Source organism: Somniosus microcephalus, chromosome 10, assembly GCF_052327205.1.
Source record: "Somniosus microcephalus isolate GS21.2 chromosome 10, FLI_Smic_1.0, whole genome shotgun sequence".
In the NCBI taxonomy this organism is placed as follows: Eukaryota; Metazoa; Chordata; class Chondrichthyes; order Squaliformes; family Somniosidae; genus Somniosus; species Somniosus microcephalus.
In genome coordinates, this window is record NC_140996.1 from 139,040,833 (window position 1) to 139,185,011 (window position 144,179).

At 48.0% G+C, this 144,179-nt stretch overlaps 1 pseudogene; it reads right to left on the reverse strand.

Annotated features, from left to right (window-relative positions):
• Positions 1-20,613: 20,613 nt before the first annotated feature.
• Positions 20,614-98,812, reverse strand: LOC147111722 (uncharacterized; annotated as a pseudogene).
• Between the last annotated feature and the right edge of the window lie 45,367 nt (positions 98,813-144,179).

Below are 144,179 nucleotides of genomic sequence, written 5' to 3' on the forward strand. Positions count from 1 at the left end.
TTTATAAGGAAACCCACTCATTGCGATAACAATATTTGAGCCAATTCTCGCAAAGGAGGGTTACCGCAGAAAATTTGCATTAAATTAGGGCACAAATGAAATCTATATCATGTAGGAGGTTAATGCCAAAACCCAGACTTAGGGGTCAATTTTAACTGAGCCGTGAGGTGGGCCTTGAAGCATGCAGCCCCCGGGGGGGGGGTTAAAATTGCTAAAACTGGCGGGCGGGACCCCCCCTGCCTGGTTCCCGACCCCGAGCCATTTTAACCCAGGCGTGTCTGATGGTCCCAAATCAGTCCCGCCTCCAACAGGCAGGACTGGTCTTTAAGGCCCTTAATCAGCAATAATTGGCCCTTATAATGCCATTTTAACAGGCCCTTGCATTTTTAACCCTTTTCCCACGTAAAACACGCCTGGTGGGGATCACGCCTGTGAAACCTGGCGTGAGCACTATTGGTTTGCTGACTATCAGCTGCAGGTCAACCAGTAAAGAGGAGATTTGATCAGTCATCATTTGCAGGTGGCAGGACTTTGTTGTTTCAGGTCTGGGGCAACTTTTACCAGGCTTAACCACACCTGTGGAAGGTTGGAGCCTCACACACATCTCCAGCGTGAACTCCTGGGAAACCCCTCTCACCACCCTCACTCAGCGCTTCCTCAGTGGAGGCATATGCCAGAAGCATGGGAGCCATTTTTCTCCTTCCCTTCTTGGCATTAGAAGAGCTCGAGCACCAGGCACGGCAGCAGCAGAACCAGGAACAACAGCAGCACCAGCAACAGCAGCAGGATCGACAGGCTGCTGCTCACCCACCTGAGGCAGCACAGGCCAGAAGGGGCCAGCGCATGGAAGCCTGTCGGCGCAGGAGATACCCCCAAACAGGGTCTACAGACACAGGGTCAGCTACCTCAACAGGACTGAGCAGCAGTGCCAAAGGCGGCTCTGACTTTCGCGACAGGTAGTGACTGACATCTGCGCAGTGATACAGCAAGACCTGCTGCCCAGAGGAGCGGGTGGACACCCCTTACCAGTGGCCATTAAAGTCACCACTGCACTCAACTTTTTTGCCTCAGGCTCATTCCAGGGATCAGCAGCAGACATCAGCGGCATGTCCCAGTCGGCCGCACACACTTGCATCACGCAGGTAACCGATGCCCTCTTTGCCCTCGTGCACAATCACATCCATTTCACCAGGGATTGCGCAAATGCGACGGTGCGAGCAGTTGGATTAGCTCATCTGGCAGACTTTCCAAGGGTGCAGGGCATCATTGACTGCACACATGTGGCCCTTAGGGCACCCCATCGCAATCCAGGTATTTTTGTCAACCGCAAGGGCTTCCACTCCCTTAACGTTCAGCTGGTGTGTGACCACAAGGAGATTTTGCATGTTTGTGCCAAGTACCCTGGCAGTTGCCATGACTCCTTCATACTGCGCCAGTCTAGTATGCCTCCGCTATTCAGGCCGCCAGACCAACTTCATGGATGGCTACTTGGAGACAAGGGCTATCCCCTGAGGACTTGGCTAATGACACCGTTGAGGAGGCCAGCCAACAAAGCTGAGGAGCGCTACAACTCCAGCCACATTTCCATCAGATCCATAATCGAGCAAACCATCGGCTTGCTGAAGATACGCTTCAGATGCCTGGATAGATCAGGTGGAGCCCTACATTACTCAGCAGCCAGGGTATCCAAAATCATCGAGGTTTGCTGTGCACTCCACAACATGGCACAGCGTCGTGGCTTGCAGATTCCTGAGGACCAAGTGGCTCCTCACATACCCTCCTCAGATGATGATGATGATGATGATGAGGAGGAGGAGGAGGAGGATGAGGAGGAGGAGGAGGAGGGCGAAAACGAGCATCCTGCAGAGGCCCATCAACCAGCGGCAGCATTACGCTGGCCGCGATGCAAGGAACGCACTCATCCTGGCCAGATTTGCTTAGCCTAGTAAATCAAACTCTTTTGCCTCGCAGCTTCTTACCTGAGCATCAAAATGGCCAAACCCTGCGGATTCCTAGCTATTTGACCAGCATCCTGACAACTGCAAGTAATCCTAAACCCTCAATGTGAAAGCCCCATTTGCGAAATGACACACGCCAGAACTGCAACAGTTGCCATCAGAATTTGTATGCACAAGAACCAACTGATGGTATTTTTACAATATGCACAACGAGCCAGTAATTCCGGTCCCAACGCGTGAGTACGGACGGGGTACTCATGCGTGGGCCCGTTGGAAGTGCCGGATTTCAGCATGCACAGCTCATGCGCTGAAAACCGGCATTTCCTGTCCTCTTAACCAAGGGGTTAAGAGGCGGAACGCATGCGACGTTTCAGGCAGCGCATGCCCACTGAAATTCGCCATTTCCATGAATGGATTTAGTGAGGGTAAGTCCCAAGATTTTACACATGAAAAAAGGATGAGTAAAGCCACCGAGAAGCTCCGGAGGAAGAACTATTTCATCAGTGGAGCTTCTGAACGGCGCATTTTTGTTTGGGAAACGGAGGGAAGTTATTTTAAGAAAGGCTGAGGTAAGTTTTAAACTTTATTTTTTTATTTTAAACGGGTTTTCAGTACTGTAGGTAGAAGGAGCAATTGTGGCTGTGTGCAAGGCCTAATTGAATTTGTTGAGTTTATTAATTGTGAAAATGACTGTTTAAAAAAGAATAAAATGGTTACAAAATGAACTTGTCATCAGTAATATATCTTATTTTTAGTAAGTATGTATGCATGATTGTATGTATGTCTGTATATATTCCTTGAAGGATGTGCATTTATGTATGTATTCCTTTCAGTACGTGGATGAATGTATTTATGTAATGATGACTTTCTGCAAATGTAAGTTATTGGAAAAGGATCTCGGCCTGTGATATTCATCAGGCGGGTAGGATGTGTTCGCAAGCCGTTAAAGCATGCTTCCTGGCATAGGCCGAGTTGATGTTATAGGCACTCAGTTTATTGAAATAACTGTAACAATTATTTCCATTTACTCCGTACAGGTACGTCTGTGTAAAGAGGAGTCCTGTGAGCGAGAAACATGCCCTCTTATAGAAATGTTGCCGTGATGCTCTGTGTGGATTTGCTTCAAAGAAATCGGAACGCCAGGGAGCAACGTAGAAGATTGAGGAACCATAACCGTCTCGTGATCAGGAGGAACAACTACCCACCCCACAGAGTTTACAGGGAGAGGCGATCATTTGAAATGCTGTCCGAGAAGTTGTGTGTCAGGAGGCTGCGCTTCAGTAAAGAGGCAATTGGCCGACTTTGTGACATGCTGAAGGTGGACCTGGAACCACGCTCGAAGACCCGCACTGCCTTGTCAGTGAACATGAAGGTAACCACAGCATTGAACTCCTTTGCAAGTGGATCATTTCAAGCAGGCACCGGTGACATAAGCAACATCTCCAAGAATGCTGCGAGGGTCTGCATTCACCAGGTCACAGAAGCCATTTGCCGTAGGATTTCAGATTTTATTAAGTATGACTTGTCCACTCGACATCAAAAGGAGATGGCCTTAGCATTTCATCGCATTGCTGGATTCCCCAAAGTGATTGGGGCCATCGATGGAACCCATATTGCATTGAAGGCACCAATGGATGCACCTGTGACATATATAAACAGGAAGGGGTATCATTCATTGAATGTAATGATATTATGTGATGCGCACCTCAGGATCCTAAACGTGAATGCAGGGCACCGGGGAAGTAATCATGATTCCTTCATCCTCCGTAACTCTAAATTGTATGATTCTCTCAGCAAATTGCCTACAGGATCCGCATGGATATTGGGCGACAAGGGCTACCCGCTAAGACCATGGCTGATGACCCCCTACCGCAATACCAATAATCAGTCTCAGGAGAGATACAACCATGCACACGTGTCTACACGTCAAGTGGTGGAGAGGACAATAGGACTTCTGAAATCACGCTTCCGGTGCCTGGATAGGTCAGGGGGGACCTTGCAGTACTCACACCAGAAAGTGGCAAGGATTGTGCTGGCCTGTTGTGCTTTGCACAACCTTGCCCTGCAGGAAGGACTGACCCTTAACACTGAAGAACAGCTGCCTGTTGAAATGGAGGATGAAGGCGATGGCAATGTGCATGTTGCCAGGCCTCATGGGGAGCAGCCAACTGCCGCAGAAAATCAGGCTGCTCGGGAACTGCTGGTAGCCAACACCTTCACGCGGTAGTTACGCCCTGTACCTACCCCTCCCCCCGCAAGGCAAAGACAGAAGCAGACACATATTAAAGTGAAAAAGTGACCTTTTATTGCATCATCAAAAACTTTTCAGCTTCAGTTTCAATGTATAAAGTGAATAACTTGTAAATTTTAAGTAGCGCTTCACTACTTTTAAAACATTTGTGAACAGGAACAGTGCAGAAAAAATATTGGAAACAGTTCGTATTTACTTGTCTTTCTTTCTTCGTGCAAGTACGTTAACAGTTTTGAAATCACTTTTTAAACAGGTTTAAGTCATTTGTTCTGTAAACAGGTTTAAGTCATTTGTTCTGGTTTCTTAGTGAAATTACAAAATTGAAGATGGTAACTACCTATTTTAACGTTTTCAAACATGTGCAAAATGGAAAATGTAAGAAAAAAAACTGTAAACATTTTACAGTAATTATTTTTACTTTCTTACTGCAATACAGACATTCAAGGTGGAAACTAGCTATTTTCTACTTTTGTAGCAGTTGTCAAAATTTTTGAAATAAAATAAATGTTGAAATTGTTTTAACATTGATTACTGGGTGTACTGCTGAAACGAAACGGTTACATATCCTTTCATTCAGAAATAAACATTTGAATTTAAATATGTAAGAAAACATTTAACATTTCAATAAAATGAAAAATATAACAATATAACGATTTGGCCACTGGCCTCTGTGAGTTAGGGTTGAGGGAGGCGGAGTGAGCTGAAGGTGACACCCTAACGGTTCCTGCGCCTTTTCAATCCCCGTGACTGGAGCCCTCCGGAGCTACTTGTGGAGTGTATGTACTTTGAAGAAGGAACTATATTCTGCAGCCCCTGTATACTGCAGTACCAGTAGTGACCACCCCTGTATATAAGCCTGTGAAGTAACTTTGTATAGTAGTTCCAGTTTTGTCTCCATTTAGTAAACACCTGTTATAACCAACTCCTGCAGTCCGTGTCTCAATTACACACGGACGTAACACTGGCGACGAACAGATCCAAACTTACCTATAGTTCTGCACCACCTCATGGGGATCCATCCCTGAAGCGAAGTTGTTAGAGGTCGAGGCCAGAAGGAAGAAAAAAAAACAAACAAACAGAAGAAACGGGCGTCGACCGTGGGCAACCGACTCTGATTCATCGAATTCGAAGATTTGCAGGAGAGGCTGTCGAGAGTGGGGCTTGGTTATCCTGTCTATGGTGTTCCAGCTATTCGGGCTGGTGGCAGGTAGTACACTGATCCTTCCTGGGCTGCGGCGGGTTAGAGCTCGATCGGGTGGTTTTTCAATGGGGCCGGGCAGCGTTGCCGGGAAGAGGAGAGAGAGAGAGAGAGAAGGTGGAGCACACAGGGCACGGCTGGTGCTACGAAGCCGGGCAGCGTACAGACCCGAGAAGAGGGAGGAAAGTGTCCCATAGGGTTTGCTCTGACGACGGGAACAGTAATTAAAATAAAAGAAATTAGAAGCGCAGAAAGCCGCGAGGAGCTGCAGTTTGCCACAGGGAGAGCGGCGTTAGCAGTGGCGCGGGGGGGAAGTGCGCGAAGATCATAGGGTGTCGCATCAAGGCATAAAAATGCCAGCAACAGCGCTAGCAGCAGCGGAGAAGACAGAAAGCGTGGGAGGCGCCATCTTAATCCAGCGGGGAAGAAGGCAAAGCGCGGGAGGCGCCATTTTGTTCAATCGGGGAAGAAGGCAAAGCGCGGGAGCCGCTATCTTAGATCTCCAAGATGCCGAAGACTGGCAATATCACTGCCTACGATAATGCAATAGAAGACTGGACCACGTATGTGGAAAGAGTCGAAGTATATTGCAAGCCAAATGAAGTAGCCGATGAGAAAAAGGCATCGGTACTACTAAACTTAATGGGCGCAAGAAAGTACGGCCTATTGCGGAACCTGATCACTCCAGCCAAACCGATGGCGAAGAGTTTTAACAAAATTGTTGATATCCTACAGGAACACCTAAATCCTACACCGCTGCTGATAGCAGAAAGATTTAAATTCCACAAGAGGAATCAGCATAAAGATGAGAGCAATGCTGATTACCTTACGGAACTACGCAAGCTATCAAAGCACTGCCAGTTCGGAGCAGGACTGGCAGATACCCTACGGGACAAATTTGTCTGTGGACTCCTGAGTGAAGGAACCCAGAAGAGGTTACTCTCAGAGAAAGAGCTGATGCTTGATAAGGCTTTCAGCGTGGCAGTATCGTACAAAGCAGCAGCAAGGGGAGCTGCGGAAATACAGCAAAAACCACAGGAATACGGCACCCATGAAATGACACGGGGATTTGAAAAATGTTATCGCTGCAGCAGAACAACCCATGACCAGAAGGACTGCTGGTCCAAGGACAAAATATGCAGGCAATGCGGAAAGATGGGACACATTGCACGAGTTTGCAGGTCCGGGAAGAAGACTAACGACAACAAAAAGGCTACTAAGGAACAGTACAGGAAAGTACAAAAGATGACGGACAGTAGTTCCGAAGACCAGAAGAGCGATAGTGAATCCGGGAACAAGAGACAAAGCTGTCTCAAACTTCACAACGTAATCGCAAAAGAGGATCTCCGAACCATTTGGGTCACCCTCACGATAGCAGGGTCCCAAGTCAAAATGGAATTGGATACAGGATCAGCCCTGACCGTCATGAATCGACGAGACTACGAGCGGCTATTCTCACACATACCCTTGAAAGACACATCCATTGTCTTGAAGACGTATACGGGGCAGAAAGTATACCCCAGAGGGAAAATAAGGGTGCCTGTCGAATACAATGGCAAGGAAATACAGAAATTGTATCTGTACATACTGCAAGATGGTGCACCACCGTTATTGGGACGTGAATGGATCAGGAAGATAAGTTTAGACTGGCACTCCATTCAGGCACTGACTGTGGCTGGTAAAAAGGATGACGACGTCACACCTGGCCGATTGTCAAAAATCTTAGCTAACGCTAAAGAGGTATTTCAACAAGAACTGGGAACTCTTAAAGGCGTAACCGCCTCGATAAAAATAGAAGAGAATGCAATTCCCAAGTTTTTCAAAGCAAGACCGGTACTGTATGCAATTCGCCCAGCCGTCGAGGCAGAGCTGGAGAATCTGGAGAATGCAGGCGTGTTATCTAAGGTAGACTGGAGCGAGTGGGTGACACCCATCATTCCTGTCATGAAAAAACGTTAAACAATAAGTCTGAGGAGCCAAGGAAGGTTCGCATCTGTGGGGACTTCAAGGTGACGGTGAACCCAGTCCTTCACACAGTACAGTATCCTCTCCCGAGGATAGAAGATATTTTCGCCTCACTATCTGGAGGGAAGCGTTTTACAAAAATTGACCTAGCACAAGCATATTTGCAGATGGAGGTTGAAGAATCCTCTAGGAAGTATCTCACGATAAACACTCACAAATGTCTTTACCAGTATAATCGACTGGTATTCGGAGTAGCATCAGCTCTGGCGATATGGCAAAGAGCGATGGAACAAGTCCTGCAAGGGATTCGAGGGACTCAGTGTTACTTGGACGACATCCTAGTGACAGGTGAAAATGACAGTGAACACCATGCCAACCTAGAGCAGGTGCTCACTAGACTAAGAGAACATGGGCTACGAGCCAATCGCCCCAAGTGCGAGTTTTTTAAGAAACAGATATCGTATTGTGGCCACGTGATTGATGAAGGGGGGTTACATAAGTCCCCTGACAAAATTGAAGCGGTAGTTAAGGCTCCAGCGCCTGAAAATGTATCGCAACTGAGGTCATTCCTCGGATTGGTGAATTACTACCATAAGTTTTTGCCGAATTTGTCCACAATTCTGCACCCACTGAACGCCCTACTACAAACTGGAGTAGCATGGAAATGGAGCGATGAATGTAAGCGGGCCTTTCAGAAGTGTAAAGACCTAATCACTTCAAGAGAAGTATTGGCTCACTACAACCCATCACTACCGATAAGACTGGCGTGTGATGCGTCTCCCTACGGCATTGGAGCGGTACTGTCACATAAATTCCTTGATGGTTCAGAGAGGCCGATAGCTTTAGCGTCACGCTCGTTAACTTCAGCCGAGCGTAACTACGCCCAGATTGACAGAGAGGCCCTCAGCCTGGTGTGGGGGGTGAAGAAGTTAAATCACTACCTGCACGGTCAGAAATTTACTCTACTAACTGATCATCAACCTCTTGTCTCCATTTTCAACCCTCAGAAGGGCGTCCCGATAATGACAGCACAAAGGCTACAGAGGTGGCCCCTTTTCCTAGGGGCACACCAATATGACATCGAGTACAAAGGAACTAAACAGCATGGGAATGCTGATGGATTGTCGCGCCTACCGCTGCCGACGGTGGAAGAAGCACCTGCAGTGGATCCTGTGGAGATATTCCACTTGACCATAGTCGAATGTCTACCTGTGACGAATGCAAACATAGAAAAGGAAACACGAAATGACCCGACACTCTCCAGGGTCTATGATTTAACGGTGAAGGGATGGCCAGCACATGGCGAACCACTGTTGCCAGCATTCTCGCCGAGAAGAGAACAGCTGTCAGTGTGCCGAGGAACCTTGATGTGTGGATCCAGAGTAGTAATTCCACCCAAATTGAAGGATAGAGTGCTCAATGAGCTTCATGAGGGTCATCTGGGAGGGGAAAAAAGGAAGAACTTATCCAGAGCGTTTGTGTGGTGGCCGGGAATCGATAATTGCGATGGATGCACATTCAAAGTGGCCAGAGGTAATAAAAATGTCCTCAACCACCACAGAAAAAACTATCACAGTTTTACGAACCATATTTGCCAGAAATGGGCTGCCTGAACAGATTTGCTCCGACAATGGACCACAGTTTGTGTCTGAAGAGTTCCGGAGGTTCTTAAAGAACGATGGTGTTAAGCATTACACATCCGCCCCATATCATTCAGCCACCAATGGATTGGCTGAGAGGTTCGTTCAAACATTCAAGAAGGCTATCAAGGCAATGTGTAATGAAGACATACCCCTACAACATAAGGTGGATAACTCTTGTTTGCCTACCGGAATGCGACACATGCGGTTACCAACCAAACTCCAGCCATGATGTTCTTCAATCGAAGACTAAGATGCCGCTTGGATTTGGTTAAGCCAAACATCAAAAGAGATGTGGAGAACAGGCAGTTTCAGAATATGAATGAAAGGCCGACCAGGAGTTTTAAGATTGGTCAACCAGTTTTGGCCCGGGACTACCACACAGAGAAATGGCAGCCAGGAACGATCTGCACACGGCAAGGACCTCTAATGTATACCGTGGACGTTGGAGAGAGCATTGTAAGACGCCATGCTGACCAGATTCTAGAGTCACTGGAAAACGTCAAATCCACACCACGATCCGATACACCTGGTGATGAAACCGAAGTACCAATTGCATCTACCTCAGAATCGGTGATATTGGAAGCAGACGAACCAAACAACGACGTTGATCCCGAATCAACTTTGCCAGAAGAACCGGATACCCTAAAGAGGCGTTATCCAGACAGAATCAGGAAGCCTCCTCAAAGACTGAATTTATAATTGATTAACTTCAGCTAATGTATATAACAACTGTAATTGTAAATATGTTATTTAATTATTAATCGAATGTTATGTACTGTTTAGTTAAAAGGGGAGGAATTGTAGTGTATGTACTTTGAAGAAGGAACTATATTCTGCAGCCCCTGTATACTGCAGTACCAGTAGTGACCACCCCTGTATATAAGCCTGTGTAGTAACTTTGTATAGTAGTTCCAGTTTTGTCTCCATTCAGTAAAGACCTGTTGTAACCAACTCCTGCAGTCCGTGTCTCAATTACACACGGATGTAACAACTTGCAAGGCCCTTGTGAGACTTTTCCTGCTCTTCAGCAGCTGCCTCATGAAAGGGTTGTTGCTGATGCAAGTCTACGTTTCCCTGCATCATGACCGGCGCAGCTGTGGCTCCTGGGACCAAAGTGGCTCTGCACTGTGACCTGGGAAGGGCCCTTCTGCTGGAGTCAGCGTAATGGCAGTAGTTACAGGTTCATGCGAATGAACTAGTGCAACCAAAATCTCATTAAGCGCCGCCAACTGCAATGTCACCTGATTAAGCGAATTCTCATTAAGCGCCGCCAACTGCAATGTCACCTGATTAAGCGAATTCTCATTAAGCACCACCAACTGCGATGATATCTGATTTCGTGTAATGCCAAGATTATCGATTCCCTGCCTGGTAGGGTCTCTAGAGTCTACATCCTTCTCAGTAAGAGAGCTCAGCAATTGACTGAAACCTGCAATATGTAGCTCCTCATCTTGTAGGTGCTGTTGTACTGAATATCTTTCTGCTCCTCCCACCTGCACTGAGGTGTCAATATGGTGTCTGTCTGTAGAGCTACAGTCAGCAGTGACGCACAGAGCCACAGGGGCCAGGAGATGGTGAGATAGTGGCCAGCGACACAGGGTCCATACACTCCTGCTGCACTTGCTGACATAGGACAGGTTGCTCCTGTTCCTCAACCACCTCAGTAACTGCTGCCACTGCATCAGAAACACCTTCCCCAATGCCCTCTGCGGCCGCTGACTCCACGCACTGCTCATCCTGTGTGTGAGAGGTACTCTGTCCAGCTGTGGGAAGGAAGCAGAAAACATTTGCAAAGGTAAAGCACGATGTGCCACATCACAGATATTCAGCACACGCCTAACCTTCTTTAACATATAGCTGGCCAGGCCAACTCACGTTGAGGGTCAGCAATGTCTGTTTGAGATTCTTCCGCGGGGCGATTGCTAGCAAATCCGTACATCTGCTGGACCCGTTCCTCATGTTCGGTCAAAACCTTCAGCATGGCAACACCACCGCCTGTGCGTGTGAGTTCACTGGCATTGTGAGCACTTTTACTCTGAAATTACAGCAGAAAAAAGTGAATCACACAGCTGCATTTCTGACATGGACAGCGAAGGCTTTGAAGACTGGGTTGGGTGGTTCTTTACATCTTTGATTGAAGTTTTACAGTTCCAAGCACTGGAATCAAGATAAGAGAACAGTAGGTAACCCTGAGCTGGCCCCAAAGCCATAAAGTTTTATTGCTACTTCAGGTGACTTTACCAAGAAGTAACTTGACTGAAGTAAATGCATTGAAAGCCTTTTGAAATCTGGTTAACTTAAATTCTAAGCAATGTTACAGTACACTTTAGTAATAACTGTACAAACCCTGACAGATTGCAACAAGTCACTGAATTTCTTGCGACATTGTTCCGCTGTACGTGGAATGGTGGAGGTCGTGCTGACAGCTTGTGCAACTTCCGACCATGCTGCCATCTGACCTTTTTGCGGTGCCCTCGACTGCTCATTCCCCATGATGCGCAGGCGCTTCGCCTCCACCTCGTTGAGGAGATTGCTGAGGTTATCCTCAGTGAAGTTCTGAGTTCTTTTAATCACGTGAAATGTGCTCATTCCAGCCATTTCACTTTGCTAATTAACTGAAAAGAATGAAAAGAATGTTTTCAAGGCTTTAAAAACTGCTTAAATAGCTTCAATTCTCTTTAAAACTATCTAAGAGTCATCAAAATCATTTAAACATTCATAAAAATACAGATAACCAACTTGCACTGCTGCTCTGTAAGTACGAGTCCTCTCCAGCTGCTTGGAAAGATTGGGGGCGTGTCCTATGGAAATTAGACCTTAAGGGGCGTGTCTCAGTTGCACTCCGTGCTCGAGGCTTCGTGCTGGCTGCACTCCTGGGCGGCGTGACGTCAGACGCTGCCCGGGAGCCAGCATCTGAGAAAAGGAAATCCACGCATCCCGGGAGCTGAAAGGCAGGCGCGCCGGGTAAGTGCATATCGGGGACTTGCACGCGCGGCAAGCCCCCGATCCTAATTTCTGGCCCAACATTTCACCCAAGTGACTACCTTTGTGACTACTTGTGCTTTATTTTCCTCTTACGCGTGCTCCTATATAGTGGTTCCCCTGTGGCTTCAGCAGATGTGGAGGCCCCTTGCTAAATTTCCTGCTGCTCCTGTCTCAACACCTTTGGCGGGCGTCCTCTGGGGTGGCGAGCCTGTGAGGGCTCATCAGCAGTCTGCTGATCCTGTGGCTGTGCAGGGGTTGAGACTTGGGTGTGGACTCCGGCGGGGCTCTGACCGAGGGCTCTGCAGTGGCATGGAAGTGTGAGCGCTTGGAGATGAATCCCCACTTCCTTGAGGCCTGCCACCAACCTCCCTCTCATGGGTCAGCTCCCCCTCTGCGCCTGCAAGTGGCTGGAGAGCACCTTGCTGCACATTAGGGGGGCCATGGGGACCTGTATCTGCAATGGCAGTGCTACTCAGAAGGACTTCCATGAAGGTCTGCTTTCTCTGTTCAATAGATGCCCATTGCTCCTCAAGAGATGTCATTCTATTCTGAACACTCACCGTGTTTTCCATACCCTGGCGACTAACCTCCTCCATGGCCGTAGCCCTCCTCTCCTCTACCGTAGCCAGCCTTACCATGGAGGCAGCAATCATTTCCATGTAGGTAGCCATCCTTTCCATGTTGATGTGTTCATGCGCCACTGACTCCACAAAGGCTCTGCTCATGTTCGCTATGGACTCCTCCATTCACTCCACACTCGCAGCGACCTTGGAGACAAAACCTGCCAGAGATGCCAAGGTTACATGCACATTGCATTTGGCAGATGATCATAAGTCCATATGATGTAGCTTCAGAATCATTATCAGCGACTCATGCAATGTCAATGAGATGGAAATCTATTCTGTCACCAGCTTGCGGGGATGCACCTGTCTGTCCTTTCCCAACTTCTGCATCTGTATCTGCCCTGACAATCTCCAGGACGGCTTCCGCCCAGGGGGTGAGCTGGGCTAATGAGGGTGGCCCTCCTCCTGTCCTGGCTCGCTCTCTCCTGTTGTGAGCTCTCTTCTCCTGCAATGAGGGAGACAAGTAGAGGTTGAGTGAGAATGAAGGAGTGAGTGTAGAGATTGCATAGCATAGATACTTAGATAGAGACAAAGATGGAGTGAGGTTGCAAGACCAAGGGCCCTCCCTGTGTGTTGTCAGTTGTGTTCAAAGCATCAGAGTGAGAGGAAGTGCATGGTCGAATAGTTAGGTGAATGTGAGCATAGAGAGAGAGGGAATGGCTAAGGGTGCATGGATGTGAGTGTCAAGTGGGATGTGGAGGAAGAGATTGCTAAAGCTGAGTGCTGGTGAGGAAAGGCAATGGGGATCAGATTGGGGATGATGGAAACTTCATACTTACTTTTCCAGTGCGATGAAGGTCATGGAATCTTTTCCTGCATTGCATCCAGGTGCGCCGTGTGAGCCCCAAGGAGTTGACTTCCCCAGCCACCTGTAGCCACACAGCCTTGGTCTGACTGGAAGGCCACTTCCTCCCTGATGAAGGGAACAGGACCTCCCTGTGGGCCCAAGCCCCATCCAACAATCCCTGCAGTGATGCCTCATCAAATTTAGGCACGGCTCTTGCCCTCCCGCTGGCCATTGTTCCTGCAGGCTCCTGTGATAAGGGGAAAGCTTGGAAGCCTGCAGAGGAAGTAAGGCTTGCTGTGGACCTTAAATGCAGCAGCGATGATGATGTCATCGGAGGGGACTTGCAGTCATGAAAAACCCATTTGCAAAGGCTTCCCACACATTGGAAATCAATTGGCCAATTGAGTTAAAATTGTATCAATCTCACACATCCATTTAGATTTGTGTGGGAATCACGAAATTCGGGGAACCCGACAATTGCCCGCACCTGAGTTAAAATCGACCCCTTAATGTTTAATGCACATTTTAAGATAAGCTTAAAGAAAAAAATATTTCAAACATCTAAGTATGGAGGGAAAGTTGAAGTCTGGATAACATGTAAATGTAAAGTAACAGATGCTTACAGGATAAAAAGGAGCATCATTGGTCAGTAGGGAAATGAAAAGAGATTCTTTGGGAAGATTCACAGTAACCAAAATACTATGGATGAAGTTGGGATAGATTCTCAACTCAATGCTCAAATGAAAAACTGGTGTTTTGAAAGCAATGAAAGTTCAGCAGTTTCTGTAATGGACAGCTGCTCCACAATGCTAGGTTCTGATGAAAAGTAATTGACCAGAAACATTAACTCTGTTTCTCTCGCTGCAGATACTGTCTGACCTGCTGAATGCTTGCCAGCGTTTTTGGTTATGTGTGCCAGTTTTACACCTGGGCAGCAAGTTGAAAATCTTCCCCGTAGAGTCCATTAAGAGCATCAGAGATCCAATAGAGGCTGACAGTATGGAAGAGCTTTTAAATGATATTTTTTCATGACAATTCTCACTGTAGAGAATATTAGCAGCATTCGTAATCCAGAAACTAACTGGTTGGGGGATGTGTTCAAGTTCATGGGAAAAAATGACCTGCAATGAAATTGTCTTTTGGTAAAGTATGCGGTTGGGTCCAGATGGAATACATTTGAGATTATTTCAGAAAAAAATGGTTAAGAGATGAGTGTTGAGGTAGAGATTCCATAGCTCAAAAGATTAGAAAATGATATGTTCTTTTGGTGCTGATCTTAAATTTATGTCCTGTAGATTCTCAATCATTAACCCGTGAAATTATTTTTCCTGACTTACTTTATCAAAACTTCTCATGAATTTGAACACGTCTATTAGGGCCTAGAAATTGGATAAGACATGAAAACAGGCAAGGGGAATGCGTAGCGTTATGTGCCGGCTCCCGTTCCAAGTGTTGCAGGCAGCAGACAAAGTTTGTGCTGCCTGCTCATTATAATGATTGCAGCACTGCTGATTGGCTTAGCGCTCAACAGAGGGGGCAATATTGGGTGCAGGCTATTGGCCAATAAAGTTTGGCGGAGGCTCTCTGCACTACTTAAAGGGGAGGTGCTTTGTTGCAGAAGCACTTCATTGTCATTCTGAACGGAGCCATGGCTCAACAGCCAAGGGAAAGGGCAAGAAGATTTTCCAATGCAGCACTGGAGGCCTTGACCCTAGGGGTACAAAGATGCCATGAGGTCCTCAACCCGCAGGGGGGACAGGATGGCCTTCAAGGCTGAATACCAGAAGGCTGATGGGAGGAGTTTGCTCAAGCCATCACTGCAAAGAGTGTTGTCCCCAGGACCCAGATCCAGTGCTGCAAAAAGTTCAATGACCTCACATGAGTGGTCAAGGTGAATGAATGCATCTTCAAATGCTATATCCCACCATCTGCACCACAAGCCTCTCACACTGTTCAATGCACCACACCCCCATCAATCACCTACCAACAATCTCTAGCAATCACCACTCATAGCTCACAATCATTGTAATGTAGATACCTTTAAGGAGGGAACTATTTTTTACAGCTCATGTATACTGCAGTACCGGCAGTGACCACACCTGTATATAACACTGAGTAGTAATCTGTACAGTTCAGTTGCAGTTTGAGCCACGTTGAGTAAACACCTGTTGTACCGTTCTCCGCAGTCTGTGGCTTATTGTACACGGACGTAACATTGGCGACGAGGCAGGTTCGAACCTATCTGCAACTCTGCATCACCTCCCAGGGATTCGTTCCTGAAGATCAGTGGATTGCAGGTCAAGGCCAGAGACTCGGGTGTCGACCACGGGCAACCGCCCAGTCATCCAGCAGAGACTCGCGAATTGCGGGGGAGGCTGTCGAGAGCCAGGCTTGGCTTTCCAGTCGAGGTGGTCCAGCGAAACGGGCTGGCAACAGGTAGTGCGCAGACACTTCCCGGACAGCGGCGGGCTAGAGCCCGACCGAGCGGCACAGCAAAGGGCCGAGCAGCGTCGACGGGGGAGAGAGAGAGAGGGCAGAGCGCACAGGGCGCAGCCGGTGTTCAGGGGCTGAGCAGCATCGGAGAGAGGGAGAGAGAGACGCGCAGAAATCCGCGAGGTGCCGCCATTGCCACGAGGACCGCCGAGAGCGGCGTTGGCAGCAGCGCAGGAGAAGCACGCGAAACCTACATGGCGCTGCCATTGCCATGAGAACCGGCAGCAGCGGGGGAGGAAGGACAGCGCGGGGGATGCAATTTTAAGCCATTGGGAGACGCCATTTTAAACCACACCCAATATGCCGAAGAGTGGCAGTATCACCGCATTTGACAATGAAGTCGAAGATTGGACTACATATGTCGAACGAATAGAGGTGTACTGCAAGGCAAATGAGGTGTCAGATGACAAGAAAGCATCGGTATTGTTAAATTTAATGGGTGCAAAGACGTATGGTTTATTACGAAATCTAGTAACCCCAATGAAGCCAATGGAAAAGAGTTTTGAAGACATAGCAATGATACTAAAGGAACATTTAAACCCCACACCGCTGCTGATAGCAGAAAGATTCAAGTTTCACAAATGGAACTAGCATAAGGATGAAAGCAATGCTGATTATTTAACAGAACTGCGCAAACTATCGAAACACTGCCAGTTTGGAGCGGGACTGGCAGATACCTTAAGGGACAAGTTTGTGTGTGGGCTTCAAAGTGAAGGAACCCAGAAATGGCTTTTATCTGAAAAGGACCTTACGCTGGAAAAGGCTTTCAGCATTGCGGTATCATATGAAGCAGCAGCACGGGGCGCTGCAGAGATACAACAGAGACCGCAAGAATAATGCACAAACGAAATGTCATATGGAACAGAGAAGTGCTATCGCTGCGGCAGAACAACACACGACCAGAATGATTGCTGGTTCAAAGACAAAGTGTGCAGACAGTGTGGAAAAGTAGGACACATAGCACGAGTCTGCAGGTCGGGAAAGAAAACCAGCAATAAGAAACCTACCAAAGGAAAGTACAAGAAGGTACATAAGATGACAGAGAATAGTTCAGATGAACAAAAGAGTGATAACGACTCTGAAAGCAGGGAACTGAGTTGTCTGAAACAACATAATGTGATCACAACGGAGGATCACCAAACCATTTGGGTCACTCTCAAGTTAGCAGGAGTCCAGGTAAAGAAGGAATTGGACACAGGATCAGCCCTAACAGTCATAAACCGACGGGACTATGAGCGGCTATTCTCACACATACCCTTGAGAGACACAAAAATTATTTTGAAGACGTACACGGGGCAAAAAGTCTACCCCAAAGGAAAAATAAGGGTGACGGTTATATATAACAGTAAGGAAACACCAAAACTAGATCTGTATGTATTGCAAGATGGAGGACCACCATTACTGGGACGTGAATGGATCCGGAAAATACAATTGGATTGGCATTCCATACAGGCACTGACTGTGGCTGACAAAAAGGATGACGACGTCACACCTGGGCGACTGTCAAAGATCCTAACTGACGCGAAAGAAGTGTTCCAGCAAGGACTCGGAACACTAAAAGGCATGACAGCGATGACTAAAATTGAAGAAAACGCAAGCCCAAAATTTTTTAAGGCCAGACCGGTACCTTATGCGATCCACCCAGCCATCGAAGCAGAGCTGGAGAGTTTGGAACGTTCAGGTATACTGTCCAAGGTAGACTGGAGCGAGTGGGCTACACCCATCGTCCCTGTGATGAAAAAGTCGTTGATCAGCACGCCTGGGGAACCAAGGAAGGTTCGCATCTGTGGGGACTTTAAGGTAACAGTGAACCCGGTCCTTCACACCGTACAATATCCACTTCCGCGGATTGAAGATATTTTCGCCTCGCTATCTGGAGGGAAATGCTTCACTAAGGTTGATCTGGCCCAGGCGTATCTGCAAATGGAGGTAGAAGAAGCATCAAAAAAATACCTCACCATCAACACCCATAAAGGTCTCTACCAATACAACCGGCTGGTATTCGGGGTAGCATCAGCTCCGGCTAGTTGGCAGAGGGCAATGGAACAAGTCCTGCAAGGGATCCCAGGGACCCAGTGTTATTTGGACGACATCCTGGTCACGGGCGAAAATGACAGTGATCACCTTGCCAACCTGGAGCAGGTGCTCACTAGATTGCAGGAATATGGGCTCCGAGCTAACCGCCCCAAATGCGAGTTTTTTAGAAAACAGATCTCGTATTGTGGCCACGTTATCGATAAAGAGGGGTTACATAAGTCCCCAGAAAAGATTGAGGCAGTAGTCAAGGCTCCACCGCCGGAAAAGGTGTCACAACTGAGGTCGATCCTCGGGCTGGTAAACTACTACCATAAGTTCTTGCCAAATTTGTCTACAATACTACACCCACTGAACACCCTACTGCAAACTGGGGTGCCATGGAAGTGGAGTGACGAATGTAGACGCGCTTTCCAGAAGAGCAAAACACTAATCACATCGAAAGAGGTATTGGCTCATTACAACCCGGCATTACCAATTCGGTTGGCATGTGATGCGTTACCCTACGGCATTGGAGCGGTGCTGTCGCACAAATTCTCGGACGGCTCAGAGAGGCCAATAGCCTTTGCGTCACGATCACTAACCTCAGCTGAGCGTAACTATGCCCAGATTGACAGGGAGGCCCTCAGCCTAGTGTGGGGAGTGAAAAAGTTCAATCACTATCTGCACGGGCAGAAATTCACCTTGCTGACTGATCACCAGCCTCTTGTCTCCATTTTTAACCCGAAGAAGGGCGTTCCGGTGATGACTGCGCAACGACTACAAAGATGGTCACTTTTTCTAGGGGCGCACCACTATGAGATTGAATATAAGGGCACGAAACAGCATGGAAATGCTGATGGGCTATCACACCTGCCACTGCCTACTGTGGAGGAAGCACCAGCAGTGGATCCTGTCAAAATATTCCATTCGACTATAGTTGAATACCTACTGGTAACTAACGCTTGTATCGAAAAGGAAACCCGAAATGACCCGACACTGTCTCGGGTATATGATTTGACGGTGAAGGGATGGCCAGCACATGGCGAATCACTGTTGCCAGCATTCTTGACAAGGAGAGAACAGCTGTCAGTGTGCCGGGGGACCTTGATGTGTGGATCCCGAGTGGTAATTCCACCCAAGTTAAGGGATAGAGTGCACAATGAGCTTCATGAGGGTCATCTGGGAGGGGGAAAAATTAAAAGCCTAGCCAGGGCTTATGTGTGGTGGCCGGGAATCGATAAACAAATCGAGGACCTGACCAAGAGCTGCTCAGGATGCCAGAAAGTCCAAAATGCACCACCACAGGCCCCTCTACACCCATGGGAGTGGCCCTCATCTCCATGGCAACGGGTGCATATTGATTTTGCTGGTCCATTCATGGACTCAATGTTTTTAATAGCCGTGGATGCGCACTCGAAATGGCCTGAGGTCATCAAAATGTCCTCCACCACCACGGAGAAAACTATTGCAGTACTACGGACCATTTTTGCCAGGAATGGCTTGCCAGAACAGATTTGCTCCAACAACGGACCACAGTTTGTGTCCGAAGAGTTACGGAGGTTCTTGAAAAAGAATGGGGTAAGGCATTACACATCCGCCCCGTATCATCCAGCCACAAATGGATTGGCTGAGAGCTGCGTACAAACCTTTAAGAAGGCAATAAAGGCTATGTACAATGACAACATTCTGCTGCAGCACAAGGTGGACAATTTCCTGTTCGCCTACCGGAATGCGACACATGCAGTCACCAACCAGGCCCCAGCCATGATGTTCTTTAACCGAAGGTTAAGATCTCGCCTGGATTTGCTCAGACCAAACGTACGAAGAGATGTTGAGAGTAAGCAATTCCAGCACATCCATGAGAAGCCAACAAGGAGCTTCAATGTAGGGCAACGAGTCTTGGCCCGCGACTACCGAACAGAAAAATGGCAGCCAGGAATGATATGCACACGGCAGGACCCACTAATGTACACAGTGGACGTTGGGGAGAGCATCGTGAGATGCCATGCTGACCAGATCCTAGAGTCACAGGAACAAGTCAACCCCATGCCTCGCCCATACGTACCTGGTGATGAACCCGACGTACAGGTCGCATCTACCCCAGAAACAGTAGCATCGGAAGCTGATGAACCAACCGACGACAGGGGACCAGAATCGCCTCCGCACCAAGAGCAAGACACTCGGGAAAGGCGCTATCCAGAAAGGATCAGGAAGCCTCCCCAAAGACTGAATATATAAATAGACTATTTTCAGCTAATGTTGCATGTTAAAAGTGTTAATTGTAATTAGTTTGATATTTAATTGTTAAATGAGTGTTATGGTACTGTTAATCTAAAAGGGGAGGAATTGTAATGTATATACCTTTAAGGAGGGAACTATTTTTTACAGCTCATGTATACTGCAGTACCGGCAGTGACCACACCTGTATATAACACTGAGTCGTAATCTGTACAGTTCAGTTGCAGTTTGAGCCACGTTGAGTAAACACCTGTTGTACCATTCTCCGCAGTCTGTGTCTTATTGTACACAGACGTAACAATCATAACTTCACTTCACCCTCACACACTTACCACTGCTGCAAGACTCACACCCACATCTCACAACTTGCACACACTGCCAACTATTCAACCATGGCAGGCACATCTCCCAAACACATTGCACCACACTCAATGACACACTTCCCTTTCTCTTTAGTCAAAAGTGGCTCACAACCGCCGGGAGCACCAGCAGGTGAGTGGAGGGCAAGCCAGACTTCAGAATCTCACGGATCTGGAAAGAGCAGTTCTCAAAATAATTGCAGGGACAGTCACAGCATTCATGGTGAGTGGGGAAGTTGAAAGCATTGCTGATGATGATGGTTTGCTCTTGGTGCAGGGCGCCTGATCTGCCAAATTCATTTTCACCCCCTGCCTTAGCATCTCGTCCCAACACTGACAGGAAGAGGAGGCGTCAAACAGGCAGATGCCAGCTCCAGGGGCACTACTTAAAGGGATCATGAGCAATCAGTTGCAGCTGTCAGGTTAGTGCTGTTTCACTGCTTCCTTGTCAGTTTGAGATTGTGCAACAGTTTAATTCAGTCATTTAAAGGTTGTTTAGTATCAGGAGTGTTGTGGCTACTAAAATTAGTTACATTTATCCTGACAACATATCAAAGTGCTACACTTGGTTACATTAATGGGGGCTGTACTGGCAGTTGACCTTGCCCTCCAGGATCTACTGTGGAGGGGCCGGGGGCAATGAGAAAGACTGGAACATGTGGGCAGAGGGAGGAGGAGGGCCATTAGGGCTCTCAACAGGAGGCCTTACCCTCTGACGGTATTATGACAGCACTTCTACCTTCAATGAAGCGAGGGGCAATGTATTAGAGGACTCCGCAACACCAAGATGGTGGTCACAGAATTCTGCTACCTCCTCCAAACAGACCTCCAGCCTCACACCAGGATGACTTAAACCCCAGATCCCTTTTGCTCACCACATGCTCATCATGCCATCCCTCTGTCATGCCATATCACAGCATCCTCCTGGGTGCAAAGTTGAAATGAGAGAGACCACAAAATATTGCAAACTCCATGAATAAATTTATGCATAAACATATCACAATCTTTCCAACAATTAAGTACCATAGTGCCTGCCATAGTTGAATAGCTGTCATTGTGTGCAAGGCGTGAGATGTGGGTGTGAGTGTTAGTAGGTAGGGATTGTTGGTTGGTGAGTGCTGGGGGTCTGGTGCTTTGGGCAGTGTGTGAGGCTTGTGGTACAGATGGTGGTATGTAACATTTGTTGAAGCATTCAATCACCCTGACCACCCGACTGAGGTGGATCTGCCATGCGCACACCTGCTTCAATCCTTTGGCTCCTTCTCCTTGTTGTGCTTCTCCTTGCTGAGGCAGCTGCACAGCCAGCATTGCTGAGATGAGGTGCTGCAGTATCAAGGAACCTCCCCTTTAAGTACTGGGAAAAGCCTATGGTGGTGATGACTTGAGATTAAACTGCACCCGATATTGGTTAGCGCTTTGAGTTTAATGCCACTGAGCTAGGCCATTAACGCTTGAATTAGCACTCCAATCCTTTCTTTCAGCAATGAGACTGAATTTTGCGTGCAGTCTGATTCATTAGCGCCTGGCGCTAAATCTCAAACTTTTCTAAAGTTAGCGCCCATTCCTGGGCTATAATGAATTTCTCCTCCCTTGGAACTTATACTTTTTTTTAATAGATTTATTAATTTATCCGCCCACTTTTAAGACTTGTATATCTGAACCCATGCAGAAGCTGATCAACTTTAAACTGAGTTGTAAATAATTGTTTGGTTTTAACCCTTCCTTGGAAAAACATGCCAAATATTCTAATGGAATATCTAACATATAACTACACTTGTCTGACCTACTTCTTTGGTCCTCCTCCTCCAGAACCTACCAAATACAGAGGTGGGCTTGTAAGGACATCCATAGCTCCTCATAAATTAGCACATATGAGGAACAGCTTTAAAAAGCTGTCAGAAAAACTCCAATAAGTTTCTCTACTTTCTTTTATCCAACAATAGCAGCAATATAACAGAAAAACTGTGTTCTGCAAACAAATACACCAAAAAAGCAATGGGCCGGATTTTGTGGTGGTAATGAGAGCAAAACTGTCAGTGTTTGCCGTCATTACTCCTCTGAAAGTTATAGCAACTTCTGGAGGCAGCGCATACACAGATTATGCTGGAATATCGCTGTTAAACCCTCCTAAAAAAGTTAAGCCTTGTTGAAAGAGCTGTAACTGGGTTTTTAATATAAAAACAGAAAATGCTGGAGATACTCAGCAGGTCAGGCAGCATCTGTGAAGAGAGAAACAGAATTAATGGGCTCGAATTTCATTGGGCCGTTCAGGTGGGATTGGAGGCATGTGGGGGGTTAAAATTGCAAAAACTGGCAGGCGGGCCCAACCCCGCCTGCATCCCGCCTCCAAGCAAATTTCATTAAATCGTGTCTACTGGTCCCGTCTCTGTCCCACCTCCAACAGTCGGGATTGGCCGCTAACGCCCTTAACAAGCACTAAATTGCCTCTATTATCCCATTTTGAAAGGCCTTGGTGATTTTAACCCTTTTCCGACGTGAAGCACGCCTGCTCTGAAACACGATGGTGAAACCTGGTGGGAGCACAATTGGATTGCTGACTATTAGCTGCAGCTCCACCATTAAATAGAATATTTGACCAGCCATCATTTGCAGGTGGCAGGACTTTGTTGTCTCAGGTCTGGGGGAACTTTTAGAAGGCATAACCACAGCTGTGGAAATTTGGAGCCTGACACCCATCTCCAGTGTGACCTCCTGGGAAACCCCGCTCGCCACCTTCACTGAGCGCTTCCTCAACTGAGGCATATACCAAGTAATCCTAAGCACTCAATGTGGAAGTCCCATTAGTAAAATGACACACACCACAACTGCAGCAGTAGCCATCAACTTTTTTATTTACAGTAACCATCTGAAGGCTTTTTAACAATAAACATCAAATTTCACCCAAGTGACTACCCTTGTGACTATTTGTGCAGTATCTTTCTCTTACGCATGCTCCTAGGTGGTGCTTCCCCTTTGGTTCAGCAGATGTGGGGGCCCCTTGCTCACTTTGTTGCTGCTCCTGTTTTGACACCTTTGGCAGGCGCCCCCCTCTGGGGTTGTGAACCAGTGAGGGCTTGCCAACAGTCTGCTGCTCCTGCGGCTGTGCAGGGGTTGAGACGCCAATCTCAGTTGGGTGTGGACTCTAGTGGGGCTCTGACTGAGGGCTCTGCAGTGGCACGGAAGTGTGAGCGCTTGAAGAGGAGCCCCCACTTCCTTGATGTCTGCCACCAACTTCCCTCTCATGGGTCACGTCCCCCTCAGCACTTGCAAGTGGCTTGAGAGCACTTTGCTGCATATCAGGGGAGCCATGGGGACCCGTATCTGCACTGGCAGTCCTACTCAGAAGGACTTCCATGAAGGTCTGGTTTCTCTGTTCAATAGATGACCATCGCTCCTCCAGAGATGTCATTCTACTCAGAACACTCACCATGTTGTCTGCACTCTGGCGACTTATCATCTCCATGGAGGTTGCCATCCTTTCCATGGTGATGCGTTCATGCGCCAATGACTCCACAAAGGCTCTGCCCATGTTCGCAATGGACTCCTCCATTCGCTCCACACTCACAGCGACCCTGGAGACAAAACCTGCCAGAGACTCCTGCATCTGTTCCTGGAGTTCCAGCACCGCTGATCTTGTGGATGGACCAAGACGCAGAGGGTCGACATGCAGCTGAGCCAAGCTGGCAGAGTCCTGCGCCCTCCGACAAGGACTCTCCACTGCTGTCCCTGTTTCCACCATCTGCTGAGCTTGTGAGCTGTGATACACCAGGTGACAACACTACTCTATCTCGCGAAGGTCCCACCGAGGTGTGTGTGTCTGTGCTGGTGCTAGGTGCACTGAATTCTGCTGACGCTGTGCCCTCAGAGGTTGCAGCTTCCTCTGAGGAGTCTGGATGGTCAGGCTCTTCCTCCTGGCTAGTGGGGACGTGTACTGTCGATGGTCCTGTGGGGGAGTAAAGGAAAGAATCAGAGATGCGATGCTAAGGTTACATGCACATTGCATATTGCAGATGTTCATAAGTCCATCTGTTAGAGCTTCAGAATCTTTATCAGTGACTCATGCAATGTCAATGAGAGAGATGGAAAACTATTCTGTCACCAGCTTGCTGTGATGCACCTGTCTGTCCGTCCCCCACTTGCACATCGTTCTCCATTCCTACGATCTCCAGGACTGCATCCTCCCAGGTGGTGAGCTGGGCTACTGAGGGTGGCCCTCCTCCTGTCCTCGCTCTTTCCCTCTTATTGTGAGCTCTCTTTTCCTGGAATGAGGGAGACAAGTGGAGTTTGAGTGAAAATGAAGGAGGGAGTGTAGAGAATCCATAGCATAGATGCTTAGAAGGAGAGAAAGATGGAGTGAGGTGGCACGATCAAAGGCCCTCCCTGTGTGTTGTAAGTTGTAATTGCATCACAGTGATAGGGAGTGTGAGGGCTGCATAGTCGAATAGTTAGGTGAATGTGACCATAGAGAGAGAGGGAATGGGTAAGGGTGCATGGATGTCAGTGTCAAGTGGGATGTGGAGGAAGAGATTGCTAAAGCTGAGTGCTGGTGAGGAGAGGCAATGGGGATCAGATTGAGGGTGATGGGAAAGTCATACTCACTTTTTCAGTGCGCAGAAGGTCATGAAACTTCTTCCTGCACTGAAGCCAGGTTCTGCCGGTTCATGACAACGAGTTGACCTCCTCTGCCACCTGGATCCACACAGCTTTGGTTTGCTGGGGAGGCTTCTTCCTCCCCGAAAAAGGGAAAAGCACCTCTTTATTTGCTCTTGCTCCCTCTACTAAAGCCTGCAGGGCAACGTCATCAAAGCAGGGTGCAGACCTAAGTCTCTGGCTGGCCATTCTTCCTGCATGTGCCTCTAACATGCAAAGGCGAAAGCTTGGCAGTCTGCAGAAGAAGCAAGGCTTGTTGCAGACCTTAAATGCAGCAGCAATGATGACGTCATCGGAGGTGACTTTCAGACTGGAAAAACTCATTGGCCATGGGTTCCCACACGTTGGAACTCAATTGGTCAATTATGTTAAAATGGCATCATTTTCGCACATCGATTTAGAATTGGGTTGCTAACACGAAAGGCGGATTACACGATCCCAGCCCGCCCCAGTATCATAGAAACATAGAAGATAGGAGCAGGAGTAGGCCATTCGGCCCTTCGAGCCTGCTCCACCATTCAATGAGATCATGGCTGATCATCCAAATTCAGTACCCTGTCCCTGCCTTCTCCCCATATCCCTTGATCCCTTTAGCCTTAAGAAATATATCCAACTCTTTCTTGAATATATTTAATGAACTGGCCTCCACCACCTTCTGTGGCAGAGAATTCCACAGGTTCACCACTCTCTGGGTGAAGAAATTCCTCCTCATTTCAAACCTAAATGGCTTACCCCTTATCCTTAGACTATGACCCCTGGTTCTGGACTCCCCGGCCATCAGAAACATCCTTCCTGCATCTAGTCTGTCCAGGCCTGACAGAATTTTATAGGTTTCGATGAGATCCCCTCTCAATCTTCTAAACTCCAGTGAGTATAAGCCCAATCGACACAATCTCTCCTCATACGTCATTCCTGCCATCCCAGGTATCAGCCTGGTGAATCTTCGCTGCACTTCTTCCATGGCAAGAACATCCTTCCTCAGATAAGGCGACCAAAACTGCACACAATACTCAAGGTGCGGTCTCACCAAGGCCCTGTACAACTGTAGCAAGACATCGTTGTTCCTGTACTCGAACCCTCTTGCTACGAAGGCCAACATACCATTTGCCTTCCTAACCGCCTGCTGCACCTGCATGCTTACTTTCAGCGACTGGTGCACAAGAACACCCAGGTCTCTTTACACTTCCCCTTCTCCCAATCTATTGCCATTCAAATAATAATCTGCCTTCCCGTTTTTGCCACCAAAGTGGATAACCTCACATTTATCCACATTATAGTGCATTTGCCATGTTTCTGCCCAATCATCCAACCTGTCCAAATCGTATTGGAGTTTCACGACATCCTCCTCACAGCATACCCTCCCACCCAGCTTTGTGTCGTCTGCAAATTTGGAGATATTACATCCAATTCCCTCATCCAGATCATTAATATATATTGTGAACAGCTGGGGCCCTAGGACCGATCCTTGCGGTTCTCCACTAGTCACTGCCTGCCACTCGGAAAACGACCCGTTTATTCCAACTCTTTGCTTTCTGTCCGCCAACCAGTTCTCTATCCAAGTCAATACCTTGCCCCCAATCACATGTGCCTTAATTTTGCACGCTAATCTCTTATGTGGGACCTTATCGAAAGCCTTCTGAAAGTCCAAATACACCACATCCACTGGTTCTCCCTTATCTATTTTATCAGTTACATCCTCAAAAAATTCCAGTAGATTAGTCAAGCATGATTTACCTTTTGTAAATCCATGTTGACTTTGTCCGATCCTGTTTTCCAAGTGCTCTGCTATTACATCTTTTATAATGGACTCTAGCATTTTCCCCACTACTGATGTCAGGCTTACCGGTCTATAATTCCCTGCTTTTTCTCTACCACCTTTTTTGAATAGTGGGGTAACATTAGCTACCCTCCAATCCATGGGTACTGTTCCAGAGTTTCTCGAGTTCTGAAAGATGACCAGCAATGCATCTACTATTTCTAGGGCCACTTCCTTAAGTACCCTGGGATGTAGATTATCAGGTCCTGGGGATTTATCGGCTTTCAGTCCCATCAATTTTCCTAATACCATTTCCCTACAAATACTGATTTCTTTCAGTTCCACCCTTTTATCAGACCCTATGTTCCCCGGCATCTCTGGGAGGTTATTTGTGTCCTCCTTTGTGAAGACAGAACCAAATTATGTATTTAGTTGGTCTGCCATTTCTTTGTTCCCCATTATAAATTCCCCTGATTCTGACTGCAAGGGACCTACGCTTGACTTCACCAATCTTTTTCTCTTTACATATCTATAAAAGCTTTTACAGTCAGTTTTTATGTTCCGTGCAAGCTTACTCTCATATTCTATTTTCCCTTTCTTAATTAATCCCTTTGTCCTCCTTTGTTGAATCCTAAACTGCTCCCAATCCTCAGGATTATTGCTTTTTCTGGCCAATTTATATGTCCTCTCCTTGGATCTTATGCTATCCCTAATTTCCTTTGTTAGCCACAGTTGACTCACCTTTTTTGTTTTATTTTTATGCCAAACTGGGATGAACAAATTCTGTAGCTCATCCATTCGGTCTTTGAATGTTTGCCATTGCCTATCCACCGTCAACCCTTTGAGTGCCATTCCCCTATCAATCCTACCCAACTCGCTCCTCAGACCATCGTAGTTTCCTTTATTTAAATTGAGGGCCCTAGTCTCTGAGTCAACTACTTCATTCTCCATCTTAATGAAGAATTCGAGCATATTATGATCGCTCCGACCCAAGGGGCCTTATACAACAAGATTACTAATTAATCCTTTCTCGTTACATAATACCCAGCCTAAGGTGGCCTGATCTCTGGTTGGTTCCTCGACATATTGGTCCAGGAAACCATCCCATAAACACTCCAGGAATTCCTCCTCCACAGTATTGTTACTAATTTGGTTGGCCCAATCTATATGTAGATTAAAGTCATCCATGATGACTGCTGTGCCCTTATTGCATGCTTCTTTAATTTCCCTTTTAATGCCATCCCCAACCTCCGCCTTACTGTTTGGAGGTCTATATACCACTCCCACTAACGTTATTTTCCCCTTAGTACTTCTCAATTCTACCCATACAGATTCCACATCATCAGAGCTAATATCCTTCATTACAATTGTGTTAATCCCTTCTTTAACCAGTAATGCTACCCCACCTCCCTTTCCTTTTTGCCTATTTTTCCTGAATATCGAATACCCCTGGATGTTGAGTTCCCAGTCTTTGCCATCCTTGAGCCACGTTTCCGTAATCCCAACCAAATCGTATTCGTTTACCTCTATTTGCGCAGCCAATTCATCCACCTTATTACAAATGCTCCTCGCATTAAGACACAAAGCCTTCAGGCTTGTTTTTTTAACGCTCTTCGACCTATTAGAATTATTATTTATTGTGGCCATGTTTGATTTAAACCGTTGATTTCTCTGACTGCCACTTTTGTTTTTCTCCTTCCTATCTTTTGCTTTTATCCTTGTTTCCCTTTCCTCTGTCTCCCTGCTCAGGTTCCCAACCCCCTGCCATTTTAGTTTAAACCCTCCCCCACAGCACTAGCAAACACTCCCCCGAGGACATCGGTTCCAGCCCTGCCCAGGTGCAAACCGTCCGGTTTGAACTGGTCCCACCTCCCCCAGAACCGGTTCCAATGTCCCAGGAACTTGAATCCCTCCCCCTGGCACCATTCCGCTAGCCACGTATTCATCTGAAGTGTCCTTCTATTTCTACTCTGACTAGCACGTGGCACTGGTAGCAATCCTGAGATTACTACCTTTGAGGTCTTGTTTTTTAATTTATCTCCTAACTCCCTATATTCCGCTTTTAGGACCTCATCCCACTTTTTACCTATATCGTTGGTGCCTATATGCACCACGAAAACTGGCTGTTCACCCTCCCCTTTAAAGATGTTCTGCAGCCGCTCGGAGACATCCTTGACCCTTGCACCAGGGAGGCAACACACCATCCTAGAGTCTCGTTTGCGGCCGCAGAAATGCCTATCTATTCCCCTTACAATAGAATCCCCTATTACTATAGCTCTACCCCTCTTTTTCCTCCCATTCTGTGCAGCAGAGCCACCCCTGGTGCCAGGAAGTTGGCTGCTGCTGCCTTCCTCTGATAAGCCATCCCCCCCAACAGTACCCAAAGTGGTGTATCTGTTGGAGAGGGGGATGGCCACAGGGGACCCCTGCACTACCTGCCTGCGCCCAGTACTCTGCCTGTTGGTCACCCGTTCCCTTTCTTCCTGTCCAACCTCTACCTGCGGTGTGTCCAACTCCGTAAACGTGCTATTCACAATGTCCTGAGCATCGTGAACATTCCAGTGTGCGTCCAATCGCAGCTCCAGTGCCGCAATGCAGTCTGTCAGTAGCTGCAGCTGGATGCACTTCTTGCACACGTAGTCGTCAGGGACACAGGAAGTGTCCCTGATTTCCCACATATCACAGGAGGAGCATATCACATGGCCAGGCTGTCTAGCCATGACTTACCCTTTAATTAATTGAATTTAAATTAAATCAATCAATCCCACTAATTACACTACAGTTAACTGGTTTACCAACAGTCCACGCTACACCAGAGAGACCTTAGTAACTATAAACCACAGAGTTAAAGTTTAAAAAAGAGAGAAATACTCACCAACCAATCACTTTGCAGCACAGTGGCATAGTGGTTAGCACTGTTGCCTCACAGCGCCAGAGACCCGGGTTCGAATCTGGCCTCGGGCGACTGTCTGTGTGGAGTTTGCACATTCTCCCCGTGTTTGCATGGGTTTTCTCCGGGTGCTCCGGTTTCCTCCCACAGTCCAAAGATGTGCGGGTTAGGTTGATTGGCTATGATAAATTGACCCTTAGTGTTAGGGGGATTAAATAGGTGGGGTTACAGGGATAGGGTGGGATATGTGTTGGGGTTACGGGGATCGGGTGGGATATGTGTCGGTGCAGGCTCGATGGGCCGAAATGGCCTCTATCTGCACTGTGGGGTTTCTGTGATTCTGTGATTACCTGCTTCCTGGTGATGTCACACTTTGATTACTTTTTACTTCTCTCCCCCGCTGTTGAATTGGTAAGCCTCGTTCGCTGCCGCCGGTTTTAAGCTCTGCCGCTGCTCGCTGTTCCCCACACAGGTCCGCTCTCGTCGGGCCTCGCCTCGCTGATGCCGCCGGTTTTAAGCTCTGCCGCTGCTCGCTGTTCCCCACACAGGTCCGCTCTGGTCGGGCCTCGCCTCGTTCGCTGCCGTCGGTTTTAAGCTCCGCCGCTGCTCGCTGTTCCCCACACAGGTCCGCTCTCGTCGGGCCTCGCCTCGCTGATGCCGCCGGTTTTAAGCTCTGCCGCTGCTCGCTGTTCCCCACACAGGTCCGCTCTGGTCGGGCCTTGCCTCGCTGATGCCGCTGGTTTTAAGCTCCGCCGCTGCACGCTGTTCCCCACACAGGTCCGCTCTGGTCGGGCCTCGCCTCGCTGATGCCGCCGGTTTTAAGCTCCGCCACTGCTCGCTGTTCCCCACACAGGTCTGCTCTGGTCGGGCCTCGCCTCGCTGATGTCGCCGGTTTTAAGCTCCGCCGCTGCTCGCTGTTCCCCACACAGGTCCGCTCTGGTCGGGCCTCGCCTCGCTGATGTCGCCAGTTTTAAGCTCCGCCGCTGCTCGCTGTTCCCCACACAGGTCTGCTCCGGTCGGGCCTCGCCTCGCCGATGTCGCCGGTTTTAAGCTCCGCCGCTGCTCGCTGTTCCCCACACAGGTCCGCTCTGGTCGGGCCTCACCTCGCTGTTGCCGCCAGTTTTAAGCTCCGCCGCTGCTCGCTGTTCCCCACAAAGTCCGCTCTGGTCGGGCCTCACCTCGCTGTTGCCGCCGGCTTTAAGCTCCGCCGCTGCTCGCTGTTCCCCACAAAGTCCGCTCTGGTCGGGCCTCGCCTCGCTGATGCCGCCGGTTTTAAGCTCCGCCGCTGCTCGCTGTTCCTCACACAGGTCCGCTCTGGTCGGGCCTCACCTCGCTGATGCAGCCGGTTATAAGCTCCGCCGCTGCTCGCTGTTCCCCACACAGGTCCGCTCTGGTCGGGCCTCACCTCGCTGATGCCGCCGGTTTTAAGCTCCGCCGCTGCTCGCTGTTCCCCACACAGGTCCGCTCTGGTCGGGCCTCACCTCGCTGATGCCGCCGGTTTTAAGCTCCGCCGCTGCTCGCTGTTTCCCACACAGGTCCGCTCTAGTATCAAAATCCAGCCCAACGTTTCAGGTCGATGAGCTTTCGTCAGAACTGCTTTTTTGGTTCTGACGAAAGGTCATCGACCTGAAACGTTAACTCTGTTTCTCTCTCCACAGATGCTGCCTGGCCTGCTGAGTATCTCCAGCATTTTCTGTTTTTATTTCAGATTTCCAGCATCTGCTGTATTTTCTTTTTGTATTGGGTTTTTAACGTTGCATTGATTGCTGAACGACCATTCTGGCCCTGAAAAATTAATTTTATATTTGTGGAATGTCAAATTTTTCCATTAATATGATAAGATTCACATGGTTTTTAAAATAACGGCCCTGAATTTGCGGTCAGCAGCTTAGCTAAGGAGTTACGCCATCAACATCCAAACGAAATCTGCACTTAACTTGTCCGAACCCCCCTTCGAAAAGTTGCTTTCAGAGGCTGCGGAGTTGTGCGCAGCGTAGTGGCCCACGGATCCCAAGGGCACGCCATTGTACATAAATATACCTGGGATCACGTGGGGTGGTGCGCCTTTCACTTTCTGACTCTTAACCAATCAGGAAACAGAAATCTCCGATGGGACAGCACTAAGCTTTGCAGAAACTCCATCTAAGCAGCTGACCTGGTTTTATTTTTACTGTTCACACTGCACTTTCCAAAAGATTGCTTAAGTATTTTTTTTTGATTTTCATTCGTTTTGCTAAATGGTTTGATGTCAGGCTTCGGCTTTTAAATTGCTAACTATTAAAAAGAAAACTCATTTAAAATAATTTAGCAGCCATAAATGCTATTGTATTCATAAATTACGATCATTGCAATGGTATTTAATACACAAACTGGGATTTCAACATCAATAGAATTTGATTAAACACTGAGGGCTAGATTTTCAGTTGCTTGCGCCAGCAGTTAGCGCCTTAAGAGAAGTGATTTCCGGGCGCTATGCGTGTAGCGCCCGGGCGCAGCGCAGTTTGCGCCCCGCCCCAAATTAAGTTGCCCGTTAGCGCCGGCGCAAAGTTTAGCACCCGCCCGGATGCGCACGCAGAAAATGACGTCACATCCTCGTGCAACGCCCTTTGGCCGCCCCGATTGCAAACTTCAGTCGGACCGCCCCATTGTGCGGCGGGCGGCCGGAGCGTTTGGAAAAAGGAACGCAACACAACCAGCGCGGGCCCCGGGGGGCGCTAATTAAAGGGAACGTCCTCTCCAGTATAAAGGCCATCCTTTTTTCAGAAAACAGTCTTGTGCAACGCATTTCTGGAGACACAACAAGGAGGATAGCTAACTGGTTTCAAGCAGCAAGAGCCAGGTATTTTTGGACTCAGGCAACAGCGCTGCAAGTGGCCATTTGGAAATTAGAGTGTTTGCCAGGATTTGATGGGGGTTGCATGGGGTGCCAACGCGGAGCTGCAGCTCCATGTCCGTAGGGCTCGCAGACGCATTGTGAGAGGGGCAGCCCTGGCTAGAGGCAGAGGGGGCTACAGGCGTCGGCCACGTAGGCCTTACCCAGTCAGGCTATACCGCCAGCAGCGCTCCTACCTAAACATGAGTGCCGCGCGATGTGTTAAAAGGCTCCGATTCCGAAAGGGGGTGATTGCAGAGATCTGCCACCTGCTTCGCCGAGATCTGCGGCCAAAGCTCAGGTGCAGGACGTCTCTGTCGGTGGAAGTGAAGGTGACAGTGGCATTGAACTTCTATGCCACCGGCTCCTTCCAATACGCTGCTGGGGACATAGCAAACATCTCCCAGTACGGCGCGCATCGCTGCATCCGCCAGGTGACCGAAGCACTGTTCAGAAGGAGAAGCCAATTCATCTCCTTCCCCATGGCCCTGGAGAGCCAGCATCAGCGCGCATTGGGATTTTCCAGACTCGGGGAATTCCCCTTGGTGCAGGGCGCCATTGACTGTACGCATGTGGCTTTGCGGGCCCCTCTGGAGCATGGCGAGCAGTATCGCAACAGGAAGGGCTACCATTCTCTGAATGTGCAGCTGGTCTGTGACCACAAGCAGCGCATCATGGCAGTCAATGCCAGCTTCCCAGGCAGCAGCCACGATGCCTTTATCCTGCGGCAGAGTACTGTGCATGACATGTTCCAGGCACAGCCTCCCCCAAGAGGATGGCTACTCGGGGACAAAGGCTATCCTTTGTGCACCTGGCTCATGACCCCGCTCCGCGCGCCCAGGACCGCTGCTGAAGAGGCCTACAACGAGAGCCATCAAACCACCCGCAACATCATCGAGCTAACTATTGGGGTCCTCAAGCAGCGGTTCCGCTGCCTTGATCACTCCGGAGGAGCTCTCCAGTATTCGCCGGACCGGGTCTCCCAATTTGTGGTGGTTTGCTGCATGCTACACAACCTGGCTATCCGCAGGACTCAGGCACTGCCACCTGACGTTGGACCAGCACCTCAGGAGGAGGAGCAGGAGGAGCATGAGGAGGAGGAGGAGGAGGAGGAGGAGGAGCAGGAGTACGTTCCCAGGAGGGAGCGACCAGGGCCAAGGGCCGCACGACGCCACCTTATTACACGGTACTTCTAAGCCCCCTGTCAGGGAATGGCCAGGGGCCATGAGGGAAGATGAATGCAGCCGCTCCGCAAGCCCTCAGCCGGCGAAGCCAACAAACACTAAGAAGAACAACCATGGAGACTGCATGAATAAAGATAATTTTTTATTACACAAAAATGAAAAGCCCTTCCCACATGAATCCCCAAAAACAATAAACGGGCCCCACAAAAAGCCCAACAAACGACTCACTCCCACAAACTGGGGAGGAGCCACTCCACCGTTATTGAAACCGGGCCTCAACGTCGGCCTAACGCAAAAAAAAAGCCCTCCAAAAGCACAACCATGGGCAAAATAAAGATGGCCACCGCCATATTAAAGGAAAGCTGGCCACACCCTCTACTGAGTGGCCCGCGAGGGCGAGACCTTGGCCAGCATTTTGCCTCCCCTGCCCTGCCTGCTGCTCCTTCGCAAGCTCTGCCCAGTGGCTGCTGCGAGGCTGGGGGAAGGCGCCTGAGGCTCAGATGCCCTTCCGCCAGATGCCGCTGGGGGGCGGCCTACACGGCGTTTGGGCCTCGAGGGGCCGTCTCCTGAGTGGCGCACCTGAGCCTGGCCACCATCAGCTGCAGCCGCTTGCCCTTGACGCCCCAGAGGGGGAATGGCGGCGACGGATGGCGCAATGTGGGCCAGCTGGCGTCTGGGATGCGCTGGCTGGTGCTGTGGCGCGGTGGCACTCGGCCGGGCCCGCACTGCAGGATCCGCAGCAATCAGCCGACGGCCGGCTTGCTGGGATGGTCCAGCGCGGCGCCTGCCCTGGCGATGCCTGCCTGAGACAGCGCGTGTGGCAGCAGTGAGTGGCCCTGTGGTCCTGGTGTGCGCGCGCATCACATCCGCCAGGGTCTTGACGGCATCAGTTAGCATGCGGCCAGTCGCGGCAGTTGCTGCCCCGAACTCGCGCACACTGGTCGCCAGCGACTCGATGGCCTCAGGCATGCGCCCCACCACGCTCATGAGCTCCGTGTGGCGCCGGTCCGAGTCGTCGGCCATCTGATCGAGCTTCCGCACCTCCTCCGAAGTGAAGGTGTCCGGACTGGAGTCGCGACTCTCCCGCTGGGGAGGAGGGGGCCGAACTAGGGGACCCTTGCCGCGTTGGTGACGGCGAGTGTGCCGAGCAGCAGCACTCCCCTCTGATCCTTCCCCCCTTTGGGGGGAAGGCCGCGGGCCACGCGCACGGCTGCTGGGTGGCTGGACGCCACTGGTCCCAGAAGCTGCATTGCCCTGCGACAGTTCCTCCAGGCACTCGTCCAGTGAGGAGGTGTCGAGCATTTCCTCCTCTCCTGCGGGACGTGACTGTTCCCCCGAAGGTCCGGCTTGCTCCTCCTCCTCCTCCTGGTTGGAGGTGCTGTCACTGGCAGCCTCAGGGTCCTGGTCGTCACCAGCTGAAAGCAGGAATGCACAAGAGTAGCTTCAGAGTGAGGAGACGGCGTCAGCGAGGGAGTTAGGACTGGTGGGATTCAGCGCATTGGTGGGACAGTGGCAAAGGAGGTAGCTCGGATGGGCCAGTGCGACGCGAGAGGGCCAAAAGGCGAGGTCCTTACCATTGCCGGGCAGTGGAGGGTCGGATACACCGCACGCTGTGGGGACAATCACACGGGCTCCCATGAGCACACACACGCGCTCCTCCAGCCGAGTGAGCTTCTGCAGCTTGGCGCGGCCACCCCTGGCACGGGCCTGGTGATTAAACGCTACTTTAGCCTGCAAGAGAAAGGACGGGCTGTAAGTGCGCAGTGAAGCCCTGATGTAGTGTGCACTGCCTCCCATGGTGGAATAGCTTGGACAGAGTGAAGCCCTGATGTAGTGTGCACTGCCTCCCATGGTGGAATAGCTTGGACAGAGTGAAGCCCTGATGTAGTGTGCACTGCCTCCCATGGTGGAATAGCTTGGACAGAGTGAAGCCCTGATGTAGTGTGCACTGCCTCCCATGGTGGAATAGCTTGGACAGAGTGAAGCCCTGATGTACTGTCCACTGCCTCCCATGGTGGAATAGCTTGGCCAAAGTGTAGAGTGCCGAATGGCCATTTGATGCTCATGACTGTCCCAATGCTGCTGGCTGAGGGCTGGCCAAAAGGACTTTCAGGTCCCTTTGCCCATCATGTCAGGTGTACATGCAAGAATGAGGAGGAGACTGGAAAGGCTACTCACCCTCACAATCCTGGTCAGATCGTTGTATTTCTTACGGCATTGTTTGTGGGTCCTGGGGGCCTCGCCGGTGAACGTCACCCTCTGGGCGATCTGCTTCCAGGCTTTGGTGTAGTTGTGGTGGGTTGGATTCCTCCCACTCTCTGGAAACAAGATCTTGCGCCTCACCTCCAGAGCTGTGACCATTATGTCCAGATCACCCTCTGAGAAGCGCAGGGCACGCTGACGGGCCTTCTCTGGCGTTGCCATGACTCCCTGGGGCTGAGCAGTAGTGTTGAGGCCTCTTTGCAAGGCTGCAGTGTGCAGGGCGTGGCAGCAGACCAATTCGTCCCTTCCCCCTTTAAGAGCTGGTCGGCACCACGGGGTCTGCTGTCAGTGCAAAAATGACCGCACCCGTGCTGCGCCCCGCCTGGGCGCTATCCCTCTGGACCGCCGGCTTAGCGCCTAAAGAGAGTAGTGGAACGCCTCTTTTAGCGCTCCACCAACCTCTTAGGGCGAAGCCACTGAATTCCCGGCAACGGGGCGCTACTTTGGGGCGGGCGCTAACTTCGGGCGGGCGCTAAAGCTAGCGCCCCAAAACTGCCTATACTGAAAATCTAGCCCTGAAAATCTTGAGATACTTTTTTTTACTGAAGGTGTCCTTAAAACCATAAAACTTGATTAGGATGCTTTTTATGGGCTGTAGCATAAACCTAGCTCAAAGTTATACTATTTTCTCATCCCCCCCCTGGCCCCCCTGCCCCCCATTCCCCTTACGCCGTGCAACAGGCTCCTGCACCTGTTTGCACCAGCTGTAAAGATTTTCAGTGTAATTAATGTGCAGTAGGTGGGCAATTAGCCCAATTTTTTGCCAGCACATTGATTTCAATTGGTAGGTGAAACATGCAGCGAAGCCGATGCAGAGTCAGAACTTGACAGATCGCAAACTTGGGATTTAGCGCATGCGCATCTTGAACTTGCGGTCAATTTCAAAGGTGGTATGACGGTGTGCTCTGAGAGTATGCCGTCATACCAACCGTGAATTCAGGGCCAATAATGTTTTTAAATGTTTGTTTGTTATATTTCAGCTTTTACCTTAATCCTATGTATATGTCCTAATCTTTATTTTGCTCTCTGTAAAATTTATATAAGGTACATTATAATTAGTCTATTTTACTTCCTGGTTTGCTGTCTGTGAGAATTCTTCAATGTGATTGGCTGCTTAGCCTGCTTGATAACATCACTGTTGCTGGACGCTGGAGATTTGGTTGATTTGGCTCCAGAGAGAGCTAAAATTCATGCCACAGAGATCGTTAAATCTTTGTGGACATCTCTCTTTGATGTCAGCGGTGAGCACTGTCCCTTCGCCACTGACTGCAAATTCCAGACCAAAGTAACAATACAAGAGCAAGGACCCTTTTTATATTGATGCTAAGCCTATGAGGTGCTATTCAAGTGCTTGACTTACATTATGGGGACATCCTCTTATTAGGGCTTAGATAAGCTGATTGCACAATGGTTATGCTGGCTTCAAGCTATGAGGTACTTTTTTATGCATTGGTCACTCCACTGGCCTCAAGTTACAGGGCAGGAATCTGATGTGCAGACAATAAATTTGTCTTACCAGCCCCTAGATAATCAACCTGATTAACACCACGTAAATTCTTCATTTCATTCTCACCTGTCAAGCATTACCCTTTTGGAAAACTGCTTGAAATAAATTGAATAAAGTTTCTACCATCTTTCTCTCACCTTTTGTTCTATTTGTGTATTCATTAGTTCTTTCAAAAAGGAATTGTGATAAAACATTCAGTGAAAAAATGAGTCGTTAGCTTTCTACTCAGAGAGGAAGGTTGTGAGTTTGAATGACAGCCTCTATCCTCATTCAAATAGCACCAACGTCTTTGAGTGAATTGTTAGTACACGTCTTTTAGTACTAATGGAGCACTGGTGCCCAACAAAGCACTTAGGGCTAGATTTTCAGTTGCTAGCGCCAGCAGTTAGCGCCTTAAGAGAAGTGATTTTCGGGCGCTATGCGTGTAGCGCCCGGGCACAGCGCAGTTTGCGCCCCGCCCCAAATTAAGTTGCCCGTTAGCGCCGGCGCAAAGTTTAGCGCCCAGCCGGATGCGCGCGCAGAAAATGACGTCACATCCTCGTGCAACGCCCTTTGGCCGCCCCGATTCCAAACTTCAGTCGGACCGCCCCATTGTGCGGCTGGCGGCCGGAGCGTTTGGAAAAAGGAACGCAACACAACCAGCGCGGGCCCCGGGGGGCGCAAATTAAAGGGGACGTGCTCTCCAGTATAAAGGCCAGCCTTTTTTCAGAAAACACTCTTGTGCAACGCATTTCTGGAGACACAACAAGGAGGATAGCTAACTGGTTTCAAGCAGCAAGAGCTCAGGTATTTTTGGACTCAGGCCAGAGCGCTGCAAGTGGCCTTTTGGAAATTTGAGTGTTTGCCAGGATTTGATGGGGGTTGCATGGGGTGCCAACGCGGAGCTGCAGCTCCATGTCCGTAGGGCTCGCAGATGCATTGTGAGAGGGGCAGCCCTGGCTAGAGGCAGAGGGGGCTACAGGCGTCGGCCACGTAGGCCTTACCCAGTCAGGCTATACCGCCAGCAGCGCTCCTACCTAAACATGAGTGCCGCGCGATGTGTTAAAAGGCTCCGATTCCGAAAGGAGGTGATTGCAGAGATCTGCCACCTGCTTCGCCGAGATCTGCGGCCAAAGCTCAGGTGCAGGACGTCTCTGTCGGTGGAAGTGAAGGTGACGGTGGCATTGAACTTCTATGCCACCGGCTCCTTCCAATACGCTGCTGGGGACATAGCAAACATCTCCCAGTACGGCGCGCATCGCTGCATCCGCCAGGTGACCGAAGCACTGTTCAGAAGGAGAAGCCAATTCATCTCCTTCCCCATGGCCCTGGAGAGCCAGCATCAGCGCGCATTGGGATTTTCCAGACTCGGGGAATTCCCCTTGGTGCAGGGCGCCATTGACTGTACGCATGTGGCTTTGCGGGCCCCTCTGGAGCATGGCGAGCAGTATCGCAACAGGAAGGGCTACCATTCTTTGAATGTGCAGCTGGTGTGTGACCACAAGCAGCGCATCATGGCAGTCAATGCCAGCTTCCCAGGCAGCAGCCACGATGCCTTTATCCTGCGGCAGAGTACTGTGCATGACATGTTCCAGGCACAGCCTCCCCCAAGAGGATGGCTACTCGGGGACAAAGGCTATCCTTTGTGCACCTGGCTCATGACCCCGCTCCGCGCGCCCAGGACCGCTGCTGAAGAGGCCTACAACGAGAGCCATCAAACCACCCGCAACATCATCGAGCAAACTATTGGGGTCCGCAAGCAGCGGTTCCGCTGCCTTGATCGCTCCGGAGGAGCTCTCCAGTATTCGCCGGACCGGGTCTCCCAATTTGTGGTGGTTTGCTGCATGCTACACAACCTGGCTATCCGCAGGACTCAGGCACTGCCACCTGACGTTGGACCAGCACCTCAGGAGGAGGAGCAGGAGGAGCATGAGGAGGAGGAGGAGGAGGAGCAGGAGTACGTTCCCAGGAGGGAGCGACCAGGGCCAAGGGCCGCACGACGCCACCTTATTACACGGTACTTCTAAGCCCCCTGTCAGGGAATGGCCAGGGGCCATGAGGGAAGATGAATGCAGCCGCTCCGCAAGCCCTCAGCCGGCGAAGCCAACAAACACTAAGAAGAACAACCATGGAGACTGCATGAATAAAGATAATTTTTTATTACACAAAAATGAAAAGCCCTTCCCACATGAATCTCCAAAAACAATAAACGGGCCCCACAAAAAGCCCAACAAACGACTCACTCCCACAAACTGGGGAGGAGTCACTCCACCTTTCTTCAAACCGGGCCTCAACGTCGGCCTAACGCAAAAAATAAGCCCTCCAACAACACAACCATGGGCAAAATAAAGATGGCCACCGCCATATAAAAGGAAAGCTGGCCATACCCTCTACTGAGTGGCCCGCGAGGGCGAGACCTTGCCCAGCCTTTTGCCACCCCTGCCCGGCCTGCTGCTCCTTCGCAAGCTCTGCCCAGTGGCTGCTGCGAGGCTGGGGGAAGGCGCCTGAGGCTCAGATGCCCTTCCGCCAGATGCCACTGGGGGGCGGCCTACACGGTGTTTGGGCCTCGAGGGGCCGTCTGCTGAGTGGCGCACCTGAGCCTGGCCACCATCAGCTGCAGCCGCTTGCCCTTGACGCCCCAGTGGGGGAATGGCGGCGACGGATGGCGCAATGTGGGCCAGCTGGCGTCTGGGATGCGCTGGCTGGTACTGTGGCGCGGTGGCACTCGGCCGGGCCCGCACTGCAGGATCCGCAACAATCAGCTGAGGGGCGGCTTGCTGGGATGGTCCAGCGCGGCGGCTGACCTGGCGATGCCTGCCTGAGACAGCGCGTGTGGCAGGAGTGAGTGCCCCTGTTGTCCTGGTGTGCGCCCGCATCACATCCGCCAGGGTCTTGACGGCATCAGTCAGCATGCGGCCACTCGCGGCAGTTGCTGCCCCGAACTCGCGCACACTGGTCGCCAGCGACTCGATGGCCTCAGGCATGCGCCCCACCACGCTCATGAGCTCCGTGTGACGCCGGTCCGAATCCTCGGCCATCTTATCCAGCTTCCGCACCTCCTCCGAGGTGAAGGTGTCCGGACTGGAGTCGCGACTCTCCCGCTGGGGAGGAGGGGGCCGAACTAGGGGACCCTTGCCACGTTGGTGGCGGCGAGTGTGCCGATCAGCAGCACTCCCCTCTGATCCTTCCCCCCTTTGCGGGGAAGGCCGCGGGCCACGCGCACGGCTCCTGGGTGGCTGGACGCCACTGGTCCCAGAAGCTGCATTGCCCTGTGACAGTTCCTCCAGGCACTCGTCCAGTGAGGAGGTGTCAAGCATTTCCTCCTCTCCTGCGGGACGTGACTGTTCCCCCGATGGTCCGGCTTGCTCCTCCTCCTCCTCCTGCTCGGAGGTGCTGTCACTGGCAGCTTCAGGGTCCTGGTCGTCACCAGCTGAAAGCAGGAATGCACAAGAGTAGCTTCAGAGTGAGGAGACGGCGTCAGCGAGGGAGTTAGGACTGGTGGCATTCAGCGCATTGGTGGGACAGTGGCAAAGGAGGTAGCTCGGATGGGCCAGTGCGACGCGAGAGGGCCAAAAGGCGAGGTCCTTACCATTGCCGGGCAGTGGAGGGTCGGATACTCCGCACGCTGTGGGGACGATCACACGGGCTCCCATGAGCACACACACGCGCTCCTCCAGCCGAGTGAGCTTCTGCAGCTTGGCGCGGCCACCCCTGGCACGGGCCTGGCGATTAAAGGCTACTTTAGCCTGCAAGAGGAAGGACGGGCTGTAAGTGCGCAGTGTAGCCCTGATGTAGTGTGCACTGCCTCCCATGGTGGAATAGCTTGGCCAGAGTGAAGCCCTGATGTAGTGTGCACTGCCTCCCATGGTGGAATAGCTTGGACAGAGTGAAGCCCTGATGTAGTGTGCACAGCCTCCCATGGTGGAATAGCTTGGCCAGAGTGTAGAGTGCCGAATGGCCAATTGATGCTCATGACTGTCCCAATGCTGCTGGCTGAGGGCTGGCCAATAGGACTTTCAGCTCCCTTTGCCCATCATGTCAGGTGTACATGCAAGAATGAGGAGGAGACTGGAAAGGGTACTCACCCTGACAATCCTGGTCAGGTCGTTGTATTTTTTACGACATTGTTTGTGGGTCCTGGGGGCATCGCCGGTGAACGTCACCCTCTGGGCGATCTGCTTCCAGGCTTTGGTGTAGTCGTGGTGGGTTGGATTCCTCCCACTCTCTGGGAACAAGATCTTGCGCCTCACCTCCAGAGCTGTGACCATTATGTCCAGATCACCCTCTGAGAAGCGCAGGGCACGCTGATGGGCCTTCTCTGGCGTTGCCATGACTCCCTGGGGCTGAGCAGCAGTGTTGAGGCCTCTTTGCAAGGCTGCAGTGTGCAGGGCGTGGCAGCAGACCAATTCGTCCCTTCCCCCTTTAAGAGCTGGTCGGCACCACGGGGTCTGCTGTCAGTCCAAAAATGACCGCACCCGCACTGCGCCCCGCCTGGGCGCTATCCCTCTGGACCGCCGGCTTAGCACCTAAAGATAGTAGTGGAATGCCTCTTTTAGCGCTCCACCGACCTCTTAGGGCGAAGCCACTGAATTCCCGGCAACGGGGCGCTACTTTGGGGCGGGCGCTAACTTCGGGCGGGCGCTAAGGTTAGCGCCCCAAAACTGCCTATACTGAAAATCTAGCCCTTAATCTATAGATGGGACAGAAAAATTGGATTGGCAAATAAAAACACCATCCTGACAGTCACTGAGCAGCAATTAAGTCCACAACCTTGATTATCTTATCTTTTGTCGTTCAATGAACAATTAGATGATGAGGAAGATAGGTTGCAGTAAGGATATTAGATGGGAATTAAAAGGAAACTAATCTAATTAAAAATATATCCATAATTTTTACATAAATATTTGCACAAAACATAATGATAAGGAAGAGCTCCAAAATTAATTTGGAATTCTAACTGAATTAATTTGCATATGTTTCAAAAAATGAAATATTGCCTCAATTTAGATGATCCATTAGTTTCAGAAAAGTAACAGCATATATGCACAGTGAGAAACTTTGAGCAATTTAGCCCTTCTCCACATGCTTTTCATTTTGACAATAACACTACAAACAAGTTAATGTTAGAAAATAACACGATTTTCTCTGTGACAGGTGGCTGTGGTAATTTTTTACTTTAATTTTTATAACGGTGTCTGAATTTGATGCATCTAACTTCTCTGCTAAAGGTTGTTTTTAGAACCTGTGGGTGTGGAAGATTCCATACCTCCAAATGTTCTGGCTGGATCCGATAAATGCAAACTTCTAATAAAATAATTTCATACTTTCCATTTACTCACATAATAGTTTTAATCATTACAAAATATTATGAACTGATCCTATATTTTTTTGAATTCAGCATTGCACTGTACTTGTTTACAGATACTGGGTCAGCAGATGGAAACTGGTTGTGTATCTCTGCAGACTATGTAACACTGAGCAAGATAACATTAATTGATCATCCAGCTTGCTGCTTGTGCAGATAATGTGCAATCAACCCCAAAATGAATTCTATTTTAACTATTTATCTTCCACTGTTCAACCGTGGTTGACTGACCCACCCCGCTCACTTATCTTGTAACAGTGGTCCAGACAGTGAAAATGTTTCTGGAATAGTCAGGGGAGACATAGGGCTAGAAATTCGGTACCTTAATGCCTCCTGTTAGCGCCCGGGTGGGGCGCAAATGGGGTGCTAAGGGCTTATAGCCCGGGTGTGGCAATTCCAACGCCACCTGCGAAATTCAGTCAGCATTTAGCGTCGGCGCTAACACTTAGGTCCTGGCCCTCTAGCGTCACTCTGACCGTGATGTCAATGAGTGTGCAATGCCCCGTTAGCACCCCGGATGCGAAATTCAGTCGCTTCTCCTGACTTTCCACCTGGCGTTGAGAATGACAGAAATAGCAGGTGTTGATACCTGGTATTGCCGCTCCCGGGGCACTATTTAAAGGGATCACTTACCGGTTCATTGGGAGGTCAGATTCATTGCTGGCTTGTCAGATAGCGTTTTGGCTGCATTCACATTTTCTCCATTTTTGCTTTGTTACTGCTCTAACAGTTTCTTCACTTGTATTGCTCTGAACATTTCTACATCCTCTTTTCTCTCATTTATGGGGGCTGTACTGGCACTCCACCTTGCCCTTTGGCTGTGAAGGAATAGCCATATTCAGAAAAATACACCATCCTATGAACAGAATTTTGACTTTATTAAAACATGACATACTGGGTTTAAAAATCTACAAGCCTCAACAATGGAAAAGCTGTAAACAGCATACAAGCTTTTGAGATAAGATAAGTTGTTGACACTGAAACAATAGCCCTATTGAAGCAGAGGGTTAGAGCTTCCAGAAAATCTGAGCTTTGGAGAGAACACAATGGAATGCCCAGTTAAAAGTGTCATAAACCAACACTTCGGGAAAGAAACACATAAAATTAAAGAAACATGTGCCTTTGTAAAAATAATATCAAATGAAACATGGGAGGCACCAGCCATTACATTGTTTTTGCATTAAACTTGGAACACCTAGGAGACACGAAGTCCGTAATACAACCAACTGAGGTAAATAAGAATTGCATAGATCACCCTTGTTGAGGTGTTTTAAATTTATACGTTGTAAAAAGATACAAACATAAGACCTTCGTAAGAATGGCATCAAATAGAACCACTGTTGTCAGATTGTTTTTATGATAAGTTTTGAACAACTAAAGGAGAAACACGAGTTTGAATGCTACAAGCTGAACTAACTGTAAGAATAGCAAGGGTCAACAGAAAAATGACTAGAGATAATTAGTTTACATCAGCAGAAAACTTCAAAGGATATACCACTGAAAAAAGATTATAAATATAGAACTTTCAAATAGGAAGACAGAATTCGCTGGAAGGGGCAAAGAAATTCTCGGCTTCGGAGGCTCTGTAAGCCTACAACTCTTTGAGTCTCAGGTATCAAAGGTATTTGATTTTGGTGGATGTCCTGGAATATAGACTAAGAAATGTAAAAATGTAACGATATTAAAATTTGAGAATAAGGATCTCTGAGAATAAGAATTGTAAGCTATTTGTTTTTAGAACTGTTAAAGTTGTGATTGAATCACCAGCTGTAATTACATGTTGGTTATTTAATAAATCTGTATATTTTTAGAATTGTCTCACATAGTACTTCTGTATCAAACTCGCAAACTCAATCTCTGTACACTCTTTGGTGAGGAGTTGCAGAATTCTGAGGGAGTTTTCTGGACCCTCATAATATCCGGAAGGTTACAGTCTAGTTAAACTTATTAAAAGTGCTATCTGGAGGACAGTAACATCTTCAAGTCATTCCTTTCCTTTAGGGAGAGATAGTCTGGACCTTTAGACCCAATTAAGCATATTTTAGGATTCGGCTATCTCTAACTTTAGTTGAAGGTGAAGGTCTGGGGAATATGCCTGATCCAGTGTAGCCCGAAAAGGTCTAGGACTAGTAATTATCCCTTCACGGCAACTACATCGGAGGCAGCGGCTGCAGAGACATAGATTACGAAATGTGGCCAGAGTTAGGAGGAGGGCTGACAGACCTCGCAACAGGAGACCTTAATCTCCCAGGGTTTGCCGGGAGCACTTCTCCTACATTCATCTCTCAGAGGAGCAGTGCCTTCGAAGGCTCCACTTCAGCAAGGAATGGTCACAGAGCTCTGCCACCTCCTGCAGCCAGACCTCCAGCCTCAGCTCAGGACGTCTCTCTCAGTGGCAGTTATGGTCACAGTCACTCTCAATTTCTATGCCAGCAGGTCCTTCCAGGCTATAACAGGGGATATTGCAAACATTTCGCATATCGCCGTCCATTGCTGCTTCTGGGAGGTAACAGATGCTCTCTACAGAAGGAGAAGAGAGTACATCTCATTACCCATCATCAGAGAGAAGCAGGACGAACGCTCATGTGGCTTTGCAAGGATAGCGGGCTTCCCTATGGTTCAGGGCGCCATTGACTGCACCCACGTGGCATTGTGGGCACCTCAACACAATGCAGGGGTGTGCCGTAACCGCAAAGGCTACCACTCTCTGAACGTTCAGTTGGTTTGCAACCACACACAGCTCATCCTTGCCATCAATGCCTGATATTCTGGCAGCAGCCACGATGCATTCATCCTGCGACAGACTGGTGTCCCAGCACTGTTGCACCCTTCACATGAAGCTCGTGGCTGGCTGCTCAGAGACAAGGGTTATCCACTCGCCACCTGGCTGATGACACTCTTCTGCAACCCCAACACTCCTGCTCAGCACGCATACAATGCCAGCCACACCGCCACCCGGAACCTGATCGAACAGACGATAGAGGTGCTAAAGCAACAGTTCCGGTGCCTTCACCGCTCTGGTCAAGTCTCCCTTTTCATCCTTGTGTGCTGCATACTGCACAACCTGGCCATTCTGAGGGCCCAGCCATTGCCACCAGGTATTGGAGGTCGACTTCAGGAGGAGGAAGATGGAGAGGAGGAGGAGGCAGAGGAGGAGGATGAAGAAGAGGAGGAACAGCAGCAATGGAGGAGGGAGTCACTCAATCTTGCTTCTGCAAGGACTGTGTGTATAGCACATGGTGTTTGCACAGCACAATCACATCATTACATCCAGCTCGCAGTCCCTATCACCGGGCAAAGGTCCAAATGAGAAACAACACAAAATGTGCCATGACAAATTAACAATTTATTATCTGGCTCTGACCATCATTTTCCAATCCTCTCTGGCTACAGGTGTGGTGCCAGAAGACTAGAGGACTGCTAACATGGTACCATTGTTTAAAAAGGGAGATAGGGATGGACCGAGTAATTACAGGCTAGTCAGCCTAACCTCGGTGGTGGGAAAATTATTGGAAAAAATTCTGAGGGACAGGATAAATCTTCATTTAGAAAGAGGCGGATTAATCAGGGACAATCAGCATGGATTTGTTACGGGAAGGTCGTGTCTGACTAAATTGATTGAATTTTTTGAGGAGGTAACAAGGAGGGTCAATGAGGGTAGTGCATTTGATGTAGTCTATATGGATTTTGGCAAGGCTTTTGATAAGGTCCCGCATGGCAGACTGGTCACGAAAGTGAAAGCCCATGGGATCCAAGGCAAAGTGGCAAGTTGGATCCAAAATTGGCTCAGAGGCAGGAAACAAAGGGTAACGGTCGAAGGGTGTGTTTGTGACTGGAAGGCTGTTTCCAGTGGGGTTCTGCAGGGCTCAGTACTGGGTCCTTTGCTTTTTGTGGTATATATCAATGATTTGGACTTGAATGTAGGAAGTATGATTAAGAAGTTTGCAGATGATACAACAATTGGCCGTGTAGTTGATAATGAAGATGAAAGCTGCAGGCTGCAGGAAGATATCAATGGACTGGTCAGGTGGGCAGAACAGTGGCAAATGGAATTCAATCTGAGAAGTGTGAGGTAATGCACTTGGGGATGGCTAACAAGACAAGGGAATACACTATAAATGGTAGGTCACTAAGAAGTGCAGAAGGTCAGAGGGACCTTGGAGTGCATATCCACAGATCCCTGAAGGTAGCAGGACAGGCAGATAAGATGGTTAAGAAGGCATACGGGATACTTGCCTTTATTAGCCGAGGCATAGACTATAAGAGCAGGGAGGTTATGCTTGACCTGTATAAAACAATAGTTAGGCTGCAGCTAGAATACTGCGTGCAGTTCTGGTCACATTACAGGAAGGATGTGATTGCACTAGAGGGGGTGCAGAGGAGATTTACGAGGATGTTGCATAGGCTGGGGAATTTTAGCTATGGGGAAAGATTGGCTAGGCTGGGGTTGTTTTCTTTGGAACAGAGGAGGATGAGGGGAGACCTAATTGAGGTGTATAAAATTGTGAGAGGCCTAGATAGAGTGGATAGGAAGGACCTATTTCCCTTAGCAGAAGGGTCAATAACCAGGGGGCATAGATTTAAAATAATTGGTCAGAGGTTTAGAGGGGATTTGAGGAGAATTTTTTTAACCCAGAGGGTGCTGGGGATCTGGAACCCATTGCCTGAAAGGGTGGTAGAGGCAGAGACCCTCCTCACATTTAAAAAGTACTTGGATGTGCACTTGAAGTGCCGTAACCTACAAGGCTATGGACCAAGTGCTGAAAAGTTGGATTAGGGTGGATAGCTCTTTGTCAGCCAGCACAGACAAGATGGGCCGAATGGTCTCCTTCTGTGCTGTAAATTTCTATGATTCTATGATGATTATCAAGCACAACTCTCTCTTACAAAACACAACTATTCATAAACAAACACAACCATTTATCAGCAAATACAACTCTTTCTTATCAAACTGAACTATTTGTTACCAAACACAAATATTTATTTACAAGCATAAGCATTTGTTCACAATCATAATATATTTACAAGCACATCAATTTATTAACACACACTACCCCCATTTGCTACTAAAGTATTCTTTGCTTCCCCTTCTTCAATGGTTTCCCTCCCGTTTTGAATTTCACCCTCTCAACCCTAATGCTCCTCTGTAATCTGGCCCAGTGGCTGTAGCAAGGTCAGTGGGAGGCTGATGAGTCTGTTCCTTCATTGTCGCTGGGTCAAAATCCTGGAACTCCCTCCCTAACAGCACTGTGGGAGTACCCTCACCACACGGACTGCAGCGGTTCAAGAAGGCAGCTCACCACCACCTTCTCAAGGGCAACTAGTGATGGGCAATAAATATTGGCCTTGCTAGTGATGCTCACATCCCATGAATGAATAAATAAAAAGTTGGTAAGATATGACATTTGAAGATGCATTCACTGACCTTGACCACTTGTGTGAGGTCATTAAACTTCTTGCGGCACTGCGTCCAGGTCCTCGGGGCAAAACTCCTGGCATTGACCTCCACGATTATCTGCTCCCACTGATTTCTCACTGTGTGCCTGGAGGGTCTTCTGCCCCCTGCAGATAGAGGACATCTCTTCTCCTTTCCTCCTCCAAGACCTCCAGAGCAGCATCAGAAAACCTTGGTGCGCATTCTCTCCCATGCTCAGCCATTGTACATTGCTGCACAGCAATATTCCGAATGATGTCAGCACCTTTAGCAGCTACAATGCACCCTCCCTTTAAGAGGTGCAGACTAGCTTTAAGCAGTGCTATCAGGGTTCCCTGCTGATGCGAGCAGCCAATGAACAGCGTGCTTAGCGCTGGCTGCATGCAGAAATCATGATAACGAGCAGGGAGCATGGAGATGGCATGATGCCTGCATTGCATTGGATGGGCACGGTGTAATCGCACATTGCAATCCCCGCAACTGTTTTTGGGGGCTATCCAATTTAGCTCCCTAATGTTAATCTCACTATCCTGCAATGGCACCCTGTCACACCACAAGGTGTTGCTGTATATATTGCTCAAAGCCTCCCTCTGGAGTTGTGATTATCTAATGAGGGAGGAGGCTCGGAATGCTCCCTCCCACCTCACCTGCAGAATGGCCTATGTCTACTGCAGGTGCAAGCTAAATTCTGCCTGCCTCAAGGAAAGTGCTAAAAATCCCGGGAAATATTAAACATCCGGCAATCTGGCTCTTCCGCCCCTTTTTCTTGACCTGTGCACCTGGAAATCTGAGTGTCCCCATGGAATAAAAGTTATGAAAATCTATTTAGTATTTGTGTCAAAGCTGGAATCTGTTTGCTGAATAGGTTGTACAGTCTGAGCCTCTGCAGTGTCTTTAATTTCCCAGGATGCACCAGTACCTTTTAGTCAGCAGAAATGATGGAATGCTTTAATTTAGCATTTAGCAGGTTCTGCTCAGTTGTTTTTCAAATTTATTTAAAAAGCTTTACTCAGGTAAAGTTTATATTTAGTATTTTCATTTTAGTGCAGTGAAATTGTGTGTGTGTGTGTGCAACAATGACCAAGAGGCTGAGATGTCGCTATGCATGCCTGGAGGGACCCTATGGTATGAATGTTGAAGGTAGTTGTGACCTCAAATAAAACAACAACTTCAACAACTTGTATTTATAGAGTGCCTTTAACATAGTAAGACGTCCCAAGCCACTTCAAAGGTGCATTATAAAACAAAATTTGACACTGAGTCACATAAGATATTAGGGCAGATAACCAAAAGCTTGGTCAAAGAGGTAGGTTTTAAGGAGCGTCTTAAAGGAGGAAAGAGCGGTAGCAAGGCAGAGAGGTTTAGGGAGGGAATTCCAGAGCTTAGGGTCTTGGCAGCTGAAGGCACAACCACCAATGGTGGAGCGATTAAAATCCAGGATGTTCAAGGGACCAGAATAAGAGGAGCGCAGATATCTCGGAGGGTTGTGGGGCTGGAGGAGATTACATAGATAGGGAGGGGTGAGGCCATGGAGGGATTTGAAAACAAGGATGTGAATTTTAATATCGAGGTGTTGCTTAACTGGGAGCCAATGTCGGTCAGCGAGCACAGGGGTGATGGGTGACAGAAAATGTTGGAAATACTCAGCAGTTCAGGCAGCATCTGCAGTCGCCTGTCATTTTAATTCTCCACCCTATTCTCACTCTGATCTCCCTGTCTTTGGCCTCCTATACTGTTCCAATGAAGCTCAATGTAAACTCGAGGAGCAGCACCTCACTTTTAGACTATTAGACACTTTACAGTCTTCTGGACTCAACATCAAGTTCAACAAATTTAGACCATAACTTCTGCCCCCCATTTTTTCAGATGACAGCCGTCGATGATTCTGCTATTCCCATTCACACCTCTCCTGGACCCATCATTTGTTTCTTTATTTGTCCCATTACCATTTCCTTTTGCCTTGCACCATCATCCCTTTTGTCATTTAATCTCTCCTGCCTTCCACCCTATCACAGACCTTCCCTTTTGTTCTTCCTTCCCCTCCTCCCTTTCCCTGCCCCTACACTTGCTTAAAACCATTTACATCTCTTAACTTTTTCCAGTTCTGACAAAAGGTCATCGACCTGTAGTGTTAACTTTGTTTTTCTCTCCACAGATGCTGCCTGACCTGCTGAGTATTTCCAGCATTTTCTGTTTTTATTTCAGATTTCCAGCATTTGTAGTATTTTGCTTTTGTAGCTGTGACCGCCACTGGAACTGGTATTGCAATGCAAATAGTTTATTGTACCTGCATGTCTTTGCATACCAAGCGGCACATCTCAGTCACAAATCTCCCTTGTGAGCTTATGCTTCCTCATGTACTACCTCTACCATGCTGAACGTGCTGACTCTATGGCAGCAGACACTCTGCATGGGGCAATATACACTATTAATCAAATGCATGCTATTCCTCTGCAGTCCTGGGTCGCACAATCCCCCCTTGCTCCGCCGTGATATTCTCCCTGCACAAATGCTCCGGCGCAGAAACATCTTTACTATTCACTTCTCTTACTTCTGTGGAGATACTTTCAAATCTACCCATTTATTAAGCTCACTAATGCCTGGTGAGACCGTGAGTGAATACTGTATTATGTTTCAGGATGCTCTTACCATTTTTCCACAGAGAGGATTTGAAAATATGAATCACATTTATTGTTTTCTTTAAGCAAAAGTGTATTCTTAAAAGTGTGAAATTGCTTTCCACAGAAGCTAAACAATAAGTGATACATTAGATTATCAACACCTCACACTCAGTGAGCAGCTGACCAGTGAAACGGCTGCCACCGGCCCAGGCTGGGATTCCAATCATAACTGTTACCTTGAATGATTGCCTAATGTGAAATAAAGGAACTTAATGATTTACATCGGGCCTCACCTCCGCAAGTGTTTGCTCTGTCTGCGTTCAGAAGAATTGAATAAATATACATGAAAATGACATGAATATCTAGTTCGGTTCACAAGGGGATGCTATTGTTCCCTGGATTACGCTGTTATACAAGTGTGAGTTAACGCCCATAAAAGTAAGATGTACCGACTGCTTACGGGATTGGTTGAAGCCATTGAAGCTGAGATGGTTGTCATAAATCGCAACTTCTACAAGAAGTACGACTGAACAGCCAGCTGGGGGCGCCGCCCGAGGAGTATAAATACTCGGACGTGGGCCCACCTTGGCCAGAGACAGTCTGGAAACAGGAAGCTAGTTGTAGTGTATGTACTTTGAAGAAGGAACTATATTCTGCAGCCCCTGTATACTGCAGTACCAGTAGTGACCACCCCTGTATATAAGCCTGTGAAGTAACTTTGTATAGTAGTTCCAGTTTTGTCTCCATTCAGTAAACACCTGTTATAACCAACTTCTGCAGTCCGTGTCTCAATTACACACGGACATTACATTGGCGACGAACAGATCCGAACTCACCTACAGTTCTGCACCACCTCACGGGGATCCATCCCTGAAGCGAAGTTATTAGAGGTCAAAGCCAGAAGGAAGAAATCCAAAAACAAAAAAACAAAAAAAAAAAACAAACGGAAGAAACGGGCGTCGACCGTGGGCAACCGCCCTCTGATTCATCTAATTCGAAGATTTGCAGGAGAGGCTGTCGAGAGCTGGGCTTGGTTCTCCAGTCTATGGTGTTCCAGCTAATCGGGCTGGTGGCAGGTAGTACACTGATCCTTCCTGGGCTGCGGCGGGCTAGAGCTCGATCGGGTGGCTTTTCAACGGGGCTGAGCAGCGTTGTCGGGAAGAGGAGAGAGAGAGAGAGGGTGGAGCACACAGGGTGCGGCCGGTGCTACGAAGCCGGGCAGCGTACAGACCCGAGAAGAGGGAGGAAAGTGTCCCATAGTGTCTGCTCTGACGACGGGAACAGTAACTAAAATAAAAGAAAAAGAAATTAGAAGCGCAGAAAGCCGCGAGGAGCTGCAGTTTGCCACGGGGACTGCGGAGAGCGGCGTTGGCAGCAGCGCTGGGGGAAGCGCGTGAATACCATAGGGCGTCGCCATCAAGGCATAAAAACGCCAGCAACAGCGTTGGCAGCAGCGGAAAAGACAAAAAGCACGGGAGGCGCCATCTTAATCCAGCGGGGAAGAAGGAAAAGCACGGGAGGTGCCATTTTGTTCAATCGGGGAAGAAGGCAAAGCGCGGGAGGGGCCATTTTGTTCAATCGGGGAAGAAGGCAAAGCGCGGGAGGCGCCATCTTAGATCTCCAGATGCCGAACACTGGCAATATCACTGCCTTCGATAATGAAATAGAAGACTGGACCACGTATGTGGAAAGAGTCGAAGTATATTGCAAGGCAAATGAAGTAGCCGATGAGAAAAAGGCATCGGTACTACTAAACTTAATGGGCGCAAGAACGTACGGCCTATTGCGGAACCTGATCACTCCAGTCAAACCGATGGAGAAGAGTTTTAACGAAATTGTTGATATCCTACAGGAACATCTAAATCCTACACCGCTGCTGATAGCAGAAAGATTTAAATTCCACAAGAGAAATCAGCATAAACATGAGAGCAATGCTGATTACCTTACGGAACTACGTAAGCTATCAAAGCACTGCCAGTTCGGAGCAGGACTGGCAGATACCCTACGGGACAAATTTGTCTGTGGACTCCTGAGTGAAGGAGCCCAGAAGAGGTTACTCTCAGAGAAAGAGCTGACACTAGATAAGGCTTTCAGCGTGGCAGTATCGTATGAAGCAGCAGCAAGGGGAGCTGCGGAAATACAGCAAAAGCCACAGGAATACGGCACCCATGAAATGACACGGGGATTTGAAAAATGTTATCGCTGCGGCAGAAAACCCATGACCAGAAGGACTGCTGGTTCAAGGACAAAACATGCAGGCAATGCGGAAAGATGGGACACACTGCACGAGTTTGCAGGTCCGGGAAGAAGACTAACGACAACAAAAAGACTACTAAGGAAAAGTACAGGAAAGTACAAAAGATGACGGACAGTAGTTCCGAAGACCAGAAGAGCGATAGTGAATCCGGTAACAAGAGACTAAGCTGTCTCAAACTACACAACGTAATCACAAAAGAGGATCACCGAACCATTTGGGTCACCCTCATGATAGCAGGGTCCCAAGTCAAAATGGAATTGGATACAGGATCAGCCCTGACCATCATGAATCGATGAGACTACGAGCGGCTATTCTCACACATACCCTTGAAAGACACATCCATTGTCTTGAAGACATATACGGGGCAGAAAGTATACCCCAGAGGGAAAATAAGGGTGCCTGTCGAATACAACAGCAGGAAATACCGAAATTGTATCTGTACATACTGCAAGATGGTGGACCACCGTTATTGGGACGTGAATGGATCAGAAAGATAAGTTTAGACTGGCACTCCATTCAGGCACTGATGGTGGCTGGTAAAAAGGATGACGACATCACACCTGGACGATTGTCAAAAATCTTAGCTAACGCTAAAGAGGTATTTTAGCAAGGACTGGGAACTCTTAAAGGCGTAACCGCCTCGATAAAAATAGAAGAGAATGCAATTCCCAAGTTTTTCGAAGCAAGACCGGTACCGTATGCAATTCGCCCAGCTGTCGAGGCAGAGCTGGAGAATCTGGAGAATGCAGGCGTGTTATCTAAGGTAGACTGGAGCGAGTGGGCGACACCCATCGTTCCTGTCATGAAGAAAACGTTAAACAATAAGTCTGAGGAGCCAAGGAAGGTTCGCATCTGTGGGGACTTCAAGGTGACTGTGAACCCAATCCTTCACACAGTACAGTATCCTCTTCCGAGGATAGAAGATATTTTCACCTCACTATCTGGAGGGAAACGTTTTACAAAAATTGACCTAGCGCAAGCATATTTGCAGATGGAGGTTGAAGAATCCTCTCGGAAATATCTCACGATAAACACTCACAAAGGTCTTTACCAGTATAATCGACTGGTATTCGGAGTACCGTCAGCTCCGGCTATATGGCAAAGAGCGATGGAACAAGTCCTGCAAGGGATTCCGGGGACTCAGTGTTGCTTGGACGACATCCTAGTGACAGGTGAAAATGAGAGTGAACACCTTGCCAACCTAGAGCAGGTGCTCACTAGACTAAGAGAACATGGGCTACGAGCCAATCGCCCCAATTGCGAGTTTTTTAAGAAACAAATATCGTATTGTGGCCACGTGATTGATGAAGAGGGGTTACATAAGTCCCCTGACAAAATTGAAGCGGTAGTTAAGGCTCCAGCGCCTGAAAATGTGTCGCAACTGAGGTCATTCCTCGGATTGGTGAATTACTACCATAAGTTTTTGCCGAATTTGTCCACAATTCTGCACCCACTGAATGCCCTGCTACAAACTGGAGTAGCATGGAAATAAAGCGATGAATGTAAGCGGGCCTTTCAGAAGTGTAAAGGCCTGATCACTTCAAGAGAAGTATTGGCTCACTACAACCCATCACTACCGATAAGACTGGCGTGTGATGCGTCTCCCTACGGCGTTGGAGCGGTACTGTCACATAAATTCCTTGATGGTTCAGAGAGGCCAATAGCTTTTGCGTCACGCTCGTTAACTTCAGCCGAGCGTAACTACGCCCAGGTTGACAGCGAGGCCCTCAGCCTGGTGTGGGGGGGTGAAGAAGTTCAATCACTACCTGCACGGACAGAAATTTACTTTACTAACTGATCATCAACCTCTTGTCTCCATTTTCAACCCTAAGAAGGGCGTCCCGATAATGACAGCACAACGGCTACAGAGGTGGTCCCTTTTCCTAGGGGTACACCAATATGACATAGAGTACAAAGGAACTAAACAGCATGGGAATGCTGATGGATTGTCGCGCCTACCGTTGCCGACGGCGGAAGAAGCACCTGCAGTGGATCCTGTGGAGATATTCCACTCGACCATAGTCGAATGTCTACCTGTGACGAATGCAAACATAGAAAAGGAAACACGAAATGACCCGACACTCTCCAGGGTCTATGATTTAATGGTGAAGGGATGGCCAGCACATGGCGAACCACTGTTGCCAGCATTCTCGCCGAGAAGAGAACAGCTGTCAGTGTGCCGAGGAACCTTGATGTGTGGATCCAGAGTAGTAATTCCACCCAAATTGAAGGATAGAGTGCTCAATGAGCTTCATGAGGGTCATCTGGGAGGGGTAAAAATGAAGAACTTAGCCAGAGCGTTTGTGTGGTGGCCGGGAATCGATAGAGAAATCGAAGAGATGACCAAGAGCTGTACAGGATGCCAGAGGGTCCAAAACGCCCCACCACAAGCCCCTCTACATCCATGGGAGTGGCCCTCATCTCCATGGCAAAGGGTACACATTGATTTTTCTGGTCCATTTATGGACTCGATGTTTTTAATTGTGGTGGATGCACATTCAAAGTGGCCAGAGGTAATAAAAATGTCCTCAACCACCACAGAAAAAACTATCACAGTCTTACGAACCATATTCGCCAGAAATGGGCTGCCTGAACAGATTTGCTCCGACAATGGACCACAGTTTGTGTCTGAAGAGTTCTGGAGGTTCTTAAAGAACAATGGTGTTAAGCATTACACATCCTCCCTATATCATCCAGCCACCAATGGATTGGCTGAGAGGTTCGTTCAAACATTCAAGAAGGCTATCAAGGCAATGTGTAATGAAGACATACCCCTACAACACAAGGTGGATAACTTCTTGTTTGCCTACCGGAATGCGACACATGCGGTTACCAACCAAACTCCAGCCATGATGTTCTTCAATCGAAGACTAAGATGCCGCTTGGATTTGGTTAAGCCAAGCATCAGAAGAGATGTGGAGAACAGACAGTTTCAGAATATGAATGAAAGGCCAACCAGGAGTTTCAAGATATGTCAACCAGTTTTGGCCCGGGACTACCGCACAGAGAAATGGCAGCCAGGAACGATCTGCACACGGCAAGGACCTCTAATGTATGCCATGGACGTTGGAGAGAGCATTGTAAGACGCCATGCTGACCAGATTCTAGAGTCACTGGAAAACGTCAAATCTACACCACGATCCTATACACCTGGTGATGAAACCGAAGTACCAATTGCATCTACCTCAGAATCGGTGATATTGGAAGCAGACGAACCAAACAATGACGTTGATCTCGAATCAACTTTGCCAGAAGAACCTGATACCCCAAAGAGGCGTTATCCGGACAGAATCAGGAAGCCTCCTCAAAGACTGAATTTATAATTGATTAACTTCAGCTAATGTATATAACAACTGTAATTGTAAATATGTTATTTAATTATTAATCGAATGCTATGTACTGTTTAGTTAAAAGGGGAGGAATTGTAGTGTATGTACTTTGAAGAAGGAACTATATTCTGCAGCCCCTGTATACTGCAGTACCAGTAGTGACCACCCCTGTATATAAGCCTGTGTAGTAACTTTGTATAGTAGTTCCAGTTTTGTCTCCATTCAGTAAAGACCTGTTATAACCAACTTCTGCAGTCCGTGTCTCAATTACACACGGACATTACACTAGTGACTACTAACTAGACCTCCATGCTTTGTTACAAGTCGATTAAAGCCTTGCTTTATGTACAACCAAGTGCGTAGTGAGTCTTTATTACGTCAATGGTATTTACAACAGATTTGATAGGACTCTACAGCTGTGTAATGCTGTACTAGTCCCTCATTAATGACTGTTCACAAATCAAATGTCCCTCTTTTAATTCTACAACCCCCTCTCTATGGTAGGATTGCTTAGAGCATCAATAAACAGAAGATTCATCCGTGGTGGTTTTGTCCAACATTTCATTATTCATTACTCTTAAAATTACAGAAGACAGGAAGCTATGCCCTTTATGTCTGCAAACTGGTTCAATGCTTATCCCTCAGGTATCGCCATGCAGTGTGCTGGTGCTATTTTGCATTTTTTTTTTATCATTCTCCATGGAATTATTCTGAATTTAAACAAAAGTTACCAATTATTTTCTAGTTAATGCAATAAATTGTACAAAAACTCTTTCTCTGCTGCCTTGTACTAGCAGATGCACTGGGCTTTTGTCGTTTTTGAAAGAGAGTTTTTATTGTTGTTTCAATAACACATGCAGAAAATAGCAATGGATTTAATGTGATGTGATTGAAACTAAAATAAAAAAATAAGGTTTTATTGTGTAATAAAATGTTTTAATTGTTGGAGAAGAACAACTTTATTGCTTGTCATTACTCACTGTAACAATGTCTGATGCTTTATTGATCTAGAAATGTTATCAGGCCAAACCACATTGGGTATAAAATGCCAAAGATGTCAAAGACAGAAGCTACTGGAGCAAAATAAATTGGTAAGACAATGAACTTGACTGCTGTAAAAACATAATTAAGCGGTAAAAGGTACAATACAGTTACTGGACCTTTGTTGATCAATTTTGTTATCACTAGAAGCTTTCCACTATTTGCTTCAGTTACAGTGGCCTTGTTTCTGTGCCTGGGAAGAGTCTGAAAAAGGTTTTCTACCTTGAGATGAAAATGTAACAGAAAACAATTACCTTGTGGGCAAATATAATTTCTACTGTGCTGCATTATACTGAGTCAAAGTAAACATTCAGAATCATGGCTTGGAGGTTCAAATCTAAAACTGAAGTCTGAAAAAGAAAATATTAATATTGCATGAAGCAGCCAGAGGAATTAAACACAGAGCACACAGAAAGTAAAACACTTTGGCACAGAAATTGCTGGAAAAATAATAGTAAGTTCATGGTGCCCGCCATAATTAGTGCGTTAAAAATACAGCTATTTGTGGCACTCCACAGCTAGCCTTGCAAAAATGGGAGCTCACCGTCAACCTGTCCATTGATGAGTGTCAACAAATTTCTGGATTTGCACCATAAATAGGAATTAATCTCACCACAGCCATTTAGGGCTGGTAATTCATGTCGCAATGACCCTGTTAATGATGTGATTTTTGCGTCACTCAACCTCGGAGGCCCAGAAAGGGAACAATGAAACTGTGGAGTATCACTCCCATAGGTAATAAATTGATCCTAGAGGTTTTTAAATGTAAAATTTTTACATTTTTTTCTTTTTTTTCACTCCATCATTTTTTCTCTCTCTTAATCCACTCTCTTTCTTTCCCTCTCCTTATTTCTCTTTCTTTATTTAATTTGACTCTAATTCACCCTATTTCTTTCTCTATTGTTCACTCTGTTACTTTCTCTAATTTTAAATTGCATTGGTTAAGGAGATGGACCAATGGGCACAATGTTCGTGATGTCCCAGATGCCCCGTTGACCTCTCATTTCCAGCAATTTGTGGCACAAAATAATACGATCTGAAGGGTGAGGGAAAAAATCTAATTTACGGTGCCCAGCAATTTCTGGGCCCTTGACTCCATGATCACAATCTTACTTGAGGAGGCGTGTTGGGGGCGGGACTGCTGGTTTCTGGGTTCTAGTCCCACACCCAGCGATGTCTGATGACTTGACGTTATTTTCCGTTGATTGGTCTTGTTAAGCCCGCCCTGCGGGCTTGCCGGCCAATTAAGGAAAAGCTGGTGTCAGATGACGTCAGTGCATGACGCTTCATCCGCCAGTTTTGTTAAAAGGACAGGCCCCATAATTTTTTGACAGATGAATTGTCAGTGTTTGACAGCATTGAGTTGCTGTCAAACACTGACAATCACTGTCCAAAGCTGAGCCCTTGCACCCAGACTCACCAATGACTCTCTCCTTAGGAGAAAACAGATGGCAGCTGCATGTGAGATTGCAGAAGCCATCTGTCAATTCTCCCGATCAGATGAGGCTTCACAGAAACATCAACTCTTGCCACCTGCAGATATATATAAACAGAATAAAAATAATTCTCACTACATTCTCTCACCTGTCACACTACCTCTGCAGCTGTCATTTGCACACTTACACTGCAGCAGACCCACAGCTCGCCTCGCTGACCCTGGTGGGGTTTCCCGCCGTCGGGAAGGCCGCACCAGCAGGTGGAAAATGGTGAAAAACCTCTTAACTGCCTGTGAGTTGGGGACCGCCTCCCGGGAAGATGGTTCGGAGGCGGGTTGGGAGCGGGGTTGGGACCCAATCCCAATTTTTCCCATTTTCCCAGCCGTCCCGCCTCCAAACACGCCTCCTCAGGGCTGGTAAAATCCAGCCCCATAACTCAACACAAGAGTTAGCCATGGAAATAAAGATACCAGAGTCACAGACGTTGTATACTATTAAATTGGATGAATCTGTTTTAAGTTTGTGTCTAGGGGGGAAAAATTTGGTTGCTTAGCGCCTCCCATTCGCACCTCCGGGGAGCGCTAGGAAGTTAGTGCCCGAGCGTGGCGATTTTAGCGCCGCTCGCAGAACTGACCAGATACTTTGTGGCGGCACTAAACACTACCGCCATGCTCTCCTGCTCCCGCAGATCATGATGTCAGTCAAGTGTACAGCGCCCCGATAGTGCCCCAGACCGGATATTGAGTCGCGCCCCCTGCCTTAGCGCCTGCCACTAGCAATGACAGGTAGAGGGGAATGTTTTCAAGTTGGGAAGGGGCTGAGGGAGCGCTATTTAAAGGCGGGCGCTTCCTGCCTTTCTTGTTGGCAAAAGTTTTGGTTTTAACACTGTCCTAAGGAGCTTTGGCCCTCAGCACCACTTTTGAGGTTTCTAAATGCCGAGCTCTTTCCCTGGGCCTATCCATTAATGCTTCCAAAATAATTGCTTTTGAGGTCTCTCCAGGCCGAGATTCAAGGCTGCAGTGAGCAGGGAGTGGCTGGCCAGCAAGATGGCCCCTCCCCTTTAAGAACTGGATGGCGCCAGTCTGTCTGGCTTCCATGGTAATTGGCATCGCCTGAGCTTCGGTAGTGTTCTGAGGTAGCGCCTGATTTAGCGCTCCAATCACCTCCAGAGGCGATAGAGGCAAATTTTGCAGTCGGAGGCGATAATTAGCGCCGGGTGCTAAACTTTGAGCCCGGCCGATAATAGCGCCCCGAACAGGACGATACCGAATTTCTCCCCCTAGGAATTTTATCTGTGAAGGTAATTTTTGTGAGGCCCCATGCTGCCAGCAGGCCCTTGCATGCAGACATTGATTTTAATGAGAGGAACATTGCAGGCACTGTACCTGCGATTATCTGACATGTGCTGCCACATGCTAGACCCTGCCATTAAAAAGATTGAGCCCCAGATCAGGAACTAAACAATTATTAAATAACATTCAACTCTTGGCTCACCATGAAAAGACATCGTAAGAAAGAATAAAATAATTTGCATTTATATGGTGCCTTTCACATCCTCAGGATGACCCAAAAAATTCAAGGAAGTGCAGTCACCGCTGTTAAGAAGGAAAATCCAGCAACAATTCGTGCACAGTAGGCGCCCACAAACAGCTACTGAGATTATTGATCAGTTAAACTGTTTCTGGTTGGTTGAAGGAGGAAGGCTACGGGGCGGGGGTGGGGGCAGTGAGCAGTGTGTGAGGCTGGTGTTGCTGTTGGTAGGAGATGGCTTTTGAAGCTGTATTCACTGACCTTCACCACTGATCTGAGGTCATGAAACATCTTTGGGCACTGGAACCAGGTCCTGGGGATGACACTGCTGGCAGTGACCGCCTCAGTGATCTGGTCCCACCTCCTTTTTTCTGGAGGGCCTCCTGGCCCCCTGTGGGTGCAGGACCTCTCTTCCAGTGTTGACCCCCTGTATAAAGCTTGAGTGCTGCGTTGGAGACTCTGGGTGCCCTTTCCCTGGCCTGCTGAGCCATTTGTGTTGTTGCTGAAGCGCTTTTACCATTTTGTATGTGCAGAAGGCAGTTCAGCTTTAAGGGCTAGCGACTGCCTAGTTTAGAATGATGTTTAATTTTTTTTGTTTCAGAAGGCAGTTCACCTTTAAGGGCTAGAGACCGCCTTGAAAACTAACAGTCTTGCTTTAAGGAAAATCAGCGAAGCTCCAGCGATGTGACCTTTGGCCTCCTGCTGAGCGCAAAACCTGTCAGCAGCGTGATAATCATTAGGCTGTGCGCTAAAATCATTTACATTAACAGGCAGCACCAAATTGACGTGCTGCTTGCGCTTTCTAACCCAACACGAGTAAATCTTGCATTGTGGTACCCGCGCCCAATTTCGGGTCTTATCAAATTTCCCGGCTTAGGTCATTGTGTTTATTGTAGTCCAAACTTAAAATAGTTAAGAAATGCAGTTATTCATTTGCTGGCCTCAGCCTGCCACATAGAAACTGGTTCATTGTAGAACCTCATAGAAACAGGATCCTGATTCAAGTACACGTTTCCAGTGTAATATTTCCCATTAGCTCCTATTACACAAAACCTCTGATCCAAGTGCATGTAGCAGATTAATTACATCTTCATCAGAACCTCCCTGGGGGCTTTGTTTTTGTGAAATGGCATAATGAGGATGGAACTGTCAGTCATCAGGACTTTGGCATTATTTGCACAAAGCATTGCACATTGCATTTCGGCTGAAAATAATTCAAATTCAGACCAGTTCAAACCACTTCAATTGCTTTAAACTGATCTTTATTGGTATTGGTTGAATGAGTGGTTTTGAAAGGGAAAGAATTCCATTAGTTTTGAGATTTATTTCTTCCTTAAATTTTAACTCTAATTTTCTTTCCTTATCCTTTCTTTCCTGAAGGTGGTCCTTTACATTGCAGTAAAGTTCTACAGATGAGACAACTATTCCAGCACTACTTGAAAGTGTTTCTTCTTCATGCATCAGCTTTTTAACCCATGTCCCTTCACAACCAATAGTAACTCTGACCCCACTTAACATCTTCAATATACTTCCAGCAGGCATCAATGGGCAGCAATCACAATTGAGAACACAAGTGATCCTTCTATTCCCCAATCCGAGTCTGGAGCAGTTAAGGCCAATTGTAGTGTCCCTTGCACTGTCCTGACTGAGATTACCTCATCCAGCTCAGGCAAAGGATTGCACCTGGGACCTTCCTGCTCTATATGTCTCAACGTGGCATCATTCAACACGTTTATTACTCAGGCTTCAGGGAATTCGTTTTGAGTTTATTACATGAATTAGTTTCAACAGAAAATTGGTGACAACTTCTCAAATATCATTCAAGTTAGTTTATACTGGATTTTCCAAGGCTACTGGTTTTGGTGCATTAAGGGGTTTTATATATGGTTTATCATGCCTTTTTTCTCTCCTTTCTTGAAGGTGTTAGCTCCTTGCTGGGGAGGCACAGGGGCCAGTCACATTCAGGTACCTCACTTAAAACTAGTTCCCTGAAGTCTGAGTAAAAAATGCATTGAATTGTGCAGCATTGAGACACCTTGGAGTCAATTTTAACTCCACTCCCCTCCCCACCCCCAACCTGGTGAGAACCAGGTTTGGAGGGGTGGGTGGCGGGGGGAGTTAAAATGAAGCAGAATCTTTACCCACTCCTTTCCCGCCCCTATCTGGCTGACTGACCCCTGACATAAGTGTGATGAAATATATGCCTTCATCAGCCCGTGTTTTACCTGCATTGTATTGTGTACCGCCCCCTTTTTTCCTATTGTGTGTATTGGCTCCGCCCCTTTCTTTTGTCATATAAAGGTCTCGAGCTGTATGAGTCATTTCTGCCAGACGAATCCGATGCGGAAAGACATGCAATGTTCTTAGTGATTAAAAGCCTTCAGTTGAATCCTTTAATTCCTTGTCTTTGAGTTATTGATGGCACATCAATTTTAATCACTAAAACACCAAGATGGATCGACTCCTGAAACCAGAGCGCTTGGATCTGGACCCTCATGCCTCAGACGCAGCCACACAGTTCGGACACTGGTTCCAATGCTTCGAATTTTTCATCGAAAGCTCAGCCACCGCCATCGCAGCCGCGACCGCCACCGGAGACGTGAAACTGGGAATCCTGCGAAACTGGGTGAGTCATCGGGTCTCCCCGCTCATCCGAGATGCCACCAGCTACGGGGATGCCTGCACCATTCTGAAGGCCCACTACGTGCGGCCAATAAACGAGGTGTACGCCAGGCATCTTCTGACTACTCGCACGCAGCGGCATGGTGAGTCACTAGAGGACTTCATGCTAAGCCTAAAAGTACTGGGCAGAGACTGTAACTGTAAGGCCGTGTCTGCCATCGTGTACACGGAGGAGCTGATCCGAGACTCCTTTATTGCGGGCCTCAGTTCAAATTACATTCGGCAGAAACTGTTTGAAAAGGAGGGACTGGACTTAAAACAGGCTATGGGCATAGCGCGATCGCTGGATATGGCCCAGAGGAACTCTGAATCCTGTTCCTCAGGCCACGTGGCCCACTCCGCCTCGTGCGCGCCGTGGGGGCCGCCATCTTGGAAGCCATCTTCACCTCCCAGGTCTCAGGCCAGCCCAGCACTATCGGAGCCCCAGCCTCCACCCAGGAGCCCCACTACTGCCGCGATGCATCGAGGCCCGAAATGCTACTTCTGCGGCCAGGACAAACACTCCAGGCATCTGTGCCCAGCGAAGAGCACCACCTGTTTTAAATGCGGGAAGAAAGGACATTTCAGCAAAGTCTGCAGAGGGAACCGCGCCTCCAACTCCGCCACCGCCGCGTGCGCGCCGTGGGGGCGGCCATCTTGGACGCCATCTTGTCCACCCTCATGGAGTCCACCATCTTGCCCCGACTACACGGACCTCCAGGACCCACTGGTGGCCTCGATCACGGTGGATCAATCCAGGCCGCATCCGTTGTCTAGATCGATGATGGACTTAGAGGTAAACGGGAACAAGGTTAAATGCTTGATTGACTGCGGGAGCACCGAAAGCTTTATTCATCCTAGCCTGGTAAAACGACTTTCACTAACGATAGTCCCTACACAGGGCAAAATTGCCATGGCTGATAAGACCCATACCTCAAAAATTACAGGTTTCTGCGTGGTTATGTTGTCGGTAAAAGGCACTGATTACAGAGATTTTAAACTATTGATAATGCCAGGTCTCTGTGTGAGCTTGATCTTGGGTCTGGGCTTCCAGTGCCACCACCAAAGTATCACGCTCACCTACGGTGGGTCCCAGCCGCCCTTCACAGTGTGCGGTCTGGCTACCCTGAAGGTCAAGCCGCCCTCTCTGTTCGCCAACCTCACACCCAACTGTCGACCCATAGCGACCAAGAGTAGGCGGTACAGCTGGGAGGACAGACGGTTCATTGCGTCGGAAGTAGAAAAACTCAAGCGGGAGGGTATCATTGAATGCAGTACCAGCCCGTGGCGTGCTCAGGTAGTAGTAGTTAAGGGTAGTGAAAAGAAGTGGATGGTGATAGATTATAGCCAGATGGTTAATCTATACACCCAGCTAGACGCCTACCCTCTGCCCCGCATAGCGGATATGGTTAACCAAATCGCACAATACCGGGTGTTTTCCACCATCGACCTAAAATCGGCATACCACCAGCTCCCCATTAGGCCGGAGGACCGTCCATACACCGCCTTCGAGGCGAACGGACGCCTCTACCACTTCCTCAGAGTCCCCTTTGGGGTAACGAATGCGGTCTCGGTCTTCCAGCGGGAGATGGACCGCATGGTCGATGAGAACCAGTTAACAGCCACCTATCCATACCTAGACAACGTCACCATCTGCGGCCACGACCAGCAAGACCACGACTCGAACCTCGCGAGATTTCTGAAAACTGCCCTCAGACTCAATCTCACCTACAACGAGGATAAGTGTGTCTTTAGCACCACGCGCCTCTGTATCCTGGGCTGCGTGGTGGAAAACGGGGAAATCGGTCCGGACCCCGACCGATTGCGCCCCCTACGGGAGCTACCCCTACCAAACACTCCCAAGGCCCTGAAAAGGTGCCTGGGGTTTTTCTCCTATTACGTCCAATGGGTCCCCAATTATTCCGACAAGGCCCGTCCCCTCCTGAAATCAACGTCCTTCCCACTCACGGCCGAGGCCCACGCCGCCTTCAACAGCATTAAACACGACATTGAGAAGGCCGCGCTGCAGGCAGTGGACGAAAACATCCCTTTCCAGGTCGAAAGCGATGCGTCCGACTTCGCTTTAGCAGCCACCCTCAACCAGGATGGGCGGCCCGTAGCCTTTTTCTCAAGAACCCTCCAATGGCCCGAGATCAGGCACTCCTCGGTAGAGAAGGAGGCCCAGGCCATAGTGGAGGCAGTGCGGCACTGGAGGCACTACCTAGCCAGCAAACGCTTCACCCTGCTTACCGACCAGCGGTCGGTAGCCTTCATGTTTAACAACAAACAGAGGGGGAAGATCAAGAACGACAAAATTCTCAGGTGGCGGATCGAACTCTCCACGTTTGAGTACGACATAATATATAGGCCGGGGGCCCTCAACGAATCCCCCGATGCCCTATCACGAGGGATGTGTGCCAGCATCCAGGGGGACAGGCTACAGGGCCTCCACAATGGCCTCTGCCACCCGGGGGTCACCCGGCTATTCCACTTTATAAAATCCCGTAACCTGCCCTATTCCATCGAGGAGGTCCGGTCTATGACCAGGGACTGCCGCACCTGTGCGGAATGCAAGCCCCGTTTTATCAGGCCCGACCGAGCCCACCTGATCAAAGCTACACGGCCATTCGAGCGCCTGAGCTTAGATTTCAAGGGACCACTCCCCTCCACCGACCGCAATGTGTACTTTCTCAACATTGTGGACGAGTACTCCCGCTTCCCATTCGCCTACCCCTGCCCAGACATGACCAGTGCCACGGTCATCAAGTGCCTTGGCAGCCTGTTTTGCATGTTCGGCATGCCTAACTACATCCACACTGACAGGGGGGCGTCGTTCATGAGCGACGAACTGCGCCAATACCTGCTGTCGAAGGGGATAGCCACGAGTCGGACCACTGGTTATAACCCCCGGGGTAATGGGCAAGTGGAGAGGGAGAACGCGACGGTGTAGAAGGCGGTCACCTTAGCACTAAGGTCTAAAGGCCTCCCTACCTCCCGCTGGCAAGAGGTCCTCCAAGACGTACTCCACTCGATAAGGTTGCTACTGTGTACTGCTACTAACGCCACTCCTCACGAGAAGATGTTTGTTTTTCCCTGCAAATCAACCTCAGGAGTGTCCCTACCTTTGTGGCTCTCCACCCCAGGGACAGTCCTATTACGGAAGCATGTGAGGGGCCACAAAATGGATCCCCTCATGGAGGCAGTACACCTACTCCACGCAAACCCACAGTACGCGTACGTCAAGCACGCCGACGGGCGTGAGGACACCGTGTCCATAAAGGACCTCGCCTCGGCAGGAAGTGACGACGACCCATCCTCACCACCCCCAGAAGAACCTCCAACGTCCCCAGAGGTATCCTCACCACCCCCAGAATTACCTGCAACACCCCCAGCACAGGGGTATGCCCAGGAGGGCACCATGGACTCCCGGTCGGAACCCGAGGTACTGTTGCGGCGTTCAGGAAGGACTATCACACCCCCGGACAGACTAAATCTGTAGAAGGGGTGAATGTGATGAAATATATGCCTTCATCAGCCCCTGTGTTTTACCTGCATTGTATTGTGTGTACCGCCCCCTTTTTTCCTATTGTGTGTATTGGCTCCGCCCCTGTCTTTTGTCATATAAAGGTCTCAAGAGCTGTATGAGTCATTTCTGCCAGACGAATCCGATGTGGAAAGACATGCAATGTTCTTAGTGATTAAAAGCCTTCAGTTGAATCCTTGAATTCCTTGTCTTTGAGTTATTGATGGCACATCAATAAGTTGCAGTGGTCCTTTTTAAATATGCAGATCGGGTTATGATAACATCATCAGCCCAATCTGCTATTTAACCTGAGGCCTGAGCAGGGGAGCATTGATGGCTTCCCTGCCAGACTAAACGTACTGGGAACAAGAGCCAGGGCCAGAAAAGGCCCAGTAAAGTAAGTTTAAACAAAATTTGTGCTTCCCCATAGGCCAGGAGATGCAGGAGTAAGACACAGCTCTGATTTTACCCCTCTGCATGCCCCAATCTTGTCAGGCAGAGGCTGTTAAATCAGGACTAATGTTTCAGTTTCACTGGATGAGTCCAATTAATAGATGAATCTACTAAACTAATGTCTTAAAGGTCGATTTTAACCACCCCCCATGCCTGGTGGGAATGGTGCAGATGGGGGTAAAGATGCGGTGGGAGGTGGTGGCGAGTTCACCATTTTAACAGAAAGGCCGTCTGCCCCAGAGGAGCAAGTGCCGAATTTAAATGTCAAAGTCACGACTCACTGACGTCACTGGGGTTAAGGATTTATCTGGTTCCTTGACATATATTTGTTGGGATACCAACCCCAGTGTTCTTACAATTTCAGGAGCCTCTCTGCCAGACAGATCAGAGATTGCACTGTAAAGAAGCACCAGATTAGATGGTCAAGCACAATGTAGACAGGACGGTAAAAAGGAGAAGCACTTTAGTAACAAACAATGGAATCAGGGACTCATCACAGTTAAGAAAGTACTTGCACTGATATTGCACCTTTCAATGACCTAGAAATTGGATATAGCCAAGAAATGGGCAGTGTTAAGACTAAATTTGAAGATATAACTGGAAGAATAGATACGGCAGAACCAGTGGATTTGGTGTATTTGAATTTTCAAAAGGCCTTGGATAAAGTCCCACATAAGAGGTTAGTGTGCAAAATTAAAGCACATGGGATTGGGGTTAATATACTGGCATGGATTGAAAATTGGTTAACAGACAGGAAACAAAGAGTAGGAATAAATGGGTCTTTTTCGGGGTGGCAGGCGGTGACTAGTGGGGTACCGCAGGGATCAGTGCTTGGGCCCCAGCTATTCACAATATATATCAATGATTTGGACGAGGGAACCAAATGTAATATTTCCAAGTTTGCTGGTGACACAAAACTATTGTGAGTTGTGAGGAGGATACAAAGAGGCTTCAAGGCGATTTAGGTAAGTTGAGTGAGTGGGCAAATACATGGCAGATGCAGTATAACGTGGATAAATGTGAAGTTATCCACTTCGGTAGGAAAAACAGAAAGGTAGAGTACTTTTTAAATGGTGATAGATTGGGAAATGTTGATGTACAAAAGAACCTGGGAGTCCTTGTACACCAGTCACTGAAAGCAAACATGCATGTGCAGCAAGCAGTTAGGAAGGCAAATGGTATGTTGGCCTTCATTGCAAGAGGATTTGAGTACAAGAGCAAGGATGTCTTACTACAGTTATACAGGGCCTTGCTGAGACCACACCTGGAGTACTGTGTGCAGTTTTGGTCTCCTTACCTAAGAAAGGGTATACTTGCCATAGAGGGAGTGCAGCGAAGGTTCACCAGACTGATTCCTGGGATGGCAGGACTGTCGTATGAGGAGAGATTGGGTCGACTAGGCCTGTATTCACTAGAGTTTAGAAGAATGAGAGGGGATCTCATTGAAACATATAAAGTTTTGACAGGGCTAGACAGACTGGATGCAGGGAGGATGTTTCCCCTGGCTGGGGGGGTCTAGGACGAGGGGTCACAGTCTCAGGATACAGGGTAGGACATTTAGGACTGAGATGAAGAGAAATTTCTTCACTCAGAGTGTGGTGAACCTGTGGAATTCTCTACCACAGAAGACTGTGGAGGCCAAGTCACTGAATATATTTAAGAAGGAGATAGATAGATTTCTAGGCATAAAAGTCATCAAGGGGTATGGGGAGAGAGCAGGAATATGGTATTGAGATAGAGGATCAGCCATAATCATATTGAATGGCAGAGCAGGCTCGATAGGCCGAATGGCCTACTCCTGCTCCTATTTTTCTATGTTTCTATGTTTCTAAATAAGGTTAAGCTGCACCACCTAAAAATAGTCTAGGTAGCATGCAAAATTCATACTCACTTTTTATTAACACGATTGTAGTCATAATTTCAGATCATTTGGGTTTACACTCAACAGTTGAACCAATATTGGGGGCAGTCTAATTCACAGTCATGGTTGTCACAGGCTTTTTCCGCTACTTAAAGGGGAGGTGCCGTAATGCTGCAGCACCTCATTGTCAGGGTGTTTGGATCTTCAGCTACCCCAACAGCAAAGTAAAGAAGCTTAAGAACAAGGAACAGACAGTTACAAGTTGTCATGGCAGAACCTAAATGGAGGGAGAGAGCCCGTAGGCTCTCTGATGAAGCTATGCAGGCAATGGTATTTGCGGTGGAGAGGAGGTGTACAGCCCCATACCCACAAACTGGCAGGAGGCCCTCGCCACACGTAATCCAGACCATGTGGTGTGAGAGCGCGGACCACGTCGGCCAGCACTGTTGCTCCCAGGACCTACACCAGTGCAGGAAAAGTTTAAAGACCTCACACAAGGTGAATGAAGGCTTCAGCAAATGCCACATACCACCACCTGCACCACAAGCTTCACACACTGCTCAATGTACCACACCTCCAGCACTCACAAAACAACAGTCTCTACCTATCAACACTCACACCCACATCTCACACCTTGCACACAACGACAGCTGTTCAACTATGGCAGGCACATCACCCAGGCACATTGCACTAAACTGACTCACAAACTTTTCTCTCTCTTGCAGGCCAAAGTCGCACATAATTGGAGGGAGCAGGAGCAGACAGGCAGGGGCCAGGCGGCCCTTCAACAGCTAAGCCAGTTTGAGGAGCGAGTACTGGAGATCATTGTGTGCCACGTGGTAGATGCCATGGCCACCGGCGAGGTTGAACCCCCTTTGACATTCAGAGCACTGGGCAGAAATCACATCGCGTCAACACCCGCCTGCGGCCTTTGCGATGCTTTGTTTTAATTAAAAACCAGTTCTAAGTCAGCTGCTAGGCACCGGCCGACGACAGTATGTCCATTCCTAATCCATCTTCTCACATCCCAGATCCCCCTCAGCCCACAATCTTTTCTCACTTTCAAGCTACTCATGCAGAATGCAGGCATTTTTTGCTTCCCCCCGCCCCCCGCCCGCACCCTCACCATAACCCGACTCTTGTGCCTTTCTGCTTTCAGGTAATCAACAAGTAACCGAGCAGCCTGTCCCCGAAGGCATCCTCAGAGAGAGGGGGGAGAAGAAGAAAACGCTGTGTCACTACATCTCTCACTTACAGACACCAGCTCAGTAACAGGCACTACGCGAACTTTAGAGGTTAGTGTACAAGCGGGATCTGCACAGGGTGAGGCACCAGGCACGAGTGCGCTGCAGCAAGGCCAGGGGGAAAGGGTAGCTTGGGTGCCAGCTCCCCAGAGGGCAAGTTTGCTTGCGAGTTCTGCTGCACAGGACTCAGATGAGGACCTTGATGGGGAGGCCTTCAGAACAAAGGTGATGGGCTTGCAAACAAAATGATGGGTGCAATGACAAGGCTGCCAGAGAGCCTCTTGGCAATGTCAAGGAGGAGTCCACCTCCAACATTGCATGGGGTTCTGTGCAGAGCGTGTAGCCGAGGATTTCTAGCCTGGAAATGATCGTACACTCCCAGAGAGACTGTGGCGACCCAGACGTGATAGCGCGTGATGAGTGATGTAGCAGCTTCCATTGCAGCACATGCGGAAAGGACCCAAAGTCTTAGTGCTGCAGCACAAGCATAGACTGCTCTCATGCAGTCTCTGCTTGGTGCCATTGAAACTCAGACTGCTGTCATGCAGTCTCAGCTTGATGCCACCCAAGCTCAGCTCATTCAATCTCAGCTTGAATTGAGGCGTATAATGCTGCCAAAAAGAGTAGTAAGCCTGAGGATTGGGAGGATTTTAGAATTCAGCAAAGGAGGACCAAGAAATTGATTTAAAAAAAGGGAAAATAGATTATGAGTGTAAACTAGCGAGAGACATAAAAACAGACTCTAAAAGCTTAGAGGTATGTAAAAAGGAAAAGATTAGCGAAAGTAAATGTGGGTCCCTTACAGGCTGAGACAGGAGAAATTATAATGGGGAATAAAGAAATGGCAGGGAAATTAAACAAATTCTTTGCGTGTCTTCACAGAAGAAGATGCAAAACACTTCCCGAAATAGTGGAGAACCAAGGGTCTAGCGCGAATGAGGAACTGAAAGAAATTAGTATTAGTAAGGATATAGTACTGGAGAAATTAATGAGACTGAAAGTCGATAAATCCCCTGAACCTGATGGCCTACATCTTAGGGTTTTGAAAGAGGTGGTTATAGAGCTGGTGGATGCATTGGTTGTCATTTTCCAAAATTCCACAGATTCTAGAATGGTTCCTGTGGATTGGAAGATAGCAAATGTAACCCCACCATCTAAGAAATAAGGGAGAGAGAGTGGGGAACCAGTGGATATGGTGTATTTGGATTGTCAGAAGGCACTCAATAAGGTGCAACACAAGAGGTTATTAAACAAAATTAGGGCTTATGGGATTGGAAGTAATATAGTATCATGGATTGAGGATTGGTTAACAGACAGAAAACAGAGAGTAGGAATAAATGGGTAATTTTCAGGTTGGTAACTAGTGGGGTACTGCAAGGATCAGTGTTTGGGCCTCAGCTATTCACAATCTATATCAATGATTTGGATGAGGGGACCAAATGTAATATATCCAAGTTTGCTGAGGATATAAAGCTGGGTGGGAATGTAAGTTGGGAGGAGGATGCAAAAAGGCTTCAAGTGGATAGAGACAGGCTATGTGAGTGGGCAAGAACATGGCAAATGGAATATAATGTGGAGAAATGTGAAGTTATCCACTTTGGTAGAAAAAATAGAAAAGCAGAGTATTTTTTAAATGGTGGGAGATTGGGAAATGTTAGTGTTCAGAGGGACCTGGGTGTCCTTGTACAAGAATCATTGAATGTTAACATGCAGGTTCAGCAAGCAATTAGGAAAGCAAATGGTATGTTGGCCTTTATTACAAGAGGATTTGAGTATAAGAATAAAGACGTCTAACTGCAATTATATAGGACCCTAGTGAGGCCATACCTGGAAACATAGAAACATAGAAGATAGGAGCAGGAGTAGGCCATTCGGCCCCTCGAGCCTGCTCCGCCATTCAATGCGATCATGGCTGATCATCCAAATTCAGTACCCGGTCCCTGCTTTCTCCCCATAACCCTTGATCCCATTAGCCTTAAGAAATATATCCAACTCCTTCTTGAATATATTTAATGAACTGGCCTCCACCGCCTTTTGTGGTAGAGAGTTCCACAGGTTCACCACTCTCTGAGTGAAGACATTCCTCCTCATTTCTGTCCTAAATGCCCTACCCTTTATCCTTAGACTGTGTCCCCTGGTTCTGGACTCCCCGACCATCGGGAACATCCTTCCTGTATCTAGTCTGTCCAGTCCTGTCAGAATTTTATAAGTTTCAATGAGATCACCTCTCATTCTTCTAAAGTCCAGCGAGTACAAGTCCAATCGACCCAATCTCTCCTCATACGTCATTCCTGCCATCCCAGGTATCAGCCTGGTGAATCTTTGCTGAACTTCTTCCATGGCAAGAACATCCTTCCTCAGATAAGGCGACCAAAACTGCACACAATACTCAAGATGTGGTCTCACCAAGGCCCTGTACAACTGCAGCAAGACATCCTTGTTCCTGTACTCAAACCCTCTCGCTACGAAGGCCAACATACCATTTGCCTTCTTAACCGCCTGCTGCACCTGCATGCTTACCTTCAGCGATTGGTGCACAAGGACACCCAGGTCTCGTTGCACTTCCCCTTCTCCCAATCTATTGCCATTTAGATAATAATCTGCCTTCCTGTTTTTGCCACCAAAGTGGATAACCTCACATTTATCCACGTTATATTGCATCTGCCATGTTTCTGCCCAATCACCCAACATGTGCAAATCATCCTGGAGTTTCTCGACATCCTCCTCATCCTCCTCACAGCACACACGCCCACCCAGCTTTGTGTTGTCTGCAAATTTGGAGATATTACATCTAGTTCCCTTGTCCAGATCATTTATATATATTGTGAATAGCTGGGGTCCAAGGACCGATCCCTGCAGTACCCCACTAGTCACTGCCTGCCATTCGGAAAAAGACCCGTTTATTCCAACTCTTTGCTTTCTGTCTGCCAACCAGTTCTCTATCCAAGTCAATACCTTGCCCCAATCCCATGTGACTTAACTTTACACACTAATCTCTTATGCGGGACCTTATCGAAGGCCTTCTGAAAGCCCAGATACACCACATCCACTGGTTCTCCCTCATCTATTTTACCAGTTACATCCTCAAAAAATTCCAGTAGATTAGTCAAGCACGATTGAACTTTTGTGAATCTATTTTGACTTTGTCCGATCCTGTCACTGTTTTCCAAGTGCTCTGCTATTACACCTTTTATAATGGACTCTAGCATTTTCCCCACTACCGATGTCAGGCTTACCGGTCTGTAATTCCCCGTTTTCTCTCTACCACCTTTTTTGAATAGTGGGGTAACATTAGCTACCCTCCAATCCATGGGTACTGTTCCAGATTCCATCGAATGTTGGAAGATGATCAGCAATGCATCTACTATTTCTAGGGCCACTTCCTTAAGTACCACTAGGATGTAGATTATCAGGCCCTGGGGATTTACCGGCCTTCAGTCCCATCAATTTCCCTAACACCATTTCCCTACAAATACTGATTTCTTTCAGTTCCACCCTTTCATTGTGTACAGTTTTGGTCTCCTTACCTAAGGAAGGATATACTTGCCATCGAGGGAGTGCAACGAAGGTTCACCAGACTGGTTCCTGGGATGGGGGGATTGCCCTATGAGGAGAGATTGAGTAGACTAGGCCTATATTCTCTAGAGTTTAGAAGAATGAGAGGTGATCTCATTGAAACATACAAAATTCTTACAGGGCTCGACAGGGTAGGGGGGGCATCTATTTCCTGGTTTATGGTAACATACCTGGCCAGCAGCCTTTTTGCCTGCTGCACTGTAAACCAATTTTAACAGCGGTTCCGAATCGCTACCCCACCTTTCAGTTCTGACTGGAGGACTTACAATTAATAATGATGTTAAAACGGACAATTTGTTTGGATATGAGCAAAGTCAAAATTTATTAAACTAAGGAACCATCATCAAATATAAACTATACCACATGAACACAGTAAATAAATAAATGCAGTATATATATAAAAGTATATAATAAGGGGGTACACACGGCAAAAGCGAGGGATACAGTGGCTATAATGTTATTTAAACAATCTTGGCAATTCCCTTAAATCACCACCCCAAAGTCCTTGCTAGGTTGTCTTGTTTAGGAGTCAAAACACTCTGCTCACCTGATCCAGCGAAGTAAAAAGAGAAGCGCCCGATAGCTTCTCAGTAGCTATCTTTATACCTGTGCTGCTGCCGCTCTGGCTGGAAAAATTCCCGCCTAAAGTTCCAGTCCACAAACAAAAGGACTGTGATTGGCTGCTGAATTGCTTGTTTAAACATAGTCAGCCATAATCGACCTCGGGTCAGGTTGGCAACTCCTGACCTCCCTGGTTTAATTGACAGGTCTTTCATTCTGCTGCCGCTCCGTCTGACCAGTACACAAAAAAGGACTGTGATTGGCTGTTGAATCATAGCCAGCCATAATCGACCTCGGGTCAGGTAGGCAACTCCTGACCTCCCTGGTTTGATTGACAGGTCTTTCACACAAACACATTACAAGCTGTAAACCTCTGTGTTTGACCGGGCTCCAAAGCACAAGCCTTAAAAGATGTTCCTTCTCAATGTGTGTGAATACTTCCCCAAATTTCCTTGACTCTGTTGTAGTCTAGTCCAGCAGTCTTTCGTGGCTCTGAACATGCTTCAAAACATTGATCTGACCCAGAGGCAATTCAAAAACACATAAATCTTCATCCACGATGTGGACCAATGTTTCTCTTGTTTTCAGGGGAATTTTGCGAAACTCTTACATTCCTCCTTTTGATACTTCAAACTTGATTGTAGTATCGACTCAAAGGAGTGAGCAAAATTCTCTGACCCCCTCACAAACAACCATCCCCTGTATTTACCTAATAGCTATCTGCCACTGATCCCCATCCCGTCTATTCCCCTCAAAATTTGAGAAAACCAAAACCGTGGTACGGTAGGCATCTTACATATACATCAATTTTCAATAAGGGGTCTCATACCCCTACACGCTTGTAAAATTATACAGTGTAAACCAAATTTACAAACACCTTTTTTTTTTACATCACAAGTTATTACAAAATGTTGCAATCTTAGTTACACAATGTACTCAAAAATTATCGCAAGCACGGAGAGGGTCCTACGCCTCTGCTCAACTTGGAGTTGTCACAAACTATTCCCAAGCACGGAGAGGATCCGACGCCTCTGCTCAACTTGGGGCTGCAACACAAAATACAAAAATCATTAAACAACATGCTTAAATGAACCCCGATCATCCCGTGCCAATGATGGGTCGCGAAACTCGAGTGGGTAATGCTCCTCCCACCCGGGCAGTAAATATTCCTTCCACCCCCCTTTGATCAGCTTAAACTTTAAAACAGGCAGAATGGATTTACCCCAACAGTCCGCTCCACCAGCCCCGAGCCGTTCCCTTGTCCCTTTGTGGAGGCGGGGTACCCCTCATGTTTAAAGTATATCTTAGCACAGACCGAGACCGGGGAGCATGGGATCTCGACTCCCAGTCTTTCCCCCTCCCGTCTACCCTCGACTGGCTGCAGAAAATGATGGGTGCCTGTGTGGCGGCACTCCCTGGCCCCACACTGATCCGGCCACCCACTCATCCTTCCCAGCCACAACTTATCTTCTTTGCCCGTGGTTCCTCCCGGGTGAGTTCCTCCCTCCCCTGACCACACCCACGCGACTCTTGGGTCTCCCCCTCCTCTATACAATCATTCCCGGGCCATCACCACCCACCCCCGGGGAACGCGTCCCTATCACCAGGCGCCCGCACTTCCCCATCGTGACTCGACAGCAAGGTCTCCCGCAAGTGAACTTCAGTCAGGATAGTGCTGGGTTGGGGCCCGTGCCCCACCCAGCTGGGGCCATCTCCTCCCCGTAGGAGGAGTAGGCAAGTTCCTCCGGACCCTGTCCGGTTTTTCCCGAAGATCGCTGCGGGGTCTCCTGGATTCGTCCAGTGGCGAGGTGATCCCCAACATTCTGTCTCCATAACTTCATTCGATGCCCAGCTCGGGCTGGGCGAACATGGCTGCTTCATTTTCCAATCTCCTGCAAAACATAAAAGGACATGCAGCCAGGTCTCTCCCTGACCTGCTGCTTTAGGTGGAGGCTCGGTCGGGTCCCTCGACCTCAGACCAAAACACAAACATTTGGCAACTTGTCATTTGAAAACATTCTAAACTTAAAATACATCTTAAAAGCACGCTACGATCAAAACACAATCAATACACAGCTATAATACAAATGCCGCCCGTCTCCGGGCGGCCAGGCTAATCTCTGGCCCCGTCGCAGCTTGCTGCTGGCTGCAGCGAAGCTGGACTGCCTCCTGCTGCTGGTCCCTCGCAGCTTCTGGCTGTCGAGTGGGGACCTCTGTTCTTTGGCTTCTCCCTGGCTCGGGAGACCGCCTTACTCCACTGTAAAGTGGGTGACCAACTTGTCTCGGGCTTGCGGACCCGCTGAGACCTTCTAAGGGGCGTCTCTGTGGGGGAAACTTTTGCTGGCAGACCCTGAGCTTGGGTCACAGCCCTAGCTGGCTGGGAACCTTCTCCCCCATGTCCAAATCCTGTTACCAGCTCCCCTGCAAGAGGAATTGCTATCCCTGCCCCCCCCAGGGTCCCACATCATGGGGGAAACCATTCTAGAGGCTGGCTGGGAAGCTGGTCCCTTTAAACAGGTGAGTGCGCCTGCGTGAATCTCCTCCCCTGAGTCCCGCGGCAGAGGCTGTGAACCCTCTGTATCCAAGCAGGCGGCCGCGCCTGCGGAAACCTCTTCCCCGGAGTCCCGCGGCACAGGCTGTGAAGCCTCTGGCTTCCAACAGGCAGGTGCGCCTGCGCGGGAAAACCGAGCAAGAGCCGCTGGGGGTTCCGGGTCCGCGACTGCGCGAACTCGGTGTTGGGGAACCTTTTCCCTCGGGCGCGCGGCTGCGCCTGCGTCGACCTCCTGTTGGTAAAACTCTCCCCTCAGGCGCGCGACTGCGCCTGCGCGGGAAATCTGAGGAGGATCCGCTGGGGGTACGGGCTGGGGAACCACGCCTGCGCGAGCAGTTTCAGTGGATGGAGTGGCAGCAGCCTGCAGATTTCTGATCCCAGGCTGCTGTTTCTCTGTTCCTAAGCCACCGAACCATTTCAAATTCGAACTTGTGTTAAAATTAGGGTCCCACTGAGGTAGGGAAGTGTCCCAATTTGTGGGCTGGACAACTTCTCCCTTAGACCAAGCCACAGTGCCTGGTTTTACAGGCGGTGAACTTGAACTTGCATGGACAGCAAACTCATGTTCCCTTCCCCGAGTGGCTTTAAATGGGGAATTTTGGACTTGGACCTGCCTTTGGTCTGGGGCCAAAACTATTCCCTGTGTGCCTCCCTTGTCCAGGATTTCTGCTACTGGACCTGCTCTACAGTGGTCCCAGAACTCTCCTTCCCTGTTCCCTGGCTTAAACAGGTTACTTTGCCCAGGGATGGCTCCTCCCCCCACACAAGCCACAGCACTTGCCTGTGAACTTGTACCTACTGTGGGCTGAGGATTCCTATTCTCAGGCTCACTCCCAGCTGCCTGGTTGGGGTTGTCTTTAAACCCCTTTCTTTCCAGTCATTGTGGGGAGGCAGAGGTGGGCGAGGGGGCTGCAGCACCACTGATGGCTGCTCCCTTTCCCTGATTGGCCCTCATGAGAGATTTTAACATCTGCAGGGCAGACTCAATTGTGTCTGTCTCTGCCTTCTGAGTTGGGGCTGCGGGGTTCCTGGCTGTATCATCTCTCCCAGGCCTTTTACAATCCCTGCGCCAGTGGCCCTCCTCCCCGCACTTGTAACAAGTAACCTTGTTCTGGGAGGGAAGGCTCCCCTCCTGGCACCACTCTTTCTGATATGGAGCCCCAGGTTTATCTAATTCCCTATCCAGCACCGTTCTGGGTGCTGCCTGTGGGATGGTTCTACTTGGGCTGCCAGTAAAATCCGCCTGACCTGCCTTTGGGCTGATCATACAAATCAACCCCCTTGCTTTTAAAGCCATCTTAAGGCTTTCGATCTCTGACCTACAGGGGCCATGATCTGTTTAACTAAACCGGGCATTCTCTTCCCGCAGTCTCATCTCATTTTCCCTGGCCTCAGCGATTCCCTGCACAAGGCGTTCTATAAATGCCTGGTATTTTGTGACCTCTAGTGTGAGGCGTGCATTCTCTTCCCGCACCCTCATCCCACTAGCTCTGGCCTCATTCACCTCTCTCATGAGGCGTTCTACCCCCGCCTGGCATTTCTCAAACTGGGACTTCTGATTCTTGGCCTCCTTAACCTCCTCCTGCTCTCTCCTCTCACGATTCCTAACCCAGCCACCTATACCCCGATAGGTCAGCCTACACGCTGCCACTACCTTCCACAGGGCTGCCCACAGACTGAAAGCAAGAAAGAGAAGAGCTGATGCTTGTTGCAGATCCAAATCCCTCATCAAATCAAGAACTGCCTCCAGTCCCATCTGGGTCGCCATTTGTAGGGGGGGCATCTATTTCCTGGTTTATGGTAACATACCTGGCCAGCAGCCTTTTTGCCTGCTGCACTGTAAACCAATTTTAACAGCGGTTCCGAATCGCTACCCCACCTTTCAGTTCTGACTGGAGGACTTACAATTAATAATGATGTTAAAACGGACAATTTGTTTGGATATGAGCAAAGTCAAAATTTATTAAACTAAGGAACCATCATCAAATATAAACTATACCACACGAACACAGTAAATAAATAAATGCAGTATATATATAAAAGTATATAATAAGGGGGTACACACGGCAAAAGCGAGGGATACAGTGGCTATAATGTTATTTAAACAATCTTGGCAATTCCCTTAAATCACCACCCCAAAGTCCTTGCTAGGTTGTCTTGTTTAGGAGTCAAAACACTCTGCTCACCTGATCCAGCGAAGTAAAAAGAGAAGCGCCCGATAGCTTCTCAGTAGCTATCTTTATACCTGTGCTGCTGCCGCTCTGGCTGGAAAAATTCCCGCCTAAAGTTCCAGTCCACAAACAAAAGGACTGTGATTGGCTGCTGAATTGCTTGTTTAAACATAGTCAGCCATAATCGACCTCGGGTCAGGTAGGCAACTCCTGACCTCCCTGGTTTAATTGACAGGTCTTTCATTCTGCTGCCGCTCCGTCTGACCAGTACACAAAAAAGGACTGTGATTGGCTGTTGAATCATAGCCAGCCATAATCGACCTCGGGTCAGGTAGGCAACTCCTGACCTCCCTGGTTTGATTGACAGATCTTTCACACAAACACATTACAAGCTGTAAACCTCTGTGTTTGACCGGGCTCCAAAGCACAAGCCTTAAAAGATGTTCCTTCTCAATGTGTGTGAATACTTCCCCAAATTTCCTTGACTCTGTTGTAGTCTAGTCCAGCAGTCTTTCGTGGCTCTGAACATGCTTCAAAACATTGATCTGACCCAGAGGCAATTCAGAAACACATAAATCTTCATCCACGATGTGGACCAATGTTTCTCTTGTTTTCAGGGGAATTTTGCGAAACTCTTACAACAGGGTAGATGCATGGAGGATGTTTCCTCTGGCTAGGGAGTCTAGAACCAGTGGTCACCATCTCAGAATAAGGGGTTGGCCATTTAGGACTGAGATGAGGAGAAATTTCTTCACTCAGAAGGTGGTGAATCTTTGGAATTCTCTACCCCAATGGACTGTGGAGACTCAGTCATTGATGAATATTCAAGACAGAGACTATATAGATTTTTGAATATTAAGGGGATCAAGGGATATGGGGATAGTTCAGGAAAGTGGAGATGAGGTAGAAGATCAGCCATGATCATATTGAATGGCAGAGCAGGCTCGAAGGGCCAAATGGCCTACTTCTGCTCCTATTTCTTATGTTCTTATGAAGCCACCCAAGTTCTGACTGCTGCCATTGTGGCTGGGTCTACCACCGTCGACCAGGGCTTTCATGGTGTTGCAGCAGGTCAGCAATCTGTGCTCCAACAGATTACTAGGAATGCTGCTGTCAGGATAGCGGGCATTGACATTGAGGATTTGCTGTGTGTGGTCACACATCAACTGCACAGTAAGTGAGGGGTAGCCTTTGTGATTATGGAAGATCTGAGGATTGTTTTACGCTGCCCGTAAAGCCACGTGTGTGCAGTCGATTGCACCATGGGGAAGCCCGCTATCCTGGCAAAGCTTGTCCTGCTTCTCTCTGTTCAGAGAGAAGACAACGAACGGTAAGATCTTAATGATCTCTGATTTCTTGGACAAGGCACCAATAGGCAGCAGCCAGTATGTTTGAGCAATAGATCAAGATTTATTAAGCATACAGCATAATATACTTAATATTAGGTGATAGTTTTAATGAGTAGCTCACAGCCCTTGGTCTCTGGAACCTTTCGGACACAGATGACGTCGTCTTAAGCCTGTTCCTTTGTCCTCACAGTACGTCTGTGTTAAGTTGTTCTTTGAGTATTGCGGTTTTAACCCTTTTCTTATCAACAGTTCGTTTGGCCAGTGTCCATATATGGTCTTTAACAAAATCAACTTTTATAATTGGTTCTAATAGTCAAAATACCATTGTCACTCAGACTAAGGCAGTATCCCGCCTTTCCAGTATTTTTCTACCAACTTTGCCAAATTCAGTGTTACCTTGTTTACTTTACTTTATCTCTTTCATTTCTAGCTTCCCTGGTACAAGGCCTTTATACCAAGGGCCAATATCAGCGCTGTTTCACTAGTCTTGAGGTATCCAAACTATCTCACTTTAATCTACCAGATAAATACCTTATCTCGATGATCTCTCTCATTTTATGTCCTTATACTAATTATTTTTTAAATATCATTGCAATTAGTTTTGGTAAGCAAATTCTAAGTTCTATACAGCATCATAATATGTTATTTAACAATTTAACTTTCACTCGCAGTCTGTGGCTGTTTGTTATCAAAACTTAGTCAAAACTGCTTTTGACTGTCTGCAGCTGCATTATGGGTAATAATATTTGGTCAATGGCTACACCTGAAGTTATACATATATGATTCTCGTCTACTAAATATCTTTAAATATTAGCCTTTCGTACATAACGTAGTCCCTTTTCCAGTGACCTCCCAGATGCAGCGATGGAAGGTGAACTGTGAAATGTTAGCTGTGTCTCCTGCTGCAGACTGGGAGGATCCGCTGGCCAAGAAATTGAGAGTCACGGTGACCTTGACTGCCATTGGGAGAGCTGTGGTCACTCTGCTCTCAGGCTGGAGGTCTGGTTGCAGGAGGTGGCAGAGTTCTGTGACCACCTCCTTGGTGAAGTGAACTATCCTAAGATACTTCTCCTCACTTAATTGGAGGTCGGAGAAGTGCTGTCTGAAGACCCTAGGTGAGTAAGGCCCACTATCGAGAGCCCTGATCCTCCTCCTCCCTCTGCGCGCATGTCCCCATCTTCCTCGCTGCCTCCGCTCCCTCTGCTGATGATCCTGAAGGCCAGGTCGACTGCCAGTACATCCCCCATGACTGTGAGCAAGTGTTGTGAGCAGAACCATTAAAAAAATGAGGGAGTTCTTCACTTGTAACAACACTCCCTGTTACTAAAGAACCTTGAAATAAGTAAAGAAAGCTGTTGAAGTTGCAGAGCTTAGCACAGAGCCATTCAAACTGCATAACCATGTCAGGTGCAACTGATTGCTGATGATCCCTTTAAATATCGCTGCTGGAGCCTCCTTCCTGCTGTTGGATGCCTGTTATCCCTGTTGTTGTTTTGACATGCCGGTAAGCTCAATGGTGAGAATGAATACTGCAGATCGGGCTTCAAGTGTACGTCGCACACTCACTGACGTCATGATCGCAGTCATTTAAATCCCTATCGCGATCGCGTTTACCGGCAACATTACCGGCGCTTGCAAAATGGCGTCCGCTGCAGTAGCAGCCACCAACTGGTAGAAGAGTGCAGGCCGGCACTTTTCAACATTTCGTGGCAGTAACGGATGGTGCAAACTGTTGAGTCTGTGTGTCCCAGTTATGCTTATGATCAATCACTGGACACAGACAACAAGAATAACTTTTAACAGGTCTTTACTATTCGGAGGTCAGGGCTGAACTGCCCAGCAAATCCCTACACAACACTTATATACCGGTGTGGTCACCACCGGTATTACAGTATACAGCAGCCAAGAGAAAGTAGTACATCTCTTAAGGTAGTTCTCTTAAGGTGGAACAGGTTACATACACCACAATCCTCCCTTTTTAGCTTAACAGTTATATCCCCATTTAACATAACATAATAACATATATATATATACAACTTCATGCAAAACAGTTCAAAGATTCAGTCTCTGAGGAGGCCTCCTGATTCGAGTTGGATAACGCCTTTCAGGGGTCTCTGATTCTCGTTGCTGGGGTGACTCATCTAGTTGGTCTCTTATGGATTGGACATCATCATCAGGTACATTCACTTCTGAGGTAGATGCTTCAGGTTCACTAACTTCTTCCACGGTTGTCTCTGCCGTAACCCTGGGTTTGACCCTTGTTCTCGATTCTATCAGTTGGTCAGCATGACGCCGTATTACATTTTCACCAATATCTACCGTGTACATCAGGGGTCCTTGTCTGGCCCGAATTGTTCCAGATTGCCATTTCTCGTTTTTATAGTCCCGGGCTAACACTGGTTGTCCTAATTCGAAACTCCGAGTGGTCTTGTTATTTATATGCTGGAACTATTTGTTTTCAACTTCCCTCCGCACATTTGGTTTTAACAAGTCCAACCTGGACCGCAACCTCCTGTTATAGAACATCATGGCAGGACTTTGGTTTGTCACTGCATGAGTGGCGTTTCGATATGCCAGTAGGAATTTGTCCACCTTGTGTTGTAGTGGAATCTGATCTTCGCTCATGGCCTTTATTGCTTTTTTGAACGTTTGTACAAATCTCTCGGCCAACATGTTTGTAGCCGGATGATATGGGGCAGAGGTATAATGTTTCACCCCATTCTTCTTCATGAATTTCTGGAATTCTTCTGACACGAACTGCGGTCCGTTGTCTGAACATATTTGTTCTGGCAATCCATTTCTTGCAAATATCGTTCTTAGCACCGCGATCGTCTTTTCCGAGGTAGTGGTAGTCATCTTAATCACTTCTGGCCATTTAGAATGTGCGTCCACCGCAATTAAAAACATGGAGTCCATGAATGGACCAGCAAAGTCAATATGTACACGTTGCCATGGGGTTGAAGGCCATTCCCATGGATGCAGCGGTGCAATCGGAGGTGCATTTTGCACTTTTTGGCACCCTGAGCAGCTTTTCGTCAGATCCTCTATCTGTTGGTCGATACCCGGCCACCACACATAAGCCCTAGCAAGGCTTTTCATCTCGACTCCCCCCAGATGACCTTCATGCAGTTCCTTTAGAACTCTCTCTCTTAACTTAGGAGGAATAATCACCCTTGTTCCATACATCAATGTTCCTTGACAGACGGACAGCTGTTCTCGTCTTGCTGAGAATGCCGGTAACAGTGGATCACCATGTGCTGGCCATCCCTTCACTGTCACTTCGTAGACCCGGGACAGTGTCGGGTCATTCCTGGTTTCTCTTTCAATACTTGCATTGGTGACTGGTAAACATTCGATGATGGTCGAGTGAAATAACTCAACAGGGTCAACCGTCGATGCCTCCTCCTCTGTAGGTAGTGGCAGGCGCGACAGCCCATCAGCATTACCATGCTGCTTTGTACCTTTGAATTCTGGAGTCTCTATGCTGTCATCACCGAAACACCCTTCTTAGGGTTAAAAATGGATACCAACGGTGGTCTGTCAGAAGCGTAAACTTTTGGCCCTGCAGGTAATGATTAAACTTCTTTACTCCCCACACAAGGCTGAGAGCCTCCCTATCTATCTGAGCATAGTTGCGCTCCGCGGAGGTCAATGATCTGGATGCAAACGCGACTGGCCTCTCCAGGCCATTTGGCAACTTGTGTGAGAGTACTGCCCCAATACCATATGGAGAATCATCACAAGCCAAACGAATAGGCAGCTTTGGGTTGAAGTGAGCCAACACTTCCTCTGAGGTGATCAATGCCTTGCTTTTGCGAAAGGCCCTCTTACAGTCCTCGCTCCACTTCCATGGTACTCCCTTCTGCAAAAGAGCGTTCAATGGGTGCAGCACCGTGGATAAATTTGGCAGAAACTTATGGTAATAGTTAATCAACCCTAGGAACAACCTCAACTGGGATACATTATCCGGAGCGGGAGCCTTCACAACAGCTTCGATCTTGTCAGGAGACTTATGAAGCCCCTCCTGGTCAATGATATGACCACAGTACGAGATCCGCTTCTGAAAGAACTCACATTTCTGGCGATTAACTCGAAGTCCATACTCTTTCAATCTGGTGAGCACCAGTTCCAAATTTGCAAGGTGTTCCTCGTCATCATCTCCTGTAATCAGAATGTCGTCCAGGTAACATTGTGTGCCTGGAATTCCCTGTAATACCTGCTCCATGGCCCTCTGCCAAATTGCTGGAGCCGATGCCACTCCAAAAACCAGTCTATTATACCGGTACAAGCCTCTATGCGTGTTGATCGTGAGATACTGGCGTGACTCTTCCTCAACTTCCATCTGTAAGTACGCCTGCGCCAGGTCTATCTTGATGAAGTGTTTGCCGCCAGACAACGAAGCGAAGATATCCTCAATCCGCGGAAGCGGATACTGCACCGTGTGAAGCACCGGATTAACAGTGATCTTGAAATCTCCACAGATGCAAACCTTCCCCGGTTCCCCCGGCTTGTTGCTCGATGAATGCTTCATGACGGGAACAATGGGCGTGGCCCACTCACTCCAGTCTACCTTAGACAGTACTCCTGAACGGTCTAGCCCTTCCAGCTCAGCTTCCACAGCAGGTCGTATCGCATAAGGTACCGGTCTGGCTTTGAAAAATTTCGGGTTTGCATGTTCTTCAGCCTTGATGTTTGCTGTAATTCGTCTCAGTGTTCCCAGTCCCTGTTGGAACACCTCTTTAGCATCGTCCAATATTCTGGACAATCGTTTAGGTTTGACATCTTTTTTACCGGAATCTACCGTTAGTGCTTTTAAGGAATGCCAGTCCATATTTATTTTCCTAATCCACTCCCGTCCCAGTAGTGGTGGACCTCCCTCAGGTAGCACATATAAGTCCATTCCTCGGCTTTCTTTGCCCTTGTGGACCACCTTTACCTCTATCTTCCCGATGGGGTATACTCTTTGCCCCGTGTATGCTTTCAATACAATCTCCGTATCCCGTAGGGGAATATGTGGGAATAACCTTTTGTAATCTTGCTTATTCATGACCGTCAATGCCGATCCAGTGTCCAATTCCATCTTCACTTGGACTCCTGCTATCTGAAGTGTGACCCAAATTGTTTGGAGGTCTGCTTCCTTACCAACATTGTGTACTCTTAGACTACCCAGTTCATTAGTGCTGGAGTCTGAATCTGACTTCTGTTCGTTTGAACTGTTCTCTGTCACCTTGTGTACCTGTCTGTACTTTTCCTGCGGTGACTTTTTGTTGCTGGTCTTCTTCCCTGACCAGCATACTTTAGCTATGTGACCAAGCCTGCCACATTTTCTGCATTCCTGATTTTTGAACCAGCACTGGTTCTGATCGTGCATTGTCTTTCCACAACGATAACATTTTACTGTACCCAAGACCATTTGATTGGTGCTGAGTTCCGGTGACCGTAGCTGCATTTCCGCCGTGCCTCTCGCTGCGGCTTCTTGCGATGCTGCAATAGTGACAGCTTTATCAAGCGTAAGATCATTCTCCTCAAGCAGTCGCTTTTGTGTTCCTTCTTTTAACAATCCACACACAAATTTATCTCTCAGCGCATCTGCTAGTCCTGTTCCAAACTGACAGTACTTTGATAGCTTACGCAGTTCAATTAAAAATTCAGCGTTGCTTTCGTCTTTCAGCTGCATTCTTCTGTAAAATTTAAATCGTTCCGCTATCATCAGCGGCATGGGGTTTAAATGATTTTTCAGGACAGTAACAATATTCGCAAAAGTCTGATCCGCCGGTTTATTTGGTGATAGAAGGTGCTTCAATAGCCCGTATGTCTTCGCACCCATTGAGCTTAATAAGGTTAGTGCTTTCTCTTCATCTGGTACCTTATTTGCTTTACAATAAACTTCCATGCGTTCTACATACGTGGTCCAATCTTCGATATCGCTATCAAAGGTATTAATGTTCCCATGTTTAGGCATCCTTGCAAGTTTTTAAATTTTTCTTTTTCTCAAAATGGCGGCTTCCCGCGCTTGTCTTCTTCCCCCGCCTACTAAAATGGCGGCATCCCGCGCTTGGCGGTCTTTCCCGCGCTCCTCTTCTTCCCCCGCCGACTACAATGGCGGATTCCCGCGTTTCCCTTCTTCCCCCGCTGGCTGCAATGGCGATTGCCGTGCTGCTGCCGTTCTCGCCTCCCCAGCGGTTCTCAATTCCCCGACGCTGCTTTGCCTCGCAGCCCCGCTTGCAGACCGGTCCTTTACACCGGCTGCGTTTGAGTTCTCCGCGGCTCTCATGCCTTAAGCTGCCCCAGTCGCTGCGCCTCTCGGCCTCGATTGCAGCCCGGCCCTTTTTACCGGCCGTGGTCGAGTTCTCCGCCCTTATTCCTCCGTTTTCCCTCCCCTACTCCACAGCCAACACGGCCGACTTTCTGCTCGTGTCGCTGATCGGCTTACCCACCACCGTGGTAGAAGGGATGACCACTGCCTGTCGCTGATGGAGGGCTTCGTGGTCAGAATTTTTCTTTTTAACCCGGGTTCTCGATGCCTCCCGTGCGATGGTGCTCAGCAGGATGATGAGGGCGGATGCCTCTTCTCGACGCCCGTTCTGAGGACGAAGCTGCCTTGGATGTAAAACTGCCGCAGGGTAAGATCGGACTCGTCGCCACTGTTGAGTCTGTGTGTCCCAGTTATGCTTATGATCAATCACTGGACACAGACAACAAGAATAACTTTTAACAGGTCTTTACTATTCGGAGGTCAGGGCTGAACTGCCCAGCAAATCCCTACACAACACTTATATACCGGTGTGGTCACCACCGGTATTACAGTATACAGCAGCCAAGAGAAAGTAGTACATCTCTTAAGGTAGTTCTCTTAAGGTGGAACAGGTTACATACACCACACAAACCACACACATTTCTCAACCAGGAGGTCCAAAGTGCTTCATAAAATGTAGTCACTGTTATGCAGGGAAACACAGCAGTCAATTTACATGTGGCAATGTCCCAAAATGTCTCAAAAATTAGATTGATGACCAGTTGATCTGTTTAAGTAATGTTGATTGAGGAATAAATGTTGGCCAGGGGAACTCTTCTGCTGTTCTTTGAATAATGCCATGGTTTTCACCTAAGAGGGCAGACGGGTCCTCAGTTTAACATCTAATCAGAGAGATAGTACTACACTGACGTGTCAGCTTAGATTATGCACTCTAGTGACTGGAGTGAGGCTTGAATCCTCAACCTTCTGACCCAAGTGAGAGTGCTACCACTGAGTGACCACTGACAAAGTAATTAAAAGATGTTGGCACTGGAGTTGTAGAGAGTATCAATGCTCTTCTGGTGTCCAGGGATGCTGCAAAGCGATCATGAGCTAAGGCAATAGCAGTGTCCGAGTAACCAACTTTGATTCTCTAATATCAGCGAATAGCGATAGCATAGTAGACTTTCATCAAATGGAGGTGCCATGATTGCTGTCGGGGAACTTGGCATTCACAAGTTGATCACTAATACAGGTAGACTATCCTTTATCCGAACTTCTGAAAACCTCTAAAAACCGAAAGTTTTTTCGTTCAGCGTAAGTCGTGCGCACGACGCCGACCCCCGCCCCGACCCCCCGCCGACGCCGACCCCCGACGCCGACCCCCGCCCCCGACCCCCCGCCGACGCCGACCCCCACCCCCGACCCCCCGCCGACCCCCCCGCCGACCCCGACCCCCGCCGACCCCCACCCCCGACCCCCCCGCCGACCCCGACCCCCGCCGACCCCCACCCCCAACCCCCTGCCGACCCCCCCGCTGACCCCGACCCCCCGCCTGACAAATTTCCCAGCCTTATAAAATACCTTCTGAAATCCGAAATTTTCCGAAAACCGAAACACGGCTGGTCCCGAGGTTTTCGGATAAAGGATAGTCTACCTGTAGAGTAAAAACACTTGCGGTTCATCTATGGGACACTCCTGTGTACAGGGTTACAGGGTCACATAGGGCTATATGACTGCCATCAGTGACATCCTGAACTATTAGGAATCCTACCATTTGATAAAATACTAGGGCACCCTCCGATTGTTTTCTGTTCCTCCTATGGAAAATGCTGTTGCTACTTGCTCTCGCAAACAAGGCATCAGTCATCGACTTTATGCAGCGATGCATGAGTGTCCCAAGATGCATGTGAATTGTAGGGCTGAGATTTTCCGGGGGATCAGTGGACACAATCGGTGGCGGGTCGGGTGAGAAAGTATTTTTTTCCCCCCAGCGGGCCAGGACCCCACTGTCAACCCACTGCCATGCACCTTTACCAAATGTTGGGTCTGTCAATGCAGTGCTGCCACTTAACAATGGTTTTAAACTGACCTTTTGAGTTGACAGCTCACTCACGGGTTTCACGCTGCTGCTAGACCTTGTCTGTGAAGCTGAGGCGGGAGGTCAGTGGCTATTGAATCAGCAGTTGAGTTGACAGCTTCAAATGTCAAGTAAAAGCTCCCACCTCACAGAGATATCTTCCCTCAGCCACAAGCTCTTCCTCACTTCATTTCCACAACATATTCACTATGCTGCAAGTCTTTACACAAGTCTCCATCCAGTCTGACCTCATTTACCTCTCTCTCCGTTGACAGATAGCTTCTGTCATCTTTACTTCACCTATGCCATCTATTCCATCAGCATGGATGCCCTTTATACACTCTCATCTTGATCCTCAGAATTCCACCACGATCAGCCCCAACACCAGCAGCACCAGCAGCACCAACAACACCACCAACCTTCTCCGCAATCAACTGATGCTGCACAGGACAGAGGGCATCAGCACCTGACCACATTGTTGCCTGAGAGACCAGGGATGGCCTCACCATGGCCAGATATACTTCACTTGATGCTGCACACCCTGGCTACCATATGATGCGCCAAGTTGGCACCACCCCACACCAACACCATAAAGCATCCCTACAATGCCCAAGCCATTCCTTTCGCACTCATCACCATTGCAGGGGTACCGTTATGTCTCACCATTCACTGCAACTCACTAAGCCACTTCCAAAGATGCACACAAATCTGTTCAAGAACACAAAGTGTTGAAAATAAAGGTTTCAATGTTTGACACCACATTAACAGAAACTTGACATGAACATTGCACAAAACACCCAAGTGCCTAACTTTGTGTGTTGTTAGTTGGTATGATTGCACTAGGATGAGGGTGAGTATGAGAGGTGGCTGGTGAGATGGGGATGTATTAATATTGATAAAGAGGGATGGGTGGAGGTGCAAGGTAAGTTGGTGTGAGTAAGGATGTGCAAGAGTAGGGCAGGGAAGGCAGAGTGATGGGGATGTGATGAGAGGCACAGCAGGATGAGGTTGAGTGTATCTTTGTACTAACGTTTTGTGATCTACTGAGATCATTGAAACATTTGCAGCACTGCACCCAGGTCCTCCTGACCACATCCCTGCTTGTGCCCTCCTCTGCAATGTGCATCCAGGTTGTGTTGATCTCCTGAGGCGGTGTCTTCCGCCCATGGGAAGGGAAGAGGACTTCCCTGTGTGCTGTGACTCCCTCCATAAGCATATGGAGAGAGTTATTGGAGAGACTGGGTGCAGCCGTGCACTTCTGTGCAGTGCTTGTCAGTGTTTGCAGCACCTCAATGCTGTAGAACACTGACAGCACAACTGTCAAAATAAATTTGGCCATGATCCCTTTAAGGAAACCCACTGATGATGCGTCATCAAATGATGTCACCAAATCCGCTTCCTCTAATTGGCCAGGAAATGCACTGGACGGGCTTAATAAGCCCAATCAAGGTAATTTCATTTCAGACAACGGGCTGGAGCCAGCAGCAGGGTCGGGACCCATCACCGACATCGCCCGCCACGGACCCACCGAGGTCAGCAAAATCATGGCCTATTTCATATATAAGCATTTATTATGATGTAACCAAGTACAAGATATCGTGGGCTAGAAATTCATTATAGCCAAGAAAAGGGCAGTGTTTAGACTAAAAATGATTAAGTAGCGGCAATTGAAAATTGTGTAGGCTGCACGCCAGATTCATCCTCACTCCCCATTAAAATGATTGCAGTCATGATTCTTGTGTAAAAACCCAAGCTCATTGGTGTTACACTAAAAAGATGGACCAATATCGGGTGTAGTCTAAGTGCAAGTAATGATTGCCACAGGCTTTTTTCACTACTTAAAGGGGAGGTTCATTGATGCTGCAGCACCTCATTCTCAGCATTGTTGGGTGTGCTGCTGCCTCAACCACCATAAGAAGAAGGATAAGGAGAAGGAGCACTTATTTACAAATCCTGATGGCAGATCTCCACCCCAGGGAGAGAGCCCAGAGGTTTTCCGATAAAGCTTTGGAGGCATTGGTTTTAGTGATGGAGAGAAGGCGGGCGGTCCTGTATCTGTCAACTGGCAGGAGGCCCTCGCCACTGCCTGACTATGTGGAGGGAGGTGGCATACCATGTAATTGGCAGCACTGTGGTCCCCAGGACCCACACACAGTGCAGGAAGAAGTTGAACAAGCTCACATGGGTGGTCAGGGTGAGTGAAGGCTTCAACAAATGCTACATTCCACCATCTATACCACAAGCTTCACATACTGCTCAATGCACCACACCCCCAGCACTCACCCACCAACAATCTCTACCTAGCAATGCTCACACCCACATCTCACACCTTACACACAATGACAGCTATTCAACTATTGCAGGCACAAGGGTCATTAGTTATTTGAATTCATGTGATATGTGTGAGATGTTTATAGATAAATGTATTAATTGTGTTTGGAATATGCTGTGGGGTCTCTTATTTCAGCTTTGCACACAGGGGGATGCTGTGATATGCCGTGAGACAGGGATTGTATGATGGGGATATGGTGAGCTATGGGGATCTGGGGTTTCATTCATGCGAATCGGAGTCTGATGAGCCAGTCACGGACAGCCCATCTGGAAGGCTAATTGTCTTGCTGCCTTCGCTCTCCCTCTTGTTTCTCCTCCTCGTCCTCATCCTTATCTTCCTCCTCCTTGTCCCCCTCCTCATCCTTCTCTGCCTCGTCTTCCTCCAAAGGTAACCCCACAGCCCCCCATGACTGTGAGGAAGTGTTGTCAGCAGAAGCCTTTAACAAATAATGAGTGGCTTCTGCACTTGAATTGAAAATTGAAAATTTTTGTTGAAGGGCCCCTTTTCAAATGGATTAGTAATCACGGACCCCACATCTTTATTATTGCCCCCTTGTACTGATACTGTACCAGGATTTTCTGACAATGAATTGCAATATAGCTATTGCGACATTGACAAAACGGGAATCCCTCAAGTATGTATACATAAAATGATAATGATTTTAAAGCATTGATTTTTTTTAAAATTACAAATGCATTGGTTATTCAAGTGCAACCCAGATTATTATGTCAGATTTGCTCCTTGGCCAGCCCTTGACCGTGGACAGATCTAATATAATGTATGTCCGACTTGCGGGGTCTGTTCTCTTTGGCCGTATCCCAGCCCTGCTGTAGCCGGCTGCTAGTCGAGACGGGATCTTTGTTTATAGAGAGTCGGTTCCTCTCCAAACAGTTGGCATTGAGCTTTTTCGCCTCCGACACCTGTTGCTGCCCATAGCATTGTGGCCACAGCTGGCCCAGAGGTTTTCCCTCCCTCCTTCTCTTTTTATTATCTGACATCAAGAGTTTATTAAACCACAAATACAAGTCAAACAGCTCAATGGTAACTTTTCACCATTTCTGCAGGCTGCGTGTTCAAATTGATCTCGTCTCCATGTGATTGATGCAGTCAGGTCACCTGAGTCAGGTCACCACAGTCTCAGGTGAAGGCAGTGAAGTGCAATCCGAGCGGGCTTCTAAACTCTGCAGGGTCTACAGTGATCCAGCCCGGTGAGGTCCCCACCTCGCCTGTCACACTGGGACCCACTGGACACCGGATGCCAAGCAGCCTATGGCTCACCCGTCTCCCAGGTTTGGAGGGAAAGATCAGGCTGCAGGAAGCAGGCACGTCTCTTACTGTAGTAGATGCTGGCCCAGGAGCGAGGACGAGCCTAGCAGTGAGGTCGAGGCCCAGGAGTGGCACAGCGTGGATCAGCAGTGGGGTCGGGAGGACCACACTGCAGCTTATGAAACCCAGGCAGAGAGGACCTGCGGGAAGGAGAGAGGAGGACAGTAGGAGTATGTTTGTGTGTGTGTGGTAGGCCGATGTAGCAGAGCCTGGTCTCCAATCGTCTTGGATCCCCTCATCATTGGACCAACACCTTACTCTGTCAAGACCATGTGGTAGCTGGTGTGCAACGGCCACCCCACGTTAAAAGAATTCATGAACAGGCATCTTCCACCCTTTAAAATGACGTTCGGGACCTGGAACGTCAGGACCCTCATGGACAACCCCAACAGCGACAGACCGGAATGTTGTACTGCTATCGTTGCCTGGGAGCTCAAATGTTTCGACATAGACATCGTCGCCCTAAATGAGACCCGGCGGGCAGGGGAAGGCCAGCTCAAGGAACAAGGTGGTGGTTACACATTCTTCTGGAAAGGCAAACCTGAAGAAGAATGCCGCCTCCATGGGGTAGGCTTCGCCATAAAAAATGAGCTAGTTGAACGTCTCAGAGACTCCCCTTGTGGAATAAACAAACGCCTCATGACTCTACGGCTCACCCTAGCCCGGAACCAGTGCGCTACGGTCATCAGTGAGTACACCCCAACACTGGAAGCCACAAACCAGACCAAAGAGGAATTCTACTCCAGCCTCGAATAATCCCTGTCCCGAGTCCCAACGGGCGACAAGCTGATCTTCTTTGGCGACTTCAGTGCCAGAGTTGGAAAGGACACAGACCTCTGGGGAGGTGGGATCAGCCGAGAGGGGGTAGGGAAAGCCAACTCCAATGGTACCCTCCTCCTCATGCAATGCTTAGAACATGGCCTTGTCATAACCAACACCTTGTTCCGTCAGAGAGACAAGTACAAGGCTTCATGGCGACATCCTCGCTCCAAGCACTGGCATCTGCTGGACTACGTCATTGACCGAGTGAAGGACCGCAAGGACGTCCGCATCACCCATGCCATGACAGGAGCTGACGACTGCTGGACAGACCACCGACTAATCCGCTCTGTCATCTCCATCAACGTAGCGGCGGCAACAGAAGCAATGCCGCAGGAAAATCAACGCTGGAGCACTCAAAGACCCCGCTGAGAATGCCCTATTCAGCCTGCGCCTCACAACCAACCTGATGACTCCCAGTGATTCAGAGACACAGAGTGCCCACAGCGCCTGGTCTGCACTCAAGGCCTCCCTAATCAGCACCTGTGAAGAGACGCTGGGTCACTCGACCAGGAAACACCAAGACTGGTTCGACGAGAACGACCAGGAGATCCATGAGCTAATAAGCCGCAAGCGCAAGGCATTCCTGATTTGGAAACAGCAACAGAACTCGAGAGCAAGAAAGCAGCTCCACAGACTGAAGGCCGAGGTCCAAGAAAAAACTCACGACCTAAAGAATAGATGGCGGGTGGAGAAAGCGCAGGAGATCCAGCAGCTAGCAGATAACTACGACACACGTGGATTCTTTAGTGCAGTCAAGACCAGCTACAGCCCAAGCACCCAAGGTCCTACCCAACTGCGGGCCAAGAATGGAGAGGTACTCATCAAGGACAGAGAGGCAGTCAGTGCCCGCTGGAAGGAGCACTTCGAAGATCTCCTTAACCGAGACTCTGTCTTCGACATGAGTGTCCTCAATTCCATCCCGCAGCATGCTACCCACCACCATCTCAGTACAACCCCAGCCCGGCATGAGGTTGAAAAGGCCATCCGACAACTGAAGAACAACAAGGCCTCAGGAGCAGACGGAATCCCTGCCGAGGCGCTAAAACATGGCGGAGAAGCACTATTGGTGCAAATACATGAACTCATTTCTCTTATTTGGAAGGAGGAGAGCATGCCAGGGGATCTCAGAGATGCCGTAATTGTGACCATCTTCAAGAAAGATGACAAGTCCGATTGCGGTAATTACAGAGGAGTCTCCCTGCTGTCTGCCACAAGGAAAGTCAATGCAAAAATCCTCCTCAATCGCCTTCTCCCAGTGGCTGAAGAACTCCTCCCAGAGTCGCAATGCGGGTTCCGCCCACTATGGGGCACAATGGACATGATCTTCACCGCGCGTCAACTACAAGAGAAATGCAGGGAACAGCACCAACCGCTGTACATGGCCTTCTTTGACCTCACAAAGACCTTCAACACCGTCAACCGTGAGGGATTATGGAGTGTCCTCCTCAAATTCGGCTGCCCTCAACAATTTGTCACCATCCTGCACCTGCTTCACGATGACCTGCAAGCCGTGATACCTGACCAACGGTTCCACCACAGACCCAATTCACGTATGGACTGGGGTCAAGCAAGGCTGTGTCATCGCACCAACGCTCTTCTCAATCTTCCTTGCTGCAATGCTCCATCTCACCCTCAGTAAGCTCCCCACTGGAGTGGAGCTAATTTACAGAACAAACGGGAAACTGTTCAATCTCCGTCGCCTCCAGTCCAGTTCCAAGGTCGTCCCATCCTCTGTCGTCTAATTACAGTATGCAGACAACGCTTGTGTCTGCGCTCACTCGGAGGTCGAACTCCAAACCATCGTCAACACCTTCACCGAAGCGTACAACAGCATGGGCCTTACACTAAACATCCATAAGACAAAGGTCCTCTACCAACCTGCCCCCGCCACACAGTACTGCCCCCCGATTATCAAAATCCACGACGAGGCCTTGGACAACGTGGATCACTTTCCATACCTTGGGAGCCTACTATCAACAGGGGCAGACATCGATGACAAAGTCCAACACCGCCTTCAGTGTGCCAGTGCAGCCTTCGGTCGCCTGAGGAAGAGAGTGTTTGAAGACCAGGACCTCAAACCCAGCACCAAGCTCATGGTCTGCAGAGCAGTAGTGATACCCACCCTCCTGTATGCTTCAGAGACATGGACCATGTGCAGCAGACACCTCAAAGCACTGGAGAGGTACCACCAACGCTGCCTCCACAAGATCCTGCAAATCCACTGGCAGGATAGGCGCACCAACATCAGCGTTCTCGCTCAGGCCAACATTCCCAGCATCGAAGCTTTGACCACGCTCGATCAGCTCCGATGGACGGACCACATCGTCCGCATGCCCGATACGAGACTCACAAAACAAGTGCTCTACTCGGAGCTCCGACACGGCAAGAGAGCCCCAGGTGGGCAGAGAAAACGCTTCAAGGACATCCTCAAAGCCTCCATGAAAAAGTGCAACATTCGTACCGACACCTGGGGATCCCTGGCCCAAGACCGCACAAAGTGGAAGAGAAGCATCCGGGAAGGCACCGAACACCTCGAATCTCTTTGCTGGGAGCAAGCGGAAGTCAAGCGCAAACAGCGGAATGAGCACATCAACCCAAGCACCCCATCCACCCGCCCATTCAACCACCATCTGCCCTGCCTGTGACAGAGACTGTAGGTCCCGCATTGGACTCATCAGTCACCTGAGAACTCATTTTTAGTGTGGAAGCAAGTCACCCTCGGTTCCGAGGGACTGCCTAAGAGAGGTGCTAGTCCTCTGCCAGGGCGCTGGGGGCAGCATATGCCATCAGTACCTCACCTGAGCCACAGCCATGCCTAGGTGCCCATCAATCACCGCAGACACTAACACTGTCTCAGAGCCAGCGCAGATTAATATCCCTGCAGTACTTGCAACTCCCTCCTGCTTTGTGTCAGCTGAGGGGAGGCACAGATGGATGCAGGGGTTTGCTCTGCTCTCAAGGTGAGGTGTTCAGTCACAGTGATCAGGTGCTCTCAGATCCCTCTGCTGGGGCACACCTGAGCCCCTAACCTGGCATAAACCACCATTTGGTGCCCAATGTTCCTGAAGGAATGGATCAGACATATGGTGATAGAATCAGTGATAGAATCACAGACATTTACGGCACAAAAGGATGCCATTTGGCCCATCGTGTCAGTGTCGGCCAAAAAAGAGCTATCCAGCCTAATCCCACTTTCCTGCTCTTGGTCCGTAGCCCTGTAGGTTATGGCACTTCAAGTGCATATCCAAGTACATTTTAAATGGGATGAGGGTTTCTGCCTCTACCAGACCTTCTTTTACCAATTACTTTAAATCTATGCCCCCTGGTTATTGTCCTCTCTGCTAAGGGAAATTGATTCTTCCTGTCCACTCTATCTAGGCCCCTCATAATTTTATACACCTCAATTAAGTCACCCCTCATCCTCCTCTGTTCCAAAGAAAACAACCCCAGCCTATCCAATTTTTCCTCAGAGCTAAAATTCTCTAGTCCTGGCAACATCCGATTAAATCTTCTCTGTACCCTCTCTAGTGCAATCACATCTTTCCTGTAATGTGGTGACCAGAACTGTACGCAGTACTTTAGCTGTGGCCTAACTAGTGTTTTATACAGTTCAAGCATAACCCCCCTGCTCTGATATCCTATGCCCCGGCTAATAAAGGAAAGTATTGCGTATGCCTTCTTTCCCACTTTATCTACCTGTCCTGCTACCTTCAGGGATCTGTGGACATGCACTCCAAGGTCCCTTTGATCCTGTACACTACTCAGTGTCCTACCATTTATTGTGTATTCCCTTGCCTTGTTAGCCCTCTCCAAATGCATTACCTCACAGTTCTCCAGATTGAATTCCATTTGCCACTTTTCTGCCCACCTGACCGGTCCATTGATATCTTCCTGCAGTCTACAGCTTTCATCCTCACTATCAACTATGTTGGACATCCTACAGAGATGTATGTTGAACATCTTGGGGCGTTAAGGGTTAACAGTTGATCTTCTTTGTATCTTAAAGCCACAGGCTTTCCAATATAAGTAGGATGACTTTGAAGTGTCATAAGGAGAAAGCATGGCTTGTTTCCTGAGATGTAGTGATTGTGTAAGGGAGTAAGTTTTAGTAATGATGTCACCCATGACTGGTTTAATTTTAATGTAATAAAACAGGGGTAGCAAATCAATTTGAGGAAGTCTTATTTAAGGGAAGTGGTTCTGAGGTAAACAATTGCAAACTGTTTACATAGTCTGTTTTCAAAGGATTTGGGAAATAGATACATCATTTTGACATTTTCCTTTGACGTAGTCAAAATATATATATGGTGTATAAAGGAGCATGGTTTCCAACAGTTTGTCAGAGTGTGCTCGAAAGATACAGAAACCAAGTATCCACTCTCTTTATACAGTTAAGGCCGATCACTTTTCTGTGTATCAATAAAGTCTGTTCCGTATACTTTACTACGAAGTCTCGTGCTTACTCGAAACATGTTGTTGTGAACCAGAGGAGAAAGGAGGTGGCTCAACAAACCACACAGCCAATTTTTGTATCATCAGCATACTTCTTAGTCATGCCCCCTACCTTGAAGTCTAAATCATTGATATATATACCACAAAAAGCAAGGGAGCTAGTACTGAGCTAACCCACTGGAACCGGCCTTCCAGTCACAAAAACATCCGTCGACCATTACCCTTTGCTTTCTGCCACTGAACCAAGAAGATGCCTGTGACACACACGAGCTGCAGGTCATTAGTAACAGGGCTCTGGAAAACCCATCAATCTTCACCTCCCCCTCCTATGATTGATTCAGCAGATTTTAGTTCAGAATCCGCACCGCCCCCCCCCCCGCACTGCCCCAACCCTGACCAGCTGACAGTATTTCCAGACAGGATGCTCTGTGTATCAGGCTGTCCAATTGGTCCAGAGGTGAACACTGAGGACTAACTCGAATCTCTCTGGTGATGGGCTGCAGACACAGCATCTGTTCATGGTGTCAAATCCCCTCCCCCAAAGTACATAAATCCCTTTACCCTCCTCCTCCATCAGCAGTTCCTGCTCGGGACGTCTGATCCAATATATTTTCCCTGGAACTGGCAGTCGCAGCGTTCCTGGCATTCCGCTAGACATTCCCTTGTTTGGACCCAACAGGATTGGTCTCTGTTGCTGGATTTGCTGTTGTTCTAGTTGTAGTTTCTCAGTTTCAAACCCCACTGGAAGGACTAGGATCATGAAGGACCGAGGTTCCCACCCACAGAGCCAATCGGGTGAAACTGTAGAATGTCTTGTCCGGTGTCACTCAACAGTCTGCGGCCAGCCTGGAGGCGACTCACATGCCCTCATGGAACATCTCGGTCAAATCTCATCGTCTTTCTGTGAGGGATTCATCAAGCTCATTACCATCCTTGATTTTGTCCTTGGCCTCGATCCACAGCTCCAGATTCTGCTCCTCTCCCATCGCCTGCTAGAGTCCGAGCCAACACCTGGTTGTTTTTCTCGTACCTCCTGGAAAGTCTCTACGGACCCCAGTTTGAGAACCATTGATTTAGGATAGAGATTTGGGGTCCTGGGAAAGCCAGGACTAGAGCAGGTAATGATGCATTGAATCTTGGTGATAATATTCTGAGTACACACTGGTGGCAGCTGAGTTTTCTGGCCACCAGTGCGCACTTCGAAAATTACCCCCTTGACGTCAACATTAATGAAAATGCTGAGAGGTATAAGAGTAGAAATGGTGTGGCAGTGTATTGTGGCACAAGCCCCATCATCCTGTTTTTGAGACACCGCTCTGCTCGGGCGCCCCACGTGCGCACTTAGAGGAAAGTGAGGTAGGGGGCTCGAATGCTCCCACCTAACTCATTTGTACCCCAATGCTGGGCCTCCACTTACAGCAGATGTAGGCCTAATCCTGTCCACAAAGGCAACTGGAAATGCCAGGCAGCATGGTGGAGACCTGATGCAGTGGGTCCCCACTCCCATTTCCCCTTGGCTGTATGTTGGAATCAAATTTTCCACAGACACAAATAAAAGAAAAATCAGCCCTATTGGCCACCCACATTGTTGGGTGTATAGGTAGTGGTCTAAGTTGGGGAGACAGGAAACAGTATTCAGATGCTAATTGTAAATTGTTTGAGTTTCACGTTTATGGTTCATGGTATCATTTTAATATCTTAGTGAGGTCATTGCTTTGTAATTATTACCAGATATGTATATTCTTTATCTAATACAGATGGCATAGGTACAGGTCCTTCATACAACATAGCCAGACATAATTTGAAGATTCAATTACTCTTGGTAAATTATGCTTGCCCTTTAATTGATAATGAGAGCAAAACCATTCACTGATGAAAATGTGGCAGAAGTTATGAAAGATTCTATAATTTCATGGTTTAAATGCACAAGGAATCTCCTTTTAATGTTCCAATTAAACCACAGGGGAAATAGGGAGCTGAATCTCAAATCCAAATATCTTGTGTAGTTCCCATGACGCCTTTCAGCATAGCTGTAATACAAGGATTTATGGATAGTGCACTTTTTGATTTCATTTCTTTTCGATCCCATAAAGGTGCGATTTCACAAATTTAACAACATTACATCACTTTTTCCCAGATTGAATCAAGGGATTTTACTTCTATCGATGTTATCCATATTGTAATATTGCAGATTTGACATTTAGTGCAATACATAAGGAAATTAAGCATTCCTCAATTACCTTACACTCTTGCTTTTTGAAGTGCAGGCAGTTCGAAACGATTAATATAGATCTTGAAATAATTTGGATCAGTCTTTTGCAGAATGGGAAGTTGATGAGATCATCGATAAATATGCTGTATGAAGCTAGCCATTCATTTGCGATGGTGTACGGGAAGAATGTGGTAGAATGCACAAGTGATACTAATTTTTTTAATAGCTTCTAATATTCTGCAGCGGTTTTGCTCATTCTACTTCTGAAATCATTCAGTTTCACAAACTTTGTGATAAAAGTATTCTGATTATCACATTGCTGCTTTCAGATCCAGTAGGATTCAACAATTGTATTATCCCTGGAGAAAGATAAACAGAACAATTAATTCCTGGCACCCTATAAGTACATCTGCAATTTCCTTACAAATTAGCCGAGCTCCCGTGGCATTGTTCATGGTGAGTCAGGGAATTGGCCAATAAAAATAGGGGGATTTATATTAAGATGGGGATAACATTAGGGCCAATTGATTTTACAGTGAGTGAAGAAGCCACATTCCATGTTTATTAAATGGTATTCTGGGACTTTTACTGAGTACAGTAGCATAGTGGTTATGTTACTGGACTAGTAATTCCAAAGGCCTGGACTAATGATCGAATCCCACAACAACAGCTGGGGAATTTGAATTTGGTTAATTAAATAAATCTGGAATAAAAAGCTAGTATCAGTAATGGTGACCATGAAACTACCGATTGTCATAAAAACCCATCTGGTTCACTAATGTCCTTTAGGGAAGGAAATCTGCTGTCCTCACCTGGTCTGGCCTATATGTGACTCCAGACCCACAGCAATATGGTTGACTCTTAACTGCCTTCTGAAATGGCCTAGCTAGCTACTCAGTTATACAAAACTGCTACAAAGAAGTATACTAAGAATAAAATTGGACAGACTACCAGGCATTGACCTAGGCACCGGACACAACACAGGCACACCCAGCCCAGTCGACCCTGCAAAGTCCTCCTCATTAACATCTGGGGACTTGTGACAGAATTGGGAGAGCTGTCCCACAGACGAGTCAAGCAATGACCTGACATAGTCATACTCACAGAATCGTACCTTTCCAGACTCCTCCAGCACCATCCCAGGGTCCTGCCCCACCGGCAGGATAGACCCACGAGAGATGGGGGCACCGTGGTATACAGTCAGGAAGCCTAGCCTTGGGAGTCCTAACATTCACTCCAGACCCCATGAAGTCTCATGGCATCAAGTCAAACATGGACAAGGAAACCTCTGGCTGATTACCACCTACTACCCTCTCTCGGCTGATGACTCAGTACTGCTCCATGTTGAACACCACTTGGAAGACGCACTGAGGGTAGCAAGGGCACAGAATTTACTCTGGGTGGGGGACTTCAGCATCCATCACCAAGAGTGGTTCGGTAGCACCACTACTGACCGAGCTGGCTGAGTCCTAAAGGACATAGCTGCCAGTATGGGCCTGCGGCAGGTGGTGAGAGAGCCAACACGAGGGAAAAACCTACTTGACCTCGTCCTCACCAATCTACCTGTTGCAGATGCATCTGTCCTTGACAGTATTGGTAGCAGTGACCACCGCACAGTCCTTTAGGAGACAAAGTCCGGTCTTCACACTGAGGACACCCTCCATCATGTGGTATGGCACTACCACGGTGCTAAATGGGATAGATTCAGAACGAATCTAGCAGCTCAAAACTGGGCATCCATGAAACGCTGTGGGCCATCAGCAGCAGCAGAATTGTATACCACCACAATCTGTAACCTCATGACCCAGCATATCACTCACTCTACCATTACCGTCAATGAAGAGTGTAGAAGAGCATTCGTGGAGCAGTACCAGGTGTAGCTAAAAATTAAGTGCCAACGTGTTGAAGCTACAACACAGGACTACATACATGCTAAACAGCAGAAACATCATGCTGTAGACAGAGCTAAGTGACCCCACAACCAACGGATCAGATCAAAGCTCTGCAGTCCTGCGACTTCCAGTCATGAATGGTGGTGAACAATTAAACAACTAATGGGAGGAGGAGGGTCCATGAACACCCCCATCCTCAATGATGACAGAGCCCAGCAAGTGAGTGTAAAAGACTGAAGCATTTGCAACCACTTTCAGCCAGAAGTCCCGAGTGGATGATTCATCTCGGCCTCCTCCTGAGCTCCCCACCATCACAGAAGCCAGTCTACAGCGAACTCGATTCACTCCACATGATATCAAGAAAAGGCTGAGCGCACTGGATACAACAAAGGCTGTGGGCCCCGGTATCATGCCAGCTGTCGTGCTAAAGACTTGTGCTCCAGAACTATCTGTGCCTCTAGCCAAGCTGTTCCGGTACAGTTACAACACTGGCATCTACCCTACAATGTGTAAAATTGCCCTGTCCACAAAAAGCAGAACAAATTCAATCCGGCCAATTACTGCCCCATCAGTCTACTCTCAATCATCAGCAGAGTGATGGGAGGTGTCACTGACAGTGCTATTAAGCGGCACTTACTCACCAATAACCTGCTCACCATTGCTCAGTTTGGGTTCCACCAGGACCACTTGGCTTCAGACCGCATTACAGCCTTGGTCCAAACATGGAAAAAGGAGCTGCATTCCACAGGTGAGGTGGGAGTGATTGCCCTAGACGTCAAGGCAGCATTTGACTGAGTGTGGCATCAAGGAGCCCTAGTAAAAGTGAAGTCAATGGGAATCAGTGGGAAAATTCTCCACTGGCTGGACTCATACCTAGCACAAAGGAAGATCATAAAATCATAGAATGATTACAGCATAGAAGGAGGCCATTCGGCCCGTCGAGCCTGTGCCGGCTGTCTGCAAGAGCACTTCAGCTAGTCCCACTCCCCCACCCTTTCCCCGTAGCCCTGCAATTTTTTTTCCTTCAGGTACTTATCCAATTCCCTTTTGAAAGCCACGATTGAGTCTGCCTCCACCACCCTTTCAGGCAGTGCATTCCAGATCCTAACCACTGATTGTGTAAAAAAGTTTTTCCTCATGTCATCTTTGGTTCTTTTGCCAATCTGTGTCCTCTGGTTCTTGACCCTTCCGCCAACGGGTACAGTTTCTTTCTATCTACTCTGTATAGACCCATCATTATTTTTAACAGCTCTATCAAATCTCCTCTCAACCTTCTCTGCTCTAAGGAGAACAACCACAGCTTCTCTAGTCTATCCACATAACTGAAGTCCTCTATACCTGGAACCATTCTCGTAAATCTTTTCTGCACCCTCTAAGACCTTCACATCCTTCCTAAAGTGCGGTGTCCAGAATTGGGCACAATACTCCAGTTGAAGCCGAACCAGTGTTTTATAAAGGTTCATCATAACTTCTTTGCTTTTGTACTCTATGGGGGGAATATTATCAATGGGGGCACGTTGGGACAGGACTGCTGGTTGTCGGGTTGCAGTCCCGCCCCCAATGTCGTCCGGCCAACCCACACTATTTTCCTTTGATTGACCTTGTTAAGCCCGCCCTGGTGACTTATCTACTTTAAGTACAGCCAGCCATTCTCGTACCTCCTCATTATCAATTTTTATTCCATCCAGTATCTTCACTGCCTCCTCTTGACGGTTGTAGTAGTTGGAGGCCAATCATTTCAGCCCCAGGACATCGCTGCAGGAGTTCCTCAGTGCAGCGTCCTAGGCCCAATGATCTTCAGCTGCTTCATCAATGACCATCCCTCCATCAAAAGGTCAGAAGTGGGGATGTTCGCTAATGATTGCACAGTGTTCAATTCCATTTGCAACTCCTCAGGTAATGAAGCAGTCCATACTCGCATGCAGCAAGACCTGGACAACATTCAGGCTTGGGCTGATAAGCGGCAAGTAACATTCACGCCACACAAGTGCCAGGCAATGAACATCTCCAACAAGAGAGATTCTAACCAATGCCCCTTGACATTCAATGGCATTACCATTGCTGAATCCCCCACCATCAACATCCTAGGGGTCACCATTGACCAGAAACTTAACTGGACCAGCCACATAAACACTGTGGCTCTAAGAGTGGGTCAGTGGCTGGGTATTTTGCATGAGTGACTCACCGCCTGACCAATGTTCCCTGTAAGCTGCACTTTGTTCTGTGTGGCCTATTTCTTTTAATGCACGTTCTTATTAAATTTCTGCGCATGCGTAGTATTTACAATGTAAAAGCCAGTGAGTGCCCTGCGCGGGACCTTTCAGATTACTGCGCGGCAACGAGTGTGCACATTAGCCAGAATATTGCTCCTGACTCCCCAAAACCTTTTCACCATCTACAAGGCACAAGTCAGGAGTGTGATGGAATACTCTTGCCTGGATGAGTGCAGCTCCAACAGCACTCAAGAAGCTCGACACCATCCAGGACAAAGTAGCCTGCTTGATTGGCATCCTATCTACCACCTTAAACATTCACTCCCTCCACCACTGGTGCACCATGGCTGCAGTGTGTACCATCTACAAGATGCACTGTAGCAACTCGACAAGGCTTCCTCGGCAGCACCTCCCAAACCCATGATCTCTACCACCTAGAAGGATAAGGGCAGTAGGTGCATGGGAACACCACCACCTCCAAGTTCCCCTCCAAGTCACATGCCATCCTGACTTGGAAATATATCACTGTTCCTTCATCGTCGCTGGGTCAAAATCCTGGAACTCCCTTCCTAACAGCACTGTGGGAGTACCTTCACCACACGGACTGCAGCTGTTCAAGATGGCAGCTCACCACCACCTTTTCGAGGGCAACTAGGGATAAGCAATAAATGCTAGCGATTCCCACATCCCATGAATGAATAAAAAAAATTGAATTCCTCAACTCTGTCCATTATTCTTTGAAAATTGTAAACAAATGGCATGCTATATATTTAAATTGCTGAATACATCACAACACTCCATTGCAAAATGATACTCTAAATTCCTGCAATGGAAATGAAAAGCGTAAAGTTTCTATAATGGGTGGCTAATCCGCAATGCACGTTTTATGCCCGCGTGACATTTTGTAAATATACCCCATTAACCTGTGTTAACATAGAAACATAATAACATAGAAGATAGGAGCAGGAGTAGGCCATTCGGCCAGTCAAGCCCGCTCCGCCATTTAATGAGATCATAGCTGATCATCCAAATTCAGTACCCTGTCCCTGCTTTCTCCCCATATCCCTTGATCCCTTTAGCCTCAAGAAATATATCCAACTCCTTCTTGAGTATATTTAATGAATTGGCCTCAACTGCCCTGTGTGGCAGAGAATTCCACAGGTTCACCACTCTCTGGGTGAAGAAATTCCTCTGCATCTCAGTCCAAAATGGCTTACCCCTTATCCTTAGACTGTGACCCCTGGTTCGGGACTCCCCCGCCATCAGGAACATGCTTCCTGCATCTAGTCTGTCTAGTCCTGCTAGAATTTTATAAGTTTCAATGAGATCCCCTCTCATTCTTCTAATCTCTAGCGAATATAAGCCTAATCGACCCAATCTCTCCTCATAAGTCATTCCTGCCATCCCAGGTATCAGTCTGGTGAATCTTCGCTGTACTCTCTCCATGGCAAGAACATCCTTCCTCAGATAAGGCGACCAAAACTGCACACAATACTCAAGGTGTGGTCTCACCAAGGCCCTGTACAGCTGCAGCAAGACGTCCTTGCTCCTGTACTCAAATCCTCTCGCTATGAAGGCCAACATACCATTTGCCTTCTTAACCGCCTGTTACACCTGCATGCTTAGCTTCAGCGACTGGTGCACAAGGACACCCAGGTCTCGTTGTACTTCCCCTTTTCCTAAACTATTGCCGTTCAGATAATAATCTGTCTTCCTATTTTTGCCACTGAAGTGTATAACCTCGCATTTATCTACATTATACTGCATTTGCCATGCATCTGCCCAATCACCCAACTTGTCCAAATCGTACTGGAGTTTCTCTGCATCCTCCTCACAGCACACACGCCCACCCAGCTTTGTGTCGTCTGCAAACTTGGAGATGTTACATCTAGTTCCCTCGTCTAGATCATTTATATATATTGTGAATAGCTGGGGTCCTAGAACCGATCCCTGCGGTACCCCACTAGTTACTGCCTGCCACTCGGAAAAAGACCCGTTTATTCCAACTCTTTGCTTCCTGTCTGCCAACCAATTCTCTATCCAAGACAGTACCTTACACCCAATCCCATGTACTTTAACTTTACACGCTAATCTCTTACACGGGACCTTATCGAAAGCCTTCTGAAAGTCCAAATACACCATATCCACTGGTTCTCCCTTATCTATTCTACCAGTTACATCCTCAAAAAATTCCAGTAGATTAGTCAAGCATGATTTACCTTTTGTAAATCCATGTTGACTTTGTCCGATCCTGTCACTGTTTTCCAAGTGCGCTGCTATTACATCTTTTATAATGGACTCTAGCATTTTCCCCACTACCGATGTCAGGATTACCGGTCTATAATTCCCCATTTTCTCTCTACCACCCTTCTTAAATAGTGGGGTTACATTAGCTATCCTCCAATCCATGGTAACTGTTCCAGAGTATATAGAATTTTGGAAGATGACCAGCAATGCATCTACTATTTCTAGGGCCACTTCCTTAAGTACCCTAGGATGTAGATTACCAGGCCCTGGGGATTTATCGGCCTTCAATCCCGTCAATTTCCCTAACACCATTTCCCTACAAATACTGATTTATTTCAATTCCTCCCTCTCATTAGATCCTATGTTCCCCGACATCTCTGGGAGGTTATTTGTGTCCTCCTTTGTGAAGACAGAACCAAAGTATGTATTTAATTGGCTGCCATTTCTTTGTTTCCCATTATAAATTCCCCTGATTCTGACGGCAAGGGACCTACGTTTGACTGCACCAATCTTTTTCTCTTCACATATCTATAGAAGCTTTTACAGTCAGTTTATATGTTCCCTGCAAGCTTACTCTCACATTCTATTTTCCCTCTCTTAATTAATCCTTTTGTCCTCCTTTGCTCAATCCTAAACTGCTCCCAATCCTCCAGTTTGCTGCTTTTACTGGCCAAATTATATGTCCTCTCCTTGGATCTTATGCTGTCCCTAATTTCCCTTGTTAGCCACGGTTGAGTCACCTTTTTTGTTTTATTTTTATGCCAAACAGTTCATCCATGCGATCTTTAAATATTTGCCATTGCCTATCCATCGTCAGCCCTTTAAGTAAAGTTCCCCAATCCATCCTAGCCAACTCATGCCTCATACCATCGTACTTTCCTTTATTTAAATTCAGGACCCTAGTGTCTGAGCTAACTACTTCACTCTCCATCTTAATGAAGAATTCTATCATATTATGATCGCTCCTCCCCAAGGGGCCTCACACAACAAGATTGCTAATTAATCCTTTCTTATTACATCCAGTCTAAGATGGCCTGATCCTTTTTTGGTTCCTCAACATATTGGTCCAGGAACCATCCCGTATACACTCTAGGAATTCCTCCTACACAGTATTGTTGGTAATTTGATTAGCCAATCTATATGTAGTTTAAAGTCACCCATGATAACTGCTGTGCCCTTATTGCACGTATCTCTAATTTCCCGTTTAATGCCATCCCCAACCTTAGCATTACTGTTTGGGGGTCTGTATACAATTCCCACTAACGTTTTCTGCCCCTTGGTATTTCTCAGCTCTGGCCATACAGATTCCACATCATCAGAGCTAATATCCTTCCTTACTATTGTGTTAATCTCCTCTTTAACCAGCAATGCTACCCCACCTCCTTTTCCTTTCTTCCTGTCCTTCCTGAATATTGAATACCCCTGGATGTTGAATTCCCAGCCTTGGTCACCCTGGAGCCATGTCTCCGTAATCCCAATTATATCATATCCGTTTACATCTCTTTGCACAGCTAATTCATCCACCTTATTATGAATGCTCCTCGCATTAAGACACAATGCCTTCAGGCTTGATTTTTTTAACACTCTTAGCCCTTTTAGAATTCTTATTTACTGTGGCCCTGTTTGATTTACACCCTTGATTTCTCTGCCTTCCACTTTTGCTTTTCTCCTTCCTGTCTTTTGTTTCTATCCTTGCTTCCCTCTCCTGTGTCTCCTTGCACAGGTTCCCAACCCCCTGCCATTTTAGTTTAAACCCTCCCCAACAGCACTAGCAAACACTCCCCCTAGGACATTGGATCCAGTCCCGCCCAGGTGCAAACCGTTCAGTTTGTACTGGTCCCACCTCCCCCAGAACCGGTTCCAATGTCCCAGGAATTTGAATCTCTCCCCCTTGCACCATTCCTCTAGCCACGTATTCATCTGAAATATCCTTCTATTTCTACTCTGACTAGCATGTGGCACTGGTAGCAATCCTGAGATTACTACCTTTGAGGTCCTATTTTTTAATTTACCTCCAAACTCCCTATATTCAGCTTTTAGGACCTCATCCCGTTTTTTACCTATATCGTTGGGACCTATATGCACCACGACAGCTGGCTGTTCACCCTCCCCCTCCAGAATCCCCTGCAGCCACTCCGAGCCATCCTTGACCCTTGCACCAGGGAGGCAACATACCATCCTGGAGTCTCGTTTGCAGCCGCAGAAACGCCTATCTATTCCCCTTACAATAGAATCCCCTATCACTATAGCTCTCCTTCTCATTTTCCTCCTGTCCTGTGCAGCAGGACCACCCATGGTGCCAGGAAGTTGGCTGCTGCTGCCTTCCCCCGATAAGCCATCTCCCTGAACAGTATCCAAATTGGTATATCTGTTTGAAAGGGGGATGGCTACAGGGGACCCCTGCACTACCTGCCTGCGCCTACTACTCTGCCTGGTGGTCACCCATTCCCTTCCTGCCTGTGCAGCCTTTACCTGCGGTGTGACCAACTCCCTAATCGTGCTATCAACGATGTCCTCAGCATCGCAAATGCTCCAGTATGTATCCATTCGCAGCCCCAGCGCCGCAATGCGGTCTGTCAGTGGCCTCAGCTGGATACACTTCCCGCACACATGGTCGTCAGGGACACAAGAAGTGTCCCTGATTTCCCACTTAGCGCAGGAGGAGCATGCCACGGGGCCGAGCTGTCCTGCCATGACTTAAACTTTAATTAATTTAAATTAATTTAAATCAAATCAATACCACTAATTACACTACAATTAAATGATATACTCAAGGGCCCTTGGTTACTAGCATGCCCTGATACACAACAAAGACCTTAGAAACCAGAACCACAAAAATTAAGACCTTCTAAATTTTGTAAACTATTAATCTTAACTGTCAAATTATAGAGTAGTATAAATACTCACCTGGCCATACTCACCCAATCAGCTGCTTCCTCTTGCCCGTGTCACTTTTTGAATCGTGATGTGGCTCCGGAACGCCGCTGCCAGTCTATGAGATTGGTAAGCCTCTGAAAGAAAGCCCGCGAAAGTGAGTTTAAGTATTCACTGTACAGCCGCCCTCTGCTCCTCCCGACACTGGCCTCTGTAAAAAAGCCCGCAAAAGTGTGTTTAAGTACTCACTGTACCACCGCTGTCTCCACTCCCATTACTGGCCTCAATCAGCTCCCTCCCCTTGTGCCGATGTCACTTTTGACTTCTGACGTCACTCTTTGAAAATTCTGCTGGTGCTGAGTTGGTACTGCCGCCGCCGCACCGACGCTCCTCCCAGGTCCGCACTGCTACCACCGCTGCTGCTCGGACACAGAGTTCTTTACAATTCCACTGGATGGCAGTGCACGATAAAGCCTTATATAAAAAAATTCTCTCTTACTAACTTCTGGAATCCAGCCTCTTTTTTTCTTGATGCCACCAGGATCCTTGTTCTATCCATTTTTGCTGAATCAGTCCCTGAACCCACTGCCTATAAAGAAATTATGGTACTTCTTTGAATTAACACTAATTGGCCACAGACAAGCTTTGAATGCAATGCAAGAACTATGGTGGTTCCCCTCCTCCACCCCCACAGAAAACATTCATCGGCAGCATTTCTTCACATCCAGATCTATCCCACAGTCTCTCCTTGCACCCGAAGTGAGAATTTCCATGTAACATCATGGGTGGAAACCTATCTGCAGCCAACTGAAGTCTCAGCATGGCTTTTCCATCTTACCCTTTATCTCTTCAACCTCCCCAGGTGAAGGTCTGCGTCGACCCGTCAATCCCCTTCCATGCCCCAGTGATGTTCATTAAATGATCGGTAAACACACCGTACTCTGCTGATGATACATTTTTCCACCTACCCTCTCCCCGCCACCTGCTGATGGTAGCTGCTGCCCAAGCTCCCCCCTACCCCCAACACCTCCCACTTTTGAGTCTGGTCAACCCGCTGATGCTATTTTCGGGCCTATTCTTCCCTGCTCTCTTGCTGACACTATTTGTGAAACACTTAACACCCCACCTTTGTTGATGGTATCTATGGACCAAGTAATGCAGAAGATTGGTGGACCAACTAACACAACTCTGCAGAAGGATTTCACTGGCCTCTCAGTCACACTGCTGAAGGTTCTTTTTTGATCATATCCCTTTCCCAGCTGAAATACTTTCCTGGCCTGCCCCCAAATCCTCTTGAAGAAGGACATTTTGGTGCACTCCAACCCTCAACTGAAGGACTTTACAAGGCATGCCAGTCCACTGCCTTAGGAAGGCTGTTTTTGAATATCAACCCCCCACCACCCGCCCCCCCGCAGCTGAAACACATCTGACCTGGCATCCCCTCCCCTGTTTATGGACTTTTGGGGGCTGGAATCTGCCACCTGAACTTATCTCACTACACCCTCCCTCCTGCACCATTTCATTCAGCCCGCTGTCCCTTCCTGCTTCCTTTCCCACCTGACACTTCCTACCCTTCTGCACACATCCTCCTCTTCTCCCCTTCCTCTCCACTCCTCTCATCCCACCCCTTCCCTTCACACTCTTCTTCTCTCCTCTTACTTTCCTCACCCACTCACCTTTTCTGCTATTCTTCCCTATCTCCCTGCCTCCTCCTGCCCCCTTCTCCCTCCATCCTTCCCATCTTTACCTCTTCCTTGCTTCCCTTATCTTTTCCCTTCATCCTCCCTCCTCCCCCTATGTCCTCTCCCTCCTCACACTTACCCTTCCCCTTTCTCCCGCTTTCTGCTACCACTTCTCACTTTCCCTCTCCCTCCCTCTTTCATCTTCCCTCCTATCCCATCCTTTTTCTCCCTTCCATTTCTGCCTCTTCCTTGCACCCTATTCTGGTCCCCCTTAACTCTCCTCGCTCCAGCTACTTCCTTCTGCCACTCACCCACCTTGGAACCATTATTCCACCGCGTCCTCACGCCTGCCCCCAGCCTCTAACTCATTGAACTGCTGCTCCTCTTCCTTCATCATATAAATCATGTAAAGTGGAATTCCCATTGGGAAGTACATTAAGCAGTCTTAAAGTCAGCCTGTTCTAACTCCGTCACGTGTACGTGGCTGCCATTGGGAGGGCGCTTGCTAATTCACTCTGCCATGAAACTGAATGGAAATCTTGCCAGGGCACTACTGGAATATATTACGGAACGGTAGCATAGTGGTAATGTCACTGGGCTAGTAATCCAGAGGCCTGGACTAATGATCCAGAGACGTGGCAGCTGGGCAATTTAAATTCACTTAATTAAATAAATCTGGAATAAAAAGCTAGTATCAGTAATGACAATAATTGTCGTAAAACCCATCTGGTTCACTAATGTCTTTTAGGGAAGGAAATCTGCTGTCCTTACCTGGTCCGTGACTCCAGACCCACAGCAATGTGGTTGACTCTTAACTGCCCTCTGAAATGGCCTAGCAAGCCACTCAGTTGTAACAAACTGCTACGAAACACAATAATAAGAATGAAACTGGACAGACCACCCGGCATCGACCTCGGCACCGGCTACGGACACAGCAATGGCACACCCAGCCCAGTCGACCCTGCAAAGTCCTCCTCACCAACATCTGGGGACTTGTGCCAAAATTGGGAGAGCTGTCCCACAGACTAGTCAAGCAACAGCCTGACATAGTCATACCCACAGAATCATACCTTGCAGCCAATGTCCTCCATCATCATACTTGGGTATGTCCTATCCACAGACCCACCAGGGGTGGTGGCACAGTGGTATACAGTCGGTAAGAAGTGACCTGGGAGTCCTCAACATTGACTCCAGACCCCATGAAGTCTCATGGCTTCAGGTCAAGCATGGGCAAGGAAACCTCCTGCTGATTACAACCTAACGTCCTCCATCAGTACTCCTCCATGTTGAACACCATTTGAGAGTAGCAAGGGCACAGAATGTACTCTGGGTGGAGGACTTCAATGTCCATCACCAAGAGTGGCTCAGTAGCACCACTACTGAGCGAGCTGGCCGAGTCCTGAAGGACATAGCTGCCAGTCTTGGGCTGCGACAGGTGGTGAGAGAACCAACACGAAGGGGAAAACCTACTTGACCTCGTCCTCACCAATCTACCTGTCACAAATGCATCTGTCCATGACAGTATTGGTAGGAGAGTGACCACCGTACAGTCATTGTGGAGACGAAGTCCTGTCTTCACACTGAGGACACCCTCCACTGTGTTGTGTGCTACTACCACCATGCTAAATGGGATAGATTCTGAACAGATCTAGCATCCATGAGGCACTGTGCATCATCAGCAACAGCAGAATTGTATTCCATCACAATCTGTAACCTCATGGCCTGGCATATCCCTCACTCTACCATTACCACCAGGCCAGGGGACCAACCCTGGTTCAACAAGGAGTGTAGAAGAGCATGCCAGGAGCAGCACCAGGCGTACCTAAAATGAGGTGCCAACCTGGGGAAGCTGCAACACAGGACTACATGCATGCCAAAAAGTGGAAGCAGCATGCTATAAACAGAGCTAAGCGATCCCACAATCAACGGATCAGATCAAAGCTCTGCAGTCCTGCCACATCCAGTTGTGAATGGTGGTGAACCATTAAACAACTAATGGGAGGAGGGGGCTCCATGAATATCCCCATCCTCAATGATGGTGGAGCCCACCACGTGAGTGCAAAACACAAGGCTGAAGCGTTTGCAACCATCTTCAGCCAGAAGTGCTGAGTGGGTGATCCATATTGGCCTACTCCTGAGGTCCCCACCATCACAGAAGCCAGTCTTCAGCCAATTTGATTCACTCCACGTGATATCAAGAAATGGCTGAATGCACTGGATACAGCAAAGGCTATGGGCCCCGACAAAATCCCAGCTATCGTGCTGAAGACTTGTGCTCCAGAACTAGCCGCGCCTCTAACCAAGCTGTTCCAGTACAGCTACAACACTGGCATCCATCCGACAATGTGGAAAACTGCCCAGGTATGTCCTGTCCACAAAAAGCAGGACAAATCCAATCCGGCCAATAACCGCCCCATCAGTCTACTCTCAATCATCAGCAAATTGATTGAAGGTGTCATCGACAGTGCTATCAAGCGGCACTTACTCACCAATAACCTGCTCACTGATGCCCGGTGTGGATTCCGCCAAGACCAATCAGCTACTGACCTCATTACAGCCTTGTTCCAAACATTGACAAAGGAGTTGAATTCCAGAGGTGAGGTGAGAGTGACTGCCCTAGACATCAAGGCAGCATTTGAGTGTGGCATCAAAGAGCCCTAGTAAAACTGATGTCAATGGGAATCGGTGGGGAAAACTCTCCACTGGCTTGAGTCATACCTAGCACAAAGGAAGATGGTTGTGGTGGTTGAAGGTCAATCATCACAGCCCCAGGACATCATTGCAGGAGTTCCTCTGGGCAGTGTCCTAGGCCCAACCATCTTCTGCTGCTTCATCAACGACCTTCCCTCCAACATAAGGTCAGAAATGGGGATGTTTGCTGATGACAGCAGTGTTCAGTGCCATTCACAAATCCTCAGATAATGAAGCAGTCCATGCCCACAAGCAACAAGATCTGGACGATGTTTAGGCTTGGGCTGATAAGTGGCAGGTAACATTTGCCCCACAGAAGTGCCAGGCAATGACTATCTCCAACAAGCGAGAGTCTAACCACCAGTCCTTGACATTCAACGGCATTATCATCGCCGAATCCCCCACCATCAACATCCTGGGGGTCACCAATGACAAGAAACTTAACTGGACCAGCCACATAAATATGTGGCAACAAGTGCAGGTCAGAGGCTAGGTATTCTGCGGCGAGTGTCTCACCTCCTACCTCCCCAAATCCTTTCCACCATCTACAAGGCACAAGTAAGGAGTGTGATGGAATATTCTCCACTTGCTTGGATGAGTGCAGCTCCAACAACACTCAAGAAACTCGACACAATCCAGGACAAAGCAGCCCGCTTGATTGGCACCCCATCCACCACCTTAAACATTCACTCCCTGCACCACCGGCGTACCGTGGCTGCAGTGTGTACCATCTACAAGATGCACTGCAACAACTCGCCAAGGCTTCTTCGGCAGCACCTCCCAAACCCGCAACCTCTTCCACCTAGAAGGACAAGGGCAGCAGGTGCATGGGAACACCACCACCTCCAAGTTCCCCTCCAAGTCACACACCATCCTGACTTAGAAGTATATCACTGATCCTTCATCGTCGCTGGGTCAAAATCCTGGAACTCCCTACCTAACAGCACTGTGAGAATACCATCACCACACGAACTGCAGCAGTTCAAGAAGGCAGCTCACCACCACCTTCTCAAGGGCAATTAGGAACAGGCATTGAATGCTAGCCTTGCCAGCGACGCCCGCATCCCATAAAACGAATAAAAAATATTGGCTAATTCCTGACCTTCAGAGGTACAATTGCTAACTTATGGCCTCCCCCGATGCCCAAAGCAGTAATTTCGTTATTTTTCTCGTATACGCTCTTAGTTTTATAATACATATAGGCTGCACATGGCCCAGTCCTCAAATTTAGTTTGTTTTAATCTCTTTATTTATCTATGGCATTTATAAACTTGAATTTATAATTGCAATATATATATTTTTTTAATTGACACATAATGAAACAAACACGAGAAGAGGAAGTAAGATTTTATCAACAGGAAGTGCATGAAAGTCCCGATTTTAACTTGGACCGGGAGTCATACAGGCAGGTACTGAGGCGGCCGGTAAACCTTCCCAACCTCAGCAGCATGAGGCCCAGGAGATTTGAACTACAGTGCCTCATCTGCATAGGCCCGTCAGCCTACTGCCCAAAACAGCCAGAAAGTGCCAGGTGGCCAATGGGCAGGATTTGAATCTCGGGTGGCAGGGGACTGCCGCTGGGAACTGAAGGAACTATCCGATAAGTGGTTGGGAGGAGTTCTGGACGACCTTGTGGTTGGGGGAAGGGAGGCCTAAACTATTCTTGTGGGGCCTGGAGGAAAGAAAAATAAAGAAAAGCCACTTACCATTTTGGGCCTCTTCTAGCCCAAACTCCTCTTCCTGTTAGGTTTGCCTGGAGGGTAAACCACAATAAATCCCCTGGCATTGAAGCACAATCCATATATTTAAAGAAGAACGCTGCCAATTTTTGGCAGGTGTCCCTCTCGCCTGCTCAGAAGAGCAGGTTAAAATATGAAACTGTGGCGAGACAGTGGGACTTCGGTGGGCAAGGTTAAAATTGTCCTTAAGATTTTTAATAAGATATCTCCCATTTAATGTTTTTAGTTAAGTCTTAACGAGATGAAGATTTTTATTTTATGATTATTTAAAAGTCTCTTTTCGATAATTATATGATTTTGTCTGTCCTGCCACCAGTTAAATACTACAGGAGATACACTAATGGGGAAAATTGGCTCGCGCCACCTTTGGGACAATAACTTCACCGGGGCACTACTTTTAGCGCCCTGAAAAAGTTAGCGCCCCCGCACCCAAAATTGAATGGTAGCACCCCAAGCAGGAAGCGGGGCACTACTGGAAACACTCCCCCTCCCTCTTGGGGCGCTCCCATTGAATTATCATGGCACTACGTGCAGCAGCGCCACGTGTGTCATCACGTAGCACCATGGTACTGCAGGCCTCCCTTCCCTGATTAAAGGGGAGGGGCCTACTGCAGCGCACACCGGGGCCCTGCTGGACCACCAGGGAGCGGGGTGCCGGCTAAACAGCCCGGCACTCAAAAGGAGTGCTGGGCTGACCGATCGTCGCCCGCACCTGCCCTTTAATTTGCCCCTCCCCGGCTACAATAATGCCACCCTGACCCTGTGGGACATAGCATCCGGCGGTAGGTCAGGGGACGCGAGCCAAGTTTATGGCCGGCTCACGAGCGGGGCGCTGCGCATGGCGATGATGTCATCACCGGAGGTGCAGCACTACGGGGTGCTACCGGCTACCATTGCCGCTAACTTCCCGCTGAATTTTGCGGGAGGTGTTAGCGGCACCGCGCCTGGGCGCTAGTTGCTTTGCGCCCCAGTAGCATCCCCTCGGAGCGCTAACGGGGCGCAAAGCAACCGAATTTTTCCCCTTAAACCTTTTGTGACAATGGAAGAAAATGCAGTGATTAACTGTGCTGCAAACAATTCCAATATCTGGCTTCGTATGCACAATGTATGAAGAGAGAATAGCTAATCAGCTAGCCTGCCCTGCAAACATGTGTCAGGTCACACATCATGTATAGTATTATTTAGGAGATTGCCGTAAAAGACATTTGGTCTAATCCTTTGGAGAGGCGGTGGCTGGGGGAGTAGGGGAACTTGCTCATAAGTTGACTTGAGGAAACTAACAAATTGAAGTTCAGTGCTTAGTCCATAGCTGCCTGCAAAGAAATTCCACCAATTGTGTGAGAATCCTTTGGGAATACACAAACATTGATTATGGAGCTTGTCTTTGTTTATTTATTGTCTGTGTGTAGGACAGAATAGATGACACTGTTTCATGGCAAACTACTTTGCTACATTTAGATGGATTAACCTTCCCAGAGAACATCACCTCGTGACCATGTCTCAGTTCACCTCATCAGGCTGTCTTTTCATATTATGAAAATAAGGTGCCGCTGAAGCTTATTATTTTGCTTGAAGGATTGCACACTCTATTTACATCTGTATTAATGGAGGGTGTGTACTTTCTCCCACCTTCTATGATTTGAAGGACACCTTGTATTTGCTGATACATTTAATAGCACAGATCATATCTACAGTGATATGTTTGCTACACAAGTGATTTGTAGACTGATAGCCTTAAGCATTTCAGTACAGATAAAATGATTGTGAAAGAGATAACCCTAAGCATCCTCATCTAATAAACTGTCAAACCAATGCCCTCTATGTTGCCCTCTCCCAGATTCTGTGACAAAATACTTCTAAAATTGCTGCAAGGGCTACAACTAGAATCCCTAACGTGACCAAAGGTAGCAATTTATTCATTAAATGCACTGGTCCTACTTGCAGAAGATGGACGGCATGATCTATGTCTGCTACCGTATATGGACATGCAAAGAATGATGGCAAATATTCTGTTATGTTACTATCAACAATTAACAATAACATCATAGTACACAGATTGGAGAATGTTTTCTGCTTCAACATGGATTTTTAAGAGTTCTTATATCCTGAATCAATAATATACAGTGTATCATTTTTTCCAAAATACAACATTTTAGTTCATGTGGCCCAAGGCCAATTTTAGCATCTCAAACATTGCTTCAACTGAGGCCAGCTACCTCAGCATTGACCAAGATTGAATCGTGGATTTTCCTGGTCCATAGTATTCAGCTATTCATTTCTTAAACTTGCTCACCCACAGGAAGAGCTATCTTACATACTTCTGAAACTTTCTCCCCTTGCATCTTAACTGCTGTCCCCTATTAACCACCCAGCTATGTCTATTTATGGTCACACTACACAACTATCACTGTTTGAAGTTAACTGCCAGTTACAGAAAAAGTTTACTTATTATTTCCGACTCAGTCCTGTTGCATCCACAATATCAACAACTTTTAAACGACTAGTGGGAGCTCCGGAATGCTAAAGTGCACATGCATCGGCTGCCAGTAAGTGACCCAGGCAGTTGGTTTAAGAAGGATTTGAAAGAGAACATTTAGAGAACGATCTCCAATTGCAGTAAGTATTATGGTTGAAAGCTGGAAGGATAAGAAAGGTTACATGTTTAAACTGACAGAAGTAACCTTGTAAAGTGCATCACAACTACATTTAAGAGCTCAAATCTTTGAGCACAGTGACAGTAAATTGGCAGCATAACAGTAGAGAAACATGTACAAGGTTTGTTAAAATAGGATTGAAAAATGACAACTACAGTTATCCCTAGAGAAGAAGTTGAGCATCCCAACTGATGCCACAAAACTAATCTGCCTGAATAACAAGGACATATAATTATAAGATAGCATGAAGAGGATAACCTATATAATGATCCGGATTTTACTCTCAGCGGCGAAGGAACGGCTGCCTACAGGCTTTGTCAGCGTAAATTTCCTTTAATCTGGCATCTTTTCCAGCACAATGCACTCTACAAGGGATCTGTGGCGTCTGCGTGTCTCAGTGAGAATTCTTCAACCAATCAGACTGAAGAATCCTCACTGAGACACGCAGAGGGCAATTTTCCCCAGATATTTAAGGTGCTAAAGAGCCTCTGAGTTGGCCAAGATGGGGTCCTGAGCTGCAACTCCAATTTAGTCCGTGTTTAGCGCAAGACGCCATCTTACATAGAAACATAGAAACATAGAAGATAGGAGCAGGAGTAGGCCATTCGGCCCTTCGAGCCTGCTCCGCCATTCAATGAGATCATGGCTGACCATCCAAATTCAGTACCCCGTTCCTGCCTTCTCCCCAAATCCCTTGATCCCTTTAGCCTTAAGAAATATATCCAACTCCTTCTTGAATATATTAATGAATTGGCCTCCACTGCCTTCTGTGGTAGAGAATTCCACGGGTTCACCACTCTCTGGGTGAAGAAGTTCCTCCTCATCTCAGACCTAAATGACTTACCCCTTATCCTTAGACTATGACCCCTAGTTCTGGACACCCCGGCCATCGGGGACATCCTTCCTGCATCTAGTCTGTCCAGGCCTGACAGAATTTTATAGGTTTCGATGAGATCCCCTCTCAATCTTCTAAACTCCAGTGAGTACAAGCCCAATCGACCCAATCTCTCCTCGTACATCATTCCTGCCATCCCAGGTATTAGCCTGGTGAATCTTCGCTGCACTCCTTCCATGGCAAGTACATCCTTCCTCAGATAAGGCGACCAAAACTGCACACAATACTCAAGGTGCGGTCTCACCAAGGCCCTGTACAACTGCAGCAAGACATCCTTCTTCCTGTACTCGAACCCTCTTGCTACGAAGGCCAACATACCATTTGCCTTCTTAACCGCCTGCTGCACCTGCATGCTTACCTTCAGCGACTGGTGCACAAGAACACCCAGGTCTCTTTGCACTTCCCCTTCTCCCAATCTATTGCCATTCAAATAATAATCTGCCTTTCCGTTTTTGCCACCAAAGTGGATAACCTCACATTTATCCACATTATAGTGCATTTGCCATGTTTCTGCCCAATCACCCAACCTGTCCAAATCGTACTGGAGTTTCACAACATCCTCCTCACAGCATACCCTCCCACCCAGCTTTGTGTCGTCTGCAAATTTGGAGATACTACATCCAATTCCTTCGCCAGATCATTAATATATATTGTGAACAGCTGGGGTCCTAGGACCGATCCTTGCGGTACTCCACTGCTCACTGCCTGCCACTCGGAAAACGACCCATGTATTCCAACTCTTTGCTTTCTATCTGCCAACCAGTTCTCTCTCCAAGTCAATACCTTGCCCCCAATCCCATGTGCCTTAATTTTACAAGCTAATCTCTTATGCGGGACCTTATCGAAAGCCTTCTGAAAGTCCAAATACACCACATCCACTGCTTCTCACTTATCTATTTTACCAGTTACATCCTCAAAAAATTCCAGTAGATTAGTCAAGCACGATTTACCTTTTGTAAATCCATGTTGACTTTGTCCGATCCTGTTACTGCTTTCCAAGTGCTCTGCTATTACATCTTTTATAATGGACTCTAGCATTTTCCCCACTACCGATGTCAGGCTTACTGGTCTATAATTCCCCGCTTTTTCTCTACTACCTTTTTTGAATAGTGGGGTAACATTAGCTACCCTCCAATCCATGGGTACTGTTCCAGAGTCTATCGAGTTCTGGAAGATGACCAGCAATGCATCTACTATCTCCAGGGCCACTTCCTTAAGTACCCTAGGATGTAGATTATCAGGCCCTGGGGATTTATCAGCCTTCAATCCCGTCAACTTCCCCAACACCATTTCCCTACAAATACTGATTTCTTTCAGTTCCTCCCCCTCATTAGTCCCTATGTTCCCCGACATCTCTGGGAGGTTATTTGTGTCCTCCTTTGTGAAGACAGAACCAAAATATGTATTTAACTGGTCTGCCATTTCTTTGTTCCCCATTATAAATTCCCCTGATTCTGACTGCAAGGGACCTACGCTTGACTTCACCAATCTTTTTCTCTTCACATATCTATAAAAGCTTTTACAGTCAGTTTTTATGTTCCCTGCAAGCTTACTTTCATAATCTATTTTCCCCCTCTTAATTATCCCTTTGTCCTACTTTGCTGAATCCTAAACTGCTCCCAATCCTCAGGTTTGCTGCTTTTTTTGGCCAATTTATATGCCCTCTCTTTGGATCTTATTTTATCCCTAATTTCCCTTGTTAGTCACGGTTGAGTCACCTTTTTTGATTTATTTTTATGCCAAACTGGGATAAACAAATTCTGTAGTTCATCCATGTGATCTTTGAATGTTTGCCATTGCCTATCCACCGTCAACCCTTTGAGTGACATTCCCCAATCAATCCTACCCAACTCGCTCCTCAGACCATCGTAGTTTCCTTTATTTAAATTCAGGACCCTCGTCTCTGAGTCAACTACTTCATTCTCCATCTTAATGAAGAATTCGATCATATTATGATCGCTCCGACCCAAGGGGCCTCGCACAACAAGATTGCTAATTAATCCTTTCTCATTGCATAATACCCAGTCTAAGATGGTAAAGGAGTTGACGTGTGCCCTAGGAACAGCCGCCGGGAGGATCATTAAGGTGCTGATTGACACTTAACTGGCCTGCTCATTAAAGAGGCTGCACGGCATTTTGGTGGCTAGCGCTTGACCTAACGTCCTCTCCTAACAGCGACCTGCTGGAGAGGAGTAAACAAGTTGTTGCGGAGGATCCCGAGCGCTACTTAAAGGCACTGTTCACTTGCTGATGGAGGTTTGAAGGTGACTTTTGAAACATTTCAGGAGACTTTCTGGGACAGTTTGTCAAGACTTCTCCAAAACTCTATCAAAATTTGTTCTGGCAATTCTCTGAGGACTTCACCTAAAAAGAGTGCTGTGCTACTGTACATTATTAAACACCTTATGGGAGTCACCAGGAGAAAGGGAGTGCTTGGTCATGGGCACCTTTCTGGGTCTCCCCTTTGGTCTGCAAGAGGAATGGGAGGAGGAGATAAGATCAGGCAGAGCAGCAGGCAGTGCAGCACCAGCTTCTGGTGAGAGAGGGATAGGAGGAACAGGAGGGTGAGATGGACTCCTTCATCCCTGTAGATACAGGACATCATCCCTCCTCTAGACCTCCCCCACCAGGACCTCCAGTGCCATGTCTGAGAACCTGTGTGTCCTCTCCCTTGGTCCCTGAGACATCCTGAAACGTGCCACTTGTATCGGCTGTACACTCCACATCTTCAGTGGAAGTGGGTGCGTGGAGCCCAAAAATATTGCTCCACCAAAATTGTTTCTAATCAGCGCTTGAGTGCTAAACCTGGAGGTGCCTGTTTTAGCGCCACCAGGCAAGTTCAAATTATGGTAATCAGCAATTAGGCCCAAAATTGCATGCTAAAACCAGACTTTCAAACTGGCATGTCTTATTAGCACAGCACTCACTTAGCGCCTGTTATCACCCTTTCATCAAAATAACCCCGCAGAGTCCAAACCAGGAAGTATAAAGCAGGAAATATAATTTAGATTTAAACGATGTACAGAAAGTGAAATAAAAATTGGGAAATACAGATGGGATTAAGGGAGAGATATAAAAGAGACAGACAGAAAAAGAAAAAAAGTATTTTAATTTTTTTTTAAATCTCCAGCATTAACTTTCATCTGAGGGAATAAGATTCCACACTTGTAAAATTAATTTTTCAGGGCCAGAGAGGTTGTTCAGCAGTAATTATATACTTGCATTGGAGGCAGTTTGGAGATGATTCACTAGGTTGATTCCAGAGATGAGGGGGTTGACTTATGAGGAAAGGTTGAGCAGGCTGGGCCTATACTCATTGGAATTTAGAAGAATGAGAGGTGATCTTATTGAAACATATAAGATACTGAGGGGGCACGACAAGGTAGATGCAGAGAGGATGTTTCCCCTCGTGGGGAAATCTAGAACGCGGGGGCACAGTTTTAGAATAAAGGGTCGCACTTTTAGAACTGAGATGAGGAGGAATTTCTTCTCTCAGAGGGTCGTAAATCTGTGAAATTCTCTGCCCCAGAGAGCTGTGGAGGCTGGGTCATTAAATACATTTAAGGTGGAGATAGACAGATTTTTGCAAGATAAGGGAGTGAAAGGTTATGGGGAGCGGGCGGGGAAGTGTAGATCTAATGGGCAATGCCGAGTCTATCGGCGAGGACTGCAACTGCGCACTGTGGAGGAGCAGGGTATCTCTGACAGCAACTTCTGGATTTTCGCGTTTAACTGCACATGTGCATACTCCAGAAGTTGCTGTCAGATTTCCTCTACTATAATGGTGAACGCTAATAACCCCACCATTATTCTCATTGCAAATTCCCAGGCCTTTAGCTCACAAGTGAATATATTGAATACAAGCTGTAAACATTAATTTGCTAAACTGTATGGCAACCATAGCCATTGAACTGTAAACAAAAGAACCCAACTGCTGCTGAGATACTACAATATATACTTAAATTATATTTTTGCTTGTTATGAGTTAAACTCTGTCAGTTAATCACATCTAACAAAGTGCCTTCTGTAATTCTCAATGCTTAAACTTGCAATAATATTAACTGTGTTAATTTAGGCATTGTGAATAAAGTAATGTTAATTAATGCATTTCTGCATTGACTTTGTCTTTGATGACTATAGCGAGAAGAAGTTAACTCATTCTAATTAAGGTTGCACTGTAATTCTGGGGTGATTGGCTCCATGTGTAACTAGTAAGGCACTTTGGACTGGGTATGTAAGAGGGTTGAGACACAAGCTAAAATAGGCACTTTATACACCTTGAGGTGCAAGGTAAAAATCTAGTCCAGTTCTTATGTTTACATGTTACGAAAAAATAACAAAGATTGATCTAATAAGCTTTAACATATCTCGACTGATTATTGGAAATTCAGATAATATATTTCTTCTGTACTGGAAAGGATTTAGCACCTTTGGATCCCTTGGTCTCCTGCATATATTCCATCTAACATCTCAGAACATATTAATGTAAGAATCACCAACTAGATGGGCTCCTTTAACAGGTTTTAGCCCCCTAATTTACATATTTAAGAATCCTAACGCATGCTTTAGGTGACCTTCAGGTAAAGACAGCTTGATCACATGGAGTTATGAGTTCATTACAGTGTCAGCTTTCAACTTTGGTAGTTAGTTGATGTGAGGGCAAATGTCTAATCAAGGACCTCGGCAGAAGTCTTGTAAAGTGAGGTACTTTGTGAGAGCAGGCAGGGATGAAATGACTTTACTTGGTCATTGAACTTTAATTTATTGAATGTTCTGGGCTCTCATTTCTGCTTTTCTTACTCTGGTACCAGTCGTTGGCCCTCCAATTGCACTTCCTCTTCTTGTGCACCCCCCTCGTGTTATCGGGATGCCTATGTAAGATCTTCTTGGTGAGTGATTGTCTAAGTATAGGGAAGTGATATTTTTGGTGATGCCTGACTCTAAGTGCCTCCATCATAGCTTCTTCCATGTCTCCAACCTCCTCTTAATAACATCAAAATAAAGGTATCCCCATTGATAAGTCTGTTTAGATTGCAGAGAAGTATTTTGAACAAAGCTAAATAAAAATAACAGCAAAAGTTGTCAACCAAAGTACTAAAAACATCACTATGCAGGGAAAGAAACACCAACCTTCAGTAGCAGCATGCTCAGTGGCCTTTCAGTGTCGTATTCACCTCAGAGATACCTTGCCTCAGCTCTTACCACTGTAAAATTCTAAAAACGTAATAAAACCGCTGCTACCTTGTGGAGGTCAAAATTGCGAACAAATTGTGAAATGATAACGGACAGACTCAAAATGTAGGAAGTCAGTAGAGGGCCCTTTGTCCGTGAGGACTCAAAAATGGAGATGGTCAGCATGTGTTCCTTTGTTTGTGAGATCACATGGACAGGAAGGAGAAACACCGGATGAAGAGGAAGCCCCACCCCCACACACATCACAGGGACATGAACATGTCATGCAGAAGGAACTCCAATCAGGGAAGGTTGGGAGTGAAACTGACCTATCAGAGGGAGGCAGCTGGAGATATACGAGGGGAGCCGGCAGGAAGGCACAATAAAGGAATGACCCAGAAGCAGGAAATTCAGAAGAGGGATGTAGGGGGTGGCGGGTGGCGCGTGCGCCCAGTCAGTTATGCCCCTGACTGCCTGTGAGCAGTTCGAATCGCTTCCACACCCCTGGGTTCTAGACACCGGACTTAGGTACAGGCGGCGATACAGAAAATCGAGTAGACAGGTGGTTTGGTGTAAGAAAACCAAGATTTTATTAAAACAGAAAATAAAACAGTCTTATGAGAAGTCACTAGTATAAAATACAGGCAAATACGAAAATGATTATACTTATACAGGGAATGCGGAACACACGGCACATCGAGGGAAAAGCAACTACATTAACAATCCCCTTATCCTTATCCCAACCCCTATACCTAACTAGAATAAGCTATGAGGGGCCAGAATTCATGCTCACCAATCCAAAGCAAAGCCAGCTGTTTTAACGGATGCGGGTTTTGAGGTTTGGTCTTCTTTTAGGTACCCCGTCGCCATGTGGTCTCAGGGGCGCGGTGCTGGAGCTGCTGCTGCGACACACCTTTCTTCTCCTCAGCTATCGTCATCGTCTCGTCGCGATGGGTTTTCTTCTTCTTCTCCCTCGGGCGGTCGTCAGCGGTAATGTTGTGCCTATAGGGCAGTTGGCAGTCTTTACTGCTTAGATTTTCCTACCCAAGCGTCAAACGCCAGTATATTCGTTGTGGTGTGGACACCTGCGTTTATTCGCAGCGATCAACAAGATTCTTGCCTCCCCAAGCGCCAGCTTATAACTAGGCGCTTGGCCTTTATCGATAGGTTTTTCGCTGCCCTGCTCTGCTCTTATCGAGTTGTTACCTTCTTCTTCATCTCTATTCGTCCCATCTCATTCTTCTTGTTTCCTCTGCCCTCTCTCGTGGCCCGGGTGTCTTGGGTAACTTTGGACTCGGGTCTCGTTCCCCTCCCATGCGCTTGGTATGGATGTCCTTGACTGTTGAAAATTTACTGCGGGGAGCGAGGAGAGAACCCGCCACGAGGCCAGGGCATGAGTATGGGCGGCGGCAGCCCAAGGCCCGACAAGAGGTCAGAGTCGAGAGAGCAGAGAGCGATTGCTACTGGGAGCCTACAGTTATACTCCTTTCGAATGGCCCTTATCTGCGCGCCAAATCAGGTTAGTTCATTGTTTCAATTTTGGCGGGCTGTTTTAAATGATTATAGCAATCTAAACTAACAGGATTTAGATGGCCGTTTATCGCACCTAATGGCCTGATGTCCGGGCTGTATTGTCATTAATGCATTCTAATCGGCCTGTCCAGCCTTGATGGCTCCCATAAGCTGTTTCCGATTATTTATGTGGACAACTTGATGGCCTCATGTATAGGCCTAACTGGTTTTGATCTGTCTACGATCTGGCGTAATGCATATTCCTTGTTTGCTGTCTGGCTTTCAAAACACAAAGGCCTAGAAATTGGGTATAGACCCGCTTGAGGCGTTAGAATTGGCGCTGCGCAAAGTTTATAGCCAGACGAAACTTATTGCCACCTGGCACGATATTGGGTCGCATCGCCCCCAAGGGGGATTGAGGCGCGAACTCAGATGTTGCACGGGCCTCCAAAGGCGCAAAACTTCCGGCGCTACCCAATATCGGCGCAGACGGGCGCAGCACAGGTGATCTCAATTACCGATAACCACGAGACTTCCAGGCGCCGGCCGGCTCTTAAAGGGGTGGGTCAGTCAGCCTCAGCTTCCACACTCAATGCCCTGTAGGTCTCAGAATCGGCGCTCTTCCTTCTCTGGCGCAAAAAACTTGGTCAGGATGGAGAAGGTGAGACAGAGAGCAGAGCGCTTCAGCACTGAGGCTCTGGAGGAGTTGGTGTCCGCAGTGGAGCGCCGTTGAGATGTTCTGTATCCTGACAATGGCAGGAGGCCGAATCAAAAGGATTACCGCCGATTGGTTGATTGGCCATGATAAAAATTGGCCCTTAGTGTTAGTGGGGTTACGGGGATAGGGCTTGGGTGGGATGGCTGTTGGTGTAGGGACCAGGTGCTAGGGTTTGGATGATCAGCCATGATCTCGTTGAATGGCGGAGCAGGCTCGAAGGGCCGAATGGCCTACTCCTGTTCCTATCTTCTATGTTTCTATGTTTCTATGAGCTTGGAGTGATGTTTCTCAGAGGGTCAACTCCAGCAGCTTGGCGACCAGGAGCCCTGTTCAGTGCAGGAAGAAATTCAACGACCTCACTCGGGTCGTTAGGGTGAGTGTTGTTTATGCAAACTTCTGATTCCTTCCATCTGCACTTGACTTCGCGCACCCTCTTGCCATGATGCCCCAATGGCCATCTGTCAGCAAGCACCCATGGCCCTCTCTGGGCACACACATGCACATTTGACTCAAGGCATCATGTAAGGGCTCTTGCACCATGGAGGGCATGAGATGCTCTCTCAAGGCATCATGTAAGGGCTCTTGCACCATGGGGGGCATGAGATGCTCTCTCAAGGCATCATGTAAGGGCTCTTGCACCATGGGGGGCATGAGATGATCTCTCAAGGCCTCATGTAAGGGCTCTTGCACCATGGGGGGCATGAGATGATCTCTCAAGGCATCATGTAAGGGCTCTTGCACCATGGGGGCATGAGATGATCTCTCAAGGCATCATGTAAGGGCTCTTGCACCATGGGAGGCATGAGATGATCTCTCAAGGCATCATGTAAGGGCTCTTGCACCATGGGGGGCATGAGATGATCTCTCAAGGCCTCATGTAAGGGCTCTTGCACCATGGGGGGCATGAGATGATCTCTCAAGGCATCATGTAACAGAGCTTCCCCTTCTTTCCCCCTGCAGTCCAAGCTGGCGACGATCCGAAAGGACCAGTGTCGAACCGGTGGCGGACCTCCACAAGTGGTCACTCTCACGGGTCTCGAGGAGAGAGTGCACCAGATTCTTGGAGGACGTCTGAGTGGTCCTGTTACCACTGCAGCTGCCGACCCCATTCTCGACAGCGAGGGTAAGGCTCTCACCTTTTTCAGCTGTCTCCTTCCACTTGGTCCCCCCGCCAGCATGCTTTCTCAGTGTGCAGCCATGTCAGAGCCTTGCCGCAATCTGGCATGCCTTGCCGCCAACCTGACCTTTCGCTAAAGCCACTCTTCCACCTCCCTGCTTTCAGGTGCTGCATCACCAACTCGGGATCTGCGCCCTGAAGCTGCCAGTGCCAGTGCCTCCGGAGGCGAGGATCAGGAGGAAGCCGGAGCATCCGTTCCAACTTCAGGGGAGCGTACACATCTGCAGACTGGGGATAGTAGTTCCCTGGAGGGGAGGGGGGGGCTCTGCTGATGAGCCAGTTGCCGGAACAAGCGGCATGCAGCAGCGCGGGGGGGTAGGCAAGTTCGGCCACCGGCTCCCCGGAGGGCAAGGCAGGGAGTGATGACTGCTGCACAGAGTGCAGAGGAGGTGCGTAGCCTTGCTGAAATGAGCACCCAGGCCCGGCTCAGGCACACTGAGCTGATGGCTGCAGTGGGGAGGATGCCTCAGTCGATAGAAACACTGGCAAAGAGTGCGTTGGACTTTGGAGCAGCAATGGAGAGGACTGTCCAGGGCTTCGAGGCTGCTATGGAGAGGACTGTCCAGGGCTTCGAGGCTGCAATGGAAAGGACTGTTCAGAGCCTCGGACAATCCCTGGAAAAGTCTGTCCAGGGCTTGTCCGAGGCAGTGGAACGGACTGCTCCGGCCTTGTCCGAAGCAATGGAAAGAACTGTCCAGGTCTTCTCCGAAGCACTGGCACCTGCCACACAGGTCCTCACTGCTGCCACGCAGTCACTTGCTGGCCTCGTCCACACCCAGATTGAGGCAACGCAAACTCTCACTGCAGCCACCCTCTCTGCATCAGCTAGGATCACCCCGGGCCCTTCCAGTACCATACAAGGCCAGGAATCAGTAGAGCAGGCGATTGTGGCAGTTGAGCCGAACCGGTCCCCTCAGAGGGCCAGTGTGCCGTCCGACCATGGTGCAGGTGTCCTCTCTCGGCAGGTGACCATTGCTCATGCCACCGTTGGTACGTCTGCAGTGCAGCTGCCACCACCTGCAGGGCACACTGCTTCCAGCCATGCTCAGATCAAGCAGCCTGCGTCCGCACCCTCCAAGACCAGAGGTTGGCCAGGCCGTCCCTCAGGGGCTTCTGCGCTTCCACACAGTCAGCAGGCTTCCCCCAGCCTTGACCCCGCCACTGGGGTTCAATTACATAGGAGCAGCAGGGAGGGAAGGGGCCGACCGTGAAAGAGAAGACGTTCTCCATCAAGGGGCCAGCAGTAGAGGGAGGTGCAGAGACGTTTCTTTGGCCAAATTGAAGGACTCCCTCACCTGTTGTGATAGTTGGAAATGGTTTGTTTGGTTTTGCGGCTTTGCCGAAGAGTTAACTGTTATTTTGTTAGGTATGGTTTCTGTTGACATGACGTTGTTATGCTGGAAGGAAGGACTTTTGTGACAATAAAGAAAAGTTTTAATTTGCAATGGTACACGTAACTATTTACAGTCATGCTGGCCTTCAGAGCCTTTCAAAGATCCGCAGTGCGCAGGACGAATGACACCCATCATTCCGCCAGAGGGGCCTGGAACCGAGTCCTGATGAGCCTCTGACGGATGGCCCTTCCACTTGCAGGAGCCCTCCCATCTTCCTCCTCCTCCTCCTCCTCGTCCGCATGCTCCTCCTCCTCCTCCTCATCCGCCTGCTCGTCCTCCTCCTCCTCCTCCTCGTCCGCCTGCTCTGCTGGACCTTGAGGGACAGCTGGCATTGGCTGGGTGCGTCGAATCGCCAAGTTGTGGAGCATGCAGCAGACGACGACGATGTGACCCACTTGCTCCGGCGAGTACTGCAGGGCTCCCCTCGAATGGTCCAGACAGCGGAAACGCTGTTTGAGCACACCAATAGTGTGCTCTACAATGTTCCTGGTTGCCTGATGGCTGCTGTTGTACAGCTCTTCTGCTGGGGTGGCGGCCAAACGGAGTGGTGTCATGAGCCATGGGCAAAGAGGATAGCCCTTGTCCCCAAGAAGCCAGCCTTGTGGGCGAGCCGGCCCCTCAAAAAGGTCACAAACTGAGGTCTGCCGCAGGATGAAGGCATTGTGGCTGCTCCCTGGGAATTGGGCGTTGACTGCCATGATCATTTGGCGGTGGTCACAGACCAGCTGCACATTGAGAGAGTGGAACCCCTTGCGGTTGCGGAAGTCTTCAGGATTGAGCAATGGCGCCCGCAAAGCCACGTGTGTGCAATCAATCGCCCCCTGCACCATGGGGAAGTCCGCAATAGCAGCGAAGCTCTGCGCGCGCTCTGCCTGCTTCTCCAGGCTCAGAGGGAAGTTGATGAATTGCCGCCTTCGTCTATAAAGGGCAGCTGTAACTTGCCGGATGCAACAATGGACTGCAAACTGAGAGATATTCGCAATGTCCCCAGTGGCTGCCTGAAAGGATCCGGTGGCATAGAAATTGAGGGCAACAGTCACATTAACGTGTAATGTATGTACCTTTAAGGGGGGAACTACTTTTTACAGCTCATGTATACTGTAGTACCGGCAGTGACCACACCTGTATATAGCTCTGAGTAGTAATCTGTACAGACAGATGCAGTGTGAGCCACGTTGAGTAAACACCTGTTGTACCGTTCTCCGCAGTCTGTGTCTTATTATACATGGGCACAACATTGGCGACGAGGCAGGTTCGAACCTAACTGCAACTCTGCATCACCTCCCGGGGATTTGTTCCTGGAGATCAGTGGATTGGAGGTCAAGGCCAGAGACTCGGGCGTCGACCACGGGCAACCGCCCAGTCATCCAGCAGAGACTCGAGAATTGCGGGGGAGGCTGTCGAGAGCCAGGCTTGGCTTTCCAGTCAAGGTGGTCCAGCGAAACGGGATGGCAACAGGTAGTGCGCAGACCCTTCCCGGACAGCGGCGGGCTAGAGCCCGACCGAGCGACACAGCAAAGGGCCGAGCAGCGTCGACGGGGGAGAGAGAGAGAGGGCAGAGCGCACAGGGCACAGCCGGTGTTCAGGGGCCGAGCAGCATCGGAGAGAGGGAGAGAGAGACGTGCAGAAACCCGTGAGGCGCCGCCATTGCCACGAGGACCGCCGAGAACGGCGTTGGCAGCAGCGGGGGAGGAAGGAAAGTGCAGGAGATGCCATTTTAAGCCATTGGGAGATGCCATTTTAAACCACACCCAAAATGGCGAAGAGTGGCAGTATCACCGCATTTGACAATGAAGTCGAAGATTGGACTACATATGTCGAACGAATAGAGGTGTACTGCAAGGCAAATGAGGTGTCAGATGACAAGAAAGCGCCGGTATTGTTAAATTTAATGGGTGCAAAGACGTATGGTTTATTACAAAATCTAGTAACCCCAACAAAGCCAATGGAAAAGAGTTTTGAAGACATAGTAACGATACTAAAGGAACATTTAAACACCACACCGCTGCTGATAGCAGAAAGATTCAAGTTTCACAAACGGAACCAGCATAAGGATGAAAGCAATGCTGATTATTTAACAGAACTGCGCAAACTATCGAAACACTGCCAGTTTGGAGCGGGACTGGCAGATACCTTAAGGGACAAGTTTGTCTGTGGGCTTCAAAATGAAGGAACCCAGAAACGGCTTTTATCTGAAAAGGACCTTACGCTGGAAAAGGCTTTCAGCATTGCGGTATCATATGAAGCAGCAGCACGGGGCACTGCAGAGATACAACAGAGACCGCAAGAATATGGCACAAACAAAATGTCATATGGAACAGAGAAGTGCTATCGCTGTGGCAGAACAACACAGGACCAGAATGATTGCTGGTTCAAAGACAAAGTGTGCAGACAGTGTGGAAAAGTAGGACACATAGCATGAGTCTGCAGGTCGGGAAAGAAAACCAGCAATAAGAAACCTACCAAAGGAAAGTACAAGAAGGTACATAAGATGACGGAGAATAGTTCAGATGAACAAAAGAGTGATAATGACTCCGAAAGCAGGGAACTGATTTGTCTGAAACTACATAATGTGATCACAATGGAGGATCACCGAACCATTTGGGTCACTCTCAAGATAGCAGGAGTCCAGGTAAAGATGGAATTGGACACAGGATCAGCCCTAACAGTCATAAACCGATGGGACTACAAGCGGCTATTCTCATACATACCCATGAGAGACACAAAAATTATTTTGAAGACGTACACAGGGCAAAAAGTCTACCCCAAAGGAAAAATAAGGGTGACCGTTATATATAACAGTAAGGAAACACCAAAACTAGGCCTGTATGTATTGCAAGATGGAGGACCACCATTACTGGGACGTGAATGGATCCAGAAAATACAACTGGATTGGCATCCATACAGGCACTGACTGTGGCTGACAAAAAGGATGATGACGTCACACCTGGGCGACTGACAAAGATCCTAACTGACGCGAAAGAAGTGTTTCAGCAAGGACTCGGAACACTAAAAGCTGGAGAGTCTGGAACGTTCAGGTGTACTGTCCAAGGTAGACTGGAGCGAGTGGGCTAAAGCCATCGTCCCTGTGATGAAAAAGTCGTAGAGCAGCATGCCTGGGGAACCAAGGAAGGTTCGCATCTGTGGGGTCTTTAAGGAAACAGTGAACCCGATCCTTCACACCGTACAATATCCACTTCCGCAGATTGAAGATATTTTCGCCTCGCTATCTGGAGGGAAACGCTTCACTAAGATTGATCTGGCCCAGGCGTATTTGCAAATGGAGGTGGAAGAAGCATCAAAAAAATACCTCACAATCAACACCCATAAAGGTCTATACCAATACAACCGGCTGGTATTCAGGGTAGCATCAGCTCCGGCTATTTGGCAGAGGGCAATGGAACAAGTCCTGCAAGGGATCCCAGGGACCCTGTGTTATTTGGACGACATCCTGGTCACGGGCGAAAATGACAGTGATCACCTTGCCAACCTGGAGCAGGTGCTCACTAGATTGCAGGAATATGGGCTCCGAGCTAACCGCCCCAAATGCGAGTTTTTTAGAAAACAGATCTCGTATTGTGGCCATGTTATCGATAAAGAGGGGTTACATAAGTCCCCAGAAAAGATTGAGGCAGTAGTCAAGGCTCCAGCACCGGAAAATGTGTCACAACTGAGGTCATTCCTCGGGCTGGTACACTACTACCATAAGTTCTTGCCAAATTTGTCTACAATACTACACCCACTGAACACCCTACTGCAAACTGGGGTGCCATGGAAGTGGAGTGACGAATGTAGACGAGCTTTCCAGAAGAGTAAAACACTAATCACATCGAAAGAGGTATTGGCTCATTACAACCCAGCATTACCAATTCGGTTGGCATGTGATGCGTCACCCTACGGCATTGGAGCGGTGCTGTCGCACAAATTCTAGGACGGCTTAGAGAGGCCAACAGCCTTTGTGTCACGATCACTAACCTCAGCCGAGCGTAACTACGCCCAGATTGACAGGGAGGCCCTCAGCCTAGTGTGGGGAGTGAAAAAGTTCAATCACTATCTGCACGGGCAGAAATTCACCTTGCTGACTGATCACCAGACTCTTGTCACCATTTTTAATCCGAAGAAGGGCGTTCCGGTGATGACTGTGCAACGACTACAAAGATGGTCACTTTTTCTAGGGGCCGCACCACTATGAGATTGAATATAAGGGCACGAAACAGCATGGAAATGCTGATGGGCTATCACGCCTGCCACTGCCTACTGTGGAGGAAGCACCAGCAGTGGATCCTGTCGAAATATTCCATTCGACTATAGTTGAATACCTACCGGTAACTAACGCTTGTATCGAAAAGGAAACCCGAAATGACCCGACACTGTCTCGGGTATATGATTTGATGGTGACGGGATGGCCAGCACATGGCGACTCACTGTTGCCAGCATTCTCGACAAGGACAGAACAGCTGTCAGTGTGCCGGGGGACCTTGATGTGTGGATCCCGAGTGGTAATTCCACCCAAGTTAAGGGATAGAGTGCTCAATGTGCTTCATGAGTGTCATCTGGGAGGGGTAAAAATGAAAAGCCTAGCCAGGGCTTATGTGTGGTGGCCGGGAATCGATAAACAAATCGAGGACCTGACCAAGAGCTGCTCAGGATGCCAGAAAGACCAAAATGCACCACCACAGGCCCCTCTACACCCATGGGAGTGGCCCTCATCTCCATGGCAATGGGTGCATATTGATTTTGCTGGTCCATTCATGGACTCAATGTTTTTAATAGCCGTGGATGCGCACTCGAAATGGCCTGAAGCCATCAAAATGTCCTCCGCCACCACGGAGAAAACTATTGCAGTCCTACGGACCATTTTTGCCAGGAATGGCTTGCCAGAACAGATTTGCTCCGACAACGGACCACAGTTTGTGTCCGAAGAGTTCCAGAGGTTCTTGAAAAAGAATGGGGTAAGGCATTACACATCCGCCCCGTATCATCCAGCCACAAATGGATTGGCTGAGAGGTTCATACAAACCTTTAAGAAGGCAATAAAGGCTATGTACAATGACAACATTCCGCTGCAGCACAAGGTGGACAATTTCCTGTTCGCCTACCGGAATGCGACACATGCAGTCACCAACCAGGCCCCAGCCATGATGTTCTTTAACCGAAGGTTAAGATCTCGCCTGGATTTGCTCAGACCAAACGTACGAAGAGATGTTGAGAGTAAGCAATTCCAGCACATCCATGAGAAGCCAACAAGGAGCTTCAATGTAGGGCAACCAGTCTTGGCCCGCGACTACCGAACAGAAAAATGGCAGCCAGGAATGATATGCACACGGCAGGGCCCACTAATGTACACAGTAGACGTTTGGGAGAGCATCGTGAGATGCCATGCTGACCAGATCCTAGAGTCACAGGAACAAGTCAACCCCATGCCTCGCCCATACGTACCTGGTGATGAACCCGACGTACAGGTCGCATCTACCCCAGAAACAGTAGCATCGGAAGCTGATGAACCAACCGACGACAGGGGGCCAGAATCGCCTCCGCACCAAGAGCAAGACACTCGGGAAAGACGCTATCCAGAAAGGATCAGGAGGCCTCCCCAAAGACTGAATATATAAATAGACTATTTTCAGCTAATGTTGCATGTTAAAAGTGTTAATTTTAATTAGTTTGATATTTAATTGTTAAATGAGTGTTATGGTACTGTTAATCTAAAAGGGGAGGAATTGTAATGTATGTACCTTTAAGGGGGGAACTACTTTTTACAGCTCATGTATACTGTAGTGCCGGCAGTGACCACACCTCTATATAGCACTGAGTAGTAATCTGTACAGGCAGTTGCAGTGTGAGCCACGTTGAGTAAACACCTGTTGTACCGCTCTCCGCAGTCTGTGTCTTATTATACACGGACGCAACATAACGGACACCGACAGAGAGGTCCTGCACCGTAGACGCGGCTGCAGATCCTGAGCAAGCAGGTGGCACAGCTCAGTTACAACCTCCTTCCCGAATCGGAGCCTTCGCACACACTGCTCCTCTTACATTGCAAGGTATGAGACCTGCTGCCTGAATACCCTCGCAGCGTACCCTCGGATTGGCCGACCCCCATTGCCCCTCCTCCTTCTGGCCAATCCTGGCCCTCTCTCCCGCCGTCTCTCTGCCCTTTCACAGTGTCCGGCCATGAGGACGTTGCCATCCAAAGCAGCTCCCATACCGATGCCAGTCGGTCCAAACGCTGTTAGGTGTAGCGCTCCAGCTGCTCCAGACAGGTTTGAAGGTCCCAAGTATTCTAAGACTAAATTCCAAAAAATCTGCTCCACAGTAGCTCACCAAATCTCTCCAGCAACGATCACAATGAACAGGCCAAGTGGCTGCAGCTTTTATACTAGAGCTGTCCCCTTTAAATAGCGCCCCCCAACTACGAGAAGGGCCTGGTAGTGTTCCATTGAACTGTCACTAACAGCGCACGGCGCAAAGGTTCCGGGCGCCACCCAATATCCGGTCCGGGGCGCCAAAAAGGCGTTGCACACTGAAATGATGTCATGATCTGCCTGCGCCCGCGGGCACGCGCAAAGTGTTAGCGCCGGCGCTAAAACAATACTCAATATGGGAGGTGGTGCAATATTCACTGCGCCCGCCCGAACATTGGGTAACGCCCCAATTCTCGGGCTCTTTAGGCGCTACCAACCGAATTTCTAGGCCAAAGTCCTTTTCACAGAAAATGCATTTTAAGTTTCGATTTCCCAAAGCTGCTTGTGCTGCCACAGATTCCAAGCTTTTAAAATCTTGCAGGCTTTTGGTGACGAGGTGCGGATGCCATTTTTTGGGTACCCTTTTTAAAATGTCCATGCAGGGTCCCTTTTATTAATAACCTTGGAGGAAATGTGGGAATTTTGCGAATCTTACAGGGACAAAGAAAGCAGTTTGACTGGCCAGTCTATGTTTGTAACCTACTACTTTTTCCAGACTGATCACCCAGGGAGAAGTGTATGTATGAAAGTCGGACATAGAGCATAGAAATTGCTCATATAAGTTGCTGGGAAGTACTTTTATGTACGATTGACTTAGGATATGGTTTGCCAAGGATTAGCATAAATTGCTAGGCAGTACTTTTAGGTATGAAACTGTGAGCTTTGTACTGCTTGAATAGTGGTTGGGGTTTTTAATCTGTCTTAGGAACAATAAAAGTTTAAAGACAGAACCGATGTGTCTGGTATAATTTCTCATAAGTCTCAAGTCCGAACTCTATAACCTGTTGGACGGGGCGAGGGGTAATTCCGCACGTTTTACACCACCACTGATACAGTTACACTATATGAAATAATGCATTCTTCTATGGAGCAAGCAGCAGTGCTTTAACAGCAGCTTCCTTCCTGGAATTCCTGCACCCGCCCCCACCGCCACCCCCCCACACACCTGAGCCAATCATTCCCCTGGACACATTGTTCATGTCCTGGAAGCCTATCCCAATGAGGAAGGACTAACCGCACCAAATTCAGTAAAGTCAGCAATAAAAACTGAAAAAGCTGGAAACACACAATAGGTCAGGTAACATCTGTGGAGAGAGAAACAGAGTTAACATTTCAGGTCTTGACCTTCTGTCAGAACTATTTTTCTCTCTCCATAGATGCTGCCTGACCTGCTGAGTATTTCCAGCATTTTTTGTTTTTATTTCAGATTTCCTGCATCCGCAGTATTTTGTTTTAAGTTCAGCCCTCTTTGCTACCAGTTTCAAGGTAGAATTGAATGTGTTACATATGCTGTTTGGGGAAGAGAAGGTTACACTGTAATCTGTATTATGTAACGGATTATAATGGTTTAACTACAATGGTGCAACACATTTAATAGCGAGTGAAATCTTCAGGAAATTATTTGTTCCTAGTCATAAACTTTAAAGGTGTGCTGGAAGAAACAAATCAGCACTTTTGTCAAGTTTGCAGTTAAATTGCAATTGTTCAGCATAATAATACTGTATGCAATATGAATGCTTCACAGGAATCAAAGCATTAAAACTGTTATTTCTCATCTTCCTCACTCTGCATGCATTCAATTCAATGCAGTTTAATATGTTCAGAAAAAATAAAACGATCTTGATGCAGAGGCATTTTAGCAAATCATAAGTAAGGTTTCTGAAATGAAACGCAAATTTAATACCCCATTTTTTCTAGTAAAATTTTTGGATATCACATTGAGGTCACTTACAGGTGAAATGAACAGACTTGTTTATACATTGTGAACGATCAGAGCAAGATCCAAGGCTGGAGGTTAGCCGGGATATGCAGACTTGCCAGGTGTCACTCATTAGGAATGAAATTACTGATTTTCATTAACATATGTCATTTTTAAATATAAATATAAATACACCTTTTTATCTTCAGGTGGGTTTTCAGCCTGTGTCATTCTTCCTGCTATCCTCCTAATAATACCCTGATTTTGGCAGATGATATTTCAAATGGGGGCATTTTTTTTTAACTTCAGTTGTAACCCTATCTAAAGGATGGGTAAACCTGAGTAAAGGATAACTTTAGCTACAGATGCTAGATAGATGATTCTAGCTAGATATCAAGCCCTGTTGTGGACATAGGAGTTTAATGTTGTTTTTCCTTCACTGTTTCTAATAAATGTACTAGGTGCAGTGACAAATGTCCATTTTGAATCAATTCCAATTACACCTTACCATCCCTCTGTCACGGAACATCACAGCGTCCTATTGGCCACAATGCTGAAATGAAAGCCACCATAAAACAAACAATCCAAACATCATTTATAAATGATTAATTCCAATATTACATAACAAAGTCAGCTATTCACCCTTATGTGTTCTCTTAGTGTCTGTCGCTCATGTGCTTTGCCTATCCTAGTGCTTCTATGAAGTGCTACCCCAGTGGCTGGAACAAGGCTGGTGAAAGGCTGCTGACTTTCCATGGGGAACATGGCAGATGGACTTGCAGGACGACCTCGAGCAGCTCTGGGCCTGGAAGGCCCAGCTGTAGACTGCATTACCTTGGCAGAGGTAGCAGCAGTCTGAGCTGACTGGCTGACAGGCAACTGCAGTGGCACTGGCGGAGTGGCAGTCTTGCAAGTATGAATGCTGTCATCCTGAGAGAGGACAGCAGGTTCGAGCTCTACGGAGCCACTGCCACTCCCCAGGGGTGGCGCCTCAGCATTCCTAGCCATCTGTTGGAGGACAGATTGCTGGACTGCTGTGACATCCTGCAAGCCCCTTTACACCCTCGTAAACCCAGCCATGATGGCAGCAGTTTGAGCTTGCGTGGCAGCAAGCTGAGTCTGCATGACAGAAGTTTGAGCTTCCACTGTAGCACTCAGATGTTGGGTTGCTTCCACTTGTGCTGCAATGGAAGCTGCGACACCGCCCATCACACCCATCATCATAGTTAGGTCCACAAGTTCTCTAATGGAGTTGTCCATCACTTCCATCCAGGAAATCATGGGCTCCTAACTCTGCACAAAGTCCCGTGCAAGGTTAGAGCCGGACTCCTCCATGCTCCTTGACAGTGGCAAGAGGCTCTCTGGAAGGCCTGCCATTGCATCAAGCATTTCTGTGCACATGCCCATTAGCCTTCTTCTGAAGGCCGCCCCCATCGAAGTTCTCATCTGAGTTCTGTGTGACCTCGCCTTCCAGGGAGCCGGCACCCGGTCTACCCTTTCCCCCTGGCCTGGCTGCAGCCTATTCATTCCCGATGACTCAGCACGAGCAGATCCTGCCTCTATACTATCCTCTAAAGTTCACACAGTACCATTTTCTGAGCTGGTGCCTGGGAGTGTCCAATCGAGTGATGGTGTCTCTTCTTCTCCATCACTCTCCTTCTCTACTTCTTCCTGCAGAGGCTGGGCTGGTGGCAGTTCTTGGGTATTTGAAAGGAGAAAGGCACAAGGGTCGGGTTGTGGTGAGGGGAGGGGGGGAAATGCAAGATGTGCAGGCTTACACCATCAGTAGCTTGTAAGTGAGAAGAGATTGTGGGATGAGGGGAAAGTGGGATATGAGAAGGATTAGGTATGAGCACACCGTCATCATCGATGCTTTCAGCCTCGCTGATCGCCACGGCCTCAGTGATGGCCCCTCCAATTTTATACAGATCTGTCTCCTCAAGCTTGGTCAGGTTCTGCAACCTTGCTTGCTCACCGCCTGGTAGCTCCTGCTGGCACCAGTTATGCACCACCTTGGCCTGCAAGAGAAAGGGAAGTGTGTCAGTGAGTGTGGTGCAATGTGTGTGGGTGATGTGCCTGTCTTGGTTGACTAGCTGGCATTGTGTGCAAGGTGTGGGTTTGAGCCTTGCAATAGTGGTAATTGTGTGAGGGTGAGGTGAAGCTATGATTGTGAGGTATAAGTCGTGATTGCTAGAGATTGTTGGTAGGTGAGAGATGGGGGTGCGGTGCATTGAGCAGTGTGGGAGTCTAGTGGTGCAGTTGGTGGGATCTGGCATTTGAAGATGCATTCACTGACCTTGACCACTCGTGTGAGGTCATTAAACTTCTTCTGGCACTAATGGAATCAAAGGATATGGGGATAGTACGGAAAGATGGAGGCTGATACTGGATCCATGCCCGGGGGAAAGATTGGTGACACTGACCGCTTCAGCAATCTCCTCCCACCACCTTTGTAGTCTGTCTGGAAGGCCTCTTGGCCCCCTGCAGGTACAGGACCTGTCTGCTCCCATCAACCTCTGCACTAAGGCATCCAGTGCTGCGGCCGAGAACCGAGGTGCCCTTTCTCTGCCCTGTTGCGACATTGGTGACTTCCCCTTTCCTTAGCTCCACTCAGAATGAAGTGCTTCTTTCACAAAGCACCTCCCCTTTAAGAAATGCAGACAGCGTTTCACTCTGCAGGCAACTTTTAAATACAAATTAGACTTCCCAAGATATTGAGCCCCCTTTTGAGCTCTGAGGCAACCAGCAATGTGTTCAGCGCTGGGCTCAGCGCTTCAATCATGTTAATTAGCAGGCAGAATGAATTTTCGCGTGCTGCCTGCATTACTTTCAATGGGCACAGGCAGATTGTGCATGTGATCTCCATGCCCATTTTTGGGCCTTATCAAATTTAGCCCCATTTGAGAACATAACCCATTTGCCAGCACATAAATATTTTAATCTAGTGGCCCAGAAATATATATGTTTGCCCAGTTTTCTGCCCTTAATCCTCTTCTAACTTAATCAGTTTTGGTCTCTTTACCTAAGGAAGGATTTACTTGCCTTAGGGGGAGTGCAACAAAGGTTCACTAGACTGATTCCTGGGATGGGGGGATTGCCCTATGAGGAGAGATTGAGTAGACTAGGCCTATATTCCCTAGAGTTTAGAAGAATGAGAGGTGATCTCATTGAAACATATAACATTCTTAAGGGGAGTCTAGAACTAGGGGTCACAGTCTCAGAATAAGGGGTCGGCCATTTAGGACTGATGAAGGGAAATTTCTTCACTCAAAGGATTGTGAATCTCTGGAATTCTCTACCCCAGAGGGCTGCAGCTCCTCAGTCATTGAGTATATTCAGACAGAGATCAATAGAATTTTGGATACTAATGGAATCAAAGGATATGGGGATAGTGCAGAAAGGTGGAGTTGAGGCAAAAGATCAACCATGATCTTATTGAATGGCGGAGCAGGTTCGATGGGCTGAATGGCCTACTCCTGCTCCTATTTCTTATGTTCTTATGTTCTAACTAATACCACCAAAACAGATCACCTGGTGATTCATCTCATTGCTGTTTGTGGCATCTTGTTGTGCACAAATTGCCTGCCACGCTTGCTTACATATAAACATTGACTACAATTCAAAAATTATTAATTGACTGTGATGAGCTTTGGAAAGTCATGAGGACATGAAAGGCAGTAAATAAGTTCTTTCTTGCCTTTGAAGCTAGAGGGGCCAATTCTCATTGCCGCTACCAGCAATAAGTAAACTATCAGGTAAATGACTTAACATGTATAAGTGGATTTAAAAACCCGAGAGAAATAGCTGGATGAGAATTACTACCAGGTCTTATCACCACCTTTCCACTTCCAATCTGCCCACCACCATTTTGTCGGGGCCTTGAGAAGAGTGCCCATAGTGCCCACCTGTTTTAGGTGGGTGTATCATCAAGGTCTGTAAATTATAGTCCTACAATGCATGTAGGACCTCCTGATAATTTTCAGGAACCAGTGGGTGGAGTGTGTGAATTCAGGCTCATCCTGGCCCCACAAAAGTCTTCCGATCCACTGCCAGTCATTTAATGAACTCTCACCCCACCCCACACACACAATTGCCACACCCTCTTAAATTGGGCTCAGCTCTGCGGAGTATCCGCCAGATTTCCCACTCCCCCTGATTAACAAGCAGCCGGTGAGAGCTCGTCCAATGGAATAAGACTCGACCATTAAAATAGCTCAGGCCTCCCCCTGAGGAAATCGGGAGAACGATTGCCCCACACACTGCCCATCCGCTGTCCACTGAATGTTAGAATTGACATAAGAGAATTATGTTGGGCATAGCTCCATAGGTTCAGGCAGATCTGGACCAATTAAGCGGGTGAATTAAGAAAAGGTGAAGGAAAGGATTTTGAGTCAAATGAATAATAATTCACTGTAAGTATCCAGTTAATGTGAAGCTATTATCAACAAAGGTAATGAAATAGTAGGAAAATTTACTGGAAGGCCACAGTTGGAATAGTGTGTGTAATTTTGGAAACAGTGTGGGGGGGTGGAATTAGGCTCTGTAGCATCCATTTTTTAGGTGCTACATGGCCTCCGAATGCTCGAAAATGGCATCCGAGATTCATACGCACACTGCCGGATGCCATCTTGGTAAAGGGGTTTGCTCGCATGCACCAACGATTGCCGGAAGCATGCAGAGCAGGCAGATTATGACGTCAATCAGTGTGCAATGCTGATTTGACATCAGCACTGCCATTTTTGAACTCTACGCTCCAGCCTACGTCCTGTCTTAACCTCGCAAAGCTTATCACGACGTTAAACAGCATGAAGGACCCCCCCATCAGCACTATTTAAAGGGATCATGAACTACTTACAGAATAGTTGCTGGATTATTTCTTCTGGTTGCTGGTGCAATTGTACGCATTTTTGGAGCTTTCCTATACTTTTCTAAAGTTTCAATAGTCTACAGGGAGTGGTCTGGCTGGTGCTGAAGTACATTTTTGTTCATTTAAAATCTTGTGATGAAGTAAGTTGCTTCCAGACATGAGTGGCCTGGTACGTCTTCCTCTTGGAATTGAGCATTAATGGTACGATGAAGAGAGGTCATGCAGAGCAGGACAAGCTTCTCAAAGAGGGAAAAGGAGGAGGGGGGAGAAGGGCTCTCAGCAGGAGGCTATATCTGCCGAGGCTCTTTCGGGAGCAATTCTCTTACCTCAGTTTCAGTGAGGATCAATGCACAAGATGTCTTCGCTTCACTAAAGAGGCTGAGATTGAAATCTGACAAGTGCTGCAACCACAAAGCAAGACAAGGACTGCATTGTCTGTGGCTGTCAAGGTGACCGTGACTATTAACTTTTATGCATCTGGCTCCTTCCAGGCTGTCGCTGGAGATATAAGCAACACTCATAGTTTGCCGTGCATTGCTGCAAAAGAGAGGTCACTGAGGCTCTCTATACAAAGAAAAACAGCTTCATCTCATTCTCTCTTGCCAGAGGCATGCAAGCGGAGTGAGCACGAGGGTTTGTTCAGAATGCAGGCTTCCCCATGGTGCAGGGTGCCATTGACTGCACGCATGTGCCTCATCTAAACTTTTCATGAACCGAAAGGGAATTCACTCCCTCAATGTGCAGCTGGTGTGCAACCACAGGAAGCCCATCATGCAGGTCAATGGCAGGTATCCTGGCAGTAGTCACGATTCCTTCATTCTGTGGCAGTCGTCTGTGTCATCTGTATTTGATCCACCACAGCAAGTCAAAGGATGGTTATTGGGTGACAAGGACTATCCTCTCATGACATGGGCCATGACTCCGGTCCAGAATCCATGCACACATGCACAGCAGGCATAAAATGAGAGCCACGCTGCCACAAGGAACAATATAGAGCACACCATCGGCATCCTCAAGCAATGCTCCCATTGTCTGGACCACTCTCGAGAAGCCCTGCAGTCATCAGCTGAGCGGGTATAAAGATTTGTAGTAGTATGCTGCATGCTGCACAGCCTGGCCATTATGAGGGAACAGCCCTTGCCTCCACCTATCAGGCGAGAAGCAGCAGAGCAGGAGGATGAGGAAGAGGAGGAGGAGAAAATGGAGGAGGAGGAAGTGCAACAGGAAGAGGAAGGGAAGCTAGAACAGAGACTGCCCCTTTCTGTCCAGACCCTACATGATCAAATAATTCATGAGCGATACCAGTAACCTCAACCACAACTCCCATTCACCAACAGTCCCACACTGCTTACCTTTGCTCTATCACTGACCATCACATCATAGAAACATAGAAACATAGAAGATAGGAGCGGGAGTAGGCCATTCGGCCTCTCGAGCCTGCTCCGCCATTTAATTAGATCATGGCTGATCATCCAAATTCAGTACACTGTCCCTGCTTTCTCCCCATATCCCTTGATCCCTTTAGCCTTAAGAAATATATATAACTCCTTCTTGAATATATTTAATGAATTGGCCTCAACTGCCTTGTGTGGTAGAGAATTCCACAGGTTCACCACTCTCTGGGTGAAGAAATTCCTCCTCATCTCAATCCTAAATGGCTTACCCCTTATCCTTAGACTGTGATCCCTGGTTCTGGACTTCCCCGCCATCGGGAACATCCTTCCTGTATCTAGCCTGTCTAGTCCTGTTAGAATTTTGTAAGTTTCAATGAGATCCCCTCTCATTCTTCTAAACTCTAGCGAATATAAGGCTAATCGACCCAATCTCTCCTCAAACGTCATTCCTGCCATCCCAGGTATCAGTCTAGTGAATCTTCGCTGCACTCCCTCCATGGCAAGAACATCCTTCCTCAGATAAGGCGACCAAAGCTGCACACAATACTCAAGGTGTGGTCTCACCAAGGCCCTGTACAACTGCAGCAAGACATCCTTGCTCCTGTACTCGAATCCTCTCGCTATGAAGGCCAACATACCATTTGCCTTCTTAACCGCCTGCTGCACCTGCATGCTTACCTTCAGCAACTGGTGCACAAGGACACCCAGGTCTCATTGCACTTCCCCTTTTCCCAATCTACTGCCTTTCAGATAATAATCTGCCTTCCTGTTTTGGCCACCAAAGTGGATAACCTTGTATTTATCCACATTATACTGCATCTGCCATGCATCTGCCCAATCACCCAACCTGTCCAAAT